Source organism: Triticum urartu, chromosome 5A (assembly GCF_056163025.1).
Source record: "Triticum urartu cultivar PI428250 chromosome 5A, HENAU_Tu73, whole genome shotgun sequence".
In the NCBI taxonomy this organism is placed as follows: domain Eukaryota; kingdom Viridiplantae; phylum Streptophyta; class Magnoliopsida; order Poales; family Poaceae; genus Triticum; species Triticum urartu.
Window position 1 is genome coordinate 467,235,350 of NC_141877.1, and position 144,179 is coordinate 467,379,528.

The following is a 144,179-nucleotide window of genomic DNA, read 5'->3' on the forward strand; positions in this document are numbered from 1 at the left end:
TCACCTTACCAGATAATTTCACAGAAACAGACGTGCGGAAAGTCAAGGACGCTACTTTTAGGAAGATGGCGGTTGCATTCAAGAACCACAAGAGAATGATGTGGGAGAAGTACGTCAAGGGAGGAAGGAAGACTCCAGTATTCGAGGGGATACTAGAGAATCAAAGTGCTCATTGGGACGATTTCGTGAAATTCAAGGATTCAGAATTAGCTAAGGAACGGTCGAGAATAAACAAGAAGAATGCCGAAAAAAGGATAAGTTCCATAAGCTGGGGCCAGGTGGCTACGCGGTGGCAATGCCTAAGTGGGATAAGTCTGAGAAAGAGATGGAGGATGCAGGTGTCACTCCGGTTAGTAAGAGCTGGCCCCCCAGGTGCAGGACTTGGTTCTATGCGCATGGGGGGGAGTTGGACCCGAAGACAGGCAATGTTTCGATGAAGGCATGTCTGAATGGAGCCGACGATGCGCTACTTGTTGCAATAGAAGAGGCTCGATCGGGGGTGTTCTAGCCCAACAGAGAGAACGACGAGCTTACGCGTGCCCTGGGAAATCCTGAACACCCGGGAAGAACACGAGGCAAGGGCGCTATTCCGTGGTATGAGGGGTTTTCGGACTGGAACGCCGACTACAGAACCCGTGCGAGAAAGAAGATTGAGGAGGAGAAGAAGAGGAAGATGGAGGAGGAGCAAAGGAAGCTCGACTATGAACGCCTTCAAGGCCTAGAAGCAAGTCAAGCGGAATTGGCAGCTAAATTCCAGCGGCAGCAGGAGCAGATCGACTCACTTAGCCAGCAAAGGGGGTCTCAGCAGCTGCAGCAGCTAGCGGATGATCCAGCATCGGATACCACCGCCCCATCCATGCCGAGAAGCAGCGTGGGTTCCGCCCCGGGCGATGCAGTAGTGCTGGATAGATACCCCGTGGATGACATCACGGAGAACACTAACTGCGAGCTACACTTCAAAATGAAGAACATATCCATGAAGGTGGCGGACGCCGTTGCTTTTTCAAATTCCCCCGAGGCAACCTTCCATTGCAACCCGATTCCAGCGGGCTATGCTCGTGTCTTGGTTGATGAGGTGGTGGACCAATATTCGGGGCTAGAGCTTGACATTCCTGGAGGTGATGAGGAGCACACACTCGGAGATGCCAAACATCGTATCATCCTATGGAGAAAGGATTGCATCATTTTTCGAAGGCCACCGACACCGCGTCACCCGACTCCTCGTCGAAGTCCGCCACCGAGTCAGCAGACTCCCGCTCCTCCAAGTCCACCAACGCGTGAGGCCACTCCTCCTCCTCCAAGTCCGGCAAAGTGTCAAGCCACTCCTCCTCCAAGTCCGACACAGCTTCAGGCCACTCCTCCTCGTCCAACTCAGCCCCGTCAGCCATCTCCGCCGCCTCAGCAATCGCAGAAGAGACACCCCGCAGCTATGGTGCGTAGCGGTACCAGTCGAGGTCATAGTACAGGAAGTACAGGCGGAGGCAAGCGATATAAATATGGTCCAAACCTCACTACTCCTCTTCCTGTGAGGGCTTACGACAGGACCGAGGAGCAAACCAATGCCATAGTGCGGGCAGAAGTCGACGCCCATTTTGGACCGAAACCGCCACCGCCGCCAAGGGAGAAAGTGCCTGTGGAAGTAGTTGACCACTTCATTCGTATGGCTCAACCACCAGCTCCTAAGCCTGTTGACACAGACTATGAGCGCCACATCAGGAAGTTACATCGACAACGTCTACAGAAGGAGGCGAGCTCGAGCTCGAGCAAACAACAAGCAGCTGTCAAAAAATGCGGGAAAACCGTTGCCCAGCTGGGAGAACAGGCGGCGCAATCGACCCCCCCGCTTGTTGTGCCGACAACACGTGACAGTACGCGCGCCCAATATTATTGTGGCCAAACAGTTTACGTTCCCGAGGTGGGCGATGTGGTAATAACCCAGGAGCATATAATGCAGGCTGAAGAACTCAAGATCACTGTTGGACAACTCCTCGAGATCGAGGACATGCCTGTGATTACAGAGGAGGAAATAAAACGGAAATATGTCCGGGGCCAACCTTTGGTCAAGCCAGAAGATGTCAAGAAGCTCCCAACGAGAATGTATGAATTGCATCAATGGTACATGGACATTACCAAGAGATCCGATCGAGAGTCCCTCATGGTGTATGTCAAGAAGGATCATTACTACCATGAGAAAGCTGTGGCCGTTGAGTATTCTGAACTGTTTCAGTTATACAATCAAGACGCACTCGACAAATCTATCGTCAGTTGCTATTGTCTGTAAGTGATTTCTTTCTGTAATTAATTTAAGTCTCAAGCTAGCTGTAGTGATCCTTTTGATCAATCATTACCTGTAATTATCCTCACTATATTCTTTTCTGTGGTATTATGCAGGATGAAGATGTATGAAATGAGAAAAGGTGGACGCTATGGCATTGGGTTCATTGACCCAAACACCGTTAATCAATACACATGGAAAATGAGCAAGTATTATGAAAAGCAGGTAGAGGACAACATGCTAGAGTTCTTGAAGGGCCTCAAATACAATGAAGATATACTACTTCCTTACAACTTCGAGTGAGTCACACTTTCTTGTACTACAAATTCTCTGTTTTTGCCTACTAGCTAGCTACATGTTTTTGCTTACATATGCCCGCTTAATTAAGACATGCAAACGTGTGTGCATGCAGATTTCACTGGATCTTGTGTATCATTAAAGTTGACGCCGGAACAGTTGAAATACTGGACTCGCTACTCAAAGCAAATAGTGACTACAACATCTTGTATGGGATAGTCAACAGGTAATTTCAATCATTATTAACTATATATCTCGGCCTATTTAGTTCGTCATTTCATGATATGAACTATTTAATAACCCCTTTATTCATTTTCTTTGTCGGCGGGCAGGGCTTGGGCAAGGTTCATCAGCGTCACGGAAGGCGAATGGAAACCACAGCTGAAATGGTTTCGATCCAAGGTAAGTAATTAAGTAGTACTAGCTAGCTAGCTAGCTGCCATCTCTTTAATTATCATGCTTGATTAATTATTATCTGATCAAATTAAATTCCATTCTCGTAATAAAGGCCCTGAAGCAGGCGCAGGGGACTAATCTGTGTGCATACTGCGTTTGCGAGAACATTCGCATGATGGCGTCCGAAAGGAGCAGATCTCAAAGACAGGAATGGGTACGCTTGTCAGAACACTATTCACAATTTTTACACCATTATCGATATCTAGTCACACAACTAATACACATGCATATTGATCTCCTTCTTAACAGTTCAAAGAGGTGCGGGACAAGCTCCTAGAAATGGAGCGCGTAGAAGCACTTCAAGAGGAAATAGCGGGATTTTTGCTCGACCAGGTCATAAATCCGAAGGGAGAATACTATTACCCGCTACCGCCCCCATCGAACATGTCATGAACCACTTCCAATTGTCATCGTGCTCCGAAGGCACCAATTAGGCTAATGCCACTGGCTCCGAAGGCAACATGCATATGTAGGAGAAATTGTATATAGCTATACATGTGTGTATGTGTAAATTAATATGGTGGTTTGTGAGACATTGATGATATATATATATGATTGGTTCTACTAGAAATTCTATTTATATATATGCATAACGTGTACAATGTGTAGTACCGTAAAATACCAGCAAACGAAAAAGAATTAAAATGGAAAACACAAAATTAAATGAAAAAGAAATCATAAAACCAAAAAAACCCCAAACATTTTAGTACCGGTTGGTGTTACCAACCGGTACTAAAGGGCTCCCGGCCCCCGGAGCTGGCTCGTGCCACGTGGTTGCCCTTTAGCACCGGTTCGTGCTGAACCGGTACTAAAGGGGGGGGGCCTTTAGTGCCGAAATGTTAGTGCCGGTTCCAAAATCGGCACTAAAGGGCCTTACGAACCGGTGCTAATGGCCCGTTTTCTACTAGTGTACTACTATTGTTACCTTACCTGCAATCCTAAATGCTTAGTGTAGGATGCTAGTATTCCATCAGTGGCCCTACATTCTTGTCCGTCTGTCATGCTATACTATCGGGCCGTGGTCACTCGGGAGGTGATCACGGGTACATACTTATATACATATTATATGATACTTGTGGTAACTAAAGTCGGGTCGGCTCGTACAGTACCCGCGAGTGATTCACGGATTGGGACCGAAAGGACGTTTGTCCTGATGGCCCTCTGAGTGAACCCTTGTGGCGGAGCGATAGGGTAGGTCAAGACCACCTAGGAGAGAGGTGGGCCTGGCCCTGGTCGGCGTCCATGGTTAATTCAATTAACACGCTTAACGAGATCTGGGTATTTGATCTAAGTCTGGCCACTGGCCTATATGCACTAACCAACTACCCGGGAACAGTTATGGGCACTCGACGTCGTGGTATCAACCGAAGCCTTCGTGACGTCAGCGACTGAGCGGCGCGCGCCGGATTGGACTGGAACGCCTGCTCTTGTATTAGGGAGGCTAGATCTTCTTCCTGCCGCCCTCGCAACGTGCAGGTGTGCAATGGGCTATGGGCCCAGACCCCTGCGCCATAGGATTTAGACCGGCGTGCTGACATCTTTGCTATGCCTAGGTGGGGCTGCGACGTGTCCATCTTCCGAGGCCGGGCATGACCCAAGAAAGTGTGTCCGAATAAAGGGGATCAAGCGTGTTGGGAAATGTGGTGCACCCCTGCAGGAAAGTTTATCTATTCGAATAGCCGTGTCCCTCGGTAAAAGGACGACCCAGAGTTGTACCTTGACCTTATGACAACTAGAACCGGATACTCAATAAAATACTCCCTTCCAAGTGCCAGATACAACCCGGTGGTCACTCTCTCACAGGGCGACGAGGAGAGGATCGCCAGGTAGGATTATGTTATGCGATGATACTTGGTGAACTTACCATCTACTCTCTTCTACTGCTTCAAGATGGAGGCTGCTAGAAGCGGAGTCTTCGACAGGACTAGCTATCCCCCTCTTATTCCGGCATTCTGCAGTTCAGTCCACATATGCTACCCCTTTTCCATTTGATACCAATGCATACATATGTAGTGTAGCTCCTTGCTTGCGAGTACTTTGGATGAGTACTCACGGTTGCTTTGCTTCCCTCTTTTCCCCCTTTTCGATACCCGATTGTTGCGACCAGATGATGGATTCCAGGAGCCAGACGCCACCGTCGACGACGACTCCTACTACACTGGAGGTGCCTACTACTACGTGCAGGCCGTTGACAATGACCAGGAGTAGTTAGGAGGATCCCAGGCAGGAGGCCTGCGCCTCTTTCGATATGTATCCCAATTTGTGCTAGCCTTCTTAAGGCAAACTTGTTTAACTTATGTCTGTACTCAGATATTGTTGCTTCCGCTGACTCGTCTATGATCGAGCTCTTGTGTTCGAGCCCTCGAGGCCCCTGGCTTGTAATATGATACTGACTTATTTTATTTTTAGAGTTGTGTTGTGATATCTTCCCGTGAGTCGCTGATCTTGATCGTACATGTTTACGTGTATGATTAGTGTACAATTGAATCGGGGGCGTCACAAGTTGGTATTAGAGCCGACTGCCTATAGGAATCCCCCTTCCACACTCCTTGGCCGAAGTTGAGTCTAGACATTGCAAAACTTTTTACTAACATGGCTGTGTGTCTTACGGGCCCACGTCGCCATTTGGGTGGTATTAGGATCTTTTACTCCTCAATCTTCACTCTGGGACTCTGAACTCTCTTCTACTCGGGTCAAACGAATTTAGTAACTCTAACATTAGGATCCCGTGACCATAATCACCCCAAAGTTGGATAAGCCCTAGTTATTCCTTAGAGTAGTATTTTGAACAATATCCACTATGTCATTTGACTCCTTTGAAACATCTTTGTTTTCAAATGGAACCCACGAGGCAGGTCGTGCGCCACACAACGGCAATTGGTGTCTCAGGATCACCTGCTGTGTTAGCTGAGATGATGACCTATCTGGGTTATCGCTGGCACCCTGAGTACACCGTGTACGAGCAGTACCAGGACTTTAACCAGGAGCAGTACCGTGCCATCGTCCACCTCTACTCTCGGGGGTATAACTCCACTACCGTGCTGCACAGTGCTCATGGTGTTGGAGTGACTATCGATATGGTAGTACGTGATGCTGCTTATGCTGCTTTGACACGTCTTCGTGGAGAGTATCGGGAGTTGGACACCTCCCCTTTCAGGCACATTGCTATCGCATCCGATGCTGGGGCGGAGGGATACTACACTGCTGCCTACTCCACTCTCACCCGAGAGCCCTTCTACCATCAGAACCTGGTTCTGCATGCTGATGGGCTGGATAGAGCTAACCGAGCTCTTTGCCACGAGTTGTACACCACCCGTCAGCACCTTTACCGTGCTCTGATGCTGTTGCACCCCTTTGTCCGATCTGGTGATCTGTCGCATTCTGTGATCTACCCTTCCAGGACCGTGATGCCCCAGGGTGTCGGCTGGCCAAATGTGGGAGGCTACTCTCCCGCACCTGGTCCTCTTCTGCCTCCTGCGCGTCGGGTTCTGCATCAGAGTATCTGCGGATCCCAGGTTACTGACGCGGAGGACTTCCCTTCGCGTCACTACCAGCTGTCAGGCTACACCTACCTCCACGGTTCCTCCTGGGACTGATGTAGGCTTGCTTATTAGTATTAGACATTGCCGCCTATGATGTTTTTAGTCTATGTATTGAACTATGTGTACCGAACTCTATGCATGACCCCTTTTGTAAGTCATGCCGACTACTATGAAGTACCTATCGTGCTCCTTTCATTTTGCATGTTTCATCTTGAATTATTCTTGTCCTTGCAAATTTCACAATGCTGAAATACCCCTGTTAAATTTTAGCAGGATGATTAGACCAGGTGGTCATGGTCATGGTGGCTATGCCCCACCTCCGCCTGAGTACATGGCTAGTATGATCCAACAGCTCGAGATGAATCGCCAGTTCATGGAGAATATGATGGCTCAGTTTCCTCGCCCCAATATGAACCAGCAGCCAGCCTAAGTGACTCTGCAGGATTTCATGCGTCTCAACCCAACTATGTACTGCAGCTCAACTCAGCCTCTGGATGCTGATGACTGGCTCTGTGACATCACCTATGAGATGGAGTCTGCTGATGTAGCCCCTGCCAGCTATGTCACCTTTGCTTCCTTCTTCTTGAAGAGACCCGCTGCTCAATGGTGGGACAGCCACAGGCGTACTCTGCCATTTGGAACAATCATCACTTGGCCAGACTTTCAAGCCGCTTTCCGTGCCCGCTTCATTCCTTGAGGAGTCATGGACCGAAAGAAGCGTGAGTTCCGCAACCTCACCCAGGGCAACAAAACTGTGGAAGCTTATCAGTGGGAGTTTCTGGATTTATCCCACTATGCTGAAGAATACATTGCAATTTATGCACGCAGACAGGAGAAGTTCCGTGATGGCCTTCACGATGACATCAAGCTCACACTTCTAGTGCATGGCTTTGCTGATTTCGCCACCTTGGTGAACAAGGCCATCAATGTCAAAACTAGTCTGCAGGAACACCAGAGCTCTCACAGGCGCAACCGTGACACGGGCTCATCTTCTGGCCCGTACTTGTAGAAGCGTAGGATATGGATTCCCAACAGCATGTACCAGCCAACTGCACCTGCTCCAAGGCAGTCCTTGTTGGAAATATGCCCTAGAGGCAATAATAAAAGCATTATTATTATATTTCCTTGTTCATGATAATTGTCTTTATTCATGCTATAATTGTGTTATCCGGAAATCGTAATACATGTGTGAATAACAGACACCAACATGTCCCTAGTAAGCCTCTAGTTGGCTAGCTCGTTGATCAACAGATAGTCATGGTTTCCTGACTATGGACATTGGATGTCATTGATAACGAGATCACATCATTAGGAGAATGGTGTGATGGACAAGACCCAATCCTAAACATAGCACAAGATCGTATAGTTCGTTTGCTAGAGTTTTCCAATGTCAAAGTATCTTTTCCTTAGACCATGAGATCGTGTAACTCCCGGATACCGTAGGAGTGCTTTGGGTATACCAAACGTCACAACGTAACTGGGTGACTATAAAGGTAGACTACGGGTATCTCCAAAAGTGTCTGTTGGGTGACATGGATCAAGACTGGGATTTGTCACTCTGTATGACAGAGAGGTATCACTGGGCCCAGTCGGTAATGCATCATCATAATGAGCTCAAAGTGACCAAGTGTCTGGTCACGGGATCATGCAGTACGGTACGAGTAAAGTGACTTGCCGGTAACGAGATTGAACGAGGTATTGGGTTACCGACGATCGAATCTCAGGCAAGTAACATATCGATTGACAAAGGGAATTGCATACGAGGTTGATTGAATCCTCGACATCGTGGTTCATCCGATGAGATCATCATGGATCATGTGGGAGCCAACATGGGTATCCAGATCCCGCTGTTGGTTATTGACCGGAGAATCGTCACGGTCATGTCTGCTTGTCTCCCGAACCCGTAGGGTCTACACACTTAAGGTTCGGTGACGCTAGGGTTGTGAAGATATGTATATGCAGTAACCCGAATATTGTTTGGGGTCCCGGATGAGATCCCGGACGTCACGAGGAGTTCCGGAATGGTCCGGAGGTAAAGAATTATATATAGGAAGTGCTGTTTCGGCCATCGGGACAAGTTTCGGGGTCACCGGTATTGTACCGGGACCACCGGAAGGGTCCCGGGGGTCCACCGGGTGGGGCCGCCTATCCCGGGGGGCCCCATGGGCTGAAGTGGGAGGGAACCCAGCCCATAGTGGGCTGGGGCGCCACCCCCCCAAGGGCCCATGCGGCTAGGGTTGGGGGAAACCCTAGAGGGGGCGCCCCCTTGCTTGGGGGGCAAGCCCCCCACCCTAGGCCGCCGCCCCCCTAGTAGATCCATCTACTAGGGCCGCCCCCCCCCATGGCACCCCTATATATAGTGGGGGAGAGGAGGGACTTCAGACGCAGCCCCTGGCGCCTCCCTCTCTCCCCGTTACGTCTCTCTTCCTCGTAGTATAGGCGAAGCCCTGCTACTGTGACGCCCTGCATCCACCACCACGCCGTCGTGCTGCTGGATCTTCGTCAACCTCTCCTTCCCCTTGCTGGATCAAGAAGGAGGAGACGTCTCCCGTCCCGTACGTGTGTTGAACGCGGAGGTGCCGTCCGTTCGGCTCTTGGTCATCGGTGATTTGGATCACGTCGTGTTCGACTACATCATCACCGTTCTTTTGAACGCTTCTGTGCACGATCTACAAAGGTATGTAGATGCATATGATGAATCGTTGCTAGATGAACTCCTAGATGATCTTGGTGAAACGAGTAGGAAAATTTTGTTTTTCTACAACGTTCCCCAACAGTGGCATCATGAGCTAGGTCTATGCGTAGTTCTTCTTGCGCGAGTAGAACACAATTAGTTGTGGGCGTAGATTTGTCAACTTTCTTGCCGTTACTAGTCTTTTCTTGCTTCAGCGGTATTGTGGGATGAAGCGTCCCAGACCAACCTTACACGTACGCTTACGTGAGACCGGTTCCACCGACTAACATGCACTAGTTGCATAAGGTGGCTGGCGGGTGTCTGTCTCTCCCACTTTAGTTGGAGCGGATTCGATGAACAGGGTCCTTATGAAGGGTAAATAGAAGTTGACAAATCACGTTGTGGCTTTAGCGTAGGTAAGAAGACGTTCTTGCTAGAACCCTAATTCAGCCACGTAAAACTTGCAACAACAATTAGAGGACGTCTAACTTGTTTTTGCAGCAAGTGGTTTGTGATATGATATGGCCAAAGTTGTGATGAATGATGAATGATCTATATGTGATGTATGAGATGTTCATGCTATTGTAATAGGAATCACGACTTGCATGTCGATGAGTATGACAACCGGCAGGAGCCATAGGAGTTGTCTTTATTCTTTTATATGACCTGCGTGTCATCAAGAAACGCCATGTAAATTACTTTACTTTATTGCTAAATGCGTTAGCCATAGTAGTAGAAGTAATAGTTGGCGAGCAACTTCATGGAGACACGATGATGGAGATCATAGTGTCAAGCCGGTGACAAGATGATCATGGAGCCCCAAGATGGAGATCAAAGGAGCTATGTGATATTGGCCATATCATGTCACGTTTATTATATGATTGCATGTGATGTTTATCATGTTTTTGCATCTTGTTTACTTAGAACGACGGTAGTAAATAAGATGATCCCTCATAACAATTTCAAGAAGTGTTCTCCCCTAACTATGCACCATTGCTAAAGTTCGTCGTTTCTAAGCACGCCGTGATGATCGGGTGTGATGGATCCTTACGTTCACATACAACGGGTGTTGAAGAGCCTAGCATGTACAGACATGGCCTCGGAACACATGCAAAACACTTAGGGTTAACTTGACGAGCCTAGAATGTACAGACATGGCCTCGGAACACAGAAGACCGAAAGGTCGAGCATGAGTCGTATAGAAGATACGATCAACATGAAGATGTTCACCGACGTTGACTAGTCCGTCTCACGTGATGATCGGACACGGTCTAGTTAACTCGGATCATGTAATACTTAGATGACTAGAGGGATGTCTAATCTAAGTGGGATTTCATTAATAACTTGATTAGATGAACTTAATTATCATGAACTTAGTCTAAAATCTTTGCAATATGTCTTGTAGATCAAATGGCCAACGTAGTCCTCAACTTCAACGCGTTCCTAGAGAAAACCAAGCTGAAAGACGATGGCAGCAACTATACGGACTGGGTCCGGAACCTGAGGATCATCCTCATAGCTGCCAAGAAAGATTATGTCCTACAAGCACCGCTAGGTGATCCACCCGTCCCACAGAACCAAGACGTTATGAACGCTTGGCAGACACGTGTTGACGACTACTCCCTCGTTCAGTGCGGCATGCTTTACAGCTTAGAGCCGGGGCTCCAAAAGCGTTTTGAGAGACATGGAGCATATGAGATGTTCGAAGAGCTGAAAATGGTCTTTCAAGCTCATTCCCGGATCGAGAGATATGAAGTCTCCGATAAGTTCTTCAGCTGTAAGATGGAGGAAAATAGTTCTGTCAGTGAGCACATACTCACTATGTCTGGGTTACACAACCGCTTGTCTCAGCTGGGAGTTAATCTCCCGGATGATGCGGTCATTGACAGAATCCTCCAGTCGCTTCCACCAAGCTACAAGAGCTTTGTGATGAACTTCAACATGCAGGGGATGCAAAAGACCATTCCTGAGTTGTTCTCAATGCTGAAATCAGCGGAGGTAGAAGTCAAGAAGGAGCATCAAGTGTTGATGGTCAATAAAACCACTAAGTTCAAGAAAGGCAAGGGTAAAAAGAACTTCAAGAAGGACGGCAAGGAAGTTGCCGCGCCCGGCAAGCAAGCTGCCGGGAAGAAGCCAAAGAATGGACCCAAGCCCGAGACTGAGTGCTTTTATTGCAAGGGAAGCGGCCACTGGAAGCGGAACTGCCCTAAATACTTAGCGGACAAGAAGGCCGGCAAAAAAAAAGGTATATGTGATATACATGTGATTGATGTGTACCTTACCAGTACTCGTAGTAACTCCTGGGTATTTGATACCGGTGCCGTTGCTCATATTTGTAACTCACAGCAGGAGCTGCGGAATAAGCGGAGACTGGCGAAGGACGAGGTGACGATGCGCGTCGGGAATGGTTCCAAGGTCGATGTGATCGCCGTCGGCACGCTGCCTCTGCATTTACGTACGGGATTAGTTTTAAACCTTAATAATTGTTATTTAGTGCCAGCTTTGAGCATGAACATTGTATCGGGATCTTGTTTAATTCGAGATGGCTACTCATTTAAATCCGAGAATAATGGTTGTTCCATTTATATGAGTGATATGTTTTATGGTCATGCTCCTATGGTGAATGGTTTATTCTTAATGAATCTCGAGCGCATTGCTACACATATTCATAGTGTGAGTACCAAAAGATGTAAAGTTGATAATGATAGTACCACATACTTGTGGCACTGCCGCCTTGGTCACATAGGTGTCAAACGCATGAAGAAGCTCCATACAGATGGACTTTTGGAGTCTCTTGATTATGAATCATTTGACACGTGCGAACCATGCCTTATGGGTAAAATGACCAAGACTCCGTTCTCAGGAACAATGGAGCGAGCAACCAACTTATTGGAAATCATACATACTGATGTGTGCGGTCCAATGAGTGTTGAGGCTCGCGGTGGCTATCGTTATGTTCTCACCCTCACTGATGACTTGAGTAGATATGGGTATGTCTACTTAATGAAACACAAGTCTGAAACCTTTGAAAAGTTCAAGGAATTTCAGAGTGAGGTTGAGAATCAACGTGACAGGAAAATCAAGTTTCTACGATCAGATCGTGGAGGAGAATACTTGAGTCACGAATTTGGCACACACTTAAGAAAATGTGGAATAGTTTCACAACTCACGCCGCCTGGAACACCTCAGCGTAACGGTGTGTCCGAACATCGTAATTGCACTCTATTAGATATGGTGCAATCTATGATGTCTCTTACCGATTTACCGCTATCTTTTTGGGGCTATGCTTTAGAGACTGCCGCATTCACTTTAAATAGGGCTCCGTCGAAATCCGTTGAGACGACACCGTATGAATTATGGTTTGGGAAGAAACCTAAGCTGTCGTTTCTAAAAGTTTGGGGATGCGATGTTTATGTCAAGAAACTTCAACCTGAAAAGCTCGAACCCAAGTCGGAAAAATGCGTCTTCATAGGATACCCAAAAGAAACTATTGGGTACACCTTCTACCTCAGATCCGAAGGCAAGATCTTTGTTGCCAAGAATGGGTCCTTTCTAGAGAAAGAGTTTCTCTCGAAAGAAGTAAGTGGGAGGAAAGTAGAGCTTGATGAAGTATTACCTCTTGAACCGGTAAATGGCGCAACTCAAGAAAATGTTCCTGAGGTGCCTGCACCGACTAGAGAGGAAGTTAATGAAAATGGTCAAGATACTTCTGATCAAGCTCCTACTGAAATTCGAAGGTCCACAAGGACACGTTCCGCACCAGTGTGGTACGGCAACCCTGTCTTGGAAATCATGTTGTTGGACAACGGTGAACCTTCGAACTATGAAGAAGCGATGGCGGGCCCGGATTCCGAAAAATGGCTAGAAGCCATGAAATCCGAGATAGGATCCATGTATGAAAATGAAGTATGGACTTTGACTGACTTGCCCGTTGAACGGCGAGCCATAGAAAATAAATGGATCTTTAAGAAGAAGACAGACGCGGATGGTAATGTGACCATCTATAAAGCTCGGCTTGTCGCTAAGGGTTATCGACAAGTTCAAGGGGTTGACTACGATGAGACTTTCTCACCGGTAGCGAAGCTAAAGTCCGTCCGAATCATGTTAGTAATTGCCGCATTCTACGATTATGAAATATGGCAAATGGACGTCAAAACGGCATTCCTTAATGGTTTCCTTAAGGAAGAATTGTATATGATGCAGCCGGAAGGTTTTGTCGATCCTAAGAATGCTGACAAAGTGTGCAAGCTCCAACGCTCGATTTATGGGCTGGTGCAAGCATCTCGGAGTTGGAACATTCGCTTTGATGAGATGATCAAAGCGTTTGGGTTTACGCAGACTTATGGAGAAGCCTGCGTTTACAGAAAGTGAGTGGGAGCTCTGTAGCATTTCTCATACTATATGTAGATGACATACTTTTGATGGGAAATGATATAGAACTCTTGGATAGCATCAAGGCCTACTTGAATAAGAGTTTTTCAATGAAGGACCTTGGAGAAGCTGCTTATATATTAGGCATCAAAATCTATAGAGATAGATCGAGACGCCTCATAGGTCTTTCACAAAGCACATACCTTGATAAGATATTGAAGAAGTTCAATATGGATCATTCTAAGAAGGGGTTCTTACCTGTATTACAAGGTGTGAAATTGAGTTCAGCTCAATGTCTGACCACGGCAGAAGATATAGAAGAGATGAGCGTCATCCCCTATGCATCAGCCATAGGTTCTATTATGTATGCCATGCTGTGTACCAGACCTGATGTAAACCTTGCCGTAAGTTTGGTAGGAAGGTACCAAAGTAATCCCGGCAAGGAACACTGGACAGCGGTCAAGAATATCCTGAAGTACCTGAAAAGGACCAAGGAAATGTTTCTCGTTTATGGAGGTGACGAAGAGCTCGTCGTAAAGGGTTACGTCGACGCTAGCTTCGACACAGATCTGGATGACTCTAAGTCACAAACCGGATACGTGTATATTTTGAATGGTGGGGCAGTAAGCTGGTGCAGTTGCAAGCAAAGCGTCGTGGCGGGATCTACATGTGAAGCGGAGTACATGGCAGCCTCGGAGGCAGCACATGAAGCAATATGGGTGAAGGAGTTCATCACCGACCTAGGAGTCATACCCAATGCGTCGGGGCCGATCAAACTCTTTTGTGACAACACTGGAGCTGTTGCACTTGCCAAGGAGCCCAGGTTTCACAAGAAGACAAGGCATATCAAGCGTCGCTTCAACTCCATTCGTGAAAATGTTCAAGATGGAGACATAGAGATTTGTAAAGTGCACACGGACCTGAATGTAGCAGATCCGTTGACTAAACCTCTCCCTAGAGCAAAACATGATCAACACCAGAATTCCATGGGTGTTCGATTCATCACAATGTAACTAGATTATTGACTCTAGTGCAAGTGGGAGACTGTTGGAAATATGCCCTAGAGGCAATAATAAAAGCATTATTATTATATTTCCTTGTTCATGATAATTGTCTTTATTCATGCTATAATTGTGTTATCCGGAAATCGTAATACATGTGTGAATAACAGACACCAACATGTCCCTAGTAAGCCTCTAGTTGGCTAGCTCGTTGATCAACAGATAGTCATGGTTTCCTGACTATGGACATTGGATGTCATTGATAACGAGATCACATCATTAGGAGAATGGTGTGATGGACAAGACCCAATCCTAAACATAGCACAAGATCGTATAGTTCGTTTGCTAGAGTTTTCCAATGTCAAAGTATCTTTTCCTTAGACCATGAGATCGTGTAACTCCCGGATACCGTAGGAGTGCTTTGGGTATACCAAACGTCACAACGTAACTGGGTGACTATAAAGGTAGACTACGGGTATCTCCGAAAGTGTCTGTTGGGTGACATGGATCAAGACTGGGATTTGTCACTCCGTATGACGGAGAGGTATCACTGGGCCCAGTCGGTAATGCATCATCATAATGAGCTCAAAGTGACCAAGTGTCTGGTCACGGGATCATGCAGTACGGTACGAGTAAAGTGACTTGCCGGTAACGAGATTGAACGAGGTATTGGGATACCGACGATTGAATCTCGGGCAAGTAACATATCGATTGACAAAGGGAATTGCATACGGGGTTGATTGAATCCTCGACATCGTGGTTCATCCGATGAGATCATCGTGGAGCATGTGGGAGCCAACATGGGCATCCAGATACCGCTGTTGGTTATTGACCGGAGAATCGTCACGGTCATGTCTGCTTGTCTCCCGAACCCGTAGGGTCTACACACTTAAGGTTCGGTGACGCTAGGGTTGTGAAGATATGTATATGCAGTAACCCGAATATTGTTCGGGGTCCCGGATGAGATCCCGGACGTCACGAGGAGTTCCGGAATGGTCCAGAGGTAAAGAATTATATATAGGAAATGCTGTTTCGGCCATCGGGACAAGTTTCGGGGTCACCGGTATTGTACCGGGACCACCGGAAGGGTCCCGGGGGTCCACCGGGTGGGGCCGCCTATCCCGGGGGGCCCCATGGGCTGAAGTGGGAGGGAACCCAGCCCATAGTGGGCTGGGGCGCCACCCCCCCCAAGGGCCCATGCGGCTAGGGTTGGGGGAAACCCTAGAGGGGGCGCCCCCTTGCTTGGGGGGCAAGCCCCCCACCCTAGGCCGCCGCCCCCCCCCTAGTAGATCCATCTACTAGGGCCGGCGCCCCCCCATGGCACCCCTATATATAGTGGGGGAGAGGAGGGACTTCAGACACAGCCCCTGGCGCCTCCCTCTCTCCCTGTTACGTCTCTCTTCCTCGTAGTATAGGCGAAGCCCTGCTACTGTGACGCCCTGCATCCACCACCACGCCGTCGTGCTGCTGGATCTTCGTCAACCTCTCCTTCCCCTTGCCGGATCAAGAAGGAGGAGACGTCTCCCGTCCCGTACGTGTGTTTGAACGCGGAGGTGCCGTCCGTTCGGCTCTTGGTCATCGGTGATTTGGATCACGTCATGTTCGACTACATCATCACCGTTCTTTTGAACGCTTCCGTGCGCGATCTACAAAGGTATGTAGATGCATATGATGACTCGTTGCTAGATGAACTCCTAGATGATCTTGGTGAAACGAGTAGGAAAATTTTGTTTTTCTGCAACGTTCCCCAACAGTCCTATGCTGCACCGCATCTGCCTCCCCCACCAACTAGGCAGCCAAGACTTCCAACTCCACCACGCCGAGCTCTTATTCCCACTCCCAATAATGGTCTGTGCTTCAGGTGTGGTCAACCAGGACACCGTGCTAGGGAATGCAACCAGAACCAGAATCAACTGGCCCTTCCCGCAGCTGGCCGTGGAAGCAACCAGCCCCACAACAACAATGCCAAGTCTTATGGTCGTGTTCATGCCAACCACGTTGGTCTCAATGGAGTTCTAGAACAGCCTGCTACCATGATGGGTACACTCCTCGTAAATTCAGTACCAGCATCTGTTTTATTTGATACAGGTGCATCACATTCATTCATGTCAGAGGATTTTGCATTCATGCATGGCATTAAAAGCAAAGACATGAACGCTTCGCTATTAGTACACCCCCCGCCGGCCAATGTCGGACCTCCATGATTTGCAACGATGTCCCCGTTGAAATCGAAGGACTAGAATTCCTTGTCTCCCCCATCGTACCGAAGTCCTATAGCATTGATCTCATTCTGGGAATGGATTGGTTGAAAGCGCATATTGCTTCTATAGTTTGCGCCACTAAGACCGTCCATCTGCTACACCCTTCTGATGAAATAATTACTTACCAGGCTCATCTTGTTCAGAATGCCGAGGCACGGCTTTATGCCTTGAATGCATTGAAAGCTGCACCACTCGAGGGCACTGAAAACATTTCCGTTGTTCGTGAATTCCAAGACGTCTTTCCGGAAGAACTTCCAGGGATTCCCCCTGCTAGAGCTGTCAAATTCATCATCGACTTGAAACCAGGCACCACCCCTATAGACAAACGACCCTACAAGATGCCGCCGCATGAACTCTTTGAGGTTAAGGAGGAAATCGACAAATCTCTTCGCAAAGGTTTCATTCGCCCTAGTTGCTCTCCTTGGGGAGCACCTTCTCTCTTTGTTAAGAAGAAGGATGGGACAAACCGATTGGTCCAAGATTATCGACCTATTAACCAAGCCACCATTCAGAACAAATATCCTCTCCCTTGAATCAATTATCTATATGATCAACTGGCTGGATCATCAGTGTTCTCCAAACTCGACTTGAGGTTGGGTTACCACCAGATCCGTGTTCGTGAAGAGGATATCCCAAAGAACGCCTTCGTGACTCGGTATGGATCATACAAGTACACCGTCATGTCTTTCGGCTTAACCAATGCTCCAGCCACCTTCTCTCGCCTGATGAACTATATATTCATGGATTACCTCGACAAGTTCGTCATGGTTTATCTGGATAATATCCTAGTATTTTCCAAGAACAAGGAAGAACATGCTGAACATCTTTGTCTTGTGCTGGAAAAGCTACGGGAGCATCAACTATATGCTAAGTATTCCAAGTGTGAATTCTGGCTTCCCGAAGTAACCTATCTTGGGCATGTAATCTCCAAGGATGGTATTGCCGTCAACCCTGAACGAGTCCAGGCTATTCTCGATTGGACTCCTCCGAAGAATGTCAAGCAAGTCCGAATTTTTCTCGGTCTCGCCATCTATTGTCGTTGATTCGTCGAGAACTTCTCCAAGATTGCCAGGCCCCTGACTAACCTGTTGCATAAGGGCGTCAAGTTCCAATGGATAGACAAGTGTCAGGAAAGTTTCCAGGCACTTAAAGACAAGTTGTCTACTACCCTAGTGCTTGCTCCACCTGATACTAAGGACTTCATCATTTACTGCGATGCTTCCGCTACCTCTTGAGCACTGCGTTGGATTTCCCCGAAGAGGAGAGGATGATGCAGCAAAGTAGCGTAAGTATTTCCCTCAGTTTTTGAGAACCAAGGTATCAATCCAGTAGGAGGCTACGCGCGAGTCCCTCGTACCTACACAAAAACAATAGCTCAACGCAACCAACGCGCTTAGGGGTTGTAAATCCCTTCACGGTCACTTACGAAAGTGAGATCTGATAGAGATGATAAATAATATTTTTGGTATTTTTGGTATAGAGATGCAAACTAAATAGTAAAAGAAAAGTAAAAAGCAAAGCAATAATAAAGTGATGGAGATTGATATGATGAGAAAGAGACCCGGGGGCCATAGGTTTCAGTAGTGGCTTCTCTCAAGAGCATAAGTATTCTACGGTGGGTGAACAAATTACTGTTGAGCGATTGACAGAATTGAGCATAGTTATGAGAATATCTAGGTATGATCATGTATATAGGCATCACGTCCGAGACAAGTAGACCGACTCCTGCCTGCATCTACTACTATTACTCCACTCAGCGACCGCTATCCAGCATGCAGCTAGAGTATTAAGTTAAAAACAGAGTAACGCCTTAAGCAAGATGACATGATGTAGAGGGATAGTTCCATGCAATATGATAAAAAAACCCATCTTGTTATCCTCTATGGCAACAATACAATATGTGCCTTTCTGCCCCTTCTGTCACTGGGAAAGGACACCGCAAGATCGAACCCAAAGCTAAGCACTTCTCCCATGGCAAGAAAAACCAATCTAGTAGGCCAAACCAAACTGATAATTCGAAGAGACTTGCAAAGATAACCAATCATACATAGAAGAATTCAGAGAAGATTCAAATATTATTCATAGATGGACTTGATCATAAACCCACAATTCATCGGTCTCAACAAACACACCTCAAAAAGAAGATTACATTGAATAGATCTCCACGAGAGAGGGGGAGAACATTGTATTGAGATCCAAAAAGAGAGAAGAAGCCATCTAGCTACTAACTATGGACCCGTAGGTCTGAAGTAAACTACTCACACTTCATCGGAGGGGCTTGGATGATGATGTAGAAGCCCTCCGTGATCGATTCCCCTTCCGGCGGAGCTCCGAAACAGGCCCCAAGATGGGATCTCGTGGATACAGAAATTTGCGGCGGTGGAATTAGGTTTTTGGCTCCGTCCCCGATCGTTTGGGGGTACGTAGGTATATATAGGAGGAAGGAATACGTCGGTGGAGCTTCGAGGGGCCCACGAGGTAGGGGGGCGCGCCCTAGGGGGGCGCCCTCCACCCTCGTGACTGCCTCGTGGCTTTCTTGACGGAGGGTCCAAGTCTCCTGGATCTTATCTGATGAGAAAATCACGTTTCCGAAGGTTTCATTCCGTTTGGACTCCGTTTGATATTCTGTTTCTCTAAAACACTGAAATAGGCAAAAAAATAGAAATTCTGGGCTGGGCCTCCGGTTAGTAGGTTAGTCCCAAAAATAATATAAAAGTGGAAAATAAAGCCGAATATTGTCCAAAATAGTAGACAATATAGCATGGAGCAATCAAAAATTATAGATACGTTGGAGACGTATCAAGCATCCCCAAGCTTAATTCCTGCTCGTCCTTGAGTAGGTAAATGATAAAAAGAGAATTTTTGATGCGGAGTGCTACTTGGCATAATTTTAATGTAATTCTTCTTAATTGTGGTATGAATATTCAGATCCGAAAGAGTCAAGACAAAAGTTCATATTGACATAAAAATGATAATACTTCAAGCATACTAACTAAGCAATTATGTCTTCTCAAAATAACATGGCCAAAGAAAGTTCATCCCTACAAAATCATATAGTTTAGTCATGTTTCATTTTCGTCACACAAGAATGCTCTCATCATGCACAACCCCGATGACAAGCCAAGAAATTGTTTCATACTTTAGTAATCTCAAACCTATAAACTTTCACGCAATATATGAGCGTGAGCCATGGACATAGAACTATGGGTGGAATAGGATATAATGAGGGGGGTTATGTGGAGAAGACAAAAAAAGGAGAAAGTCTCACATCAACGAGGCTAATCAATGGGCTACGGAGATGCCCACCTATTGATGTTAATGTAAGGAGTAGGGATTGCCATGCAACGGATGCATTAGAGCTATAAATGTATGAAAGCTCAACAAAAGAAACTAGTGGGTGTGCATCCAACTTGCTTGCTAACGAAGACCTAGGGCACTTGAGGAGGCCCATTGTTGGAATATACAAGCCAAGTTCTATAATGAAAAATTCCCACTAGTATATGAAAGTGATAAGATGAGAGACTCTCTACTATGAAGATCATGGTGTGCTACCTCTTGAGTTTGCGTTGGTTTTCCCCGAAGAGGAAGGGATGATGCAGCAAAGTAGCATAAGTATTTCCCTCAGTTTTTGGGAACCAAGGTATCAATCCACTAGGAGGCCACACTCAATTCCCTCGTACCTGCACAAAACGATAGCTACTCGCAACCAACGCGATTAGGGGTTGTCAATCCCTTCACGGTCACTTACGAGAGTGAGATCTGATAGCTATAATATTTTTGGTATTTTTGGTATATAGATGCAAAGTAAAAAGTAAAGGCAAAGTAAAAAGTAAAGCAAGATTAAAGTGATGGAGATTGATATGATGAGAATAGACCTGGGGGCCATAGGTTTCACTAGTGGCTTCTCTCAAGAGCATAAGTATTCTACGGTGGGTGAACAAATTACTGTTGAGCAATTGACAGAATTGAGCATAGTTATGAGAATATCTAGGCATGATCATGTATATAGGCATCACGTCCGTGACAAGTAGACCGAAATGATTCTGCATCTACTACTATTACTCCACTCATCGACCGCTATCCAGCATGCATCTAGAGTATTAAGTTAAAAACAGAGTAACGCCTTAAGCAAGATGACATGATGTAGAGAGATAAATTCATGCAATATGAAATAAACCCCATCTTGTTATCCTTGATGGCAACGATGCAATACGTGCCTTGCTGCTCCTTCTGTCACTTGGAAAGGACACCGCAAGATCGAACCCAAAGCTAAGCACTTCTCCCATGGCAAGAACTACCAATCTAGTTGGCCAAACCAAACGGATAATTCGAAGAGACTTGCAAACATAACCAATCATACATAAAAGAATTCAGAGAAGATTCAAATATTATTCATAGATAGACTTGATCATAAACCCACAATTCATCAATCTCAACAAACACACCGCAAAAAGAAGATTACATCGAATAGATCTCCACAAGAGAGGGGGAGAACTTTGTATTGAGATCCAGAAAGAGAGAAGAAGTCATCTAGCTACTAACTATGGACCAGAAGGTCTGAGGTAAACTACTCACACTTCATCGGAGAGGCTATGATGATGTAGAAGCCCTCCGTGATGACGGCCCTCTCCGGCGGAGCTCCGGAACAGGCCCCAAGATGGGATCTCGTGGATATAGAAAGTTGTGGCGGTGGAATTAGATTTTGGGCTCCTTTCTGATCGTTTGGGGGTACGTATGTATATATTGGAGGAAGAAGTACGTCGGTGGAGCATCGAGGGGCCCACAAGGCAGGGGGCGCGCCCTAGGGGGGGCGCCCCCACCCTCATGACCGCCTCTCTGATGCCTTGGCATAGGGTCCAAGTCTCCTGGATTACGTTCGGTGAGAAAATCACGTTCCCGAAGGTTTCATTCCGTTCGGACTCCGTTTGATATTCCGTTTCTTCGAAACACTGAAATAGGCAAAAACAGCAATTCTAGGCTGGGCCTCCGGTTAATAGGTTAGTCCCAAAAATAATATAAAAGTGGAAAATAAGCCCCAATATAGTCCAAAACAGTAGATAATATAGCATGGAGCAATCAAAAATTATAGATATGTTGGAGACGTATCAGGCATCCCCAAGCTTACTTCCTGCTCGTCCTCGAGTAGGTAAATGATAAAAAGAGAATTTTTGATGCGGAGTGCTACTTGGCATAATTTCAATGCAAATCTTCTTAATTGTGATATGAATATTCAGATTCGAAAGATTCAAGAGAAAATTTTATATTGACATAAAAATAATAATACTTCAGGCATACTAACAAAGCAATTATGTCTTCTCAAAATAACATGGCCAAAGAAAGTTATCCCTACAAAATCATATAGTCTGGCTATGCTCTATCTTCACCACACAAAGTATTTAAATCATGCACAACCCCGATGACAAGCCAAGCAATTGTTTCATACTCTAACTTTTTCAAAACTTTTTCAATCTTCACGCAATACATGAGCGTGAGCCATGGATATAGCACTATAGGTGGAATATAATGGTGGTTCTGGAGAAGACAAAAAGGAGAAGATAGTCTCACATCAACTAGGTGTATCAACGGGCGATGGAGATTCCCATCAATAGATATCAATGTGAGTGAGTTGGGATTGCCATGCAATGGATGCACTAGAGCTATAAGTATATGAAAGCTCAAAAAGAAACTAAGTGGGTGTGCATCCAACTTGCTTGCTCATGAAGACCTAGGGCAATTTGAGGAAGCCCATCATTGGAATATACAAGCCAAGTTCTATAATGTAAAATTCCCACTAGTATATGAAAGTGATAACATGAGAGACTCTCTACTATGAAGATCATGGTGCTACTTTGAAGCACAAGTGTGGTAAAAGGATAGTAGCATTGTCCCTTTTTATTTTTTTGGGCCTTCTTTTTCTCTTTGGCCTTTCTCCTTTTTTGGGACAATGCTCTATTAAATGATGATCATCACACTTTTATTTTTCTTACAACTCAACAATTACAACTCGATACTAAAACAAAGTATGACTCTATATGGATGCCTCCGGCGGTGTACCGGGATATGCAATGAATCAAGAGTGACAAGTATGAAAAAATTATGAACGGTGGCTTTGCCAGAAATACTATGTCAACTACATTATCATGTTAAGCAATATGACAATGATGAATGTGTCATGATGAACTAGATGGTGGAAAGTTGCATGGCAATATATCTCGGAATGGCTATGGAAATGCCATAATAGGTAGGTATGGTGGCTGTTTTGAGGAAGGTATATGGTAGGTGTATGATACCGGTGAAAGGTGCGCGGTATTAGAGAGGCTAGCAAAGGTGGAAGGGTGAGAGTGCGTATAATCCATGGACTCAACATTAGTCATAAAGAACTCATATACTTATTGCAAAAATCTAGAAGTTATCAAAGCAAAGTATTACGCGCATGCTCCTAGGGGGATAGATTGGTAGGAAAAGACCATCACTCGTCCCTGACCGCCACTCATAAGGAAGACAATCAATAAATAAATCATGCTCCGACTTCATCACATAACGGTTCACCATACGTGCATGCTACGAGAATCACAAACTTTAACACAAGTATTCTTTAAATTCACAACTACTCAACTAGCATGACTTTAATATTATCACCTCCATATCTCAAAACAATTATCATGCTTCAATCTTTTCTTAGTATTCAACACACTCAAAAGAAAGTTTCACAAATCTTGAATACCAAGCATGTTATTATTAAGCAAATTACCATGCTATTAAGAGACTCTCAAAATAATTTAAGTGAAGCATGAGAGATCAATAGTTTCTTTAAAACAAATCCACCACCGTGCTCTAAAATATCTAAGTGAAGCACATAGAGCAAAATTATAACGCTCAAAAGATATAAGTGAAGCACATAGAGCAAAACTACTTAGCTCAAAAGATATAAGTGAAGCACATAGAGTATTCTATCAAATTTTAATTCATGTATGGCTCTCTCAAAAGGTGTGTACATCAAGTATGATTGTGTCATACTAAGACACAAAGATACAAATAATACAAGACACTCCAAGCAAAACACATATCATGTTGGTGAATAAAAATATAGCTCCAAGTAATTTACCGATGGAAGTGGACGAAAGAGGGGATGCCTTCCGGGGCATCCCCAAGCTTTGACTTTTTGGTGTCCTTGAATTATCTTGGGGGTGCCATGGTTATCCCCAAGCTTAGGCTCTTGCCACTCCTTGTTCCATAATCCATCAAAAGAATTCACCCAAAACTTGAAAACTTCACAACACAAAACATAAAGTAGAAAACTTGTGAGCTCCGTTAGCGAAAGAAAACAAAATACCACTTCAAGGTACTGTAATGAACTCATTCTTTATTTATATTGGTGTTAAACCTACTGTATTCCAACTTCTCTATGGATTATAAACTATCTTACTAACCATATATTCATCAAAATAAGCAAACAACACACGAAAAACAGAATCTGTCAAAAAAAGAACAGTCTGTAGTAATCTGTAGCTAGCGCAAGATCTGTAACTCGAAAAATTCTAAAATAAATTGCTGTACGTGAGTAATTTATCTATTAATCATCTGCAAAAAGAATTAACTAAATAGCACTCTTCAAATAAAAATGACAGCAGTTCTCGTGAGCGCTAAAGTTTCTGTTTTTTACAGCAAGTTCAACAAGACTTTCCCCAAGTCTTCCCAACGGTTCTACTTGGCACAAACACTAATTAAACAAAAAAACATAACAAAAACAGAGGCTAAATAATTTATTTATTACTAAGCAGGAGCAAAAAGCAAGGAATAAAAATAAAATTGGGTTGCCTCCCAACAAGCGCTATCGTTTAACGCCCCTAGCTAGGCATAAAAACGAGGATAGGTCTAGGTTGTGCCGTAGTAATAAGATAGATCGGTGAAACTCATTTCATATTCTCTACGTTCGGCAGCAAGTTTCCTTTGAGGCAAGCAAAAGTAATCAAAAGGGCTAAATTTATTAGGATAGAAGTCCCCAAGATCAATTTTAGGAGGTATAGGTTCCTCTTTCGGCCCTTCGTATTGTACAACCAATTCATCATTAGAAGCATTCTTTTGACAGAACTTTGTGAGTCTAAACTCAAGAGAACATCCTAGCACATTATTTCTAATAGCCAAATCATCATTAAGTTCAGAGATTCTATCAATTAAAATATTGATTGGCACCTTTTTCTGAGGTTTTCATTAAAAGCAACATAGTCAGGAGATTGAAAGCGCATAATTTCTTCTTGATCGAAGAGGATAGATTCTATGGGAGGACGACCAGCGTCCACCCTATAGTGCTCAAAGATTTCTTTGGCTTCTTTTATTATAAATCTGAATTCATGAGCCAAAAAGATAGTAGCGGCACGCTTAACAGAGGAATGCTCGATATTAGAAAATTCTAGGAAAACTCTTTGTATGGATGGGTGCATATGCATAAATTGCCTTTCAAGTTCAACGATAAGCATGACAATAGCGTCTGCAAGACTACTAGTTCTATGGAGAATAGAACCGCCCATAGAGGGCAAAGCACCGGCACAAGTAAAGAAATCTTGAATAACTCCTTTTCCAATAATATTACCACTACCAATTCGAAATGTATGGTAGGTAGGGGGTTCTTCAGCAGGAGCATCAGAATTTTCCATGATATTGTTATCGCCCATATTGGCGATAACTTCCCCAATTTCAGACATAACGACAAGCAAGCAAACTAGCACACGAGCAAACAAAAAGGCAAGCGGGCAAAAGAGGCAAATAGAGAGGGAGGATAGAGAGAGAGAGGGCGAATAAAACGGCAAGGATGAAGTGGGGGAGAGGAAAACGAGAGGCAAATGGCAAATAATGTAATGCGAGAGACAGGGATTGTGATGGGTACTTGGTATGTTGACTTTTTGCGTAGACTCCCCGGCAACGGCGCCAGAAATCCTTCTTGCTACCTCTTGAGCTTGCGTTGGTTTCCCTGAAGAGGAAGGGATGATGCAGCAAAGTAGCGTAAGTATTTCCCTCAGTTTTTGAGAACCAAGGTATCAATCCAGTAGGAGGCCATGCTCAAGTCCCTCGTACCTGCACAAAACGATAGCTACTCGCAACCAACGCGATTAGGGGTTGTCAATCCCTTCACGGTCACTTACGAGAGTGAGGTCTGATAGCTATAATATTTTTGGTATTTTTGGTATAAAGATGCAAAGTAAAAAGTAAAGGCAAAGTAAAAAAGCAAAGCAAGATTAAAGTCATGCAGATCGATATGATGAGAATAGACCTGGGGGCCATAGGTTTCACTAGTGGCTTCTCTCAAGATCATAAGTATTCTACGTTGGGTGAGCAAATTAATGTTGAGCAATTGACAGAATTGAGCATAGTTATGAGAATATCTAGGCATGATCATGTATATAGGCATCACGTCCGTGACAAGTAGACCGAAATGATTCTGCGTCTACTACTATTACTCCACTCATCGACCGCTATCCAGCATGCATCTAGAGTATTAAGTTAAAAACAGAGTAACGCCTTAAGCAAGATGACATGATGTAGAGAGATAAATTCATGCAATATGAAATAAACCCCATCTTGTTATCCTCGATGGCAATGATGCAATACGTGCCTTGCTGCCCCTTCTGTTACTGGGAAAGGACACCGCAAGATCAAACCCAAAGCTAAGCACTTCTCCCATGGCAAGAACTACCAATCTAGTTGGACAAACCAAACGGATAATTCGAAGAGACTTGCAAAGATAACCAATCATACAAAAAAAGAATTCGGAGAAGATTCAAATATTATTCATAGATAGACTTGATCATAAACCCACAATTCATCGATCTCAACAAACACACCGCAAAAAGAAGATTACATCGAATAGATCTCCACAAGAGAGGGGGAGAACTTTGTATTGAGATCCAAAAAGAGAGAAGAAGCCATCTAGCTACTAACTATGGACCCGAAGGTCTGAGGTAAACTACTCACACTTCATCAAAGAGGCTGTGATGATGTAGAAGCCCTCCGTGATGACGGCCCTCTCCGGCGGAGCTCTGGAACAGGCCCCAAGATGGGATCTCGTGGATACAGAAAGTTGCGACGGTGGAATTAGGTTTTTGGCTCATTTTCTGATCGTTTGGGGGTACATATGTATATATAGGAGGAAGAAGTACGTCGGTGGAGCATCGAGGGGCCCACGAGGCAGGGGGTGCACCCTGGGGGGGGGCGCCCCCCACCCTCGTGACCGCCTCTCTGATGCCGTGGCGTAGGGTCCAAGTCTCCTGGATCACGTTCGGTGAGAAAATCACGTTCCCGAAAGTTTCATTCCGTTTGATATTCCGTTTCTTCGAAACACTGAAATAGGCAAAAAACAGCAATTCTGGGCTGGGCCTCCGGTTAATAGGCTAGTCCCAAAAATAATATAAAAGCGGAAAATAAAGCCCAATATAGTCCAAAACAGTAGATAATATAGCATGGAGCAATCAAAAATTATAGATACATTGGAGATGTATCATGGTGCTACTTTGAAGCACAAGTGTGGTAAAAGGATAGTAACATTGTCTCTTCTCTCCTTTTCTCTCATTTTTTGGGCCTTTTCTTTTTTTATGGCCTTTCTCTTTTTTGGGGGCCTTCTCTTTTTTTTGTGGCCTTTCCCTTCTTTTTTTCATTCCTCACTTGGGACAATGCTCTAATAATGATGATCATCACACTTCTATTTATTTACAACTCAATGATTACAACTCGATACTAGAACAAAGATGACTCTATATGAATGCGTCCGGCGGTGTACCGGGATATGCAACGAACCAAGAGTGACATGTATGAATGAATTATGAACGGTGGCTTTGCCACAAATACTATGTCAACTACATGATCATGCTAAGCAATATGACAATGATGAATGTGTCATGATGAACGGAATGATGGAAAGTTGCATAGCAATATATCTCGGAATGGCTATGGAAATGCCACAATAGGTAGGTATGGTGGCTGTTTTGAGGAAGATATAAGGAGGTTTATGTGTGAAAGAGCGTATCATATCACGGGGTTTGGATGCACCGGCGAAGTTTGCGCCAACTCTCAATGTGAGAAAGGGCAATGCACGGTACCGAAGAGGCTAGCAAGGATGGAAGGGTGAGAGTGCGTATAATCCATGGACTCAACATTAGTCATAAAGAACTCACATACTTATTGCAAAAATCTACAAGTCATCAAAAACCTCGGCACTACGCGCATGCTCCTAGGGGGATAGATTGGTAGGAAAAGACCATCGCTCGTCCCCGACCGCCACTCATAAGGAGGACAATCAAATAACACCTCATGTTTCAAATTTGTTGCATAACATTTACCATACGTGCATGCTACGGGACTTGCAAACTTCAACACAAGTATTTCTCAATTTCAAACTACTCAACTAGCATGACTTTGATATTATTACCTCCATATCTCAAAACAATCATCAAGCATCAAACTTTTCTTAGTATTCAACACACTCATAAGAAAGTTTTATTATTAATCTTACATACCAAGAATATTAGGATTTTAATTAAATTACCATGCTATTAAGACTCTAAAAATAATCTAAGAGAATCATGAGAGATCAATAGTTTCTATAAAACAAATCCACAACCATGCTCTAAAAGATATAAGTGAAGCACTAGAGCAAAACTATAAAGCTCAAAAGATATAAGTGAAGCACATAGAGTATTCTATCAAATTCCAAATCATGTATGGTTCTCTCAAAAGGTGTGTACAGCAAGGATGATTGTGGTAGACTAACAATCAAAGACTCAAATCATAAAAGACGCTCCAAGCAAAACACATATCATGTGGTGAATAAAAATATAGCTCCAAGTAAAGTTACCGATAGAAGTAGACGAAAGAAGGGATGCCTTCTGGGGCATCCCCAAGCTTTGGCTTTTAGGTGTCCTTAGATTATCTTGGGGGTGCCATGGGCATCCCCAATCTTAGGTTCTTGCCACTCCTCGTTCCATAATCCATCAAATCTTTACCCAAAACTTGAAAACTTCACAACACAAAACATAAAGTAGAAAATCTCGTGAGCTCCGTTAGCGAAAGAAAACAAAAGACCACTTCAAGGTACTGTAATGAACTCATTCTTTATTTATATTGGTGTTAAACCTACTGTATTCCAACTTCTCTATGGTTCATAAACTATTTTACTAGCCATAGATTCATCAAAATAAGCAAACAACACACGAAAAACAGAATCTGTCAAAAACAGAACAGTCTGTAGTAATCTGTAGCTAGCGCAAGATCTGGAACCCAAAAAATTCTAAAATAAATTGCTGGACGTGAGGAATTTATCTATTAATCATCTTCAAAAAGAATTAACTAAATAGAACTTTCAAAATAAAAATTACAGCAGTTCTCGTGAGCGCTAAAGTTTCTGTTTTTTACAGCAAGTTCAACAAGACTTTCCCCAAGTCTTCCCAACAGTTCTACTTGGCACAAACACTAATTAAACACAAAAAACACAACAAAAACAGAGGCTAGATAAATTATTTATTACTAAACAGGAGCAAAAAAGCAAGGAATAAAAATAAAATTGGGTTGCCTCCCAACAAGCGCTATCGTTTAACGCCCCTAGCTAGGCATAACAAGCAAGAATAGATCTTGGTATTGCCATAATAGTAAGATAGATTATTAAAACTCATTTCATATTCTCTACGTTCGACAGCAAGTTTTCTTTGAGGCAAGCAAAAGTAATCAAAAGGGCTAAATTTAACGGGACAAAAGTCCCCAAGATCAACCTTGGGAGGTATAGGTTCCTCCTTTGGTCCTTCATAATGCACAACCAATTCATCATTATAAGCATTCTTTTGACAGAACTTTGTGAGCCTATATTCAAGAGAATATCCTAGTTCATTATTTCGAATAGCCAAATCATCATTAAGTTTAGAAATTCTATCAACTAAAACATTGGTAGGAATCCTTTTTCTAAGATTTTCATTGAAAGCAACATAGTCTAGAGATTGAAAACTCATTATTTCTTCTTGATCAAAGAGGATAGCCTCTATGGGAGGACGGCAAGCGTCCACCCTATAATGCGCAAAGATTTCTTTGGCTTCTTTTATTATGAATCTAAACTCATGAGCCAAAAATATAGTAGCGGCACGCTTAACAGAAGAATGCTCAGTATTAGAAAATTCCAAAAAAAATCCTTTGTATGGAAGGATGCATGTGCATGAATTGTCTTTCAAGTTCAACTACAAGCATGGCAATAGCGTCCGCAAGACTACTAGTTCTGTGAAGGATAGAACTACCCATAGAAGGTAAAGCACCGACACAAGTAAAGAAATCTTGAATAACTCCTTTTCCAATAATATTACCACTACCAACACGGAATTTTTTTCCTATGAAAGATGGTAGGTTCTTTAGTAGGAGCATCAGAATTTTTCATGATATTATTATTGTCTAGATCGACAATAATTTCCACAATTTCAGACATAGAGGCAGAAGGTAAAGGACTTGACATAACGACAAGCTAGCAAACTAACACACGAGCAAACAAAAAGCAAACGGGCAAAAAGAGGCAAATAGAGAGGGAGGAAGGAGAGAGAGAGAGAGAGGGCGGATAAAATGGCAAGGGTGAAGTGGGGGAGAGGAAAACGAGAGGCAAATGGCAAATAACGTAATGCGGGAGATAGGGATTGTGATGGGTACTTGGTATGTTGACTTTTGAATAGACTCCCTGGCAACGGTGCCAGAAATTCTTCTTGCTACCTCTTGAGCACTGCGTTGGATTTCCTCGAAGAGGAGAGGATGATGCAGCAAAGTAGCATAAGTATTTCCCTCAGTTTTTGCGAACCAAGGTATCAATCCAGTAGGAGGCTACGCGAGAGATTTGATAGAGATGATAAATAATATTTTTGGTATTTTTGGTATAGAGATGCAAAGTAAAAAGTAAAAGCAAAGCAATAATAAAGTGATGGAGATTGATATGATGAGAAAGAGACCCAGGGGCCATAGGTTTCACTATTGGCTTCTCTCAAGAGCATAAGTATTCTACGGTGGGTGAACAAATTACTGTTGAGCAATTGACAGAATTGAACATAGTTATGAGAATATCTAGGTATGATCATGTATATAGGCATCACGTCCGAGACAAGTAGACCGACTCCTGCCTGCATCTACTACTATTACTCCACTCATCGACTGCTATCCAGCATGAATCTAGAGTATTAAGTTAAAATAGAGTAACGCCTTAAGCAAGATGACATGATGTAGAGGGATAGTTTCATGCAATATGATAAAAACGTCATCTTGTTATCCTCGATGGCAACAATACAACACGTGCCTTGCTGCCCCTTCTGTCACTGGGAAAGGACACCGCAAGATCGAACCCAAAGCTAAGCACTTCTCCCATGGCAAGAAAAACCAATCTAGTAGGCCAAACCAAACTGATAGTTCGAAGAGACTTGCTAAGATAACCAATCATACATAAAATAATTCAGACAAGATTCAAATATTATTCATAGATAGACTTGATTATAAACCCACAATTCATTGGTCTCAACAAACACACCGCAAAAAGAAGATTACATCGAATAGATCTCCACAAGAGAGGGGGAGAACATTGTATTGAGATCCAAAAAGAGAGAAGAAGCCATCTAGCTACTAACTATGGACCCATAGGTCTGAAGTAAACTACTCACACTTCATCGGAGGGGCTTGGATGATGATGTAGAAGCCCTCCGTGATTGATTCCCCTTCCGGCGGAGCTCCGGAATAGGCCCCAAGATGGGATCTCGTGGATACAGAAAGTTGCGGCGGTGGAATTAGGTTTTTGGCTCCGTCCCTGATCGTTTGGGGGTACGTAGGTATATATAGGAGGAAGGAGTACGTCAGTGGAGCTTCGAGGGGCCCACGAGGCAGGGGGCACGCCCTCCACCCTCGTGACCACCTCGTGGCTTATCTGATGAGAAAATCACGTTTCCAAAGGTTTCATTCCGTTTGGACTCCGTTTGATATTCTGTTTCTCCGAAACACTAAAATAGGCAAAAAATAGCAATTCTGGGCTGGGCCTCCGGTTAATAGGTTAGTCCCAAAAATAATATAAAAGTGGAAAATAAAGCCCAATATTGTCCAAAACAGTAGATAATATAGCATGGAGCAATCAAAAATTATAGATACGTTGGAGATGTATTAGCTTCCCGTCAAGGATTAGGCTGTGTCCTAATGCAAGAGCACAGAGTGATTGCTTATGCCTCTCGTCAACTGCGCCCTCACGAAGAAAACTACCCAATTGACGACCTCGAGCTTGCTGCTGTCATTCATGCTCTGAAACAGTGGCGACATTACCTTCTCGGTAATCGTTGCGTGATCTTCACCGACCACCAAAGTCTGAAGTATCTGTTTACTCAGCCAGACCTGTACCTCCGTCTGCAGAGAGGGATGGAGACTGTTGCAGACTTTGACGTGGGTATATCCTATACCCCAGGCAAGGCTAATGTAATGGTCGATGCCTTGAGCCGCAAGTCGTACTGCAACCACCTCCAGGTTCACAAAGTTTAGCCCTCGCTTGTTGAAGAATTCAGAAAGCTGAACCTCCATATAGTTCCTCCGGGTGCACTCGCTCCCCCTCCTCCCGAGTGCCGCAAGATGAACCTCCACGTTGTTACCCAGGGTTCTCTCAATACCCTGGTTGCTAAACCAGATCTCGTGAACAGCATCAAAACGATACAGAAGTATGACTCTCAAGCCCACAAGATCAAGCGCCACCTCGCAGAAGGAAAACCCTCATTTTTCACTATTGCTAATGATGACACCTTGTACTTCAAGGGCCGCCGAGTGGTGCCATGTTCAGAGGAAAGCCAGGATATGACACAGGAGGTTATGCAAGAAGCTCATGATACGCCTTTGTCTATTCATCCCAGTAGTACAAAGATGTACCAAGACATCCGTCAGAGATTCTGGTGGTCTAATATGAAGCAAGACATTACTCATTGTGTTGCTGAGTGTGACGTTTGCCGCCGTATCAAAGCAGAGCATCAAAGGCCTGCTGGAACTCTACAACCTATCACTATTCCTGAATGGAAATGGGACCATGTTGAAATGGACTTCTTCACTGGGTTTCCCAGATCGCAGAAAGGTAATGCTGCTATTCTTGTCGTCATAGTCCGGCTTTCTAAAGTTGCACATTTTCTGGAGGTCAAAGAAACAATCACTGCTAGTCAGCTTGCAACTCTCTACATGTCCAGAATTGTTTCACTTCATGGTATTTCACTGGTTATCAGTTCAGACCGTGGCAGCTTGTTCACTTCCGGATTCTGGGCAAGTTTCCAAGAAGCTATGGGAACTCATCTGTCATTCAGTATTGCGTTTCATCCTCAGTCGCAAGGACAAGTTGAACGTGTCAACCAAGTTCTCGAAGACATGCTTCGAGCTTGTGTAATTTCCTTTGGCACGAAATGGGAGGAATCTCTTCCGTATGCCGAGTTCTCTTATAATAATAGCTATCAGGCTACTCTGAAGATGGCCCCCTTCGAAGTGTTATATGGGCGAAAGTATCGAACCCCTTTGAACTGGTCAGAAACTGGGGAACGTCCACTCTTCGGTCCGGATTTTATCCAACAGGCCGAAGAACAAGTCCACATTATTCGCGAGAATCTCAAGACTGCTCAGTCGCGTCAGAAAAGTCAGTATGACCGTCATCACAAAGAGATGGTCTATCAACATGGCGAAAAGGCTTATCTCGAGTTACACCAATGAAGGGTGCTCACCGCTTCGAGATCAAGGGCAAGCTAGCTCCTCGCTATATCGGTCCCTTCACTATTCTCGAAAGGCATGGAAAAGTGGCGTATCAACTGGAGCTTCCGCCGAACCTTTCTCAGGTTCATGATGTGTTCCACGTGTCACAGCTCTGCCGCTGCTTCAAGGACCCAATTCGAGCAGTGGATCATGAAGTGCTCGAATTGCAATAGGACCTCTCCTATAAAGAGCATCGGGTCCGCATTCTCGACCAAGCTGAACGCCGCACACGTCAGAAAGCGATCAAGTTCCTCAAAGTCCAGTGGTCGCATCACTCTGAAGAAGAAGCCACTTGGGAACGCGAGGACCGCCTGCGTGATGAATACCCCGCACTGTTCCCTCTACCTCCTAAATCTCGGGACGAGATTTCTTGTAGTGGAGGAGTTTTGTAACACCCGGATAATTAGGCTACACTAAATCTCTGCTAAATATGCCACGTCACCTCCATCACTATTTAATCTTGCGTCGGTTCGAAACTTTTCAAATTCAAAAATTTAAATAATGTCAAACATAAAAAAATTTCAAACATTAAAACAAAAATGTTCAGTTTGTGCCAAATACGGCACATGTAATTATAGTGAAGAAAATACATTTTGAGAAAATGCTAAAATGCTCTAAAAATAAATAAAAGAAAAAATGGAAAATAAATAAAAGAAAAGAAAATACAAAACCAGAAAACAAAACTAACAAAAGAAAGATAGAGAGGAAAACCCTCTAATCCCCTGGGCCAACCGGCCAGCTACAACCCAATTGGCCCATCCGGCCACCCCCACTGCCCTTATCCCTCCACCCGGACAAACCCTAACCCCCACGCACCCACTCCCCCCCACGTCGCCGCTTCCCCCTCCCCCGATCTGATCTGGATCGCCCCTGCCGCTAGACGCCGTCGCCGGAGACCACCACGCCGAAGTCGCCCCTCGCCGTAGCCGCTCGCCTCCCCGTCGTCCCCGTCCTTCTCCCCGAGCGACCTCCACGCGCCCGACGCCGCCGTCCTCTCTGCCGTCACTGCCACCTCGCTGGACTGCCCCCCTACGTCGCTGGCGTCCCCGTCTTCCTCCTCGCGTCCCACTGCCCCATCCCTATGAACCCCGGTGAGGCCCCGGTCCTCCTCTCTCCCTCGCCTCGCGGCCATCGCCGCGCCACCACGCTCGCCCGCCGCGCTCGCGCCGCGCCCACCGTTGCTCCGCTCCGGCCGCGAACACGCCTTGCGCGCTCCGGCCCCGCGCTCATCGTGATCGGGCCGCGCCCTGGCCACACGCCGTCTGGCCGTGCCCGTCGCCCCGCGTTCACCGCGCCACTACCGCCCGCACCTCACGTCCACGGCCACCTGCACACGCGTCGCCCGCCTGCTCCCGCTCCCGCCGCCTCTGCTCGCCCCGCCGCCCGCCTATGCTCGCCCAGCTGCAGCCCCGCCTCCACTGCTGCTCGCCGCCGCCTCCCTGCCACCGGTGCCACCTCGGCTGACCTCGCTCTGCCGCCTGAACCCTGGCCACGCTAGGGGTCAGCCCCGCACGACTCTGCCATTCGGGCGACGACCCGCGCCCGTTGCGCCTGAACCCGCCAAGGCCCCTAGGGCCAATGACATGTGGGGCCCACGGCCTAGAACATTTGTTAAAAATATTAATTAAAAAATTGAGTAAAGAATTAAATAATTAATTAACTTAATTAACAATGTTTAGTTAACTAATTAACTCTAATTAACCTGCTAGTTAAATGTTAACAAATAGTTAGTCTTCAGCCTACGACATGTGGGACCCACACGTCAGTTTGACCAGTCAACACCTCTGTTGACTTCTGACATCATGATGATGTCAGCAATCACTATTCTGGTTACTGTTGAATTAAAATAATTAAATAAATTCTAAAAATGATTAAATCTTTTAAAATTAATATAAAATCAACCGTAGCTCGGATGAGAAAACATTGTACATGAAAGTTGCTCAGAACGACGAGACGAATCCGGATATGCTGCTCGTTCATCCGCCACACATCCCTAGCATAGCGAACATGCAACAATCCACCTCCGTTTCATCTGCCCAAAAACGCGAAACACCGCGGATATTTCCCCGGTTGTTTTCCCCCTTCGCCGGTATCACCTCCTACTGCGTTAGGGAACACCTAGCACCGTTACTTGTCATGCCATGCATCAATATGCATTTGCATTGTATTCATTGTTTCTTCCCCCTCTTCTCTCCGGTAGACTACGAGACTGACGCCGCTGTTGGTGCCCCGACCGACTACGTTGTTGACGACCCCTACTTGCCAGAGCAACCAGGCAAGCCCCCCCTTGATCACCAGATATTGCCTATTCTTCTCTCTACTGCTTGCATTAGAGTAGTGTACCATGTTACTGCTTTCCATTAATCCTATTCTATTGCACAACCTATCCTTGCTACTACTGTTGTTACCTTACCTGCAATCCTAAATGCTTAGTGTAGGATGCTAGTATTCCATCAGTGGATGCTAGTTTATCATCAGTGGCCCTACATTCTTGTCCGTCTGCCATGCTATAATATCGGGCCGTAATCACTCGGGAGGTGATCACGGGTATATACTTATATACATATTATATGATACTTGTGGTGACTAAAGTCGGGTCGGCTCATAGAGTACCCGCGAGTGATTCACGGATTGGGACCGAAAGGACGTTTGTCCTGACGGCCCTCTGAGTGAATCCTTGTGGCAGAGCGACATGGTAGGTTGAGACCACCTAGGAGAGAGGTGGGCCTGGCCCTGGTCGGCGTCCGTGGTTAATTTAATTAACACGCTTAACGAGATCTGGGTATTTGATCTAAGTCTGGCCACTGGCCTATACGCACTAGCCAACTACGCGGGAACAGTTATGGGCACTCGACGTCGTGGTATCAGCCGAAGCCTTCGTGACGTCAGCGACTGAGCGGCGCACACTGGATTGGACTGGAACACCTGCTCTTGTATTAGGGAGGCTAGGTCTAGTTCCAGCCACCCTCGCAACATGCAGGTGTGCAATGCGCGATGGGCCCAGACCCCTGCGCCATAGGATATAGACCGGCGTGCTGACCTTTCTATTGTGCCTAGGTGGGGCTGCGACGTGTTAATCTTCCGAGGCCGGGCATGACCCAGGAAAGTGTGTCCGGACAAAAGGGATCGAGCGTGTCGGGAAATGTGGTACACCCCTGCAGGGAAGTTTATCTATTCGAATAGCCGTGTCCCTCGGTAAAAGGACGACCCGGAGTTGTACCTTGACCTTACGACAACTAGAACCGGATACTCAATAAAATACACCCTTCCAAGTGCCAGATACAACCCAGTGATCACTCTCTCACAGGGCGACGAGGAGAGGATCGCCGGGTAGGATTATGCTATGCGATGATACTTGGTGAACTTACCATCTACTCTCTTATACTGCTTCAAGATGGAGGCTGCCAGAAGCATAGTCTTCGACAAGACTAGCTATCCCCCTCTTATTCTGGCATTCTGCAGTTCAGTCCACATATGCTACCCCTTTTCCATTTGATACCAATGCATACATATGTAGTGTAGCTCCTTTCTTGCGAGTACTTTGGATGAGTACTCACGGTTGCTTTGCTTCCCCCTTTCCCCCTTTTCGATACCCGATTGTTGCGAACAGATGATGGAGTCCATGAGCCAGACGTCACCGTCGACGATGACTCCAACTACACTGGAGGTGCCTACTACTACATGCAGGCTGCTGATGACGACTAGGAGTAGTTAGGAGGATCCCAGGCAAGAGGCATGCGCCTCTTTCGATCTGTATCCCAGTTTGTGCTAGCCTTCTTAAGGCAAACTTGTTTAACTTATGTCTGTACTCAGATATTGTTGCTTCCGCTGGCTCGTCTATGATCGAGCTCTTGTATTCGAGCCCTCGAGGCCCCTGGCTTGTAATATGATGCTTGTATGACTTATTTTATTTTTAGAGTTGTGTTGTGATATCTTCCCGTGAGTCCCTGATCTTGATCGTACACGTTTGCGTGTATGATTAGTGTACGATTGAATCGGGGCGTCACAAGGGGCGCCCCCCCCCAAGCCCAATCTGAATTGGGGAGGGGGCCGGCCCCCTTTCCTTCTTCCCCTCTTCCCTTTCCTTCCCCTCCTAGTTGGACTAGGAAAGGGGGGAACCTACTCCTAGTAGGAGTAGGATTCCCCCCTTGGGGCGCGCCCTATGAGGCCAGGCGGCCCCCTCCTCCACTCCTTTATATACGGCGGAGGGTGCACCCCATAGACACACAAGTTGATTTCTTAGCTGTGTGCGGTGCCCCTCTCCACATACTTCCACCTTGGTCATATTGTCGTAGTGCTTAGGTGAAGCCCTGCGTCGGTAACTTCATCATCACCGTCAACACGTCGTCGTACTGATGAAACTCTCCCTCGGCCTCAGCTATATTTAGAGTTCGAGGGAGGTCGCCGAGCTGAACGTGTGCAGATCGCGGAGGTGTCGTGCGTTTGGTACTTGATCGGCTGGATCGCGAAGACGTTCGACTACATCAACCGCGTTACTTAACGATTCCGCTTTCGGTCTACGAGGGTAAGTAGACACACTCTCCCCTCTCGTTGCAATGCATCTCCTAGATAGATCTTGCATGGTCGTAGGATTTTTTTTGAAATACTGCGTTCCCCAACAGTGGCATCAGAGCCAACTCTATGCGTAGATGTTATATGCACGAGTAGAACACAAAGGAGTTGTGGGTGGGTATATACATATTGCTTGCCGTCACTAGTTATTTCTTGATTCGGCGGTATTGTTGGATGAAGCGGCCTGGACCGACATTACATGACCGTGTTCATGGGACTGGTTCTACCGACGTGCTTTGCACACAGGTGACTGGCGGGTGTCAGTTTCTCCAACTTTAGTTGAATCGGATTCAATGAACAGGGTTCTTTCTGAAGATCAAAAAGCAATCACTATAGCACGTTGTGGTTTTGATGCGTAGGTAAGAATAGTTCTTGCTAGAAGCCCGTAGCAGCCACGTGAAACTTGCAACAACAAAGTAGAGAACGTCTAACTTGTTTTTGCAGGGCATGTTGTGATGTGATATGGTCAAGATGTGATTATATAAATTGTTTTATGAGATGATCATGTTTTGTAACACAGTTATCGACAACTGGCAGGAGCCATATGGTTGTCGCTTTATTGTATGAAATGCAATCGCCATGTAATTGCTTTACTTTATCACTAAGAGGTGGCGATAGTTGTGGAAGCAATAGTTGGCGAGACGACAATGATGCTACGATGGAGATCAAGGTGTCAAGCCGGTGACGATGGTGATCATGACGGTGCTTTGGAAATGGAGATCAAAGGGACAAGATGATGATGGCCATATCATATCACTTATATTGATTGCATGTGATGTTTATCCTCTATGCATCTTATTTTGCTTAGTACGGCGGTAGCATTATAAGATGATCTCTCACTAAATTTCAAGGTATAAGTGTTCTCCCTGAGTATGCACCGTTGCTACAGTTCGTCGTGCCGAGACACCACGTGATGATCGGGTGTGATAAGCTCTATGTTCACATACAACAGGTGCAAGCCAGTTTTGCACATGCAAAATACTCAGGTTAAACTTGACGAGCCTAGCATATGTAGATATGGCCTCGGAACACTGAGACCGAAAGGTCGAGCGTGAATCATGTAGTAGATATGATCAACATAGTGATGTTTACCATTGAAAACTACTCCATCTCACTGATGATCGGACATGGTTTAGTTGATATGGATCACGTGATCACTTAGATGATTAGAGGGATGTCTATCTAAGTGGGAGTTCTTAAGTAATATGATTAATTGAACTTTAATTTATCATGAACTTAGTACCTGATAGTATTTTGCACGTCTATGTTATTGTAGATAAATGGTCAGTGATGTTGTTCCGTTGAATTTTAATGTGTTCCTAGAGAAAGCTAAGTTGAAAGATGATGGTAGCAACTACATGGACTGGGTCCGTAACTTGAGGATTATCCTCAATGCTGCATAGAAAAATTACATCCTGGAAGCACCGCTAGGTGCCAAACCCGCTGCAGGAGCAACTCCAAATGTTGCGAACACCTGGCAGAGCAAAGCTGATGACTACTCGATAGTTTATGTTGGGGAACGTAGTAATTTCAAAAAAATTCCTACGCACACGCAAGATCATGGTGATGCATAGCAACAAGAGGGGAGAGTGTTGTCCACGTACCCTCGTAGACCGAAAGCGGAAGCGTTAGCACAACGCGGTTGATGTAGTCGTACGTCTTCACGATCCGACCGATCAAGTACCGAACGTACGACACCTCCGAGTTCAGCACACATTCAGCCCGATGACGTCCCTCGAACTCTGATCCAGCCGAGTGTTGATGGAGAGTTTCGTCAGCACGACTGCGTGGTGACGATGTTGATGTTCTACCGGCGCAGGGCTTCGCCTAAGCACCGCTACAGTATTATCGAGGTGGACTATGGTGGAGGGGGGCACCGCACACGGCTAAGAGATCAATGATCAATTGTTGTGCCCATGGGGTGCCCCCTTGCCCCCGTATATAAAGGAGCAAGGGGGGGTGCGGCCGGCCATAGGAGGAGGCACGCAGGAGGAGTCCTACTCCTACCGGGAGTAGGACTCCCCTCCTTTTTCCTAGTTGGATTAGGACTTGGGGGGAAGGAGTGGAGGAGAAGGAAGGAAGGGGGGCGCTGCCCCCCTCTCCTTGTCCTATTCGGACTAGGGGGAAGGGCGCGCGGCCAGCCCTTGCCTCCTCTCCTCTCTTCCACCTAGGCCCACTAAGGCCCATTTGATTCCCGGGGGGTTCCGGTAACCTCCCGGTACTCCGGTAAAATCCCGATTTTACCCGGAACACTTCTGATATCCAAACATAGGCTTCCAATATATCAATCTTCATGTCTCGACCATTTCGAGACTCCTCGTCATGTCCGTGATCACATCCGGGACTCCGAACAACCTTCGGTACATGAAAACATATAAACTCATAATATAATTGTCATCGTAACGTTAAGCGTGCGGACCCTACGGGTTCGAGAACTATGTAGACATGACCGAGACACGTCTCCGGTCAATAAGCAATAGCGGAACCTGGATGCTCATATTGGCTCCTACATATTCTACGAAGATCTTTATCGGTTAGACCACATAACAACATACGTTGTTCCCTTTGTCATCGGTATGTTACTTGCCCGAGATTCGATCGTCGGTATCTCAATACCTAGTTCAATCTCGTTACCGGCTAGTCTGTTTACTCGTTCCGTAATACATCATCCTGCAACTAACTCATTAGTTGCAATGCTTGCAAGGCTTAAGTGATGTGCATTACCGAGAGGGCCCAGAGATACCTCTCCGACAATCGAAGTGACAAATCCTAATCTCGAAATACGCCAACCCAACAAGTACCTTCGAAGACACCTATAGAGCACCTTTATAATCACCCAGTTACGTTGTGACGTTTGGTAGCACACAAAGTGTTCCTCCGGTAAACGGGAGTTGCATAATCTCATAGTCATAGGAACATGTATAAGTCATGAAGAAAGCAATAGCAACATACTAAACGATCGTGTGCTAAGCTAACGGAATGGGTCATGTCAATCACATCATTCTCCTAATGATGTGATCCCGTTAATCAAATGACAACCCATGTCAATGGCTAGGAAACTTAACCATCTTTGATCAACGAGCTAGTCAAGTAGAGGCATACTAGTGACACTCTATTTGTCTATGTATTCACACATGTATTATGTTTCTGGTTAATACAATTCTAGCATGAATAATAAACATTTATCATGATATAAGGAAATAAATAATAACTTTATTATTGCCTCTAGGGCATATTACCTTTAGTTTAGTGTGCCATGCTTTACGACTTAGAATCGGGACTTCAACGACGTTTTGAACGTCATGGAGCATATGAGATGTTCTAGGAGTTGAACTTAATATTTCAAGCAAATGCGCGGATTGAGAGATATGAAGTCTCCAATAAGTTCTACAGCTGCAAAATGGAGGAGAATAGTTTTGTAAGTGAGCACATACTCAGAATGTCTGGGTACCACAATCACTTGACTCAGCTGTGAGTTAATATTCCGGTTGAGAGTGTCATTGACAGAGTTCTTCAATCACTGCCACCAAGCTACAAAAGCTTCGTGATGAACTATAATATGCAAGGGATGGATAAGATAATTCCCGAGCTCTTCGCGATGCTAAAGGCTGCGGAGGTAGAAATCAAGAAGGAGCATCAAGTGCTGATGGTCAACAAGACCACCAGTTTCAAGAAGAAGGGCAAAGGGAAGAAGGGGAACTACAAGAAGAACGACAAGCAACTTGCTGCTCAAGTGAAGAAGCCCAAGTCTGGACCTAAGCCTGAGACTAAGTGCTTCTACTGCAAAGGGACCGGTCACTAGAAGCGGAACTGCCCCAAGTATTTGGGGGATAAGAAGGATGGCAAAGTGAAAGGTATATTTGATATACATGTTATTGATGTGTACCTTACTAATACTCGCAGTAGCGCCTGGGTATTTGATACTCGTTCTGTTGCTAATATTTGCAACTCGAAACAGGGGCTACAGATTAAGAGAAGATTGGCTAAGGACGAGGTAACGATGCGCGTGGGAAATGGTTCCAAAGTCGATGTGATCGCCCTCGGCACACTACCTCTACATCTACCTTCAGGATTAGCTTTAGACCTGAGTAATTATTACTTGGTGCTAGAGTTAAGCATGAACATTATATCTGGATCTTGTTTGATGTGAGATGGTTATTCTTTTAAATCAGAGAATAATGGTTGTCCTATTTATACGAGTAATATCTTTTATGGTCATGCACCCTTGATGAGTGGTCTATTTTTACTAAATCTTGATAGTGGTGATACACATATTCATAGTATTGAAGCCAAAAGATATAAGTTTAATAATGATAGTGCAACTTATTTGTGACACTGCCGTTTAGGTCCTATTGGTGTAAAGCGCATGAAGAAACTCCATGCTGATGGGCTTTTGGAAACACTTTATTATGAATCACTTGATGCTTGCGAACCATGCCTCATGGGCAAGATGACTAAGACTCCATTCTCCGGAACAATGGAACGAGCAACAGACTTATTGGAAATAATACATACTGATGTATGCAGTCCGATGAGTGTTGATGCTCGTGGCGGGTATCATTATTTTCTGACCTTCACAGATGATTTGAGCAGATATGGGTATGTCTACTTGATGAAACATAAGTCTGAAACATTTGGAAAGTTCAAAGAATTTCAGAGTGAAGTGGAAAATCATCGTAACAAAAAAAATTAAGTTTCTACGATCTGATCGTGGAGGTGAATATTTGAGTTATGAGTTTGGTCTTCATTTGAAACAATGCGGAATAGTTTCGCAACTCGCGCCACCTGGAACACCACAGCGTAATGGTGTATCCAAACGTCGTAACCGCACTTTATTAGATATGGTGCGATCTATGATGTCTCTTACTGATTTACCGCTATCGTTTTGGGGTTATGCTTTAGAGATGGCTGCATTCACGTTAAGTAGGGCACCATCGAAATCCGTTGAGACGACACCATATGAACTATGGTTTGGCAAAAACCCAAGTTGTCGTTTCTTAAAGTTTGGGGCTGCTATGCTTATGTGAAAAAGCTTCAACCTGATAAGCTCGAACCCAAATCGGAGAAATGTGTCTTCATAGGATATCCAAAGGAGACTGTTTGGTACACCTTCTATCACAGATCCGAAGGCAAGATATTTGTTCCTAAGAATGGATCCTTTCTAGAGAAGGAGTTTCTCTCGAAAGAAGTGAGTGGGAGGAAAGTAGAACTTGATGAGGTAATTGTACCTGCTCCCTTATTGGAAAGTACTTCATCACAGAAATTAGTTCCAGTGATTCCTATACCAATTAGTGAGGAAGCTAATGACGATGATCATGAAACTTCTGATCAAGTTACTACCGAACCTCATAGGTCAACCAGAGTAAGATCCGCACCAGAGTGGTACAGTAATCCTGTTCTCGAGGTCATGTTACTTGACCATGACGAACCTACGAACTATGAGGAAGCGATGATGAGCCCAGATTCCGTGAAATGTCTTGATGCCATGAAATCTGAGATGGGATCCATGTATGAGAACAAAGTATGGACTTTGGTTGACTTGCCCGATGATCTGCAAGCCATAGATAATAAATGGATCTTCAATAAGAAGACTGATGTTGACGGTAATGTTACTGTCTACAAAGCTTGACTTGTTGTAAAAGGTTTTCGACAAGTTCAAGGAGTTGACTACGATGAGACCTTCTCACCCGTAGCGATGTTAAGTCCGTCCAAATCATGTTAGCAATTGCCGCATTTTACGATTATGAAATTTGGCAAATGGATGTCAAAACTGCATTCCTTAATGGATATCTTAAAGAAGAGTTGTATATGATGCAACTAGAAGGTTTTGTCGATCCAAAAGGTGCTAACAAAGTGTGTAAGCTCCAGCGATCCATTTATGGACTGGTGCAAGCATCTCGGAGTTGGAATATATGCTTTGATAGTGTGATCAAAGCATATGGTCTTATACAGACTTTTGGAGAAGCCTGTATTTACAAGAAAGAAGTGGGAGCTCTGTAGCATTTCTGATATTATATGTGGATGACATATTGTTGATTGGAAATAATACTGAATTTCTAAATAGCATAAAAGGATACTTTAATAAGAATTTTTCAATGAAAGACCTCGGTGAAGCTGCTTATATATTGGGCATCAAGATCTATAGAGATAGATCAAGACACTTAATTGGACTTTCACAAAGCACATACCTTGATAAAGTTTTGAAGAAGTTCAAAATGGATCAAGCAAAGAAAGGGTTCTTGCCTGTGTTACAAGGCGTGAAGCTGAGTCAGACTCAATGCCCGACCACTGCAGAAGATAGAGAGAAAATGAAAGTCATTCCCTATGCTTCGGCCATAGGTTCTATCATGTATGCAATCATGTGTACCAGACCAGATGTGTGCCTTGCTATTAGTTTAGCAGGGAGGTACCAAAGTAATCCAAGAGTGGATCACTGGACAGCAGTCAAGAACATCCTAAAATACCTGAAAAGGACTAAGGATATGTTTCTCGTTTATGGAGGCGACAAAGAGCTCGTCGTAAATGGTTACGTCGATGCAAGTTTTGACACTGATCCGGATGACTCAAAGTCACAGATCGGATATGTATTTTTATTAAATGGAGGAGCTGTAAGTTGGTGCAGTTCCAAGCAGAGTGTAGTGGCGGGATCTACGTGTGAAGCGGAGTACATAGCTGCTTCGGACGCAGCAAATGAAGGAGTCTGGATGAAGGAGTTCATATCCGATCTAGGTGTCATTCCTAGTGCATCAGGTCCAATGAAAATCTTTTGTGACAATACTGGTGTAATTGCCTTTGGAAAAGAATCCAGATTTCACAAGAGAACCAAGCACATCAAGAGACGCTTCAATTCCATCCGCGATCAAGTCAAGGAGGGAGACATAGAGATTTGCAACATACATATAGATCTGAATGTTGCAGACCCGTTGACTAAGCCTCTCTCACGAGCAAAACATGATCAGCACCAAGACACCATGGGTGTTAGAATCATTACAATGTAATCTAGATTATTGACTCTAGTGCAAGTGGGAGACTGAAGAAAATATGCCCTAGAGGCAATAATAAAGTTGTTATTTATATTTACTTATATCATGATAAATGTTTATTATTCATGCTAGAATTGTATTAACCGGAAACTTAGTACATGCATGAATACATAGACAAACAAAGTGTCACTAGTATGCCTCTACTTGACTAGCTCGTTAATCATAGATGGTTGTCGGGGGTTTGGTGCGACATATGCCAACGGATGGCTTATCATGGTGGGGGCGAGTAGTACGTCGCCGGTGCCTGGAAACGGATGAGGCGAAGGCATGCACGCCGGCGAATCTTACCCAGCTTCGGGGCTCTCCGGGGAGATAATACCCCTACTGCTGCTCCGCGGGGTCTCCGCATGATCACTATGGCATAGTGCTTACACAATTGCTCCTTGAGCTGTTTTCTAGTGGTAGGAGAGGGCAAGACTAGCTCTCTCTCCCTTCTATATGCTCTGGTCTAGAGCTAATGGGTTCCAACCCTTTGCATGGGTGCCCTGGGGGTTTATATAGGCCTACCCACCAGGGGTACAATGGTAATCCAGCTGGGCGCGGGCCCAGCCGTCAGTGTCTCTGGCCTCCGTCTTCTCTGCCGACCGCTGGGGCCCGCCGACTGGCCGGGTATGGAGCCGACAGGCCGCGTCCGCCGCGGGCGGGTCTTGCCGGCTGCTGATTACTATAGTCGTACTTCTGATGACGCAGGCTTGATCATGAGGTCGTGGCAACAGCCCCGCCGCCTGGCGGGCGATCACTATTGCCACTCCCCATCTCATCTTGATTAATGGCGCGTGGGCCCCGGGGGAGGGCTCGGCCGACTCCCCTGGGCCGACTCCCGACGGGTCCGAATGGTGGTTCTCCCATCGTCTCCCGAGGTCTCGCTGACTGGTGGGCCCCGCTGCCTCCAGGCCGTATAGACAAGTCGTCATGGGTGCAGGATTCGGCCCTGCGGTGCTGATGTCAGGGCCGGCATGGCAACAGTGCCACGCCGCACGGAGATCTTCCGGGGTACGGCGTGCTGTGGCCATGCCTGCCCTTGGTGAGGGGCGGGGGTGGGCTTTGCTGTAGCCACGCCCCTGCCTCATCCCCTTGGATGAGGTCATGGGGTTTGTTGGAGTCGCAGGCCGACTCCCCAAAGCCGGCTTCTCTGGAAGTCATCCCTGGAACTTGGCCGTGAGCGGGCAGTCGGCCGCTTGGCCGTCGACTCCTCAAGAGGCGGCTCTTTGTCCTAGGGTCTTGAGGGGCGCAGCCTGCCCCGATGTCTTGAAAGATTCTGGGACTTGGGTTGGCCTACCCGTGGCCCATTACTCCGATAGTAGTCCCCGAAGCTGGTGAGGCGCCGCGAACGATCGGCCGAGAAGCCTCAACAGTTTCTCTTTCCGGGTGCTCAACACATGGTCTTTGATTGACTTCTGCCGGGCCGACTAGAAGGAGTCGGACTAGCTCAACTCGGACTCACTCAATTCCGGATCTCTCAGTATTTCGAACGTCACGGCGGGATTTAAGTGGCGTGCTAGCTAAGCCTCCAGGCCGCCGCCCATTCTAGGCCTGTCACGCGAGGGCACATGGCTAGGCCGTCCTGCCAGTCTACGCGCGCGACGGGACAGGCCCATAGGCGGGGCCCGCCATTACCGCGCCTCGGCGCCCGAGCGGATCCGCTGCAGCCCCGGTGGACGGTTGGGATTCTCGTGGAGTTACTACACACAGTAACTTTATCGTGGATCATGGGGGTCGTGGGGTCATGGGCACAGTAAATCCCCACATCCGCCCCCTCGGCTTCGCAGCCCACAAGGCTATAAGTAGGGGGAAGAGGGGGGCACACGCGCCCCTCCTTCCCACTACTCCTCGTTCTCTTCCTTCTTGCTGCTCCTCGCTCTCCTCCTTCCTCTTCTCTTCTTTGCTCCTCCGTGCGCCCAAGCTCCGGCGAACGCTGCAGCGACAGCTCGCGATGAGTTCTTCCTCCGCCGCCGCGCCTCCCCCAGTGCGCTCCGGCACCTGGGACGGCTCCGAAGTTCATGAAGACCACATTGAGTTCCTCCGCCAGACCCGTCGGCTTCCCGGCGAGGATCGCGTGCAGGTGCGTCTTGCGCCGAAGGGGGAGATTTCCCCCGCACCGCAGGAGGGCGAGTGGGTCATCTTCCGCTCGCACTGCCTGCGCGGGCTGGGGCTGCCGGCGAGCAGTTTCTTCCGGTCCTTCCTGGAGTTCTATGGCCTCCAGCCGCACCACCTCACCCCCAACGCAGTGGTGCTGCTGTCCGCCTTCGTGGCCATGTGCGAAGGCTTGCTCGGAGTCCTCCCCACCCTCGAGCTCTGGGGGGAGTTCTTCTTCTCCAAGCTCGGCACCCAGGCTGCGGGCGTGCTGGCTCAGTGCAGCGCTTTCATCGTTGTGCGAAGGTCGGGGGCCGATAATCCCTTCCCCTCCATCTCGCTGGTCAAGTCGGTGAAGATGTGGCAGAGATCCTACTTCTACATCAAGAACGCCTCCATGAGGGGAGACTGGGTCAACTTGCCGGCTTTCGAAGCTGGCCCGCCGGCTGGGCGACTGCCCAACTGGTCGTACCGGGCCAAGTCGCTGACGCCTGCGGGAGCTGGCGCCATCACGCGACTCCGAGTGCTGACGCAGTCGGAGGGTCTGACTGGTCCGGATCTGCTGGCCGCCTTCGTTTCGCACCGAGTTCTCCCACTCCAAGGCTGCCCTCATATGATATGCTAGATGAGCGGATACCGCGACCCGAGTCGGATGTGCACCAAGGACATGCCTCACGAAGAGGTGGCCTTCATGGTGAACGACCTCTCGGACAGCAGGCTCCTGGAGGACTGGCGGTTCGGCAAGGATCCGTACTCCCGCGCCAACCCCCCGCCCGTGGTGAGTCGCCTTTCTTTTCTTTCTTTGGATTGTCTTCTTCTTGCCGAGTTTTGTTTTGACCAGTCGGCTTTGGTTAGAATCCCCTCCTTCACCCACCAGCTGGCACCTCGGGGCCGGCCCGTGAGTTCCTCGCCGACCGGGTGGAGAGCGACGTCGACGACCCCGATCTGGGGGCGGCGGCTCTGGAAGATGACGCCGAGGGAGGAGGAGGAACAGCGGGCGACTTCAGGCCTTCGGCCACTTTCACCGACTGGCCTGACGACGACGCCGAGGGAGAGGTCGCCCCTCGCCATCGGCCAGGAGCCAGCCAGCCTGGCGCGGGATCTTCTGCTGCGCCGGGCGCTCCAGGCGGCAGGAAGAAGCGCAGGGCTGTGCCGACCTTGTTTGGCAGTCGGCCGAAGAAGCCCAAGGGTTCGGCTGCGGCGACCCGGCGGGACGAGGCGGCCGCGAAGGCCATCCGCTTCCGTAAGGAAGTGAAGAAGCCGTCGTTGGTCTCCGTGTAAGTATTCTGTCTTCAAAGTTTTATTCTTTCTTTGTGATTTGTCTGAGTCTCTGCTTGCCCCTCTTGCTTCAGGGCTCCCCTCTCTCTTGGGAGGGTCACCGCCGCCTCCGTCATGGGGTCAGCGGAGACGTCCGCCACCACTCGGCGGATTGACCCCACTGCTGACCTCCGGGAGGCGACGGAGCGGAATGCGCAGGAGAAGCGCAACGAAGAAGAGGCCCTCCGCCTGGAGAAGGCGGAGGCCAACAGGGCGGAGGCCTCTGCTAAGAAAAAACTAGCGGAGGCCGAAGCCGCCGCCGCGGCGAAGCAGCAGGCTGAGGAAGCCGCACGCTGCCATTCGGCGGTGCTCGTCACCCCGTTGAACTCTGCGCCGCCGCCTCCAGAGTTCACGGGGCAGACCGGGGAACCGGCAGGGAGAACCCCGTCGTGGAGGGGGAGGGCGGCGACCCCTGTGCGCTGGATGCGAACGTTCCGCCGCCGCCTCCGCCGCCGTCTGAAGGTGCGCAGGGCGAGCATCCGGCGGGCCCTTCGGTGCCGCTGACCGAAGACGAGGCCGTGGCGAGGCTACTTCTCCAAGTCGGCTCGCCAACGCGCCGCCGTCTGGAGAAGGCGACGTCGGCGCCCCGCCCCTTGGAAGCCGGCGCTGCCAGCTCGGCGATCCCAGACGCCGAGGCGACGAGCGCCGCGCCCATTGGGTGGGTGCGAGGAGGCGGCACAGGGCCGCTAAACCAGGCGCTTCTGGACGTCCAGGCGAAGATTCGTGCCGAGGGCGACGCTCTCCAGAATTGCACCAAGGCGTACCTGGCATCGCGGGCAGCCGTCTGGGTATGTTTTTCCTTTTGGCCTTTGTTTTTCTTGTTCCTCTCTGCGGGGGCGCGCCAGCGCACCCACTGGGTGTAGTCCCCGAGTTTCGGGCTGGCTGCTGAGTAGACGGCCCGGAACTCCAATTGATGAACTTTGGGTATTAACTTTTTGTCTGAAATGTTCGTCGCAGGATTACCACAACCTCCGCGTCACTGCCTTCAACCGTAACATTGAAGAGCTGGGCAAGCGGACCGCCGGTCTGTCGGAGAGCCGGAGTAAGTCCCTTTCCTTCTTCGCGGGGGCGCGCTGGCGCACCCGCGGGCTGTAGTCCCCGAGATTCGGGCCGACTGCTGAGCAGTCGGGTCGGATCTCCCCGGCGTCCTTCTTTACTGGTGGCTTGACGCCTTCTTTCTTTCTTCTTCTTAGGGGCCAACGCTGTTCTTCAACAGCAGCTGAGCGACGCCAACTCCACTTTGCGCGCCAAAGAGGAGGAGTGCCGCAAGCTCGCCACGGAGCGCGATCTGCTGGTCACTCAATTAGCAGAGCAGAAGGAGCTGCTTGTGAAGTCGCAGAGGGAGGCGAAGGAGACGGAAACCGCCCTCTTGGCCGAGTTCGCGAGCGAGCGCTCCTCCTGGTTTGACAAGGAGGCGCTGATGACCTCCGGCTTCCACGAGATTGAAGACATCGTTGATGGTGAGCCTCTTTATTTTCTTTCTTCGAGCTGCCGACTCCTAGTTTTTGACTAGCTTCTTCGTTTCTTTGCATCTTTGCAGACTTCTTCCCTGGGCAGTCGCATGCCGCCATCCAAGCCATCGAGGCTGATCGTGAAGGTCGGAGGGCGGAGGGCGCAGAGATTGCCGCCGATGCCCCCCCGAACTCTTGACGAGCACATCCTGAGCATCGAGGCTCGCCTCCGGCCGGCTCACCGGATGCTGCGCCGGCTTCAGCGTGTCGGTGCCCAGGCGATTGCTGCCCTGTGGCCGGATATGCAGGCTCCGTGCACCCCCGGCCTGATGGCCGACTGGCTGGAGGTCGCGGTTGGTCGTCTTGAGGCCTGGAAGGGCTCTTCGGCCCGAGCTGGAGCGTGCCGGGCCTTGGAGTTCGTCAAGGCATGGTATCCGGGGCTGGACCTAGACCGGCTGGCCACGCTTCGGTCGGAGGCCCAGCCGGAGCTGGCGGCCGCGGAAGACGCCCTCGTCAAGCGTGCTGCGGCGATCGCCGAGTACACCGACACCAGCATCTTCGTCCCCGAGCGGTCTGAAGACGGCGAGGAGGTACCGCCGGAGTGGTTTGGGATGAACCCAGACTACGGCGAGGACTCGGCGGAGGTGATTGGCTCCAGCGTCGAGGAACAGGGCGAGGCGGAGGACGGAGGCGAGGCGGAGGCACTAGAAGATGGAGCAGACGGCCAGCCTCAGCTCGACCGTGCCTCCAGCAACGAGCCGCGTGCAACCGACCCGACTGCTGCCGGAGGCGATCAAGCTGAGACTAGCCAGCCGGCCACCCCGACGCCTGGCGCTGGCGCCTCCTCCGACCTTCGGAGTCCGTCTGCTGCTTCCTAATCTGCCGCTGTATCTTTGTTTTGTCTGCTTCGGTAGTCTTTGAAGAACTTGTTAATTCGCACAATTCCACCCGCGGGGTGTATTTTGAACCTCTACTCGAAAATTCGGCCAAGGGCCTATGTTATGTAAATACATTTATCTGAGTTCTATCTTTTCTTGCTCATTGCTCTTTTTGATTTTTTTCCTTTGCCGCTTTCTCTTAGTTGCCTGCCTTGCCAATCGGACAGCCGCTCTGCGGACTGTTGCTAGATCAAGTGCTTGGCTACTTTGGGAAAGTGAGTACTTAGCCGTTTTTAAGAGTCTTTGAGCAGGTTGGATAGAACGCGGCAATCCGACTATCTAAGAGTCGGTTTGCGAGAAAGGCTGGAAGCCGTCTTGAGCTATGTTCTATGCTTTGAGTCCTTAACCATTTTTCATGCGAACACCCATTCTACCTTACCTCTGCCCACCGTACAGTCGCTCTGCGAGCTGCGGCTTCTGACAGAAGACGGTTTAGGTGTTACACACTACTTGTCCGGCTGCAGGAAGCATTTCATAGTGCAAGGCGGCAAGTCCCCGGGCCGACTTGTTGAGCCCGGTGCCAAGCGGCACGACAAAGAGTATCATACTTGTAGGCATAATTTTTATCATACAGACAAAAGAGGGCAGTCCCCGAGCTCGTCTCGGGGGTCCCGAAGTCTTGGTACTTTAATACAAAACGTAGCGTCGTACATACTGCATCAACTGTAAAATCTTCAGAGGAGATTTGCATTCCATGGCCGCTCTGTCTCCTTGCCGGAGTCGTCCCTCTTGCGTGCTCGGGGCTTCTGAGCGTCGATCAGGTAGTAGGAATCGTTGCCCAGTACTTTGCTGATGATGAAAGGGCCTTCCCAAGGCGCCGACAGCTTGTGCTGGTAATGTTGCGGACGAACACTTCGGTGAAGTCGACCCAGCTGTTGATTCTGCGGGGCTTTAGGCTGTTTAGCCATGTCCGGGCCGTGCCCTGGAGCATGAGCGGAACGTACTTTACGGCGACACACTTGTTGCCGTTTGCTATGCTGACAGCCGTGGAGTAGTCGACTAGCCAGTCTTCCAGCTTCACGGAGCTGGTATACTTGGGCGTGTCTCTTGGGAGCGTGAACCCTCTGGGAAAGGGCTCGTCCCGAATGCGGGGCCCGAAACAAGGCGGACCCAGCTCGTCTTCTTCTTCCAGTGCTAAGGATCGGTGGAGTCGGTCGATCCGATGGCGGGCGTCGTTCTCTCCAACTCCCTCTCAGCGGCCAAGGTGGTCACCGAGAGTCGGATGGTCAACGGGCGGCGGGGAGACTCGCCTCTCCTTGCGGGGAGGGGGAGGCGGACAGTCGTCCCGTCGTTCCACTGCCCTTGGGCGGCCGTCTCGGTCGCGCTCTATGGTAATGCGAGTCCAACTGGGGCTGACAGTCGGCTCCTTGTCTCTTCTTCCCCGGCCGCCGCCAGTCGGCGTCCGAGACGTCGTGCCTTGATCTCGGTGAAGGTCGTCATTGGGCCGTTGAGGCGCCTTCGCGCGGCAGCCGGTCTCGTTTTGCGCGGCGGCCACGTCGAGAAGCCGCTGGACTCGCTCCATCATGAGGCAGCGTTCTTCGCCCTCGAAATTGTCCAGCTCGTCTGCCGCTGCCTGGGCGGCTCGGATGTTCTCCGCTGGTGTAGCGTACACAAGGCGGCTTGCCCCAAATAGGTTGGCGATGGCTACGCCGCGCTGCCGGACCGCGCCAAGTTGGCTGGGCCCCGCCGGGGCCAGCGAGCCGCCGACGGCGCGATCCATCTCCCGCTGGAAGGCTTCTGACAAGCGCCTCATGCTGGCCAGCTTCCTCGCGCCCTCACCGAGCTGAAGGCGGCGCGCCTCCAACGTCTCTGCATCAGCGTCTTCCGGAATGGGCGCAGTTAGGTCTTGCAGCGCCGCGCTGAGCGAGTCGTGCGCTCCTCCACCGGGGAGCTCGTCATGACTGATGACTAGCACCTCGGTGACGGTGCTTCCATTGCTCTCTGCGTGGGGGAGAGGTTCGTCGTAGACCACCACATTGGTGGGGAACGCGTCGAGCGACGCGGTGTCGGAGTCGACCAGCATCGGGTCGGTGGAGCCTACGGACTCCAAGTCTACGGCAGGCTCGCCGGAAACGTGGAGTTGATCGAGGAGGCCCGTGAGGAGGTTCTCGGGGCCGCCCGTGCCTGCGTTGGATGCAGGTTCGTCGGAGAGGCGGACCTCGCCGACGAGTTCGGCCAAGGAGCTGACCGCGCAGGCGATCTCAATGCCGCTTAGCGCATCGGCGCAAACTTCGTCTGGCGTGCCTGGCTGGCTGCGCTCGCTAGGGAGGAAAAGGGTTCCCGTCCAGAACAGATCTCCGGACGGCGGTGCACCAGGCCCCACGGTGGGCGCCAAATGTCGGGGGTTTGGTACGACATATGCCAACGGATGGCTTATCATGGTGGGGGCGAGTAGAACGTCGCCGGTGCCTGGAAAGGGGATGAGGCGAAGGCATGCACGCCGGCGAATCTTACCCAGCATCGGGGCTCTCCGGGGAGATAATACCCCTACTACTGCTCTGCGGGGTCTCCGCATGATCACTATGGCAAAGTGCTTACACGTTTGCTCCTTGAGCTATTTTCTGGTGGTAGGAGAGGGAAGGACTAGCTCTCTCCCTTCTATATGCTCTGGTCTAGAGCTAATGGGTTCCAACCCTTTGCACGGGTGCCCTGGGGGATTTATATAGGCCTACCCCCCGGGGGTACAATGGTAATCAGGCTGGGCGCGGGCCCAGCCGTCAGTGTCTCTGGCCTCCGTCTTCTCTGCCGACCGCTGGGCGGGGTACGGAGCCGACAGGCCGCGGGCGGGTCTTGCCGGCTGCTGATTACTATAGTCGTACTTCTGATGACGCAGGCTTGATCATGAGGTCGTGGCAACAGCCTCGCCGCCTGGCGGGCGATCACTGTTGCCACTCCCCATCTCATCTTGATTAATGGTGCGTGGGCCCCGGGGGAGGGCTCGGCCGACTCCCCCGGGCCGACTCCCGACGTGTCCGACTGGTGGTTCTTCCGCCGTCTCCCGAGGTCTCACTGACTAGTGGGCCCTGCTGCCTCCAGGCCGTACAGACAAGCCGTCGTGGGTGCAGGGTTCAGCCCTACAGTGCTGATGTCAGGGCCGGCATGGCAACAGTGCCACGCCGCACGGAGATCTTCCGGGGTACGGCGTGCTGTGGCCATGCCTGCCGTTGGTGAGGGGCGGGGGTGGGCTTTGCTGTAGCCACGCCCCTGCCTCGTCCCCTTTGATGAGGTCATGGGGTTTGTTGGAGTCGCAGGCCGACTCCCCAAAGCCGGCTTCTCTGGAAGTCGTCCCTGGGACTCGGCCGTGAGCGGGCAGTCGGCCGCCTGGCCGTCGACTCCTCAGTTGGCGGCTCTTTGTCCTGGGGTCTTGAGGGGCGCAGCCTGCCCTGATGTCTTGAAAGATTCTGGGACTCGGGTTGGCCTACCCGTGGCCCATTACTCCGACAATGGTTAAGTTTACTAACCATAGACATGAGTTGTCATTTGATTAACGAGATCACATCATTAGAGAATGATGTGATTGACATGACCCATCCGTTAGCTTAGCACTATGATCGTTTAGTTTTTTGCTATTGCTTTCTTCATGAATTATACATGTTCCTATGACTATGAGATTATGCAACTCCCAAATACCGGAGGAACACTTAGTGTGCTATCAAACGTCACACGTAACTGGGTGATTATAAAGATGCTCTACAGGTGTCTCCGATGGTGTTTGTTGAGTTGGCATAGATCGAGATTAGGATTTGTCACTCCGATTGTCGGAGAGGTATCTCTGGGCCCTCTCGGTAATGCACATCACTATGAGCCTTGCAAGCAATGTGACTAATGAGCTAGTTACAGAATGATGCATTACAGAACAAGTAAAGAGACTTGCCGGTAATGAGATTGAACTAGGTATGATGATACCGACGATCGAATCTCGGGCAACATACCGATGATAAAGGGAACAACGTATGTTGTTATGCGGTTTGACCAGTAAAGATCTTCGTAGAATATGTAGGAACCAATATGAGCATCCAGATTCCGCTATTGGTTATTGACCGGAGATGAGTCTCGGTCATGTCTACATAGTTCTCAAACTCGTAGGGTCCGCACGCTTAACGTTCGATGACGATATGTATTGTGAGTTATGTGATTTGATGTACCGAAGGTTGTTCGGAGTCCCGGATGTGATCACGGACATTACAAAGAGTCTCGAAATGGTCGAGACATGAAGATTGATATATTGGAAGGTTATGTTTGGACACCGGAAAGGTTTAGGATAGGTTCGGGCATTTTCCGGAGTACCGGGGGGTTGCCGGAACCCCCCGGGGGGGGGGGTTAATGGGCCTTCATGAGCTTTAGTGGAAGAGAGGAGGAGGCGGCCCAGAGGAGGGGCGCCCCCCCCAAACCCAATTCGAATTGGGGAGGGGGGTCGGCCCCCCTTTCCTTCTTCCCCTCTTCCCTTTCCTTCCCCTCCTAGTTAGACTAGGAAAGGGGGGGACCTACTCCTAGTAGGAGTAGGATTCCCCCCTTGGGTATGGTGCCCCCCTCCACAGATTTCCCCCTCCTCCACTCCTTTATATACGGGGGAGGGGGCACCCCATAGACACACAAGTTGATTTCTTAGCCGTGTATGGTGCCCCCCCCCCCCACAGATTTCCACCTCGGTCATATTGTCGTAGTGCTTAGGCGAAGCCCTGCGGCGGTAACTTCATCATCACCGTCAACACGCCATCGTACTGACGAAACTCTCCCTCGGTCTCAGCTGGATCTAGAGTTTGAGGGTCGTCACCAAGCTGAACGTGTGCAGATCGCGGAGGTGCCGTGCGTTCGGTACTTGATCGGTTGTATCGCGAAGATGTTCGACTACATCAACTACGTTACTTAACGATTCCGCTTTCGGTCTACGAGGGTACATAGACACACTCTCCCCTCTCGTTGCTATGCATCTCCTAGATAGATCTTGCGTGATTGTAGGAATTTTTTTGAAATACTGCGTTCCCCAACACCTTGAACGGCCCCAACATGCGCGGTGGCGCCGCCACAACTGTCGACTCTGCCACGGGGGAAGCCGAAGGAGCGGCAGGTCGGGCATGCCGGGGAAGCCGGGCATGGGCGCGGGGCGGGGGTTGGCGGCGGGCGCCCCTCCTTCAGGTCCGGCGGGTGCGGGGTAGGGCTTACCGGCGGGCGCCCCTCCTTCAGGTTCGGCGGGCACGGGCGGGGCTTGCCAATGGGCGCCCCTCCTTCAGGTCCGGCGACGCGGGGCGTGGCTTGCCGGCGTGCGTCCCTCCTTTAGGTCCGGCGGGTGCGGGGCGGGGCTTGCCGGCGGCCGCCCCTTCTTCATGTCCGGTGGAGCTTGCCGGCAGGATTGCGGATGGAGCCGGTGAGAAGTTTAGGGAGAGAAAAATTGAGGAAGAAGGAGGTGTGAGACAAACAAGTGCCCCCCCCCCCCGGTCCACCTCAGGACCAGTCTTTGCCATAGCAGCCCAGACAAACGGGTCCCACCCGTCAGTTTTGCTGTTAGACACGGCCCAATATCGAATCAGTGTGATTTGTTACTCATTTGATGAGTTGGTGGTCTTCTGTTATTTTTGGCAAAAGCAATAGTTTTCTGGTATCCAAGCCACAAATGTGGTGTCTTTGAGCAATTTACTCGATCAGGAGACGTGAATAGGTTTGATCTGCTAGTTTGGATCGATGTGCAATCGTGCGGCACGCGTGCGACCGGCGCACTCATTCGGCCGATTGGACGGTTACCATCATTTCCCTATTAGAATCCCCTCTCACATCATCAATTATAGTGGCACATCATATTTTTCACTTAGATGGATGATACTCTCACTATGGGAGGTAGCAATACAATCAACTAAAATCTAAGGATAAAACTAACCCACAAGCAACTCCTTCTGGATGAATTGCCTTGCTTTGCACACAAATGAGCCAACTCCTTGGCATCTAGAACTGTTAACATTCCCATGTACTCCCTCCATTCCCTTATGCAAGGTCACTTCATATTTTTATGTCTAACTTTGACCATTAATTTTACCAACAAAAATGAGTTATATACCACAATAAGTATTTCATTGGATGCACATTTCAAAGAACTTTCCGATGATATAATTTTGATGACATATAATCCATATTTTGTTGACTAAAATTATACGTCAAAGTTTTACACAAAAAACGAAGTGGCCTTGTATAAAAAAATGGAGGGAGTATCTCTTTGAGGATGACGCTAGCCTCCATTCTTCATAGTTCCATGAATTCCACAGATTAACATATCATCTCGCTGGTGCATGCATCCTCCTATGACATAATTTTTTGGTCATGCATCCTCCTCTGACATAATTTTTTGGTCCGCCGTGACATTCACTTTAATCACTACTCCCTCCGATCCATATTAATTGCTACGAACTTAGTACAAAGTTAGTACAACTTTGTGCTAACTTTGTGTTAATTAATTTGGGCGGGAGGGAGTACCGTTGTTGAAGAGCAGGAGAATGAAAATACCATGACCGGTATTCGTAGTAGGATAGTCGATACTCAACATACGTTAACTATGTTGATGGAGGTCATCATCATGTGAACTATATGTGTTTGTACGATCCATGTCTTTCTAATAGTATTATGGGATCCGTATCTATTTATATGTATGCAATATCAAAGTATTGTCGTTGAATCATCTACATTGTCATAATTTTTTTTTCTTTTCAAAATGGCCGTTCTACCAATTTAAAGATCATTGTCTTATAGTCAATTAGCATATAAACATATCTCATGGACGAGGGGCGTTGCAGACAATCCATGGCCAAATCTACATTAGTTATTTTAGTGAAACAACTTCCGGGGTTTTTTTTTGAGGGGGAACTTCCGGTTTTTCCACAGGTGGAAGTTGACAACTTTCTAACATCTCACGGCTCACAACAAATTTCACACAGTCTATAGCTCAACCAAACAGTCTTAGATGTGACATAGCCTATATGAGATTTAGCAAATTCGTTCGCTTTAATCACCAGCACTATTGTTCCCGGTAGCAACATAGTTACCCTGTGATTTCCTCCATGATCTGAGCCTCCGAAAGATAACCCTCTCCTTCAGGTGTCGCCGTAACAACCACCAATCGGTGATGAAATCTGATGAGAAGTAGCAGAGGTACCATCCCTGGAGGCGGTGGACGGCGTTGGGCATACACAGCGATCCGTGCCCAATCCAGCTTACCGCCGCGCGCGCGTAGGCGTTCGGGGTCAGCACGAGCTGCCAGACGAGCCTGGCCGCGCTCGACACCATGTTCGTCTCCACCAGGAACGGGACCTGGTGGATTATATAGGCTATCAATCAAGCATGGTTAATTTTATTATTTCTAGTGTTCGATGCACTATCTTGATTAAAGATGAATAGATCTAAAGAGAATGAATGTGTTTATATACATCAGCTGCTCACCTATGTACGCGAGTGATTTTTTCTTTTTCAAATGGAGGTAAAAGATTTACCTCATCGATTAATGAAAGAGTTGCCCATTTAATTAATGGAAAACGGAAAAAAAACCGTTACAAACTAACCACATGCGAACTACTTACTCATAGAGCATGCAACCTCATAAGCACAAGATCAGGTCACAACCATACCCAACATTCTGAACATGCAACGAGCTCCGACCCCACATTTCTACAACGCAAACGAGTGATTATGGGGATACCTGACATTGCACATCGATTCCTCTGCTCTTGTACTCCACGGAGAGGCTCCTGGAGAACTCAAGAACGTACCTGCAGGTCGGCAAGAACAGAGCATGTATTCTTCTTCTTTTCTTTTTTGATTTTTTTTAGTCTATTTTGATTGATGAAAGGAACAGATCATGTGTTTCAATTCAAGAATAACACGCGAAAGATGTGCGCGTCGTCGTTACCGCTTGGTGGCGACGTAGACGGAGTAGAGGGGGTAGGACGGGAGGCCGAACGATGACCCAGAGCCGATGTTCACGACGGCGCCCCTCCCTCGCCGCAGCATCCCCGGCAGCACCGCCGCCGTCACCTCCGTCAGGGCCAGCGCGTTCACCCGTATCATCCTCACCCACGCCTCCACGTCCACCTCGTGGAGGTACACCGCGCCCGGCTTCGCCACGCCCGCGTTGTTCACCAGCACCCCTACGTCCAGCCCCGCCACGGCTTCCCGGAGCCGCCGCATCGCCTCGTCGCCTGCATGCCCAAGATCGATCGACACGACACGACCGGTCAGGCAGTCGGTGCTCAGACGCATACGTACGCTATGTCTACGATCAACCTTTACACCTTGCGCGGTGGAGACGAGGGAGAAATCGAACAGCACGGTCTTGGTCTGCACGGCGGCGTGAGCCCTGGAGATCCTCTCGGAGATGTCCCCGAGCTTGGGCGGGTCGCGGCCGACGAGGACGAGGTTGAGGCCCCTCTCCGCGAGCTCCAGGGCCATGGAGCGCCCGATGCCGGACCTTGGGCCGGTGACGACGGCCCAGGCGCCGTACCGGCGGCGCAGGTCAATGGGCCGGCGGAGGAAGACCGAGAAGTAGGCGATGAGGCGGAAGCTGATGGCAACGACATGGAGAGCGCCAAGCGAGGCCAGCGAGAAGAACCACACCGGCACGGCCATCTCGTGGACGCGGTGCGTCTCTGGTACCTGCAAATGCGGTTGAGCAACGAAGGCAGTGTGTGTGCTCATGCTCATGCATCGCGAGCGGCTTGGTATATAACATCCAAGAAAATACCGGAGAATAAACTTGTGCTTTAAAACACGTGATCAGAGCGAACCAACCTGTAGTTGGATGGTTAGAGGGGCCATGATATAAGCAATGCTACATCCACGCAAAGCTACGTAAGGTTTACGTAATGCTGCTGATTTGGCCAATTTTAATTGGAAGAAGGGAAAGGAGGGGGCCCCACACCCATGAAAATCAGGGGAGGAGAGAATTAGAGGGAAGGTTATGTAGGATCACGTAACAGGTTTACGTAGATGTAGTATTATTGGCCACCTCTAGAAATCATCTCTCCCACCAGAAAATTTGCTGCTATTTGCCGCTATTGCCCGCTATGGCGGCCGCTATAGCTGCTGGGAGAGGCCGCCATGAAATAGTTTCTCCCATGATTTTAATCTATGATTTGGATAGCTCAGGTGACTCAAGCAGCTTAAAAAACCTCAAGGAGAATCCCCTGGTGGAGTCCTGGTGATGGTGTAAATGGTTCCTTACTGCAGCGATGCTTCTCTCGATGTGGGTTGTTCTCCTCAACGACAACTCATCGGTGTTAAGGGCTTATTATTTTTCTGTCTTGCAAAGTTTGTTATTTGAAACTACAATTGTATCTTCTTACCTGAGTAAAGCAGTTTATTCTAAAAAGACCAATCTTAGAGAAAAGAATAATTGGATTTTGCTAATCCCAGTTGACAATGAATTACTTAGTTGTCGGCAGACGTCAAGGACCATTTATCCAGTGTTGAGATACATGCACGATTCAATGTTAGTTTGAACTTTGAGAGGAAAAAGATACATTTCCCCCCCACCGGATGAACAAAATGTTATAGCACGGTGAACATTATTCTAGATATGCATGAGGTATATTAAGACAATATTACCGCCTTTTACACTTGATGAGCATATTCTTCTTCTAATACATCGTCGTGCATAGCTTTTGCATGTTCGCAAGAAAAGAAAAGACTCCAGTTAGAATCCTGGAGCAATTATAGTTCAAAAATAAACTAGAACATATGGTTTTTGTAGTAATAGTCTTACGTAGGGACAATTTTATGTTGAACTTTTTAAATCTGCTTGATTTTTTAAGTCAATTGAGAAATTGTTATTTTTAAATCAACTGAGACAAATGCTTTCTAAAAATGTGCTTATCACAGAGCTAAATATACTTGCACTAATTTGAAGCCGGGGAAGAAAATTACGCATTGATCCCTTGTGGAGTTGTGGTATGGGTGGAGTTTCATGGGATAGTCATTCAGTAGGACTATTTTCAGGCTTAACTAGAAAACCATTCTGAAGAATACTGTCACACAAGTTATCGAAATTGCTCCACACATGATGATTTTGCCCGATCTGAAAATCCACCGGCCGGTACCCTGCTCATTCATGCGCATGTCCGGCTGGATGTATGTGTCGTCTGTGAATAGTTGAATTCTGTCATCCGCTTAGCACTGCTGCACAAGTTATTCCTCGACGTGATGTCCTTTTCTATGCAAATTGTCGGGTGGTTGGTGCGACATATGCCAATGGATGGCTTATCATTGTGGGAGCCAATAAAACATCGCCGGTGCCTGAAAACAGGATAAGGCGAAGACATACACGCCGGTGAATCTTACCCAGCTTCAGGGCTCTCCGTGGAGATAACACCCCTAATGCTGCTCTGCGGGGTCTCCGCATGATCACTAGCTCGAAGGGTAGCTACAGAATGCTCCTTGAACTGTTCGGAGAAAGGATGAAGGAGGGCCAGGCTAGCCCGCTCCTCTTCTCCTTGTGGTGTCTAAAATCTATCCAAAGAGCGATCTCCCCTGCATGGGAACCCTGGGGGGTTTATATAGGCCTACCCCCCAGGGGTACAATGGTAATCCGGCTAGGCGTGGGCCCCAGCCGTCTGTGTCTACGCCCGCCGACTTCTCCGCCGACTGGTGGGGCCCGCCGACTGGTGGGCCCGCCGGCTGCCGACCCTTTGGTCGACAGGCCGGCCCCACCGCCCGGGGGTCTTGTCGGGGGCTGGTTACTGTTACCTTGCCCCTGGTGACGATGGCTTTGTCGTGGTAAGCATGGCTACAGTGCCGCCGCGAGGTGGCTCATCACTGTAGCCTTACCTTCTCTTGTCTCCTTAATGAAGCACCTCCTTGGAGGGAGAAAGTTGGCCGGCTATTGGAAGCCGGCCATACCCCTGGCCGGCTGCGGGAAGCCCGGCCGCTTTTAGGATCTCCCTGGCCAAGGGGGCCCGCCACCCACGGGTCGTACTGGCCGTTCGCCGTGGGTGACGTCACGATCATCGTGGCAACAGTGACGCGCCGGACGGGATGGCCGCCTCGTACAGTGCACTATGGTCAGGCGTGCGCCGGGATTCGGGGGTGGCAGGCTTTACTGTAGCCACGCCCCGTCTTGTCGCCGTTATGTGGGTGCAGATTCTGAGGGCAAGATCTTAGCCGCCTGCTGAGGGGCCGGCTCCCGGGAGTCGGCCCTTTTATGGCCGGCTTCTGGAAGTCGGCCTTCTCGTGGTCTTGTTTCTCAAAGATTTCAGGGCTGGGCCGCCTTCGCGCAGCCGGCTTGAGAGGTAGCCGGCTAGGGGAAGGCGGGTGTCGGTGTCAAAACCGGCGGATCTTGGGTAAGGGGTCCCAAACTATGCGTTTAGGCCGGATGGTAACAGGAGGCAAGGGACACGAAGTTTTACCCAGGTTCGGGCCCTCTCGATGGAGGTAAAACCCTACATCCTGCTTGATTAATATTGATGATATGGGTAGTACAAGAGTAGATCTACCACGAGATCGGAGAGGCTAAACCCTAGAAGCTAGCCTATGGTATGATTGTTGTTCCGTATGTTGTCCTACGGACTAAAACCCTTCGATTTATATAGACACCGGAGAGGGTTAGGGTTACACAAAGTCGGTTACAATGGTAGGAGATCTGCATATCCGTATCGCCAAGCTTGCCTTCCACGCCAAGGAAAATCCCTTCCGGACACGGGACAAAGTCTTCAATCTTGTATTTTCATAGTCCAGGAGTCCGGCTGAAGGTATAGTCCGGCCATCTGGACACCCCCTAATCCAGGACTCCCTCAGTAGCCCCTGAACCAGGCTTCAATGACGACGAGTCCGGCGCGCAGATTGTCTTCGGCATTGCAAGGCGGGTTCCTCCTCCAAGTACTTCATAGAAGATTTTGAACATAAAGATAGTGTCCGGCTCTGCAAAATAAGTTTCCACATATTGCCATAGAGAGAATAATATTTACACAAATCTAATCTGCTGACGTATTCCGTAGTGTGACACACCACGGCCAAGCCTTTATCCGAGTCGTTTTATTATCCCACCTCAGCACATCATGCGAGGCAGTTTCCTTGGCACGTCTTGTTAAAGCAGAGATCGTGTCCCCTTATTCCGGGATTCTCATCAATACGGGCGTAGGTCACCCAACCGCTTCTAGGACTCCTAGATTATAGGCAAGTCCAAACGGACACGGAGAGGACGCTTGATATTCACCCTCTTTATAAAGGGACAAGGCTTTTATTTTTCCCTCCCATGCTCAATCGAATCCTTCCCCCACCTCAAGCTCAAACGCCCGAAGTTCAGGTCAGGTGCTCCGAACCTTCAGTCATGTCCGGATCTAGCCTTCAAGGCCGATGGGTGCCTTCCTCCGTCACGGAAGAAGACATCAAAAAGTTGAGGGAGGCCAGATATCTAACCGCCGAGATTTTGCATCGGCTGCCTCCCCGAGGGCAGGCCGTCCCCACCCCTGAACCCAACGAGAACGTCGTGTTCGTCTCCCACTTCCTCCGAGGTCTAGGCCTTGCTCTGGATCCTTTCGTCAGAGGTTTGATGTTTTATTACGGGCTAGACTTCCATGATCTAGCTCCGGACTCCTTTCTTCATATCACGACATTTATTGTCGTGTGCGAGGCCTTCCTCCGGGTTACCCCTCACTTTGTCCTATGGCTCAAGACCTTTGAAGTAAAGCCGAAGATGATCGAGGGGAAACATGCAGCGTGTGGAGGTGCCTCAATACGCAAGATGACAGGAGCTCTGTGGCCCAAAGGTTCCATCCCAGAGGTGTCTGAATTGTGGCAACAGGAGTGGTTCTACATCACGACTCCTAGAAGTGCCAAGTGGGCGGCCGCCCCTGTTTTCCGCTCGGGCCCTCCACCACAACTGATGTCATGGATCAGCAGAGGTCTGAGCTGGGGTCCAGCCAAGGACATGCCTATACTGCAAAGCCGCATTCGAGATCTCTTCAATGGAGATTTCAGTTTGGTTGCGGTAATACAAGTTATGCTGGTTCGTCAAGTCTAGCCTTGCAAACGCTGGCCTCTTCGCCTGTGGGAGTTCAATCCCGAGGGACCGCGTGTCATTCAAAATTTTCTCGGCCTGACGCACGAGGAGATGTACAAGTCATTCTTTGGACCTCAGCTGGAGTGTCCGGAAATCACCGAGGACGTGGTCCTGAGTAGTAACCGCGCCGCCGAACAGGTAAGGCATCTTCCGGCCGAACATACTATCTCTCCTTTGTTACGAAGTTATTTCTGAGAGTTCGCTTTTTGACCAGGACTGGCTAACAAAGGCGAAGTTTATTCGGTGTTCGGCCCCCCTCCCTGAGGGTTTGGAAAATCCGGTATTGGAAAAGATGCTCCAGACCGCACCTTGCCCGGAGCCCTTGAAGGAAGATACTGTGGAGGATAATACGGGCGGACGCGGGCCCCCAACGCTGCCCATTCTAACCGAGGGAGCGAGCGTCTCCATGAAGGAAGACGACCAGAAGAGGAAAAGGACTGCGCCCGGGGATTCGGAAGTCGAAGCTTCCAAACGGGAGAAGAAGTCTCCCACAGAGGGTCCTACCTTGGGGGGCGCTCTTGCCGCACAAAGTCCGCGGGGGGATCAATTCTCCCGCGAGTCGTAAGTGACCCGAAATACTTTAATAGTACAGATATGCCATCTTTTTCTTCTGAGAGAATAACCACCGCATATATTTTTGCAGTTCGGGCCTTAGCCCCTCTCAAATGAGCTCCTCTTCGGGGGATCTTCTTTCAGAGATGATGGAGAGCGAAACGCCTCCTCCAGACTCCTCTGCTCCGGAAGCGGGCGACCCTGAAGTGTCGTCGCGGAGGGCCTCTCCGAGTCCGGTGAGGCTGGAAGATAATCCCATTGACCCCCGAAGCTCCCAGCGTCCATCTCCCGAAGAGAGCAGACAAAAGAGTCCGGCACCGTCTAGTGTGCGATCGAATGTTCTGAGGGAGTTGGTGGGGCGAGCGGCCATCTCAGATGAACACCGTGTGCTGATGAATACGGTGATGGAGAGAATATCATCCGCCGAAAGTGGATTGCATGAAGCTTTTATGAGTCTACTGACAGGCTTTGAGGTACGTAAAAGAATGTATGATAGTCCTGCACATGCTAGGTGTGCCCTGTGTAGATAGTAGCCCCTGAGACTCTGGTTGTCGTTGGAAACGACGACGAACAGAGGATCATATTCCCAGGTAATAACCATACTGCCTCTATGTGCAGGTGATGGAAGCTCCGGTGGCTAGCCGGACTAGCGAGTTTGCCCATTTAGAACGGCAGTTGGATGCAGCAGACGCCGACATCGAGCTTGCTAACAAAAGGCTTGACGAGGCATAGGGTAAGTGTCATTATCTGGTAAACGCCACAATAGGAAGAGTAGCATGATGCCAACATCTTTAATATGTTGTGACTGCAGATGGAGCTGCCACTGTTGAAGCCTTGCGAGCAGAACTTGCCGAGCCAAGGAACAAGCGAGGTTGGGTAATGCGGCTGCTTTGAAGGCGGCCGAAGAGTTGCAAGCCGAGAAGGCCGCGTATGGCGAGAGCCGAGACAAGATGGCCAAGATGGCCATAGAATTAAAAGCCGCCGCCGACCGTTGCCAGGTTCTTGAAAAGGAAAACCAAGCGAAGGCATCGGACCTTGAGAAGGCTGCTGCGATGAAAAAAGACCTCCGCTTTGCTATGAGGGCAAAGAAGGAGGAGCTGCGGGAAGCCGAGGATATTGTAGCTGGGAAATCCTTTATGTTGCGGAGGAAGTTCGGAGATCCACGGTATGCCCCTCTGGATCGGCTGTGGAGTTCGGAGGATGTGTATATGGATTTGACGGCGAGCGCTGCCGATGCGGCCAAGTACTTCCAGGGTCAGACGGACCATGAAGTAGACCAGTTGTTTTGGAGACAATTCTATTCTCCTGAGCGTCCACTCTCGTTGACTGACCAATTAGCCGAATGGGCCGAACTAAATAGGTTGTCCGGACTCTCCATGAGGTCTGTTGTGGATCAGCTATGGACGGAAAGGTCAAAACCGAACAGCTATTTCAGCTTGGTGCAGAATTTCCTTGACGTGGTGCCGCGCATTAATGCGATGAAGAGGTCGGCGTGCATAGAGGGCGCACGGATGGCCTTTGCCCGTGTTAAGGCATACTGGGCGGAGATGGATGCTACCAATGTTGCAGCGCGGGATTCGGCTATAGGTCGAAAGGCTACTGAGCACTACTTTGAAGAAGTTCTTGAGGGTGCCCGTTTGATAGAGACCCAGTGCTCAAAAAATATTATGTTTGAGTGATATGTAATCTCATTGTAAGCGAAATGCTTTCATAAATTTTTATAAGGCTATTTTTATACTTTTGCCTGAAAGTAATATGATGCCTCCTGGGCGGCCGTTTATGTATACATGTGTATAACCTGAAAGATTGCAGTCGTCGGCTTCAACCCCCACACATATAATGCAGAGGTGCTCGCAAAGACACGCGTTCACACTTAACCCAACGTCTTGGTCCTATTAAGGAGGTGATAGCGGAGCGAGCGAGGCAACCGGACTATAATGCTTTAGCACTTTCACTTAGCCATAGGAGTTTGACAGTGGGGCTACTAGATAGCCCCTGGTGGCTCTGCACTCTCCCAATTCCGGGGTGCGTACATGCCTGGCCGGAAAAGGCCCTTCGTTAAGGCGGAGGAATTCTAACATTCCCACAGGTCATCGAGTGGTTGACCAGTCTCACGCTATATCATGACAATTAGTTTTCGGCTTTCTCTACTAAGGTGCTCGTCCGGATGAACCAGGGCACAATCGCAGTAGTTCTCCTGGTGCTACCTTAGCTGGTAAAGCGGAACGTAAGGCACCAAAACACAGGAGCCGGGAAAACCCAACATTTGACCAAAGACAATGATTCGGAGTTGATGCATATAGGGCCAAACTCGCGACGCCGAACACTCCCTAAGGTATTCGGTCTTTGTGGTATAAACCGGGCCTAAATAATGGCCTTTGTAAGAAGCCCCTTGTGTCCAGGTACGTGCATTGTTCTGGCGTGGCCACATGCCAAGACGTCAGCATCCTTCTCAATGGTGGATATATATCAACAAGAGACAGTAAAAAAGGTTTACGCAGGGTCTTAATCTAAAAAGAATCCTTGGAGCGGGTCCCTGCTGCACGTCTGCGCCTGTGTCTCCGTTGTGCCGTATCCTGGACGGGTGTAGCATGATGATCGTCTGTAAAATAGAGGAATTTAAGTGAAAAAGTTGTCGTGCAAAAAGATAGTTTTTAAAGAAACCATGTATAATTCAAGATGATAAGAAATTGCCACTTGTCTGCGCGCGTTGAGCCCCTTGTATTGACAAATAGGGGTGTGACCACTTATTCGGTATAAATAGCGGCGCCGGACTTGATTGGTTGTGTCTAAGGTCTTGATGACCTATTTGGATGCTTTCACTGGTCCGGGCGCCTTTAGTGTGCGGTTGCCAAGGCAGCCGCACTCTCTTCGGCGCACAGAGATTGCTTGATATTTCCGTTCACTGAAATGATGCCACGTGTACCGGGCATCTTGAGTGTGAGGGAGGCGTAGTGTGGTATTGCATTAAAGCGAGCGAAAGCTTCGCGTCCGAGCAGTGCTTGATAGCCACATTGAAACGGAGCGATGTGGAAGGTTAAATGCTCGTGACGGAAGTTATCGGGGGAGCCGAATATAACCTGTAGTAGGAGGGAGCCCGTACAACGAGCCCCTGGGCTTGGCGTTACTCCTTTAAAGGTAGTATTGCTATGGCGAATTTGTGTTGGGTCTAACCCCATCCCGCGGATTGTATCCTGATATATTAAGTTTAGGCTGCTGCCGCCGTCCATCAGGACTCGTGTGAAGTGATATCCGCCAATTATTGGGTCTAATACCAGGGCAGCCCATCCTGCGTGTTGGATACTTGCTGAGTAATCGCGATGGTCGAAAGTGATTGGTTGAGACGACCAGTGGCAGGACTTCGCGGTGACAGGCACTTGGGTATATTTTCCTGGGAGTGTCGTGTTGTCTTTTCCCTTGATCACGTGTAACACATTTACTGTTTTGACTTCTGGTGGAAAACTCTTTTGTTCCGCCATGTCTTGCTTGGGAGGCTCGTCCTCGTCTTCACTTGGTGTATCCTCCCCCTTATGTATGGCGTTGAGCTTGCCGGACTGCTTGAAGACCCAACATTCTCTGTGGGTATGATTAGCAGGTTTACCAGGGGTACTATGGATCTGACATACTTGGTCCAGAATTTTGTTGAGGCTGGACAGTTCATCCCTGGTGCCTTTAGGGGGCGGCTTTTGACCTGGCCGAGAGCTTTTGAATCCGGCATTTACTGTCGTGCCCTTCGTGCTGTCTTCTTTATTCCGGCGTTTGTTGTTGCTGTTGCGCCGTGATCTCCCGTTTCCATCTCTAACTTCAGATGTACTGGGGTCGCTGGTGCTGCATTTGGCTAGCCAGCTGTCCTCACCCGCGCAAAAGCGGGTCATGAGGTTTGTTAATGCGGCCATTGTTCTCGGCTTATTTTGGCCGAGGTGTCTGGCGAGCCATTCGTCACGGATGCTATGCCTGAAAGCTGCCAAGGCTTCGGCGTCCGGACAGTTGACAATCTGGTTCTTTTTAGTAAGAAACCTGTTCCAAAGCTTTCGGGCTGACTCTCCGGGCTGTTGAGTTATATGACTCAAATCGTCCGCATCCGGAGGTCGGACATAAGTCCCTTGAAAATTTTCCCGAAAGGCGTCTTCGAGCTCTTCCCAACTTCCAATGGAGCTTTCGGGGAGGCCTTTGAGCCAGTGACGAGCTGGCCCTTTGAGCTTGAGGGGTAAGTACTTGATGGCGTGGAGATCATCTCCTCGAGCCATATGGATATGGAGGATGTAGTCCTCAATCCAGACCCCAGGGTCTGTTGTTCCGTCGTATGCCTCTATGTTTACGGGCTTGAATCCCTCTGGAAATTCATGGTCCAGCACCTCATTGGTGAAACATAGGGGGTGTGCGGCACCCCTGTAGCTGGGTGTACCGCATTGTTCGGATGTTTGTTGTGTTGCATTGTATGCTGGGGCGCGCTTGCGTGGTCCATAGATGGATCTTGCTGCACCGTCCTTTGGGTGCGAGCCCTCGCATGGGTTGCGTGTTGTATTGTGAGCGGCGTTGTATGCCGCTCTGTGTTGGTAGAGGGGTTGTCTATCCGACCAGGTGGCTGCTCTAATATTTGGTTGTGGGGGGTCTGAGGCCTCCTCATCGAATTCGGGTAGCAGCTTCCGCTTTGGGTAGCTCTTGGAGGGGCGATTGTCGCCGTACCTTGCTGCTGTGTTGAGTATTTTACTCCATCTGATTTGGAGTGTGTCTTGCGCGGCCTTGAGCCTTTGCTTCTGCTTTTTCAGACTCCTCGCGGTGGCAACAAGCCTTTTACGGGTAGTCTTCTTCTCCGGGTGCCTGTCCGGCGTTATGTTGTCCGGACCATTATCCTTGATAGGATTTGTTTGTTCGGTTTGATTATCCAGATTGCCATTATCCGGCAGCGGTTCGCCCTGCTCCAGCGCTGGGTCTGTGTGATCGCTATTTGAGGCGGGATTTGGGGCGGCGCTTGCGTCGCCGCTTTGACTGCTTTTCGAGGGAACAAGCCTTCGGTGCGTCCTTCCGCTCCTCATCGTCATCTTTTGGTGCGTCCACCATGTATACGCCATATGACGAGGTGGCGTTCCAGGGCCCAATAGGCGCTGGTTCTTCATCGTCTCCTTCATCGGTGTCCATACCGTCGATGTCTTCGGAGTCCAAGTCGAGCATGTCGGTTAAATCGTCGACAGTGGCTACAAAGTGGGTGGTGGGCGGGCTTTGAATTTCTTCATCGTCCGTATCCCAATCTCGCTAACCATAGTCCGGCTAGGGCTCTCCTGATAAAGAGAGAGACTTTAGTGATTTCATAATATCGCCAAAGGGCGAGTGCTGAAAGATGTCCGCGGCAGTAAACTCCATGATCAGCGCCCAATCGGATTCGATCGGCAGAGGCGCGAATGGTTCGGAGTCCGGAGAGGAGTCCGGCTCCTTGGAATCACGAGTCTCGCGGAGTGCGGGGCTGGTGTTCGGCTCGATCGCCGCTAGGATCATAGCCCCCGAGGCGGCGTCCATCCACCCATCCTCGATCGGTGCAGTTGGCTCCGAATTAAGGGTCGAAGCCGATGCGGGTGCGGCCTTCAGGGCACTGTTAGGCGGCAGAGCTAGATCATGCTTGTCATGGCAGTGCGGCGCGCTCGGCAGTGGCTCGAATCCATCGAAGATCAAGTCCCCGCGGATGTCAGCCATGTAGTTTAAACTTACAAATCTGACCTGACGGCCAGGGGCATAGCTTTCGATCTGCTCCAGATGGTCAAGTGAATTGGCCCGCAGTGCAAAGCCGCCAAAGACAGAGATTTGTCCGGGGAGACAAGTTTCACCCTGGACCGCATCACTATCGATGATCGTAGGAGCCATCAAGCCTGACGGTGATGACACAGAGGAACCCTATATGAAAGCACCAATGTCGGTGTCAAAACCGGCGGGATCTCGGGTAGGGGGTCCCGAACTGTGCGTCTAGGCCGAATGGTAACAGGAGGCAAGGGACACGAAGTTTTACCCAGGTTCGGGCCCTCTCGACGGAGGTAAAACCCTACGTCCTGCTTGATTAATATTGATGATATGGGTAGTACAAGAGTAGATCTACCACGAGATCGGAGAGCCTAAACCCTAGAAGCTAGCCTATGGTATGATTGTTGTTCTGTATGTTGTCCTACGGACTAAAACCCTCCGATTTATACAGACACCGGAGAGGGTTAGGGTTACACAAAGTCGGTTACAATGGTAGGAGATCTGCATATCCGTATCGCCAAGCTTGCCTTCCATGCCAAGGAAAATCCCTTCCGGACACGGGACGAAGTCTTCAATCTTGTATCTTCATAGTCCAGGAGTCTGGCTGAAGGTATAGTCCAGCCACACGGACACCCCCTAATCCGGGACTCCCTCAGCGGCCCCGTGTCTTGGACGCTTGGAGGCTTGATCGGCCTGTACTTTTTCTGAAGTGCCAGGGGAAGCTGGCTAGGCTACCCGTGGTCATTTACTCCGACAGTAGTCCCCGAAGCTGATTGGGCTCCGAGGCAGAAAAAAGTCGAGGAGCTCAATCAGCTTCCTTTCTTGAGGAGCCGGGAATTAGAAGCCGGTTTTGACTAGGCGCGCTGTCTCTTAGAGATCTCGAAGTTTGAAGGCGGGCGCCAGTCGGCGCGCGAGTCCGGCTGTGAACTGACCGCTCGTCGTCTGCGCGCCACATGGCATCCTCCGGCTGGAGGGGCCTGCCAGCCCACGCGTGTGACGGGACACCGCCGCAGTCTGGGGCCCACCACTATAGGGCCTCGGCCCACGCGCAGATCTTCTGTGGCCTGGATGGACCGCACGTGCCCCAGCGGCGGTTTCCCCACACCGTAATGGCGCAATAATTACGGTGCGTGGGGGAGTGGGTGCAGTTAATCCCACATCCCCCCACGTCCTGCCTCCTCGGCTTCGCCGCACGAGGCTATAAGTAGGGGGAGAGGAGGGGAGCGCCAAACGCTCTCGCGCTCTCCCTCGCTCTGCCCCCTCCTTCTTCTTCCTCCTCTTGTCATGACAGCTACCTGTCGCCGCTCGGCCTTCCTGCCAATCTTCTTGGCTCGCCGTCGCTTCGTCGCAGTTGGGTTGTGCACCCTCCTTTCGCCGCACCTTTCTCACCGCCGCGCCGTACCCAAGGCGTTGTCGAGCTCCTGGGACGGCTCCAACGTCCACGACGACTTCCTCCGTCGGACGTGGCGGCTGCCGGGCGCGGATCTCGTGTGGGTCCGCCTCGCGCCGGAGAGGGAAATCTCGCCGGCGCCGGAAGAGGACGAGCGGGTAATCTTCTGCTCGCACTACCTGCGTGGCTTCGGCCTGCCGGCGAGCGGGTTCCTCCGCTCGTTCCTTGAATTTTATCATCTCCAGCCACATCACCTCACTCCCAACACGGTGATGCTGCTGTCGGCCTTCGTCACCCTGTGCGAGGGTTTTCCTGGCGTCCTCCCCACTCTTAAACTGTGGGGAGAGTTCTTTCAGTGCAAGCTCGGCACCGTTGTCGCGGGCGTGCCCACCTCATGCGGTGCCTTCATCGCCATGCGGAGGGCGAGCGACAACAACCCGTTTCCGGTCCAGGTCCCGCTGATCCAGTCGGTGAAGCTCTGGCAGAAGTCCTACTTTTATGTGAAGAATATTGCTCCGCAAGGCGACTTCGTCAACCTGCCGGCTTACATAGCCGGCCCGCCGGCTGGGAGGCAACCTTCATGGTCCTTCCGGTCCAGGTCGCTGTCTCCGGGCGGGTCCGCCTCTGTTGCCCGGCTCCGGGTGATGATCCAGTCGGAGGGTCTGTCCGGGGCCGACCTGGTGGCTGCCTTCGTGGAGCGCTGGGTGCTCCCGCTCCAGGGCCGACCTCATATGATCTGCCAGATGAGCGGCCACTTCGACCCGTGCCGACTAAGCACCAAGGAGATGCCTCACGCCGAGGTGTCTTATATGGTGAACTACATTTCCAACTACAAGCTCACCGAGGAGTGGCAGTATGGCAAGGTGCTGTACTCTCGCGCCAATCCTCCGCCGGTGGTAAGTTTCTCTTCCTCTTTATCTTTTCTTGTTGCCGAGTTCATGGTGGCCAACTCATGACCAGCCGGCCTTTCTTTGGCAGAACCCCATGATTCCGCCAGCAGCTGGGGCCGCAGGGGTGGAACGCCAGTTCCTCCCCAACCGTACTATGGACGATGTAGACGACCCAGACCTAGGGGCGGCCGCCATGGAAGACGACGTCGTGGGGGAAGGTGGCGACGCAGGCGGGTCCGGGCTCGGGGCCGGCTTCGAGGACTGGCCAGATGATGACGAGGCCGAAGTCATCATGCGCCGCCGACCGGCGGCCGATCACCATGGTGCGGGCCCATCCGCCGGGCCGACCGCGTCGACCCACTTCGGCAGTCGGCCGAAGAAGCCCAAGAGCACCGCCGCGGCGACCAAGCGCGATGAGGCGGCCGCGAAGGCAGCCCGCTTCCGCAAGGTGGTGAAGCAGCCGCAGGCGGTCTCAGCGTAAGTGTCGCTGTTCTCATGCCTTTCTTTTTTCTTCTTCTTCGGTTGATGTTTTTCCAAACCCTTTTTCTCAATTTATCAAACAAGGCCCCTCTTTCCCTTGGGCGAGTCCCGGCCGCCTCCATAGTCGGAGCCGTAGGAGGGTCTTCAAGCTCGCGCCGGGTAGATCCCCGCGCCGACCTCCTAGAGGCGACGGAGCGGAACGCGCGGAAAGCGCGGGAGGAGCGGGAGGCGGAGGAGCGGAGGGCGGCTCAGGAGGCGGAGCAGAAGTCGGCGGAGGCGCGAGCCGTCGCGGCCGCCAAGGCCCAAGCGGAGGCCGCAGATGTGGAGAGGGAGGCGGAGGCCCCACAGAACCAGCCTCCGCAGTTCGTCATTCCCCTCCACGTCGCGGCTCCCGACACCCCTGTGCCCCCGCTGGAGGAGGCCGGCCGCGGCCAGCCGGAGATGGAGAGGGAGGCGGCGCCATCACTGCCGACTGGAGCGGGCCGAGGAGGTCGGCCTGAAGTGCCGCCAGCGCAGCCGGCTTGGGGCGAGCCGACCGTGGGAGGGGATCTTGTGATCTCGTCATCGCTTCGCCGACGCGCGGGGAAGGCGACTTCAGCGCCGGACGCGCAGAAGACCATGGATGCCGGCTCATCGGCCCAGGACCTAGAAGCGGCCAGCGACAGCTCGCCCGGGTGGATGCCGGGCGGCGGGACAGCCGTGCTGAATGTGGCGGCGCAGGACGTCCGGAACCGGCTTCAGGCCCAAGCCACCGCGCAGAAGCAGTACACCCAGGAGTTTCTCACGACGCGGTCGGTTATTCGGGTGAGTCCTCCTACTCCTTTGATTGCTTTTAATTTCTTCCATGGGGGCGCGTCAGCGCACCCACTGGGTGTAGTCTCCGAGTTTCGAGCCGGCTGCTGAGCAGGGGGCTTGGAACTTATTGGAAAGCTTGATTACCATCTTGTTCTTACTCACGTCCCTTGTCTTCTCTGCAGGAGTACCACAACCTCCGCGCGGCCGCCTTCAACTCCCAGGCCCAGGAGTTGAATCAGAAAGCCACCGATCTGACTGAGAGCCGGAGTAAGCGCTTCGTTTTTCTTTTAAGTGGGGGTGCGTCAGCGCACCCACTAGGTGTAGTCCCCAAGATTCAGGCCGACTACCGAGTAGTCGGGTCGGATCTTTTCCTGACGACTTCTTTCTTTATATTGCAGGGGCCAATGCTGACTTGAGGAGCCAGCTGAGCGGAGCCCAGACCGCCCTTTGTGCCAAGGAGGCCGAGTGCACCGCCCTGGCTCAAGAGCGTGACCACCTGGCCAAGAAGCTGGCCGACCAGGAGGAGAGCCACAAGGCGGCCCTGAAGGCGGCGCAGGACAACGAGGCCGCCCTCAAAGCCGAGTACGAGACTGAGGCGACAAACTGGGCCGAGATGAGGCAGGCGCTGAGCCAAGGCTACAGCGGGGTTGAAGACTTGATTGATGGTAGGCCGCCTTCTTCTTTGCTTCCTTGCCTGCCTTCTACTATCTGATTCATTTTTTGATTTTGTGTCACTCGTTTCCTCTTTGTGCAGATTACTTCCCCGGCTACTCAGCCGCCGCCACCCAAGACATCGAGGCCTACCGCGTCGCGCGACGGCAGGCGGGGGCCGAGATTGCGCCGAATGCCAGCCGGTCACTTGAGGAGCAGCTTCTGGGGCTTCAAGCCCGCCTGCAGCCGGCCCATCATATGCTCCGCCGTCTTCAGCACGTCAGAGTGCAAGTGCTGGTCGCCCTCTGGCCTGGCGAGGTGATTCCGCGCACCCCAAGTCGGACCACCGACTGGCTGGAGGTCGCAGTCGGCCGCTTCGAGGCTTGGAAGGCATCAGCGGCCCGCTCCGCCGCTGGGCGGGCTCCGGAGTTCGTCCGGGCTTGGTATCCTGGGCTGAACTTGGACCAGCTGAGCACCTGGCGGCAGGAGGCTGACGAGGAGCTGGAGGCGGTGCGGCCGGCTATCATCCAGCGCGCCTCGACGATCGCCGAGTATACCGATACCAGCGCCTTTGCTCCTAAGGTGGATGACGCCGGCGCCGCTCAGCCGGAGGAGTGGTTCGGGCTGAACCCGGCCGAAGGTGAGGACTCGGCGGAGGAGATTGCCTCCAGTGATGAGGGCGAAGAGGAAGAGTGAGAGGATGACGAAGACGCTGCGCCGGATGATGAAGCGACCAGCCCGCCTCAGCTTGATCGTGCTTCCAACAACGATGCCGAGACTCGCCAGCCGGTCACTCCTCCAGCCGACACCGCCGACTCCGCCAACCTACCCAACTCACCTGTTGTTCCCCTGGCTTGATCCGCCATCCTAGCTTTCCTGCTTGTTACTTCTTTGAACAATCTTTTAAATTTGCGCAGTTCCACCCACTGGGGGTGTATTCAGACTATGTTGAATGCTGGCCTTTCGAAGGTCTTTTCTGTAAATATTATGCATGTGTTTGGCTTCCGTTTATGTTTGCTTTTTATCCTTTGGCTTTTTCCTTTGCCGCCTTCCCTTGGCCATCGCCTTCCCAGCCGGACAGCTGCTCTGCAGTCTGTGGCTGGAGAAGGACTTGGTGCTTTTGGGAAGGCAAGTACTTGAGCTTTTTCAGATTTGCAGCAAGGTGAACGGGAAGCCGGCCAGCCGACTGCTCTGGTAGTCGGCTGGCGGGGTGGGAGGCTGGCTCATGTTATATAAGTTCGTTAGTCCTTAGCCGTTTTTCGCATGGGCATCCTTTCCTGCCCTTGGCTCTTGCCAGTCGGACAGTCGTTTCTTCGATCTGCGACTTTTAGCAAGAGGGGGCTTGGGTGCCGGCACACTACTTGTCTGGCTGCAGGTGGAACTTCAGATATAACTTGAGGTGGCGAGTCCCCGGGCCGACTGGTCGAACCCGGTGCCGGACGAGGAAGGCAAGTGTAGCAACATAATCGTATGCATGATACTCATCTTCCATAGATAAAAGAGGGTAGTTCCCGAGTACTCCTCGGGGCACCCCTTGTCTCGTACTTAGTACAAAAGGTAGCGTGCTATGTACTGCTTTTTAACTATAAAATCTTCGGGGAGATTGGCGTTCCACGGTCGGTCCGACTCCTTGCCGGAATCGTCTCTCTTGCGTGCCTTCGGCTTCTGCGCGTCAATTAGGTAGTAGGAGTCGTTGCCTAAAGCTCTGCTGATGATGAAGGGGCCCTCCCAAGGGGCCGAGAGCTTGTGCTGGCCGGCTGTTCGCTGGATCAGCTGGAGCACAAGACGCCCTCTTGGAAAGATCTTGGCTTGACCTTCCGGCTGTGGTAGCGACGCAGACCCTGCTGATAGATGGCGGACCGACTGAGAGCTAACAGCCAGCCCTCTTCCAGCAGGTCAACACCGTCTTCTCGTGCTTCCTTGGCTTCCGCCTCCGTGTACATGGTGGCCTGAGGCGAGTCGAACTCGGCCTACAATTTTGTTTTGGATAAATTCATGAATAAGCTTCCTGCTTATAAGGCCAACTTGCTCTCTCATGCAGCTAGGCTTGAATTGATTAGATCAGTTTTTTCTGGTATTCCTGTTTACTATATGGCTAATATTTTATTTCCTAAGAAGTTCATAGCCAAACTCACTGCTATTATTAGGAACTTTTGGTGGACAAGTATTAGAGAGCATAATTCGAGCAAAAGCTTGTGTCTTAGAGCTTGGAAGGATACTTGTTATTCTAAAAAAGAGGGTGGCCTTGGTATTAGGAACTTACAAGCCATTAATGAAGGCCTGATGCTTGCAGCTGCTTGGCGTATAGCGAAAGATTCTTCTTCCCATCTCCATCTTGTTCTTAAGTCCAAATACTTCCATGATTCTTCCATCTGGACTGCTAGCCCTTCTAATCCAAAATCAGCTTTTTGGTCCTCCATTCTCAAAATACTGCCCAAACTCAAAGCTCATTCTTTTTATCAGATTACTCAAGGTAATATTTCTATATGGAGTACCCCTTGGTGCTCGCATCGGAATGCTATTTATGATCATCTTATTATTCAACCTTCAGGATATAGTTACCCTTCTCTTGTTAAAGATCTTTGGGTTCCTGATAGGAAAGAATGGAATTCTACCCTTATTTACTCTCTTTTCCAACAACCTCTTGCTTCTACTATTATGCAGACTGATATTATTCAAGAGGACGGTCCAGATATTCTGTGTTGGGACCTTACCCCTAATGGTATTTGTACTTCTAAATCTACTTATAAGCTGTGTTTGCAGGATATTCATGCCAATCCTAGATTTGCACCTTCTCAGGTTTCTTTGCAGGTCAAGAATCTTCTAAATGAGGTCTGGAAACAAAAGATGATGATTCCCAGGGTAAAAACTTTTGCTTGGAGGCTTCTTAGAAAAGCTCTTCCCACAGGTTTGAGAGCTGGCCGCTTCTCCGTGCACATATCTCAACTTTGTAGCAGATGCGGTAAGCTTGAGGATGAGATGCATTTATTTTTTTCTTTGTGATTTTGCTAGAGCTGCTTGGTTTCTGAATCCTTGGTGCATTAGAATGGATATTTTAGTTCAAAGTAACCCTAATATTCACAGTATTTTCCTTGCTCTGATTAATATGAATCATCCTCATGCTTCTCTACCCAACATTCTCAACTTTATGTGGTGTCTTTGGAAAGCTAGGAATGATTATTTATTTAGTAGGAAAAAAATCTCTTCCTTATCATATTAACACTGCTGCCATAGCCCTGTGTAATGAACTCGATGATTCTATACATATTTCTTCTCAGCTCAAATCCAATGAGATGGTCGGTGTTTTACCTCTTACTAATCAGATTCCTATGCAGGGGAAAGTGATTAAGTCTGATCTTCAAGTTACAGGACCAAAAGTATACTCTGATGCAGCATTTAGATGCAAAAAAATTCCAGGCTTGACTCAAGGATCTGTTGCTACTGGAATTGGAATTTACCTCTCTTTACCACAAGTCCAATTGGAGGTCAATGTGCAGATCCAAGCTTCTACTGTTATCACAGATACACCTTTACAAGCTGAAACTTTGGCGCTTCTTTTGGTGGCTAGAGTGGCCAAACAGCTATGCATTTCTCAGCCCACTTTCCTCACTGACAATCTGTCTTTGGCGTCATGGGCGGCTAGCAGAAAGATTAAGGAATCTACTACTCCTTGGACTATAAGGAAAATTCTGGCTGACTTCTTCTGCTACTCCAAAGATCTTCAGTCCCAGGTGTTTCACATCTCTAGGGAGATCAATGGTATTGCACACAATGTAGCTCACCAGGTTCTAACATCAGTGGTAGAACCTGATATATGTTGTTTCGCTTCAGCTCATCGGAATATGACTTGCCTTGTAGTTTCTCTTCTCTCTACTTTTCAATTTCAGGGCTTTGTAATTCATGCTGTACGGTGTTTCTGAGCTGAAATAATAAAGTTTGGCGCCTAGTGCGCCTTTTGTTGTTCAAAAAAAAGAAATGGGAGGAGGTGGGGAGGGCTCCGGGGGATGCGTCGATGAGGGAAGAGAGAGAGAGAGAGAGGAGAGCCGTCGCCGAGATCCAGATCGAGCTCCTAGGCGCGGGGAGAGACCGTCCGTTTTTTCTTCGTGTGAGGGGTCGTCGTACGGTTCTTTTTCACGAGGGCGGTCATCATCTGTTTCTTTTTCTCGCGCGAGGGGGCATCGTTCTTGGGTGCGAGGGAGGTGGAAGGAGGACGAAAAAAAACCCGAATGAAGGTGGTGGGACGAAAGAAAACCTGGACGCAATTTACCAACTGCTCTATTAGGAATAGAAATTGTTGTTTTTTATTCCCACGGTCCTACCTATTAAAAATATGGTCAAGCAAAGAAACAGGGAGAGTCAAACAGAGACCTACATTTTTTATGGTCAAGCAAGGAAAAAAGAGAGTCAAACAGAGACGAAAAGAGTTTTTTTTTTAGTAAAGGTTGAAAGGAAAAGAGTAGTCGTGATAAACCGAGCCGACATAGTTCGGTCGCATAACAGCCCACTACGATAACTTAATAGGCCAAGTGCTTAAGATACATAGCCCAGCAGGCCCACGTTCGAAAACCCTAGATGTTCCGCGGCACCTATATATACACCAGCCGTAGGGATCAGGAAGCATCGCCCAGCCCCCACCGCCCGCTGCCTTCGGTTTGTTTCTTGAGCTCGAGTTTTCGATTTGCTTCTCCCCGTATTGCTTCGTCCAAATCTTCCCTTTCTTCCTTGCTGGTTTAGTAGTTTGACGAGTTCTTGGTTGGGGATCCATGGAAGCAAGTGATGATAGCAAGACAGGGACATCAGAACCCTTCGGGGTTATGACAGACTACGTCTATAATGGGAATCTCTCTGATGTTTTCGATTTCCCAAGCCAGATAGATATGTTTGAGTTGCTATAGTTGTTTCTTTCAGATCTGCTCTTTTGGGTTTGCTCGTATTCTTTCGAATCCTCTTTCTCGTTCGAGGCAGTTCAGAGCTTGGATGGGAATCCGTGAAGCAGGTGATGACAATCAGACAGGGACATCAGAACCATCTAATGGTTATGATATACCAAGTCTAATGGGAATCTCTCTGATGTTTCTGTTTTCCAAGTCGATTCGAGTTTTTGATTCGTTTTTTCATGGGATTTGATTGGCTGCCGATGATGCATAAAAATGCACGTATTATCGGATTGTTCCATGACGATCAAACACATTGTCACAACCACTGAGGCAGCTACTTCCAAGTTAATGGCTATTATTCTGATTTCTATTTTCTGGTTTTTTTGATTCGTGGATTGGGGCGAACTGCCTGTGATGGTGTTAAATATACTTTGCAGCTTCAGCTATGAAAAGAACCTACAATCTGAGGCTTTTGCATCCAATCCATTGTTTATCACTCAATCTATTTTACCCTTTTTACCTAGTTTGGATCTTGCTCTTGATTTAGGAGATCAACGAATATACTGGTCCTGGTACTTAAAACACCTAAAAATTGGGAGCTGTTCACCTGTTAATTACTATTAAAATAATTGGTAACTAGGTTCATGGAATTCCTCGGCACTCAGATTATCTATGGCTTCACAGTGTTCATCTGTACTTCCACAATTTTCCCAGGATTTTGCTCCCCATATCTCTGATGGCTATACCCTTTCTATTGACCCTGCCGTTGTCTTTGTGTCTCTGCCTCCCTCAGCGCAGTTTTTCTGCTGTCGCTTGAGCAGAACGACCAGGACTGCAATCCTCGCGCAGGCCTAAGAAAATGAAAAATATGCTAAACTAAAGCAAAAATAATAGAGATCCTAATACAGACATCTTGCTTACATCCCTGGGCTTTCTGAGCCGACTGTTCTTTTTGACCCGGGATCCGCCTCTGTAGACGACCAGCTGCAGTTTGCCTACATCCCTGGGCTGCCCAGCTTCATTGCGTGAGTGCCTCTCCAGCGCTGTCTTTGTTAGGTCCAGTAGCGGTAGTTTCAGCCTGCAGTGTTGTAACGTTGAAAATGTTCAAGGACACATTGTGAAGACTAAGATACTGTAATCGACTGTTCTATGTTATATAGTGGAACCGTCAATTAATGATCATCAATCTGAAGCATCGTGTTATATAGTGGGAATCGGTTGGTGGCTGTATGATGTCCTGACGAGGTGTTCCCTTCTTGGTTTGCTGTCCTTTGGCGGCTCTGCTGACTGAGAGTTTTGTCATTGATCTATTTGTTGGGATCTATTTGTTGTCCTTGGGCGCCATGTTTTGTTAATCATTGATGCAAAGCTTGGATCTATAGACCTCTCATTGTTTTGTTGACGGGGAGTTTCTTTGTCGTCGATCACAGGATACACCTCATAGTCGGCAATAGAACTCCTCAGAAGACGGATATGGCAGCCTTGGGGAAAGCACAGAGGAAAAATATGGTACTCTAGAGGAAGACTCAGAAGAAGATTCATACGGCGAATACGAGATCCCAGAGTATACCTGGCCAAACCTTTGGCTGGGCCGGGCTTTGGGTTGGGCCTAGCCAAGCCGGAGGCAAAAAACCTAGGCCTGGGCCTGGCTGGGCAATTGTGCCTGGGCTGAGTATGTAAAAGCCTGCCGGGCGCAAAAATGGTGGGCCCGAGCCCGACCTAAGAGTAGCGTCGGGCCAGGTCAACCGGGTTCGGCTTCCTATGGCCAGGACTATCCCAGAGGAAGATTCCATCTTAAAAATAGAGGGTTTGATTCAACATTGAGGAACAAAAGAATTTATTGGAGGTTTTTTTTCATTCTTCAAGAACTTCATATCTTGGCGAGATTTGACAATAGTATTATTGGAGTGGATACACACACAAAAAAAATACAAGAAGTCAACTACGTGGACTGGTCCGAGTGAAGAGAAAAAAAGCCATACGGGACTCCAAATATTTTTGGAGATATTCATTTTAGCAGATAAGATAATTAGTTGGCTGTTTCATACCGCTAGAAAGACAAAAAAAGATTCTAAGGAATAAAAAAAGGAAAAATTGGGGCTATGTTCAATGGAAAAAAATTCTCAAGAGCAGGAAAAGGGTTTTGTTTCCATTTGCCCTACACGGCATATGAAATGGATGAAGGAAGAAATTTAGCAACACTTTTCCCACAGGATCTCTTGAAGAAGAAAATAATCACCAAATTCGATTTGTCAATTTTATTTCTTAAGAAATATCAAGTTAACTGAAAGATTTTATCACACAAATAGTCAGTTTTGTTACCTACCTTGGCATATGAAATGGATGAAGGAAGAATTTTAGCAACACATTTGCCACAAGATCCAATATCAATTCTTTTTATTCCAAGGCGAAGATTGAATCACTTAGCCAACATCCAGAAGCATCCCAATGTTGGGCCCTTAGGCCCTATTGTAGCTATTTCTAAAAGAAAAGGCCGGTGCTCCCCTTGTTGAGGTAAGAGCACTTTGTTGAATCAAAATAAAGAATACCACTCTTTGATGATTTTGTCGGCATCCAACTGTTCTTGAATTGGTTTATTCAAGAATTCAAAACATCCGAATGTGATAAAAGAATGGAATCCAAGAATTCCTATTTGAGAAATTTTTAGGCCCTTAGACGCTATTGTAGCTTTATGTTGCATTTTTCTTCATTTTACCATTTACTAACGCATTTTGGGCCTTTAGGCGCTATTGTAGCTATTTCTAAAGAGTTTAAAACAAACCTTCCAAGCACTTAAAGAACTTAAATACTCTTTAATAGATTAAAAGAAAAGGATCTCTAATTTCGATAGTAACATAATGTTGGATCCATTCCTTTTGAATTGTCGTTGTGCTGGAACTATGGTGACATCCAGAAGTAATGGGGGACAGATGTGGTTTTCCTGTCTGAACACAGTTAAGACAGAAAAGTTGAGGTAAAAACTTAAGATGGACATGGTGAAAGTTCATGAGAGTGCAGGCGCAAGCGGTGGCTTGCTCATGTTTTGGCATAACCCGATTACCATCCAAGGACAAGAGGAAAAATTTCATTGATGTGCTAGTGGGTAGCTTGTCGGGGGAGACGTGGAGATTTACAAGCTTCTATGGGGAGCCAAAGTTGGAAGATAAGCACCTGTCTATCTCAGTACTCTCTATCTGTAGATTCGTGTACTGTGGCTAGTTGCAGGTGATTTTAATGAGATTATATTCTCATGAAAAGGAGGGAGGGGCGCCACGGCCGATGAGTATGATGGAGAGATTCGGAGATGCTTTAGTAATATGTGAGTTGGAAGATATGGGGTCCTCAGGAGATCAATTCACTTGGCGAAGGAGGAGGTTATGTGAATATCTTGATAAGGCTATGTGTAATGGGCAATTTCATGATCTCTTTCCGCATGCTAAGGTGGTTAATGCAGCACACATAAAATCTGACCATGGACTGGTCTTTGTGGACATAGAGGGCGATGTGCCAGGTGACCAGAAGCGCGTGTATGTGAAGAAATTTGAGGCAAGGTGGCTAGTGCAGGGGAATATTATGTAGCTAGTAACAGATGCATGGGAGCACACGAATCCTGCGACATCTTTGTCAGCGCGTACGATAGTTGTTCATGCAGCCATGCATGACTGAGATAGGGAGATCCTAAAGGCATGACTAGGATAGAGAGATCTTGAAGGCGCCTCATCGCTGCCTGAGCTCAAGGTTGAGTTGGAATAGCTGCGGTTGGACCCCCTCACTGAAGAGGTGGCAAATAGGCAGCAATAACTACTCATTGAAATAGAGGAAAACTTGGAAATGGGCGAAATTTATTGGGTACATGGGAGTCGTGCGAATTGGCTGAAGTTTGGCGCTAGGAATACCAATTTGTTTAACAATTTTGCAGCAACTCGTAAGAAGATGAATCATATCAGGAAACTGTTGGATGAATAAGGAGTTTGGAGAGAAGATAATGAGTCGATGAGTAGCTTAGCGAATACTTTTAGAATCTTTTCTCTTCAAAAATTAATGTATCGAACGAGGATGTTTTAAATAAAGTAAAAAACGGTGTTACAAGCTACATGAATGAGTCTCTGCTTGCTCCTTACTGAGGATGAAGTCAAAAAAGTATTATTCAGTATAGGTGATTTGAAGGCTCCGGATCCAGACGGTCTACATGCCATCTTCTACAAGAATTCTGGTCGGTCCTTGGAGGAGATTTGGTGAAGGAAGTGCTTGAGGCTGTTAATACAGAAGTCATTCCGAATGGGTGGAATTCCACAATGATTGTACTCATTCCAAAAGTGGATAATCCAGAGAAGATTTCAGAATTTAGGCCCATCAGTTTATGCAACGTGGTGTAAAGGTAATCTTAAAGATGTTGGCAATGAGACTAAAGTTACTACTCCCTGACATTATAAGTGAGACTCAAAGTGCTTTTGTTCCTAGACGTATCATCACTGGCAATGTTATAGCGGCATATAAGTGCTTACACACAATGAAAAAAGGAACAAAAGGAAATTTTGGGACTTGTGCTGTTAAATTGGATATGCACAAAGCTTACAACCGTGTTGAATGGGTTTTTCTGGAGGCTATTCTTGGGAAGCTTGGTTTTGATCCTAGATGGATCCAATTATTAATGTCATGTGTTAGATCAGTGGCGTACAAGGTACGCTTTAGTTCAAATGAGACCCTTCCTTTTTCACCGACCAGAGGGTTGAGGCAAGGAGATCCCCTATCACCCTACCTCTTCCTATTTTGTGACGAAGGTTTATCGACTTTCATTGCTCATGAAGAGTCAGTGGGTGCATTAAATGGTGTTTAGGTGTGTCAAGATTCCCCAACAATTCCCCATTTACCATTCACTAACGATTCTCTTATCCTAATGAGAGCGGATTCTGCAAATGCTACATCTCTTAAACGGGTATTGGACGACTATAGTGCGGTATCCGGGCAAATGCTAAGCGTGGCCAAGTGCTCAATTTTTTAGTCCAAATATGGATGTGGAAGTGAAGGCTCAAGTACGTCAGACCTTGAATATAATGACGGAATCCCTCTCAAAAAAATACCTAGGACTACCTTCCATGATTGGGCTAGACAGGGTTGATTGTTTCAAACATATCATTGAAATAATTCTGGCAATGGTCAATGGATGGAAGGAAAGAGCCCTCTCTTATGGAGGGTAAGGAAGCTTTGTTGAAACCGGTGGCCCAAGCCATCCCAACATATGCGATGGGTGTTTTCAAATTCACCAAAAAAATCTGCAAGGGGATCACTGATGCAATGTCACAATATTGGTGGGGTGATGAGGAGAACTAGCGAAGGATGCATCGGTTTGCGTGGTGGAAAATGTGTGTGCCAAAAGAGAGGTGGTATGGGGTTCAGAGATGTGCATAGTTTTAATCTAGCAATGCTAGCTAAGCAATGTTGGAAGCTGATTGAAAATTATGATTCACCCTATGCAAGAGTATTGAGAGCAAGATACTATTCGAGTGGTGACTTGTTAAACTATGAATTGAAAAAAGGGTCATCCTATGTGTGGTGATGTATTTGGTCAGGCATCCAAACATTCAAGAAAGGATGTATCTGGAGAGTGGGAGATGGAGCAAAGATCAACATCTAGAATGATTGTTGGATACCAAATAGTGCCACAAGGAAGGTTATAACTAGGCGAGGTAGCCAACTCTTGACCAAAGTGTGTAATCTAATCAACCCAACTATGGGTAAGTGGGACGAGATGCTAATTCGAGAGAGCTTCTTGAAATAGAAGCGGAGAGAATATTGCAAATTCCAATTTTCCATCAAGAGACAGGAGCTTTTGTGGCTTGGCATTTGACGGAAAATGGTAGATTTTCTGTAAGTTCAGCGTACTACAAACAGTGGGAATAGTATGTTGCCGCTGAGAATCATGGTACAAATCGGAATAGCTCCTCTTTCCATCCTATTTGGCGCAAGCAATGGAGTTGAAGCTTCCGGGGAAGATTAAAAATTTTGTTTGGAGGTGCCTGCATAATGCTATTCCGACAACGTCTTGGTAAACTGCCACATCGGCTCAAATTCAGAATGCCCGATCTATAATGCCTGGGCGGAGGATATAGCGCATGTGTTGTTTAAATGTGGTAGAGCCAATGCAGTATGGAACTCGCTGAGCATCAGAGGAGAGGTGGACTTTGCATGGCGGTTAGACCGGTCGGGGCCAGCTGATACGTCTCCGTCGTATCTATAATTTTTGATTGTTCCATGCCAATATTCTACAACTTTTACATACTTTTGGCAATTTTTTACACTATTTTTGGGACTAACATATTGATCCAGTGCCCAGTGCCAGTTCCTGTTTGTTGCATGTTTTTTGTTTCGCAGAAAATCCATATCAAACGGAGTCCAAACGAGATAAAAACTTACGGAGATTTTTTTGAAATATATGTGAATTTTGGGAACTAGAATCAATGAGAGACGATGCTCGAGGGGCCCACGAGGGTGAGGGGCGGGCCCTAGGGGGTAGGGCGCACCCTGGGCCCTCGTGGCCACTCTGTAAGGCGGTTGGTGCCCTTCTTTCGCCGCTAGAAAGCCAATATCCATATAAAAAATATGTCCAAATTTCAGCCCAATCGGAATTTCGGATCTCCGGGAATTTAAGAAACGGTGAAAGGGCAGAATCGGGGAACGCAGAAACAGAAGGAAACAGAGAGAGAGAGAGATCCAATCTTCGGAGGGGCTCTCGCCCCTCCGCCGCCATGGAGGCCATGGACTGATACGTCCATTTTGCATCATGCTTTTATACCGATATTTATTGCATTATGGGTTGTTATTACACGTTATGTCACAATACTTATGCCTATTCTCTCTTATTTTACAAGGTTTACATGAAGAGGGAGAATGCCGGCAGCTGGAATTCTGGGCTGGAAAAGGAGCAAATATTAGAGACCTATTCTACACAACTCCAAAAGTTCTGAAACTTCACGGAAGTTATTTTTGGAATTAATAAAAATACTGGCGAAAGAATCCACCAGAGGGGCCCACACCCTGGCCACGAGGGTGGGGGCACGCCCTACCCCCCTGGGCGCGCCCCCCTGCCGTGTGGGTCCCCTGGCAGGCCTCCGGTGCCCATCTTCTGCTATATGAGGTCTTTTACCCTGGAAAAAAAATCATAAGCAAGCTTTCGGGAAGAAACTCCGCCACCACGAGGCAGAACCTTGGCGGAACCAATCTAGGGCTCCGGCAGAGCTGTTGTGGCGGGGAAACTTCCCTCTGGGAGGGGGAAATCATCGCCATCGTCATCACCAACAATCCTCTCATCGGGAGGGGGTCAATCTCCATCAACATCTTCACTAGCACCATCTCCTCTAAAACCGTTCATCTCTTGTATCCAATCTTTGTCCCAAAGCCTTAGGTTGGTACCTGTGGGTTGCTAGTAGTGTTGATTACTCCTTGTAGTTGATGCTAGTTGGTTTATTTGGTGGAAGATCATATGTTCAGATCCTTTATGCATATTGATACCCCTCTGATTATGAACATGAATATGATTTGTGAGTAGTTACGTTTGTTCCTGAGGACATGCATGTGAGAAGTCTTGCTATAAGTAGTCATGTGAATTTGATATTCGTTAGATATTTTGATGAGATGTATGTTGTCTCTCCTCTAGTGGTGTTATGTGAACGTCGACTACAAGACACTTCACCATTATTTGGGCCTAGAGGAAGGCATTGGGAAATAATAAGTAGATGATGGGTTGCTAGAGTGGCAGAAGCTTAAACCCTAGTTTATGAGTTGCTTCGTAAGGGGCTGATTTGGATCCATATGTTTCATACTATGGTTAGGTTTACCTTAATACTTTTTTTGTAGTTGTGGATGCTTGCAATAGGGGTTAATCATAAGTGGGATGTTTGTCCAAGAAAGGGCAGCACCCAAGCACCGGTCCACCCACATACCAAATTATCAAAGTAACAAACACGAATCATATGAGCGTGATGAAAACTAGCTTGACGATAATTCCCATGTGTCCTCAGGAGCGCTTTTCTCTATATAAGAGTTTGTCCAGGCTTGTCCTTTGCTACAAAAAGGATTGAGCCATCTTTCTGCACCTTATTTACTTTCATTACTTGTTACCCGTTACAAATTACCTTATCACAAAACTATCTGTTACCGATAATTTCAGTGCTTGCAGAGAATACCTTACTGAAAACCGCTTGTCATTTTCTTCTGCTCCTCGTTGGGTTCGACACTCTTACTTATCGAAAGGCTATGATAGATCCCCTATACTTGTGGGTCATCAAGACTCTTTTCTGGCACCGTTGCCGGGGAGTGAATGCGCCTTTGGTAGGTGGAATTTGGTAAGGAAAAATTTATATAGTGTGCTGAAATTTACTGTCACCTGTTACTATGGAAAGTAATCCTCTGAGGGGCTTGTTCGGGGTATCTTCACCCCGACTAGTAGAGCAAAGAGTTGCTCCTCAACCTACTGAACCTACTGAAAATGTTTACTTTGAAATTCCTTCGGGTATGATAGAGAAACTGCTAGCTAATCCTTTCATAGGTGATGGAACATTACATCCTGATTTGCACCTAATCTATGTGGATGAAGTTTGTGGATTATTTAACCTTGCAGGTATGCTCGAGGATGTTATCAAGAAGAAGGTCTTCCCTTTATCTTTGAAGGGAGAGGCATTGACATGGTTTAGGCTATGTGATGATATGGGATCATGGAACTACAACCGATTGAAATTGGAATTTCATCAGAAGTTTTATCCTAGGCCACCGGTGAGGGTTCCCCCCTCCGGCAGGGTGCCGGAACGGGCTCCCGAGAGGTTTTTGGTGGCTAGAGAGGCTTGCGGCGGCGGAACTCCCGATCTAATCTCTATTCTGGAAGTTTTAGGATACGTAGGTATATATGGGTGCAGGGAGTACGTCGGTGGAGCTTCGGGGGCCCCACGAGGTAGGGGGGCGCGCCTTAGGGGGTGGGCGTGCCCCCCACCCTCGTGAGCACCTCCCTTAGCTCACGTGGGGTCCAAGTCCATCCGGTAGCTTTCCTTCCAAAAATAACTTCTCCAGTTGATTTCGTTCCGTTTCGACTCCGTTTGATATTCCTTTTCTTCGAAACACTGAAATAGGCAAAAAACAGCAAATCTGGGCTGGGCCTCCGGTTAATAGGTTAGTCCCAAAAATAATATAAAAGTGTATAATAAAGCCCAATATTGCCCAAAACAGTAGATAACATAGCATGGAGCAATAAAAAATTATAGATACGTTGGAGACGTATCAGAGGGTAAGAGTGACAGAAGCTTCAACCTAGCATAGAAATTGATGCATACGGGATTGAAGGGGGACCAATATATCTTAATGCTATGGTTGAGTTTTACCTTAATGAACGTTAGTAGTTGCAGATGCTTGCTAATAGTTCCAATCATAAGTGCATAGAATTCGAGGTCAGGGATGACATGCTAGCAGTGGCCTCTCCAACATAAAACTTGCTATCGGTCTAGTAAAGTAGTCAATTGCTTAGGGACAATTCCACAACTCCTACCACCACTTTTCCACACTCGCTATACTAACTTTATTGCTTCTTTACCTAAAACATCCCATAGTTCTTATTTACATGCTCTTTATATTCTTGCAAACCTATCCCACAACACCTACGAAGTACTTCTAGTTTCATACTTGTTCTAGGTAAAGCGAACGTCAAGCGTGCGTAGAGTTGTATCGGTGGTCGATAGAACTTGAGGGAATATTTATTCTACCTTTAGCTCCTTGTTGGCTTCAACACTCTTACTTATCGAAAGAGGCTACAATTGATCCCCTATACTTGTGGGTTATCAAGACCTTTTTCTAGCGCCGTTGCAGGGGAGTTATAGCGTGGGGTGAATATTCTCGTGTGTGCTTGTTTGCTTTATCACTAAGTAGTTTTTATTTTGTGCTCTTGTTTTCTATCTTTAGTTATGGGTAGGAAACGCAAAATACCAAAAAAAATAGTGGTACCTACTGAACCAATGGTTGAAAAAACCACTCAAAATCTATCACACTACTGAAGCTTTTTACTTGGATCATCTTCGATCCCTATGTGCTCGGGCTGAAACCCCAACTAGCTTAGTTGAGGGCAAACCTTTAGATGAGCATGCTTGTTATGTGCGACACCGCACATCTGAAAAAGGGAAACTTTTATTGGATCAAATTCATCGTTTGCTGTGCTATGCTTGGAATTTATGTGAAGTATATGATTGTACTTGTTGTTCTAAAGACCCTAAGAAACACCTTCCTTACCAATGTGAGTTTAGTGATAATGGAATCGTATCTTGGTATACTAAGGGTGTTTATAATTACTATGATGTTCAACAAATTGAAGAATTTGTTGCTTTTATGGGTACTTGTGAAATTGCTTCTTTTATTGAAGAGTGTGATACTACTCTCTACAAATCTGAAAATTTGGCCATACTTAAACATTGCTATGATAATTATGCTTCTAATCCTTATATTAAACCATATATTGAGGACTCCTCCGCTGTCCAAGAAGAGACTAATATTTTGCAGGAGTCTATGGAAGAAGAAATTAATGACACTGTGAGCTCATTGGATGAAAAAGATGAGGAGGAGATCGAAGAACAAAAGAAGGAAGAGCGGATTGATCACACGTTCCCACCATCTAATGATAGTAACTCTTTATCCCATACATTGTTTAATTTCCCTTTGAATTTACCGAAGGATGAATACTATGATGATTGTTATAATCCCATTGATTCTTTTGAAATATCCCTTTTTGATGATGCTTGCTATGCTTGTGGCCAAAATGCCAATATGAATTATGCTTATGGAGATGAACTTGCTATAGTTCCTTATGTTAAACATGAAATTGTTGCTATTGCACCCACACATGATAGTCCTATTATCTTTTTGAAATCTCCCGACTACACTATATCAGAGAAGTTTGCCCTTATTAAGGATTATATTGATGGGTTGCGTTTTACTACTACACATGATGATTTTGATAGATATAATATGCATGTGCTTGCTGCTCCTACTTGCAATTATTATGAGAGAGGAACTACATCTCTGCCTCTCCATGTTTCCAATATGATAAAATTGCAAGAAACATTTTATACTATGCATTGACCTTTACTATGTATGCATCAATTGTTCTTTTATGACATGCCGATGCATAGGAAGAGAATTATACTTCGTTGTTGCATGATATATGTTACTTTGTGCTCACTACTAAATCACAAATCATTGTTAATTAAAATTGGCTTTGATATACCTTGGGATCCGGGTGGATCCATTACTTGAGCACTATATGCCTAGCTTAATGGCTTTAAAGAAAGCACTGCCAGGGAAACAACCCGGAAGTTTTAGAGAGTCATTTATTTCTGTTGTGTGCTTTTATAAAGTTTAAAAACAAAAAAATAAAGAAAGGAACCTAAAACTTTTTCAAAAAAAAGCGAAAGTAAGAAAGGCGAGCATTGTTAAAGTGGGAGCTAGCCTTGAACTTTATTCATGCCCATGGAAACTTTGTGACCCTTGATTACAGAAACTTTTCAAAAATAATAATTATCCCCTTGTACAAATCCATTGTATCATAAAAATAATGTTCCAAGATTTGTGATAACCCACAAGTATAGGGGATCGCAACAATTTTCGAGGGTAGAGTATTCAACCCAAATTTGTTGATTCGACACAAGGGGAGCCAAAGAATATTCTCAAGTATTAGCAGCTGAGTTGTCAATTCAACCACACCTGGAAACTTAGTATCTGCAGCAAAGTGTTTAGTAGCAAAGTAATATGATAGTGGTGGTAATGGTAACAAAAGTAAAGACAGCAAAAGTAATGTTTTTGGTATTTTGTAGTGGTTGTAACAGTAGCAGCGGGAAAGTAAATAAGCGAGAACCAGTTGTAACATCCCAAAATTCTAAATTTTGGAATGTTATAATAAATAGATAGTTTTGCTTGGTTGTATGATTGCTTGAGTGAAGTTGAGTGAAATCCGTATCTATTTAAAAGTTAAATGAGAGGGAATAAAATGACTTTCCCAAACTTTCATTTTGCATTTTGATCTCCATGAATTCAAATTCTTTTCAAATACAAAACCCTTGGCCAAAGATGATATGACTTCTTCCATTTAATTAAATGAAAGGGTGTTTGAAAATATTTGAATTTCATTTGGAAATATTTCAATTCATAAACTTCATGCAACTCAATGATTTTCATGAGAGAAGATAAAATGACTTCTTCAAAACAGATGAAATATGAGTTGGAAATTTCAAAGGATCAAATTAAAATCCTTTTGTAATTATTTTCAATTTGGAGTTATTTGGGTTTCAAATTATTTTTCTCCAAATATAAAATATACGGAAAATAGGTAACATGATTCCCTACATAAGAAAATTGGAGATAAATAAATTTGAATTAATTTTTGTATTTTTAAAATGATTTTTATTGGATTTTATTAGACCAGTAGCACTCTTTGAATTATCTGATTTTGTGTGAATTTTATTTGGCATCATAAAAATGTTCATCTTGTAGAAATCTTTTTACGAAAATTTTGATATATAATATGCCTATATAGAATTTTACTTTATTTTCTTTATTCGGTTTTCCTTCTGTTCATATTAAAAAAATCTGTACGTGCGGCCCATATTTATTTATCGCCTACACGCGTAGCATAGTGGCAGCAGGCGCCTCATTTTTTCCTAAGTGGGCCAGGCCCAGCCAGCCTTTTCTTTCTAGATTTTCTTTTCTTTCTTCCTTTGAAAAAAAACTGTCACGCCAGTGTACACGCGTGGCCGGGCCGAACTTTTAGCCCATGCGATCTTTTTCAAATTTCATCTCCGTACGTATAGCTTTAGTCCTACATTGGCTAGCCTTTGACCCCTAAGCCTCTTTTCCACCAATAAATATATATTTGTCTAAAAAAAACCCAATAAATATAGACCCATAGAGCCTCCAAAAATCATCTGATTCGGCTTAAATCAATATTTTAGTTTGACTAGATTTTTTAAAGAAAAATATTTTCTCCTCTCCGGCACGACTTTTGGGAATTATCTCCTCTCTCCGAAGTCATCTTTTCTCTGCCTTATAAAAGTATATTTCTTTGTTTTTTTATACTTTCGTAGTTTATTATTTTTAGACTAATATGGTAGAATAATTAGATTATCAATTAGTCTACGTATTTATATATTAGACCTTAGTCGTAGCTATTTTTCTTCCGTAAAACAGCTTGGCCTTGATTTTTCAAATAGCCATAACATTTTACTCGTTCATCCAAATTGTAGGAAATCTTTTTCTGAAAATTTTAACTTGTAGCCATAAAATGTTTAACTTGTAGGAAATCTTTTTCTGAAAATTTTGATATATAATATGCCTATATAAAATTTTATGTTATGTTCTTTATTCGGTTTTCCTTCTGTTTATATTAAAAAAACTGTATGTGGGGCCCATATTTATTTATCGCCTACACGCGTAGCATAGTGGCAGCAGGCGCCTCATTTTTTTCCTAAGTGGGTCAGGCCCAGCCAGCCTTTTCTTTCCAGATTTTCTTTTCTTTCTTCCTTTGAAAAAAAAATTGTCGCGCCAGTGTACGTGCGTTGCCGGGCCGAACTTTTAGCCCATGCGATCTTTTTCAAATTTCATCTGCGTACGTATAGGTTTAGTCCCACATTGCTTAGCCTTTAATCCCTAAGCCTCTTTTCCACCAATAAATATAGACCTATAGAGCCTCCAAAAATCATCCGATTCGGGTTATCAATATTTTGGTTTGACTAGATTCTTTTAAAAAAAATATTTTCTCCTCTCCGGCGCAACTTTTGGGAATTGTCTCCTCTCTCTGAAGTCATCTTTTCTCAGGTATCTTTCTTTGTTTTTTTATACTTCCGTAGTTTATTATTTTTAGACTAATACGATATAATAATTAGATTATCAATTAGTCTACGTATTTATATATTAGACCTTAGCCGTAGCTATTTTTCTTCCGTAAAACAGCTTGGCCTTGATTTTTCAAATAGCCATAACATTTTACTCGTTCATCCAAATTAGATGAAACCAGCGCCTATAGTTTCGTCTTGTTTTCACCTATCCAGTCAACCTGTCACGTCAACTTTTTGAAATTTTCAAATTTTGAATTTTGTTCAGATTCATATTCAAACTTCCTTTGAACATAACTTGAGTTTCGTAACTCTGATTTAGTTGATTTTTTTTTGCAAATCGAAGCTCTTGACCTAAACTTTCTGATAAGGCCAAATTCACATAATTTTGGTACTGTTAGAAATTGTTTTATGTTGCAAGAGTTATTTTCTTGGTTTTGATGTTTTCCGAACTGTCTTCTTCGTTCTTCCCGATCTTTTGAGTGATTGCTTATGTGTGGTTACTATTGCTTGCCTACGATAGATTGACCGGAGTGTGACGAGTAGAACTATCAAGAGTTATGAGTGCAAATCATCTTCACCAACATTGCAGGCAAGTTCACACTTTGATCATATCCCTTTCATACCCAGTTTTTATGCATTAGTTTCATCCTCAAACATTGCATGGTTAGGAATTGATAACACGTGGGTATTGGGAAGTAGTTGATGAGGTAAGAACCTATTGCCCTGCATTCAAAGCTTGGGAGTTACTTTTACGTTATGCTATTATTGCCATGCTATGCTCGTAGACGTGGATTGGGTTTGAGTGTTTTTCATGAAAGATGTGAGAGATTATTGTCAACTACACATCTGGGTGGATTGCTAGGGGCACCCTGGGGATATACCAGTGGAATTGCCCGAACACCTGGGGAAATACAGTGTTGTCCTAGGAGATCCCGGGGATATACCGTGTGATCATCCTACAGTCCGCCACGCAGGCTCAAAGGGATCATAAGATTATTCATGCTAGAAACTTCCGTGTGCAGCCACAAGCTATTATGGGCTCTAGCATAGTTGAGTAGGTTACATGAAGCTCTTGAAGAGGTGGATTAGCAGGTAGAGGATTGTAGGTTTGGTATGGTCTGCTCGGAGTAGAGAGTTAATGTTTCTGAAAGACCGTGTCTCGGTCATCCGTTTCTCAAACACCATGCAGTGCGAGAAATCCAACGGAGACGATCGAGTCTTGTGGGGAAAAGTGCGCAAACCTCTGCAGAGTGTACAATCTAATCATGGTTAGCCGTGTCCCCGGTTATGGACAACTTTGAGTCTCTGGTCTTTGGATATTCATGTTGATCTCAACACTTTAATTATTATTTTGATTTGGGTTAATGATTATTATTTTGGGATTGAGTTGGAGAACCTTCTCAATAATTATCAACCAACCTTGTAGTTAAATAAAATATATTCCTTTGTAGTAGGGAAAAATTGGCTTTTCGCAAAAACATTATACCCATAGAGCTTTTCCACGAGCCAAATATGCATGTAGTGATAGTTATTATTCATCATTATCCTATGGTGTGAATTTGCCAGTACATTCAATGTACTGACCCTTTGTGGCTGCAACGTCTCATGTTGCAGGACTTCTTACGATGAGTAAGTGATACGTTAGGGTTACGATTTCTACACTCAACTTTGCCGTTGGTGCTGATGGGAATCCACAACCTTGTTGTTACTTCCGCTATTTGGATTGAGGTAATAGTATTTACGTTACTTTATACATGTGATTTACCTCTGTTATATATCCTCGAGTACTGTGTGTGTCAGCATACCGATCCAGGGATGACACTTAAGCACAGAGACTTGACCGTCTGAGGTCGGGTTGCTACACCAGTATATGGAAAGCTCGTAGGCACCGGATCAGTGATAGATAATTATGCCGGATGCGGTTCATCATGTATCAGTCATAACATAGGGTGACACAGAACTAGCTCCAATTCATCAATGTAATGTAGGCATGTATTCCGTGTATAGTCATACGTGCTTATGGAAAAGAACTTGCATGACATCTTTTGTCCTACCCTCCCGTGGCAGCGGGGTCCTATTGGAAACTAAGGGATATTAAGGCATCCTTTTAATAGAGAACCGGAACAAAGCATTAGCACATAGTAAATACATGAACTCCTCAAACTATGGTCATCACCGAGAGTGGTCCCGATTATTGTCACTTCGGGGTTGCCGGATCATAACACATAGTAGGTGACTATAGACTTGCAAAATAGGATCAAGAACTCACATATATTCATGAAAACATAATAGGTCCAGATCTGAAATCATGGCACTCGGGCCCTAGTGACAAGCATTAAGCATAGCAAAGTCATAGCAACATCAATCTCAGAACATAATGGATACTAGGGATCAAACCCTAACAAAACTAAATTGATTACATGATAAATCTCATCCAACCCATCACCGTCCAGCAAGCCTACAATGGAATTACTCATGCACGGCGGTGAGCATCATGAAATTGGTGATGGAGGATGGTTGATGATGACGACGGCGACGAATCCCCCTCTCCGGAGCCCCGAACGGACTCTAGATCAGCCCTCCCGAGAGGTTTTAGGGCTTGGCGGCGGCTCCGTATCGTAAAACGCGATGATTTCTTCTCTGATTTTTTTCTCCCCGAAAGCCAATATATAGAGTTGGAGTTGGCGTCGGAGGGTCTCCAGGGGGCCCATGAGGTAGGGGCGCGCCCTAAGGGGGGGCGCCCCCACCCTCGTGGACAGGGTGTGGGCCCCTGGTCTTCATATTTGGCAAGGATTTTTTATTGTTTTTTCTAAGATGTTCCGTGGAGTTTCAGGTCATTCCGAGAATATTTGTTTTCTGCACATAAAACAATATCATGGCAATTCTGCTGAAAACCGCGTCAATCGGGGTTAGTTCCATTCAAATCATACAAGTTAGAGTCCAAAACAAGGGCAAAAGTGTTTGGAAAAGTAGATACGACGGAGACGTATCAACTCCCCCAAGCTTAAACCCTTGCTTGTCCTCAAGCAATTCAGTTGACAAACTGAAAGAAAGAAAAACTTTTACAAACTCTGTTTGCTCTTGTTGTTGTAACTATGTCAAGCCAGCATTCAAGTTTTCAGCATATATCATAACTAACCACATTTGCAATAATTCTCAGGTCTCATAATTACTCATATCAATAGCATAATCAACTAGCAAGCCATAATAATAAATCTCGGATGCCAACACGTTCTCAGAAAAATCATAATATGATATAACAAGATGGTATCTCGCTAGCCCTTTCTGAGATCGCAAAACATAAATGCAGAGCACCTTTAAAGATCAAGGACTGACTAGACATTGTAATTCATGGTAAAAGAGATCCAATCATAGTCACACCCAACATAGATTAATAGTGATGAATGCAAATGACAGTTGTGCTCTCCAGCTAGTGCTTTTTGATAAGAGGGTGATGGCTCAACATAAAAGTAAATGGATAGGCCCTTCGCAGAGGGAAGCAGGGATTTGTAGAGGTGCCAGAGCTCGGTTTTAAAATAGAGATAAATTGTATTTTGAGCGGTATACTTTCATTGTCAACGTAACAACTAAGAGATGGCGATATCTTCCATGCTACACACATTATAGGCAGTTCCCAAACAGAATGGTAAAGTTTATACTCCCCTCCACCAACAAGCATCAATCCATGACTTGCTCGAAACAACGAGTGTCTCCAACATACATCAGGTCCCAGGGGGAGTTTTGTTTGCAATTAATTTTGATTTAGTTTGCATAAAGCATGGGACTGGGCATCCCGGTGACCAACCATTTTCTCGTGAGTGAGGAGCGGAGTCCACTCCTCTTGAGAATAACCCGCCTAACACGGAAGATAAGGACAGCCTTGGTTGATACATGAGCTATTAGAGCATACAAAACATAATGTTTATTTGAAGGTTTAGAGTTTGGCACATACAAATTTACTTGGCACGGCAGGTAGATACCGCATATAGGAAGGTATAGTGGACTCATATGGAATAACTTGGGGTTTAAGGGATTTGATGCACAAGCAGTATTCCCGCTTAGTACAAGTGAAGGCTAGCAAAAGACTGGGAAGCGACCAACTAGAGAGCGACAACAGCCATGTACATGCATTAAAATTAATAAACATTGGATGCAAGCATGAGTAGGATATAATCCACCATGAACATAAATATCGCGAAGGCTATGTTGATTTGTTTCAACTACATGCGTGAACATGTGCCAAGTCAAGTCACTTAAATCATTCAAAGGAGGTTACCACCCCATCATACCACATCATAACCATCTCAATAGCATGTTGGCACACAAGGTAAATCATTATAACTCATAGCTAATCAAGCATGGCACAAGCAACTATGATCTCTAATTGTCATTGCAAACATGTTTATTCATAATAAGCTGAATCAAGAACGACGGACTCATCATATTTACAAAAACAAAAGAGGTCGAGTTCATACCAGCTTTTCCCATCTCAGTCAGTCCATCATATATCATCATAATTTCCTTTCACTTGCACGACCGAACGATGTGAATAATAATAAGAGTGCACGTGCATTGGACTAAGCTGGAATCTGCGAGCATTCAATAAATAGGAGAAGACAAGGCAATATGGGCTCTTTGTTAAATCAACAATAATGCATATAAAAGCCACTTCAACAGTTTAATTATGGTCTTCTCCTACTGACCCCCAAAGAAAAGAAAAGAAATAAAACTATTTACACGGGAAAGCTCCCAACAAGCAAAAGAAAAACGGGAAATATTTTTGGGTTTTCTTTTTAATACTACAGCAAGGAAGTAAACTACTACTAATTTTTTTTGTTTTTTCTTAAGGTTTAACAAACACACAAGAAGAAAGCAGGAAAAATAAAATAAACTAGCATGGATATTACAGTGAAAGAGTATGAGCACTGACATCTAGCAATGAGTGTGTGTGAACATAAATGTAAGGTCGGTGAGAAATACGTACTCCCCCAAGCTTAGGCTTTTGGCCTAAGTTGGTCTATGGCCAGGGATAGCCTAGCGGATACCCGTATGTGTAGCCGGGGTCATATTGCGACACAGCAGTTATCGACTGCTGAGGTGCAGCGTGGAGTCGTGCTGCTTCTGTCTCCTCTCGTACTCATCTGCCTCCTCTCTGGTAATAGTATATCTTTGTTTTGCGTGAGAATCAAAGAAGGCAGGAGCAGGGAGAGTAATACGGACAACATGCCGTTTGTTAAAAATTAAACGATATAAGAGAGGTGATTCAGGCCTCTCGACAAACTGGTGCGAAGCCATAGAGTTATAATCTAAATATGCAGGAAGCAACTCCGTATCACCTTCACGGATGTCTATCTCAAGAAAATTAGCTAAGCGGGTTGCGTAGATTCCTCCAAAGAAATCTCCATTATGTCTATTATGATGCAACCTACGAGCTACAATGGCTCCCATATGATAAGATTGGTCTCCTAACACAGCACTCCTAAGAATGCTGAGGTCAGGGACACACATGTGACATGCTTCATCCTTAGCATTTATGCATCTACCGATGAAGAGAGCAAAATAATGTATAGCAGGAAAGTGAAGGCTCCCTATGGTGGCTTGCGTTATATCTCTAGATTCCCCTACAGTTATACTAGCTAGAAAGTTTCTAAATTCAGATTTAGGGGGATCCCTAATACTACCCCATGATGGAAGTTTGCAAGCAAAAGTAAAATCCTCTAAGTCCATGGTATAAGATTTGTCATAAAGATCAAACATGACTGAAGGAGAATTACGCGAAGATGAATACTCAAACCTCCTCACAGACGAACTTGTGAGATCATGATACTGGGGCATTTGTTAGCCTCAAAATCCTCAAGACCGGCATTGCGCAAATATGCTTTGAATTCTTCTCTAATTCCTGCACGGTCCATAAAATTTTCCGACGGCCATTCACAAGGCCGTACTGGAGCGTCTCTTGGTGGATCCTCGTCAGCATCACGCATAGCAATTCTGGGTCCTTGCTTCTTAGAAGAACCACCTTGGAACATCTTCCTAAGCATATTGTTTTTCTCTAAAAAATTCTGAAATTTTCAGTAACTTTAAACAAAAGTGAACCAACTTCAATAAAACTGATAGCAACTACTCCTGCAAGTGCCTAGAGCCTATATCAAGCATTAGAACTACTTGGAACCATATAAATTTGACATGCAAGCTCAAGAACATGGTCACCTATGCAGCACAAATTTGCAAAGAATAAAGCACTAGAACAAAAACTAATTGGACCAATGGAGGAGTCACATACCAAGGAACAATCTCCCCAAGCAGTTTTGCGAGAGGTGCTTTGAGCAAGGAGATCGAAAATCACAACAAAAGTGGCTGGAACTCGTGCTTGAGTTGGTTTTTCAGGTTTGTGTGAGGCAGAGGAAGAAGATGGGTGCTGGGATAAGTGGAGGAGGGCCACCATGGGCCCACGAGGCAGGGGGCGCGCCCTAGAGGGGGGGGGGGCGCCGTCCACCCTCGTGGCCAAGTGGCAGCTCCTCCCAAGGTAGTTTTTGCACAGTAAATCCTCAAATATTCCCGAAAAAATCATATTAAATTGACATGGCATTCTGAGGACTTTTATTTTCGGGATATTTTTATATTGCACGGATAAGATAGGAAACAGACAGAAGAATACTATTTTTACTTTATTTTTACTAAAGAACAGAGAATATAAAGAGGGTACAGAAGGTTGTGCTTCCAGTTTCATCCATCTCATGCTCATCAAAAAGAATCCACTAACAAGGTTGATCAAGTCTTGTTAACAAACCCATTTCGATAATCATGAAACCGGAGAAATTTCGAATAACACTAGGTTACCTCAATGGGGATATGCACATCCCCTATAATAAGTATATCATATTTCTTTTTGATAGTAGGAAGAGGAAATTCAAAACCTCCAATAATAATCGATGGAATTTTTTCGATGGAGTTGATACTGTGGACTTGAGGTTGTTTCCTCGAAAAGTGTACCGTATGCTCATTGCCATTAACATGAAAAGTGACATTGCCTTTGTTGCAATCAATAACAGCCCCTTCAGTATTAAGAAAAGGTCTTCCAAGAATAATAGACATACTATCATCCTCGGGAATATCAAGAATAACAAAGTCCGTTAAAATAGTAACGTTTGCAACCACAGCAGGCACATCCTCACAAATACTGACAGGTATAGCAGTTGATTTATCAGCCATTTGCAAAGATATTTCAGTAGGTGTCAACTTATTCAAGTCAAGTCTACGATATAAAGAAAGAGGCATAACACTAACACCGGCTCCAAGATCACATAAAGCAGTTTTAATATAATTTCTTTTAATGGAGCAAGGTATAGTAGGTACTCCTGGATCTCCAAGTTTCTTTGGTATTCCACCCTTCAAAGTATAATTAGCAAGCATGGTGGAAATTTCAGCTTCCGGTATCTTTCTTTTATTAGTGATGATATCTTTCATATATTTAGCATAAGGATTTGTTTTGAGCACATCAGTCAATCGCATACACAAAAATATAGGTCTAATCATTTTAGCAAAGCGCTCAAAATCCTCATCATCCTTTTTCTTGGATGGCTTGGGAGGAAAAGGCATGGGTTTCTGAACCCAAGGTTCTCTTTCTTTACCATGTTTCTTAGCAACAAAGTCTCTCTTATCATAACGTTGATTCTTTGATTGTGGGTTATCAAGATCAACAACAGGTTCAATTTCTACATCATTATCATTACTAGGTTGAGCATCATCATGAACATCATCATTAACATTTTCATTAGATTCATGTTCATTACCAGATTGTGTTTCAGCATCGGACATAGAGATATTATTTGGATTATCAGGTGGTTCAGCAATAGGTTCACTAGAAGTTTGCATAGTTCTATCATTTTTCTTTTTCTTCTTTTTAGAAGAACTAGGAACATCAATATTATTTCTCTGAGAATCTTTCTCGATTCTCTTAGGGTGGCCTTTAGGATACAAAGGTTCCTGAGTCATTCTACCAGTTCTAGTAGCCACTCTAACAGCATAATCATTCTTCTTACTATTCATTTCATTAAGCACTTCTTTTTGAGCTTTAAGTACTTGTTCTACTTGAGTGGTAACCATAGAAGCATGTTTGCTAACAAGCTTAAGTTCACCTTTAATTAGCCATATAATCACCCAAGTATTTAATCATATCGGAATTTTGTTTTAATTGTCTACCAAAATAAGCATTGAAATTTTCTTGTTTGACAATAAAATTATCAAACTCATCGAAGCATTGCCTAGAAGACTTATAGTAAGGGATATCACCTTCATCAAATCTATAGAGAGAATTTACCTTTACTACCTGTGTCAGGATATCGGGATCAGGAGGTTCTTCAGTAAATAAAGAATTGAGATTATATGTTTCTTCGACAGGCGGTAAATTAAGACCATGTATTTCTTCAATAGGAGGTAAATTCTTAACATCTTCAGCTTTAATACCTTTTTCTTTCATAGATTTCTTTGCCTCTTTCATATCTTTGGGACTGAGAAATAGAACACCTCTCTTCTTCGGAGTTGGTTTAGGAATAGGCTCAGTAATTGGAGCAGGAGCTGGCTCAGGAGGTGCCCAATTATTTTTATTTGTCAACATATTATTCAATAGAATTTCAGCTTCATCCGGTGTTCTTTCCCTGAAAAGAGAACCAGCACAACTATCCAGGTAATCTCTGGAAGCATCAGTTAGTCCATTATAAAAGATATCAAGTATTTCAGGTTTCTTAAGAGGATGATCAGGAAAAGCATTAAGTAACTTGAGAAGCCTCCCCCAGGCTTGTGGGAGACTCTCTTCTTTAATTTGCACAAAGTTGTATATTTCCCTCAAAGCAGCTTGTTTCTTATGAGCAGGGAAATATTTAGCAGAGAAGTAATAAATCATATCCTTGGGACTACGCACACAACCAGGATCAAGAGAATTGAACCATATCTTAGCGTCACCCTTTAATGAGAACAGAAATATTTTGAGTATATAAAAGTAACGCGATCTCTCATCATTAGTAAACAGGGCGGCTATATCATTTAACTTAGTAAGATGTGCCACAACAGTTTCAGATTCATAGCCATAAAAAGGATCAGATTCAACCAAAGTAATTATATCTGGATCAACAGAAAATTCATAATCCTTATCAGGAACACATATAGGTGAAGTTGCAAAATCAGGGTCGGGTTTCATTTTATCTCTAAGTGATTCTTTGTTCCATTTAATCAATAACCTCTTGAGCTCATATCTATCTTTGCAAGCTAAAATAGCGGCAGAAGATTCCATATCAAAAACATAACCCTCAGGAATAACAGGCATATTTTCATCATCACTATCATCATTGTATTCTGATTCAATAATTTATTTTTCTCTAGCCCTAGCAATTTGTTCATCGAGAAATTCACTAAGGGGCACAGTAGTATCGGGCATAGAAGCAGTTTCATCATAAGTATCATGCATAGCAGAGGTGGCATCATCAATAACATGCGACATATCAGAACAAATAGCAGAAGCAGGTTTAGGTGTCGCTAGCTCACTCATAACAGAAGGTGAATCAAGTGCAAGGCCAGATGGCAGTTCCTTATCTCCCCTCGTAGTTGAGGGATAAATTGTTGTTTTAGCGTCTTTCAAGTTCTTCATAGTGTCCAGCAGATATAAATCCCAAGTGACTCAAAGAATAGAGCTATGCTCCCCGGCAACGGCGCCAGAAATTAGTCTTGATAACCCACAAGTATAGGGGATCGCAACAACTTTCGAGGGTAGAGTATTCAACCCAAATTTGTTGATTCGACACAAGGGGAGCCAAAGAATATTCTCAAGTATTAGCAGCTGAGTTGTCAATTCAACCACACCTGGAAACTTAGTATCTGCAGCAAAGTGTTTAGTAGCAAAGTAATATGATAGTGGTGGTAACGGTAACAAAAGTAAAGACAGCAAAAGTAATGTTTTTGGTATTTTGTAGTGGTTGTAACAGTAGCAGCGGGAAAGTAAATAAGCGAGAACCAGTATATGGAAAGCTCGTAGGCACCGGATCAGTGATGGATAACTATGCCGGATGCGGTTCATCATGTATCAGTCATAACATAGGGTGACACAGAACTAGCTCCAATTCATCAATGCAATGTAGGCATGTATTCCATATATAGTCATACATGCTTATGGAAAAGAACTTGCATGACATCTTTTGTCCTACCCTCCCGTGGCAGCGGGGTCCTATTGGAAACTAAGGGATATTAAGGCCTCCTTTTAATAGAGAACCGGAACAAAGCATTAGCACATAGTGAATACATGAACTCCTCAAACTATGGTCATCACCGGGAGTGGTCCCGATTATTGTGACTTCGGGGTTGCCGGATCATAACACATAGTAGGTGACTATAGACTTGCAAGATAGGATCAAGAACTCACATATATTCATGAAAACATAATAGGTTCAGATCTGAAATCATGGCACTCGGGCCCTAGTGACAAGCATTAAGCATAGCAAAGTCATAACAACATCAATCTCAGAACATAATGGATACTAGGGATCAAACCCTAACAAAACTAACTCGATTACATGATAAATCCCATCCAACCCATCACCGTCCAGCAAACCTACGATGGAATTACTCACGCATGGCGGTGAGCATCATGAAATTGGTGATGGAGGATGGTTGATGATGACGACGACAACGAATCCCCCTCTCCGGAGCCCCGAACGGACTCCAGATCAGCCCTCCTGAGAGGTTTTAGGGCTTGGCGGCGGCTCCGTATCGTAAAACGCGATGATTTCTTCTCTCTGTTTTTTTCTCCCCGAAAGCCAATATATAGAGTTGGATTCGGCGGCGGAGGGTCTCCAGTGGGCCCACAAGGTAGGGGGGCACGCCCTAAGGGGGGCGCCCCCACCCTCGTGGACAGGGTGGGGGCCCCCTAGTCTTCATCTTTGGCGAGGATTTTTTATTGTTTTTTTCTAAGATGTTCCGTGGAGTTTTAGGTCATTCCGAGAATATTTGTTTTCTGCACATAAAACAACATCATGGCAATTCTGCTAAAAACCGCGTCAGTCCGGGTTAGTTCCATTCAAATCATACAAGTTAGAGTCCAAAACAAGGGCAAAAGTGTTTGGAAAGGTAGATACGACGGAGCCTTTAGGATGTTTACATTGCTTGTTGGTTTGTGCGGTGCAAAACAAAAACTTTGGCTGTAGTGCGCGATTTTACATTGTTTACTGGAACGTCAAACGATTCTGAAACTTTTTGAACTGTCTTTCTATACAAATTGTTTATTTTTCCTATTTTTCAGAATTTTTGGAGTACCATAAGTATGGTGAATGTTCAGATTACTACAGACTGTCCTGTTTAAGATAGACTCTGTTTTTGATGCATTTTTTGTTTGTTTTGACGAAATATCGATTTCTATCAGTGGATTAAGCCATGGAAAAGTTATATTATAGTAGCTACAATGAAAAAACAAAATATGAATTGGTTTGCAATAGTACTTAGATTAGTGATTTGCTTTATTATACTAACAGATCTTACCGAGCTTTCTGTTGAGTTTTGTGTGGATGAAGTGATCAAAGATCGAGGAGGTCTTGATATGAGGAGAAGGAGGAGAGGCAAGAGCTCAAGCTTGGGGATGCCCAAGGCACCCCAAGTAAATATTAAAGGAGACTCAAGCATCTAAGCTTGGGTATGCCCCGGAAGGCATCCCATCTTTCTTCAACAAGTATCGGTATGTTCTCGGTTTCGTTTCGTTCATGTGATATGTGCAAATCTTGGAGCATCTTTTGCATTTAGTTTCCACTTTTCTTTGATGCACCATGCTGGTATGCGATAGTCCATGGTTGATTTACAGAATGCTCTTTGTACTTCACTTACATCTTTTGAGTATGGCTTTATAGAATGCTTCATGTGCTTCGCTTATATCATTTGAAGTTTGGATTGCCTGTTTCCTTACACATAGAAAACCGCCATTTGTAGAATGCTCTTTTCCTTCCCTTATATTTGTTAGAGCATGGGCATATCTTTTGTAGAAAGAATTAAACTCTCTTGCTTCACTTATATCTATTTAGAGAGTTGACAGGAATTGGTCATTCACATGGTTAGTCATAAAATCATACATAAAACTTGTAGATCACTGAATATGATATGTTTGATTCCTTGCAATAGTTTTGCGATATAAAGGTGGCGATATTAGAGTCATGCTAGTGTGTAATTGTGAATTTGAGAAATACTTGTGTTGAGGTTTGCAAGTCCCGTAGCATGCATGTATGGTAACCGTTGTGTAACAAATTTAAAGCATGAGGTGTTTCTTTGATTGTCTTCCTTATGAGTGGCGGTCGGGGATGAGCGATGGTCTTTTCCTACCAATCTATCCCCCTAGGAGCATGCGCGTAGTGCTTGATTTTGATGACTTGTAGATTTTTGCAATAAGTATGTGAGTTCTTTATGACTAATGTTGAGTCCATGGATTATACGCACTCTCACCCTTCCATCATTGCTAGCCTCTTCGGTACCGTGCATTGCCCTTTCTCACCTCGAGAGTTGGTGCAAACTTCGCCGGTGCATCCAAACCCCGTGATATGATACGCTCTATCACACATAAGCCTCCTTATATCTTCCTCAAAAAAGCCACCATACCTACCTATTATGGCATTTCTATAGCCACTCCGAGATATATTGCCATGCAACTTCCATCATCATCATATACATGACTTGAGCATTCATTGTCATATTGCTTTGCATGATCGTAAGATAGCTAGCATGATGTTTTCATGGCTTGTCCCTTTTTTGATATCTTTGCTATGCTAGATCATTGCACATCCTGGTACACTGCCAGAGGCATTCATATAGAGTCATATTTTGTTCTAGTATCGAGTTGTAATATTGAGTCGTAAGTAAATAAAAGTGTGATGATCATCATTATTAGAACATTGTCCCATGTGAGGTTATAAAAAAGGGGGGGCAAAGAAGCCCACCAAAAAAAGAAAAAAAGAGAGAGAAAAAGAGAGAAGGGGCAATGTTACTATCCTTTTACCACACTTGTGCTTCAGAGTAGCACCATGTTCTTCATATAGAGAGTCTCTTGAGTTATCACTTTCATATACTAGTGGGAATTTTCATTATAGAACTTGGCTTGTATATTCCAACGATGGGCTTCCTCAAATGCCCTAGGTCTTCATGAGCAAGCAAGTTGGATGCACACCCACTTAGTTTTTAGTTTGAGATTTCATACACTTTTAGCTCTTAGTGCATCCGTTGCATGGCAATCCCTACTCCTCGCATTGACATCAATTTATGGGCATCTCCATAGCCCATTAATTAGCCGCGTCGATGTGAGACTTTATTCCTTTTTGTCTTCTCCACACAACCTCCACCATCATATTCTATTCCACCTATAGTGCTATGTCCATGGCTCACGCTCATGTATTGAGTGAAGGTTGAAAAAGTTCGAGAATACTAAAGTACGAAACAATTGCTTGGCTTGTCATCGGGTTGTGCATGATTTGAACATTTTGTGTGACGAAGATGGAGCATAGCCAAACTATATGATTTTGTAGGGATGAACTTTCTTTGGCCATGTTATTTTGAGAAGACATGATTACTTTATTAGTATGCTTGAAGTATTATTGTCTTAATGTCAAATGATAGACTATTGCTTTAAATCACTCGTGTCTTAATATTCATGCCATGATTAGATTACATGATCAAGATTATGCTAGGTAGCATTCCACATCAAAAATTATGTTTTTTATCATTTACCTACTCGAGGATGAGCAGGAATTAAGCTTGGGGATGCTGATACATCTCCGTCATATCTATAATTTTTGATTGTTCCATGCCAATATTATACAACTTTTACATACTTTTGGCAACTTTTTATACTATTTTTGGGACTAGCATATTGATCCAGTGCCCAGTGCCAGTTCCTGTTTGTTGCATGTTTTTTGTTTCGTAGAAAATCCATATCAAACAGAGTCCAAGCGGGATAAAAACTTACGGAGATTTTTTGGAATACATGTGAATTTTGGGAAGTGGAATCAACGCGAGACGATGCCCGAGGGGACCACGAGGGTGAGGGGCGCGCCCCAGGGGGTAGGGAGCGCCCTGGGCCCTCGTGGCCACTCTGTAAGGCGGTTGGTGCCCTTCTTTCGCCGCAATAAAGCCAATATCTGGATAAAAATTGTGTCCAAATTTCAGCCTAGTCGGAGTTATGGATCTCCGGGAATTTAAGAAACGGTGAAAGGGCAGAATCGGGGAACGCAGAAACAGAAGGAAACAGAGAGACAGATCCAATCTCGGAGGGGCTCTCGTCCCTCCGCCGCCATGGAGGCCATGGACCAGAGGAGAAACCCTTCTCCCATCTAGGGGGAAGGTCAAGGAAGAAGAATAAGGGGGGCTCTCTCACCCTTTCTCCCGATGGCGCCGGAACACCGCCGGGGCCATCATCGCAACAATGATCTACACCAACACCTCCGTCATCTTCACCAACATCTTCATCACCTTCCCCCATATATCTATAGTGGTCCACTCTCCCACAACCCGCTGTACCCTCTACTTGAACATGGTGCTTTATGCTTCATATTATTATCCAATGATGTGCTGCCATCCTATGATGTCTGAGTAGATTTTCGTTGTCCTATCGGTAATTGGTGAATTGCTATGATTGGTTTAATTTGCTTGTGGTTATGTTTCTTTCCTTTGGTGCCCATCATATGAGCGCGCACGTGGATCACACCATAGGGTTAGTTGTATGTTGATAGGACTATGTATTGGAGGGCAAGAGTGACAGAAGCTTCAACCTAGCATATAAATTGATGCATACGAGATTGAAGGGGGACCAATATATCTTAATGCTATGGTTGGGTTTTACCTTACTGAATGTTAGTAGTTGCGGATGCTTGCTAATAGTTACAATCATAAGTGCATAGAATTCCAAGTCAGAGATGACATGCTAGCAGTGGCCTCTCTCACATAAAACTTGCTATCGGTCTAGTAAAGTAGTCACTTGCTTAGGGACAATTTCACAACTCCTACCACCACTTTTCCACAGCCGCTATACTAACTTTATTGCTTCTTTACCTAAAACGGCCCCTAGTTTTTATTTACGTGCTCTTTATATTCTTGCAAACCTATCCCACAACACCTACAAAGTACTTCTAGTTTCATACTTGTTCTAGGTAAAGCAAACTTCAAGTGTGCGTAGAATTGTATCGGTGGTCGATAGAACTTGAGGGAATATGTGTTCTACCTTTAACTCCTCATTGGGTTCGACACTCTTAATTATCGAAAGAGGCTACAATTGGTCCCCTATACTTGTGGGTTATCACCAGCTATCATGGAATTTCTGCTGTGCGACGAGTCTTTTCAGCGACCATACGTAGAAGCGGTTAACCTCCAAGAACTATTGGCTGCAACCTGTTGGTACCTGTGGTGGCAGAGGTGGCAGATGTTCCAAGGCGAGGAGGTTCAACCTCTAGGAAGAACAACTCCAACAATTTGTGCGCTAACCTTGAATTATAATCGAGTAGTGAGAAAAGCTACTTTCTCCAATGGTGATTACTCGGGCTCCTGTGGTATGGTAGTGTGTGACCACAGAGGGAAGTTCCTTGCGGCGGCATCGGCAAAACAGGAACATGTGGTAGACTTGGTGTCAGCGGAGGCTGCCGCACTCTTCGAGGGTCTGAAATTGGGGCAGAGCATTGCATGTTCAAACATCCTGGTATGAATGGATAACATCATCATAGTGGAGGCACTTAATCAAAACGAAGGACACTCGGTGGTAGCAGCTCTTATTTTAGAAGACTGTCGTTTCATCTTATGTGATTTCAGGAAGGTGACTATTGAACATTGTAATAGGGAGTCGAATGTAGTTGCTCATGAGCTAGCTAATTGGGGTCGTGTTAATCCTCCCACTGTTTGGACGGATGAACCCCCAACTTTTCTGGTTAAATTTTTAGTAGCCGATGTAAGTGCCATTTGATGTTAATAAAGCTAGGCGGGAGGCCTTCCCGTAAAAAAATAATATAGTGGGAATAAACCCGACATGATGCGTATAATTTGTCACATAGCTTGGAGATCATGGAAGGAGAGATAGAGTACAGGAAGTATAAGGTACACGAGATGGCCCAGTTGTTTTGGCCAGTTGTTCCAGAATCTTGAGAATCAAACCTTCACCTAGCATCTCCTAGAATCTTAAACCCATATCTTTTTGACATAAAGATTTGGGAAGAATCGGCCAAAATAGCTGGGCCGTAGAATATAAGTTGTGCGCCCTGCAGCTATCATGTGATATAATAGACCTTGTGGACAAGTCCCTCCCTTAACCAGAACGATTCCAAGTTGAGATTATGCTTGAATGCATCAAACTTTTTGTTGGTAATGCTTTGGTAAAACCATCTGCAATCTGATCTTTAGAATGAATGAATCTGATTTATAATTTTTTAGTAGTAAATCTTTCTCTAACAAAGTGAAAATTTATCTCAATATGCCTAGTCCTAGAGACATGATTAGTAGAATGATATGTAGCACCAAGATTATCCACCGTAGCATTTGCTGTGGCATTATACTCAGCTTTTGCGATTGACATTGGGACTACAGCCTATTTATTTGCACATCATGAGATCAAATTTGGTCCAGAGAACACTGCACAATCACTTGTTAATCGTCAAGCATCTAGACAACTTGCCGAGTCAGAATCAGAGAAAGCACTGACAAGAGTAGATGATGACTTGCTGAATTTTAGAAGACCTATACTCGTTGCACTTTTAATATATCTCAATACTCACTTTGTAGTTGTCCAGTGTGCTGTGGTGGGTGCGTGAAGAAACTGGCACACTTTATGAACAACGAACGGAATATCTGGCCTACTAACAGTTAAGTATTGAAGTGCTCCTACTATGCTTCTGTATCTAGTGCCATCCTCTGGATTATAACTTTTCTATATTGGATAATGGGATTGATTATGGTTTGTAATTTTGAATTCCAAATCTAGTCAGAAGTTCATTTGCATATTTCTCTTGATAGAGATGGAGGCTCTCCCACTAGTAGAAAAGGGGGCTTTGGTTCAGGCCGGGTAAGCCCATTAGTCCCGGTTCAGTCCAGAACCGGGACCAATGGGTGCATTGGACCCAGTTCGTGAGCCCAGGGGGCCGCCCGGGCCACGTGGGCCATTGGTCCTGGTTCGTCTGGACCTTTTGGTCCCGGTTGGTGGGACGAACCGGGACCAATGGGCCTCGCTCCTGGCCCACCACCATTGGTCCCGGTTGGTGGCATGAACCGGGACCAATAGGTCCCCTTTAGTCCCGGTTCATGCCACCAACCGGGACTAAATGGTTGGTCCTCGTTGCGATTCACAGTTTAGTCCCACCTCGCCAACCGAAGGCGCCCACACCTGTTTATAAGCCCGTCCCTCTCTGCCTTGTTGAGCTCCTCTCAAAGTGAAAATAGATGCCCCTATACAGGAAATTTGACCTAAATTCATAATGAATTTCTCTAAAATTCATAGAAATTGATTATGAATTTAGGTTGAATTTTCTCTATAGGCGCATCTACGTTCATTTTTTTAGTAAAGTTAATCACAAACTTGTGATTCACACAAATTTCAAAGAATTCAAATTTTAACTATTCTAATTTGAAAACTAATGGCACTAACAGAAAGTTTATAATTTTTGGTATCTCTGTGGAGAAAGATTGTAGATAGTAAATATAATACTAAAAATCCTAATATTCTGTAAGTAGAAATAAAATAAAATAAATAAAGCAACAAAGAAAACAAAAAAACAAAAAAAGTGTTTTCAAATTTGAAAACTAATGGCATTAACAAAAAGTTTATAATTTTTCTAAAACTACAAGCATAAAGAATTAAAAAATAAAGAAAAAAACAAAAGAAAATAAATAATGCAGAAAACAAAACAAAAAATCTGGAAAAAAAAATAAAAATAGCAACAATAAGTATTTTGTTGTAAGTAGAAACAAAATAAAATGAATAAAGCAACAAAAAAACAAAAAAATTTGCCACCTACTGGGCCCCCACGGCCTGAATACGACTAGAAACCCATCCATGGGCCAGGATTCAGGCCCGCAGGAGGCCCAGTAGGCCCAAAGGCATAGCAGTAACAATTAGGCCCGTAAGCCTGCAATGGAGAGGAGCTCGAGAGGGGTGCGGCAGTGGGGCTTATAAACCACTGCGCACCCCTCTCAACTAGCAAGGTGGGACTAAACTTTCGACGCCACAGCAGCACAAGGCCTTTGGTCCCGGTTGGTGGCACCAACCGGGACTAAAGGGGCATCGGTACCGGTTCGTGGCACCAACCGGGACCAATGCCCCCCCTTCAGTCCCGGTTGGCGCCACCAACTGGGAGCAAAGGCCGCCGCTTCCCGCCCTTTGGGCTGCCGAAAAGTGGCCTTTGGTCCCGGTTGGTGCCACCAACCGGGACTAAAGGTGGCATTGGTCCCGGTTTGAGCCACGAACCGGGACCAATGCTCGGTCTATATATACAGCACTTGTGAAAATTTGGGGTCAGTTCTTCGATCCCGCCCCGACGACGTCGCCAGGCTGCCCCTCTGCGCCTCGCCGTCGCCGTCGTCGCCGCGCACCGTCCGGACGCCGTAGCTGCCCCGCGCCACCCCGACGTGGCCGCCCTCTGCCCCGACCTCGCCGTCGCCGCCCTCTGCCGTGCCTCATCGTCGCCGCCCAGTGAGCCCCGGCCCCTCCCTTCCCCCACGCCGCCGCCCCTACCTTCTCTGCTTGCCGCGCGCCGCCGTCATCGCCGCCCTCTGCCGCGCCTCACCGTCGCCGCCCTCTGTTTTTTTCATATTTTTTGTAATTCATTGATGTATGTATATATGGATGTTGTATGTATATGCATATATGCAGATGTATGTATGATCCATTGATATAAATGAATTGATGTATGATTTTTTTTGTTCATAGATTTTTTTGTCAATTTATGTATATATATGTTCATATATATATATGTCCATATTCAGAAAAAAAATTGTGTTGCAAAAGTTACATTTAAGGTTAGTTGATTTAATGCATTTGAGGTTATTAGTTCTATTGTTAGTGCATTTTAGGATAGTACATTCTAGGTTAGTGCTTTGAACTAGTTTAATTAGTAGTTGAATTAATTTTTTAATAAGTACTACTTTATTTTACTATATATACAAGTAGTTTATTTTTAGTTAGTACTACTTTATTTTATTTATAGTAATTAAGTGCTTATATTAGTAGTAGTTGAACTGGTTGATTTAAGAAAACTAGTTTATTTACTATATATAGAAGTAGTTTATTTTTAGCAAGAAAATTAATAGAACTAGTTTATTTTTTTAGTTAAAGCAATTTTTCCCGCATCGACGTGGACGATGCCTATCCCGCATCCTCGTCGTCGAGTCGGCGGAGGACGACACCTGCTTGACCAGATGGGCCATGTCTGGGACTGGGCTCCGCCGGGGTGGTACTGGGAGGCGCTACCTTCTTGGGGGGCGTAGCTTGGTGAGGAGCCAGCCCGTCGTTGACCCGATCCTTGTTTGGTGGCGGTCGCGTGGGCCAGTGACGGTGCTGAGGCTTCCGGACACCGCGGAGGTGGTACGTCACCGTGTCAGCGAGGAGGACCAGCACGTCCGTCGCTACATGGTTGCGTTGGAGGGCAGGTTCGAGAATACCTGGCAGGTTCTTGAGGGATATCACTGGAGCTATGATCCTGTGATGGTTCCTTCCCTTTGGGTGTCCACCGCCCGCGCCGATACCCGTCGGGCGCTACGGTTCTAGCTGTACTGGTGATATGTATGATAGTATTCGACGTGTATTAGTGATAATATTCGATGATGTACGGACACATGGAGATGATGTAGTTTTTCTTATAATTGAATGCATCCTAATTTGAATACTACTTTATTTTGTGATTTGATTTTTCTAATTGAATGCTCAAATTGGAGAGCACTATGCAAGGCATATGCATATGATTAGTTGAATAATAATGATCTAATTTAGTTTTTGTAGTACATATATATATATATTTAATTATACATGTTTAATCTTTGAATTATGAACGTAGGAAATGTCATCATCGGACGATGGAAGTCTCCCGGGGGAGTGCGACTGGTGCCATGACGATCGTGGTCTGTGCGACAAGCCTCACCTGGACGATGATCGGCGCTTCAGCATTAAGCTCGAGGAGACCTTCGAAGTTGAAACGGTACGCAATGACGACAGGTGTTTTTTTCATAATTAAGCATGACTTCAACTATTTCAACGTGTAATTTTCATCTTTTACAATTCGAGTATAGTTTATCCCATGCCATGCAAGACGCTATGTCTTGGAGAGGATGGATTTTGAAGACCATGAAAATTTTGAAACGAAGAAAATTCACCTAAGGACCCATCATGATGTGGATTTTGAAGTAAAGCTGTATAATGCTGAGAGCGTAACCCATTTTGGTTGTAAAAATTGGGAAGCATTTTGCAAATTGTATGGTTTTGATGAGGGTATGCTTGTCACCATGGATCTTGGTGATCCTGAAATCGAGCAAGACAATATGGACATTTGGGTCCTTGTTGATACGCCTCCAGTTCTACCGCTATGTGAGTTTCTCAAACATAGTTAATTATTAACTAATTTATATTGTTCATTTCAAAATAGTTGACGACTTATTTCCATTGACAGCTTATTTTGGAGTATCAAAGAATGTGCAGAAGATGGTAGATAGAACTTACTACACCGATGGCTCTGAGTTAACTTACAAGGAGAAAAATCATCTGGTTGGATTTTGTAATGATCTTGAGAATTACAATATCTACAATCGAACTCCTCAACATTATGGTCAATACGTGCCACTAGTGCACGTGTTGAACTACGGTAACTACTATGGAGATACCCTGGTAAGATTTTTTACTATTACGACATACGTGCATCTTTTGCATACTTCTATAAAACTAGTACTTCATTGCTAACTATGAAGTTATTACTATGTTTTTCAACAGATAATCCTAGAGGATTGTGTGCCTCATCTGATGTATGAGCATGGTCGCCTTGATGTTTTGAACATATATCCAGGTCATCCTACGAATCTCAACTGTCCATACCGGATTTCTAAAAGAAGTGGAGACATGCAAATCAGAGAATGGAAAAAATGTATGGACACTCGTAAAGAGGTTCTTGGACGCAAAAGGAAGCGCGGCACAAGAATTGGAGACAGGATGATCTCCATTCTCCATAATGGAGAGTCAGGGTCTATACTATTTTATGCTATTTTACCTTAAATAGGGTATTTAGGTCCTACCTAATACTGATGATCATGTGCTAAGAACAATTAAGTAGGGTTGGTTCGATGACTATGAGGATGATGATCGTATGACTTGTTATTAATAACAAGTAGAAGTTGTATCATGATGATTAGTAGGACTTATTATTATTATGATGCATGATGTGAGCATGAAGAGTTATTACATATCAGCGGGTGAAATGAACATGGATTGGATTGAAGTGAAGGCAACATGCATGTGGTGCATGTCGAAAGTAGTACTAATCCAAACTTGATCAAGTTAGGATTAATTAGTATTACTTTTGACATGCACCACATGTTGCCTTCACTTCAATCTAAGCCATGTTTAGGCATAGCATAGTGTTGGTATAAACCAAGCACGGAGATATAAGAGAGGACACTTCTCTCTATTAGCTAGCTAATAACAAACTAAATTAACCCCCAAAACCCCTAAACAAGCCCCTTAAAAAAAACAAAAACCCCAGCCACAGAAATGCTGACGCGTGGATGCCTATTGGTCCCGGTTGATGCCACCAACCGGGACCAAAGGCCCTCCTGCCTGGGCTCAGCGTGCAGGCCACGTGGAGGCCCATCTATCCCAGTTCTTGTTTGAACCGGGACTAAAGGGTCAGGGCATTAATAACGACCCTTTAGTCCCGGTTCAGGAACCGGGACAAAAAGCCCTTATGAACCGGGACAATAGGCCCGTTTTCTACTAGTGTCCCTAGTTTTCTTCACTTCAGTACTACCGAGGAAGTAATGCAAGTCTCCTAGATCCTTAAGAGAAAACTCAGAGTTCAAGTCTTTAGAAGCCCTGCCTTATCTGAAGAGCTTGTAGCAATGATATCATCAACATATATAAATACAAAGATAGAGGTATTGCACTTATTATAGATAAACCGTTATGTGTTGGATTGGAGGGAGCAAAACCAAGTTTATGCACCTCCAGACTCAAACATGAATACCATGCCCGTGAGAGCTTGCTTAAGACTATATATTGCTTTGTCAAGTTTGCACACGTGGAAAGGAGCATTCTTGTCTTCCAAACCAGGTGGCAGTTTCATGTATACTTCCTCTTAAACCATGAAGAAACACATTCTGCACATCTAGCTGTCTCAGAGTCCATCCCCTGAATACAACAATGTATAAGACAACTTTGCCATGCCATCTTTCATCAAATCCACTATGAGGGCATTATCTGTAATTAGTCTCTTTGGAATGAAAGCACTATGGGTTGGTGACACCATCCCATTCAAACTAGGACGCGGTCTATTCACCGGACAATATAGAGATAATTTTGCAAATGAAATCACACAAGCATTTGTGCTGAAAATACTTTAGGTCAGCTAGATTTTTTACCTTTGGAATAAGCACAATAGTGATATCATTCACCCGGGAGGCCCTGGATCTTTAAGTGGGCCAATCTGGATTAGTTTGACACTAATTTCCTCATCTAAAAAATCCGCACATAACGCATCATTCATCTCGGAGCTTACTTTTGGTGAACAAGGGATATATTAAAAGATGGTTTAATAGAAGTCCCCACATACACTACAAAAAAAGACACATCCATGACATTTTGGGCCGAACGAATTTTTTTTCTCTCATACATATGACACTTCTATGATGATAATTGTGACAAAACCCGGTATCACCATAGATGTGGTGGGCTCCTACTTCTATGACAAAAAATCATGACAGAAAATGGGCTTTTCGTCCTGGGCGGGCCGGAGACGCAGCTGCATGACATTCTTTGGGCCGTCCATGATGGAAAAAACTGTGGTAGAAGCGAGGGGGAGGAAAATTTCGGGGAGTTCCCGGTTAAGGTGGGAGGTCGGGGGCTGAGCGATGCGCGTTTCTCTCGTACACGTACGCGTGTGTGTGCGAGGCATTGGCTCTAACTGAACCCAAGCGAGGCGTTGGGCTCTAACTGAACCCGAGCGATTGCACTGTAGGCTACGCTTTACTGAACCCGAACGATCGATCGATGGCTGTTAACTGAACCCGATCGAGCGATTCCTTGGCTACTGCTGCTAACTGAAGCCGATCGAAGGGATGAACAGTGAGCGTTGCGGGGGGGGGGGTGGATGAAGAGTGAGCGGTGGCGTTTCCTCTGGATGAATAGGACCCCGTGGTGTGGTGGAGGGCTGGATGAACAGTAGACGATGGAGGGGTGCCCGTGGAGGGGTGGATGAACAGGACCCCGTGGTGTGGAGGGCAGGATGAACAGTAGACGATGGAGGGGTGCCCATGGAGGGGTGGTTGAACAGGACCTCGTGGTGTGGAGGGCTGGATGAACAGTAGACGGTGGAGGGGTGGTTGAACAGTAGCCGGAGGAGTAGCGTGCGGTGGAGGCTGGATGAACAGGAGCACGTGGAGGCTGGAGGAGGTCGACGCTGGATGAACAGTAGCTCGTGGAGGCTGGAGGGGGTCGACGGTGGAGATGAACAGTATCCCGTGGAGTCCCGTTTTGCGGTATGCCACACCCCTCCCGATGAACAGGACGCCCGTTTCGACCGTAGCGCTCCAACACAAGTCCGTTTCCTCCGTTTTGCGGTACGCCACACCCCTCCCGATCAACAGGACCCCCATTTCGACCATAGGAGGTCCGTTTCCTCTGTTTTGCGGTACACCACACCCCTCCCGATCAACAGGACCCCCGTTTCGACCGTAGGAGGTCCGTTTCCTCCGTTTTGCGGTATGCCACACCCCTCCCGATCAACAGGACCCCCGTTTCGACTGTAGGAGGTCCGTTTCCTCCATTGTGCGGTACGCCAGGCCTCGTTTCCATCGCCTCTTCCATCCAAGCCCTCCCGATGAACACGACCACGCATTCCGTTCCGACCCAGCCGCGTTGCCTCCCGATGAACACGACGCGTTCCGTTGCCTCCCCATGAACATGACGACGACGCTGTTTCTCCGTTCCGACCCAGCCATGTACACGAGCCCTCGCCGTACGTATGCGCGAGTAGGCGTTCGAGACCCCGCCCGTATGTACACATATGTGGCCGTATTTTCTTTCTTGCACCCTGGCCGCTGTACGTACGTGTACATGCTACGTGCGCGCCTCTACTACGACACGTGCGCGCCTCTACATCCACCAGTATATATGTACGTACACGTTCGCAACCAGGATGACAACGCTACGTACGCTTCGACCAGGTGGGTCCCGACTGTCAGGCACTTCCTTGCCTGCGAATATGTAGCTGGTGGGTCCCAGCAGTCAGGGGGCGAATCATTTTTTTGCCCGGACGCACTTCCTTGCGTGCGAAGATGTAGTTGGTGGGTCCCAGCAGTCGGGGGGCCGGGGAGTCCCAACACTCAGGGGGGCGAATCGTTTTGGTTTTCTTTTTTTTGCCCGAACGCACTTCCTTGCATGCGAAGATGTAACTGGTGGGTCCCAGCAGTCAGGGGGGCAAATCGTTTTTTTTTGCCCGAACGCACTTCCTTGCGTGCGAAGGTGTAGCTGGTGGGTCCCAGCAGTCAGGGGGAAACGTTAAATACGGTGGCCCGTCCGGTGGGTCCCTGCTGTCAGGTGGAGGAATCATTATTTTCCGCATAATAAGGAGGCACTTCCTTGTTGCCGCCGTGGACCCAGCTGTCAGCCTTTCCACGTACAATCCATGTCCGATGGAAGTCGTTCCTTGACCACGTTGACCATGCCGCGCCGAGAGCACCAGGGCGGTGGACGACGGCGAGGCCTAGGAAGGGGACGACGGGGAGCCGGGGAAGACGCGGCAATGGAAGCCCCCCGCGCGCGCGGAGAGGAGTACGAGGGTTCACTGGTTCGGCTGCGGTGTGAGGCTGCCATCGCCGCAGGGCCTGGCTAGCGGTGGGAATAGTAGGGGGCGGTGAGGCCTACGCGGCAGCACAGCCGGCCACGGGAGGCAGGAGCATGCAGCATGACCGGCGCTGCTTTGGGTGGCTGGAGCAAGAAGACCAGAGGTTAAAGAAGCACTACGGCCGTTGGATGCACATCATACGGTCACTTGAGCTAGAATCGTTCATATTGACTAAAGTTGACAAAGGCCCCCGTCCCAGTCAACTTAGTAGGCCCACAAGTCAGCCTCCCACCATGGTGGGTCCCAGCTAGCAGGGGGAGTATTCATTTTTTGTGCGTAATAAGGAGGCACTTCTGGTGGGTCCGAGCTGACAGCGGGGGGAACGTTTTTTTCGTGAAATACGCTGGCCCGTCCGGTGGGTCCGAGCAGTCACGGGGGCAACATTTTTTCGTGAAATAAGGTGGCCCGTCCGGTGGGTCCCTGCTGTAAGGTGGAGGAATAATTATTTTGCGTGTAATAAGGAGGCACTTCCTTGCGGCCGCCTAGACCCAGCTGTCAGCCTCTCCATGTACAGTACTCTTCCGATGGAAGTCGGTCGTTGACCACGTTGACCACGCCACGCCGAGAGCACCAGGGCGATGGTCTGGACGACGGCGAGGCCTAGGAAGGGGACGACACGGAGCCGGGGAAGACGCGGCAGTGGAAGCCCGCGCGGAGAGGAGTACGAGGGTTCACTAGTTCGGCTGCGGTGTGAGGCTGCCGTCGCCGCAGAATAACAGGGGGTGTGGGTGAGTGGAGGGATGGCCTGGCCAGCGGTAGGAGTAGTATGGGGGCGGTGAGGCCTCCGCGGCAGCACAGCCGGCCACGGGAGGCAGGAGCAGGCGGCACGACCGGCGCTGCTTTGGGCGGCTGGACCAAGAAGACCAGAGGTTGAGGAAGCACTACGACCGTTGGATGGACATCGTACGGTCACTGAAGCTAGAAACGTTTATTATTGACTAAGTTGACAAAGCCCTTGGTACGCTCCAACTTAGTAGGCCCACAGGTCAGCCTCCGAAACGGTGCGCCCCAGATGTCAGGGGGAGGAATCATTTTTTGGGCGGCCGAAGCTAAGAATATCCGAAATTGAAGAAGAATCACGACATCTGTTGGATAGACATCCAACGGCCACTGCTGCTAGAACCGTGTGTTGACTATAATAAGTTGGCAAAGCCTTGCATACGCGTCAACTTATTTTTTTAGGGGACGCGTCACTTAGTAGGCCCACAAGTGTGTGGTAGAGAACTTATAGCCCATTTACGTTTTGTAAGAATGTACAACCCATTTTGGAATTCTAATGGAATTTACAACAGCCCATTTACAGTTTGTTAAAACTACAGCCCATTTTCTAGCTAGGACAATGATTAATAATTTCAACCAACCGTTGAAGACATAATTCAATAAAATTTCCCACATTTTGATGGGCTCCGAAATATTTTTATCCCGAAATTTCTAGTCATATTAAATATAAATTTGTATTACGTAAAAATCTAACGAAACATTGCGTGAACAACAATGAAAATTTAAGATTTTCAAAATCCATAAATAATATTTTATAAACTAATTTCGTGTTTGGTGCATTTTTTTATAGTTGCTGCCCAGTTTTTATAATTACATCCCATTTATTATTTTTTAAAGCCCATTTTCCTGTTAAGCCTAATGCATCCCTCCTAGGAAAGATTTGCAGCCCAGCGGGTATTCCTCAAAAAGACGTATAGCTGGGCTAGCCATTTTCATCTTGAAAAAATTAGTATTTGGGCTAGATATCTGGCCTAGGCTAGACAGGCCACAGCCCGCCCAGTTAATACCCTGCTCTCCTCAATACTACTCGAGCTGCTTGGTCCCAGCTGTCGGCCGCACCTTGTGCAATTCTCTCATTTATATTAACTACATAGGTTGACAATGGTGTGGGACCGTGATGTCAGGAAACCAGGAGAAAGCAAAAAAAATAGTTGTACATAATAAGGAGGCACTTGCGTATGTACGGCTATGGCCCTAGTGGGTCCCTAGTGTCATCCAGTCAAAATAAAGTCATCTCCTGAATCCTCATGTTCGTTGACGATGTTAACAATGCTCGGCGCCACGACGAGCGCAACAACTCGAAGGACAACGGAGAGGGCCTCGCGGGCCCTATGGATGGTCTGATACAGCGCCCGCTACTCATTCAAGAAGCCTGGATCATCGGACACCTATGAGCACCTTCGAGAAACTGAGACGGCATGAAACGGTAAGGCCGCGCTTGGGAGCTCTGGTTTATTTCAAACCTGTATTAACATACAAGTGTAATTTACTCGTCATCGAAAACAACGCGTAAAATACAGGCGTAATGAAACCGAGGGCCCGAGGTCTGTAAGTAAAACCGGCGGGTTACGTGTGTAATTTGAGAGACCAGTGTATATTTTACGAGCACTGCTATATGGACGACATTACCAGACGATACATGCACGACGTGCGTATCATGCCATCCATGGGCAAGGCTGAAACATCAGCTAACGGCTGGATTAGCAATCGTCCGAGTGTTGTTCAGCGTTTTTATCGTGTGTCAAGTACTTCCGATATTTTACTAGTCAAAATCGACCAACCAAGCGCCTTCGCCCGAGACATTCTGCTTTAATTTACAAGCGTCAGTTTTACAAGCGGTTTTGGTTGGAAAACGACGATCCAATCATGGCCTAATATCATGAGTTGGTCGGAAGATCATATGGTTTCACGTCTAACCAACCCGACTTGTCGCATAGGCTATGAATGAAACATCAGACGATGAACTTCTTAAGCACGGAAACAACAGAAGAGGATGATCTTCTTAACAAGCAAATCACTGGCATTAGATCGACATGCAAAACAATACGAAGCATTATTCTCAGGAGGCACGGTGAACAGCTCGTGATGCCGCATGCCACAACATTCCAAGCTCAACTTTGCAATCAAACACAAGGCCTGGCATTACATAGACAATATTCAGAACAAACTCTTAACACAGGAATATCTCAGCAGAGTAACTATCTACTTCTAAACTGAACACAGGAATAGGAAAAAACACTCGACGCTTCTGGCTAACATCAATGAGCAAATTTTGACAAGGTTTTCCAATTCCAATATATTAAACTAACGTCTTCTTGCTAACATCAATGATTAAACTTTGACAAGATTTTCCCATTCAAAATATGTAATGCCTATGATCGTGGAGTCCTGTCGCTTCTTGCTAACATGAATGATTAAACTTTGACAAGCTTTTCCCATTCAAAATATGTAATGCCTATGATCGTGGAGGCACTCCATGTGTTGTTAAATTGCCAATGGTCTCTGCAGACTAGTCATGTCACCGGTGTCTAATAATACTCTGTAAAGCTTCTCGATCATTCCTTCTGTAATGTAGCGCAAACAATGACTGCTTCTTTCTGCAAAGTGGAACGACCAACTGGACCCAGTAATGCAACAGTTTGCCTTGGACACATTGGCTCCTTTTGTGCAGTTGAACTAAAATCGAAGTCGGAATAAAACCGAGCTTTAATTTTGATATCCCTATAAGCAACAAAAGGTATAAGGGAAACAATTACTGAGAAATAACGGTTGATGACTTGTACTCCCAGAAGAAAAACATATACTGATCTACCTTATCTTAATGGGAAACAAAGTAGGAGAGTAGCAATTCTCAATCAGTGTGATTCATTCATATTAACTGAGACATTATCTTAACAATGCCTTGTTTCAAGATGTCTAAAGAACGAAAAAGCAGAAAAGTATCATTCCTAAAACAATGCGACTGATTCCTTTTAACAGAGCCATTATCTTAACAATACCTTGGTTAAACATGTAGAAAGAACTACAAAGCAGGATAGTACCATTTGTAAAACACTGTAAGTCTGTAACTGATATATAATAACAGAGACATTATCTGAACAATACATTTCTTAAACATGTACTCCGGCCGATCCCTAACAGAAATGGTACTCCTGCCGATCCCTAACAAGTGTTTGCAGTTTTGAACTAAGATTTAGTAGTTAATTCGGAGGAAGGTCAGTACTGACCATTCAAGACCAAGATTTGAAACAACTCGTGAGGAAGATCTCACAGATATCTCAACACATATATGGAAATCCGGTCTCATTTGGTGCAGTTCCACCAAAATTAAGCGAAGCAAAATGTCACAATAGCAACAAGTTGAAAAGATATCCCTGTTTTAACAGAGGCAAAAAAGGAATCAATTACTGGCCAATAAAGGAGGATGAAACATGCGGCCACAAAAATGGTAATCCAGCCAATCCCTAACAAGTGTTGCAGTTTTGAAATAAGAGTCAGTAGTTAATTCTGAGAGTGGCATCAATTATTGGCTTATAAAGGGGGTGATGCTAAATTTGTTGTAACAAAGCAACAAGCATCATGTCTGGGTTGGTCCCATTTTTGTTCACTACTTAATGGGAAAAGACAGCAATACAATAGCTTCAATTCAACATTTATTTAAAATAGTACCAATACAAGTAGCACAACATCTCAAAGCACACTGCACAATCATGTGGATGAAGGCCTGTACTGACCTTTCATGAGACCAACAACGATAAAATATGAATCTGCCAACACGAATAGGAAATCCAATCTCGTTTTGTGCAGTTGCACTGAAATCAAGCAAAGTGTTTCGCGTAGCGAAGCAAAATGTCGCAATAGCAACAAGTTGAATAGATATCCCTGTTTAAACAGAGGCAAAAAAGGAATCAATTACTGGCTAATAAAGGAAGATGAAACATGCGGCCACAAAAATTGTAATCCCGCCAATCCCTAACAAGTGTTGCAGTTTTGAAATAAGATTCAGTAGTTAATTTTGAGAGTGGCATCAATTACTTGCTTATAAAGGGGGTGATGCTGAATTTGTTGTAACAAAGCAACAAGCATCATGTCTGGGTTGGTCCCATTTTTGTTCACTACTTAATGGGAAAAGACAGCAATACAATAGCTTCAATTCATCATTTATTTAAAACAGTACCAATACAAGTAGCACAGCATCTCAAAGCACACTGCACAATCATGTGGATGAAGGCCTGTACCGACCTTTCATGAGACGACCAAGATAAAATACGAATCTACCAACACGAATAGGAAATCCAATCAAGTTTTGTGCAGTTGCACTGAAATCAAGCAAAGTTGCCGGTGTGACATTTAAGTTTTCTATAGCAACAAGTTGAATAGATATCCCTGTTTTAAGAGGCAAAAAAGAAAACAATTACTGGCCAATAAAGGAGGATGAAACATGCGGCCACAAAAAGAAGCATCTACCTTATCTTGATGGAAAACAAAGTATAGGACAATAGCATTTCTAAAACGGTTGCATTGATTCATATTAACAGAGAAATTCTCTTAAAACAAATCAGTAGTTAATTCTGAGAGTGGCATCAATTACTTGCTTATAAAGGGGGTGATGCTGAATTTGTTGTAACAAAGCAACAAGCATCATGTCTGGGTTGGTCCCATTTTTGTTCACTACTTAATGGGAAAAGACAGCAATACAATAGCTTCAATTCATCATTTATTTAAAACGTTTGCATTGATTCATATTAACAGAGACATTCTCTTGAAACGACATTCGTTAAAAAATGTAATTTACTTTTAACAGTGGCATTGCTTCAATTTTCCGGCGGCATTCTTAGATTAACAACAAGAAAATAGCTGCATGGGACATGCCAACACCATGTGCGTCCACACGTATAAATGGGTGATGCAGAGTATGTAGCCAAGCAACATATATGCGCTGGTCCCATATTTGTTCTCTTTGAACCTTCTTCCTATGTGAGGGCAGCAAATCTAGTCGTGCACAAACTACCCGACCCCCCAGTTTCTTTCCCTTTTCAACAAAGAGATGGGTTCCTTACATATATGTTTACTCGGTTACCCCCTTTTTCCCTTTTCGACCTACAAAGCGGCTGGATAGCCACTCTATACTACTTTCCGCCCCTCCTTTCCTCATTGAACCACGTCCTAGATTCTTGCTCTAGCCCACCGCACCCTTCTTTCCTCTTTGAACCAAGACCTAGATTCGACTACAGATCGAAAAAGATCCACATGCAGCTAGAGCAACGACGGTTTCAAAGAAACTTATACCTTAGGGTCGTCGAGATGTGGCAAGGCGTGCGTCGGGAGGCCGGATCTGCCCACACTACGTGCAACAGCGAGGAAGAAGGGGTCGGTGGCCCTCCCGCATAGGCGCTGGGTGAAAGAGAACAGCGCAGCCGGCAGTGGATTGCCTCCCTCGCCGAAGGCGATAGAGTGAACGCTGCACCTCCTCCCCTTCCCGGTGCGACGGGATATGGACGCCTCCTTCACCAGCTGTGAGGGGGGGAGAGACAAGAGGCCAACGCAATCTTTTTTAGATCTGGTGAAGAGAGGGTGAGAGACTGTGAATATAGCAAACCCTAGCAAATGAACGCTGAGCCTCCAGCATGTAACATATATGTAGTGCGGCGAGCGTGTGGAGAGTGCAAACCCTAGTGAACAAGCACTGAGGCTCCCGCTTATATATATACTACTGTAGTACGGACTGAGCTCCGGTGCCTTCGCTGCACCTGCTTTTGGCTGTATGAGAGGTGAGCCAGCCACATTTTGGGCCCACCTGTCGTAAATCCAAAGGCAGGTGCACTAAGTCAATGAAGCTGCGTCCATATAGTACTCTCGTGTATACGACTAAAATATAGTGGAGTGATTTTCTTATTCTCTCCATAACAATCGTTTTAAATTGTGTAAGTACGAAATGAAACTCTTTATTTAATGTATAGTGAAGAAAACTAGTACTACTTCCGATGAACCTGGTCGCACTTCCTGTCCTTCACGTGTGGTACACTACCCTCCCTTAAGTGAACAACCACACATGCGCCAAATTATCGGAAACGTGTGAGAGTGTGTACAAATAAAGAAATTTAATTTCAATTATCGGAAAGGTTTGAGAGTATTACAAAGTTTGACTTCAGTCAAATCTAATATGCGGAGTAAATAAAAATGGAGGGCTACTACGTCCATCCGAGTTTTTAGTCCACACCATTTTTTAAATCAAAGTTAATAGCTGGACAAATAAAATTACAGGGGAGCTGGAGACAAAGTTGTGAGAAGGCTTAGAAATCAATACAAAAACTTATGCTCTTAGTACCAACGTCGATCCTTCTTCGAGGAAACATTTGGTTCATAGCCAATTGTGTGATAAAATTGCACCAACATGAAAGACAACTGCGTCTCCAACGCAACCAAGGTGATCTGACGAAGGATATCATCTTTGTGCGTAACAAGCAAAGAGCACTGATGGAAGACAGCTTGTTTTTCGTTGAAAATCGATCAGCTTCACCAGCCGATGCAACCATGAGGCGCAACCATGAGCATCGATAGGTCATCGTGGTGATGCATCATCCATTTGGCATCAAGTTAGGGTGAGGCACCTAAGAAGTTCGACAAATCCTCACTGTGGTCTGTTTCTTCTCAGTAATCAAGCTCGAGGAAGGAAGAACCACGTGGCAGAGGATAGTGAGGCGGAACAACAATGGCCATCCAATTTTGTGCAGTTCCACTAAAATTGAGGAAGACATGCCCGGGTATGGAGACACGTGTTGCTGTTTTCAAAAATATAAAAAAGGGTTAGCAACGACATCTCAATTGTCAATAAGAATTAGTGAAAAGTACACCAACAAACAGAAGCATCATACTATCTTGATGAGAACTAAACTAGGATACCCGAGAAAAAAAGCATTTCTTCATTTAACCAGTGATAGTACTACCACCATATGGACAATGACCGCACAACCACCATGTACTTTTTGTGGAAACAACATGTATACCTCCACCGAGGCATAAATCAGGACAACTTTTTGAGTGGCATTTCCTCTATAATAGTAGTAGGTGATGTTGGACCAGCCGACGAACCCTAGCTACTATGCATGGGGAGCTGGGGAGTAGTCGCATAGAAGAAAACCCGCACGCAGCGACCTGGGGAGCTGGACAAGTACAAGAAGTTATACCTCAGGTGGGCGAGATGTCGTTTAGGCAGGCGGGCGGGATCTGCCCACACGACGACAGCGAACAAGGGCGCGGAGGATCTTCATCCGCTCCAGCGCTGGCTCCGAGAGGACGGTGCGCATCGGCTTCCTCCGTCGCCGACGACGACAACATCAACGCTGCACCTCCTCACCTCCCGCAGCGGACGAGATTCGGCCGGATCTGTGACCACCGGTGAGGAGAGAGATAGAGTGGACACTATCATCTTGTTTTGATATGGAGAGGGTGAGAGAGCGAGACGCGAGAAACTCTATCAAACAAGAGGCTATAATGGAGTAAAAAAATCTCTCCATAGAAGTGGTTTTAAATAGAATACGCGCGTTCCCGGAAAAAAGAAACAAAAACTGGCGGACAATTTTTTAAGGGTCTGTCTAGGACACATCTAAATGTGACATAGTTATGTCACATATAAGTTGATGTCCACTCTGTTTGTGGTCTTTTCCTAGTTTTTTTTGTTTCTTGTTGCTACATTATATACTTTTGGGAGCTTAGATGAGATATACTTAAATAACATCTAGATGTGAATTAGAAAAACTGATTTTCTAACGTACCAAGAAAGAGAACTCGATCAAAAACACGCCCCCGCTTCCAAGTCGCGAGAGTCGTCGCGCACACACACATAGACATAGACATGCATATCCGTGTTTACATAAAATTCCATTTCCATCTCCATCTCCAATCATATTTGTCCAACTGGCACATTATTTACGTTGTTAATTATATACGCAGCAATATTAACGTACAACATCTCTTGTTTGCGCACGTCCGGACCGCTGCCACGGCCGGTCCAGACCAACCTGAACCCTCTTCATCACCCGCGTGTGCTTCCCGCCCGAAACGGTTAGTGACGCATTCATGCCCGGCCAGAGCGGACGCGACCACTCACTGGCGCCGGCATTGAAGCGGCGCGCCGGCCGAGAGAGCGTCACCCGCGCCGCTTCCGGGTGCACGCAGCTGCTCCACGTTCAAAGGTCGCAATAGCCGGCTACAACATGCATGTAAAAAGTTCTTGGGAGTCCATGCTACAGCTAGCTGTCCTCCCCCAACTCGTCAATCTATTCCAGTAGTGCTAGTACTCCATGGCGCGACCCATCGACAAGCAGGCGGGAAAGTTATGGTACACTACTCGGTTTGCGGTGAGTGGCATGCCGAGCGACCGTGTGGGGTCGAGCCATGGAGGAGGGTGAGACACGAACACGACAAACGTGATTTAAACGTTGGTTTTGCTCGATGGCGCGATCCAACAAAATGAAACGTTGGTTTCTCTCCGTTTCCATTTTTTCTCCGGAAAAATGGAAACTTTTCCACTCCATTTTCATTCCTATTCCAAGGTTGCCTCGTTACAACATTCCATCAAATACAAAGGAAAACTAACACGCATGCTGATGCATCTCAATGATTCATAGATCATAGCCAATATTTACTTCACAACTAAAGAAAAAAGTTGTGAGAGCGTGTACGAAAGAAAAACTACTGATGGGGTCACTATGACTTAAACCCTAAACCCTAAACATGATTTAATTTCCTGGCCAGGTAGAACCTGTCGAAGGAAAGACGGCTAGCACCCTCGGATCATACGATGCTTCTGTGCAGTTCCACTAAAATCGACCTGAGCATCCCTGATGGCAAAGATATTGAAGAAGTGTGATTAGAATAATAGTACTGGCACTAGTTCATGAGACATAAACTCATCACAAGTAGAAGCCGGTAGAAGTAGAGAAAGATCGACATGGAGATGGAGCTACGGCAGTGGAGCAAGCCGGCTCCAAAAGAAAGATGGACTACCTGGGACGTTGGGCTGTAGCTAGAAGGGCGGTTGGGACGCGGCATCGGCCCATACCGCTGTGACCCCCGATTGGGACGCACCGACTGTGGCTTTTCTCCCTCACCGATGTCGACCGCGTCTACGCAGAACATTGTTCCCTTCCCCCAGCTGCGGGATCAGGCCCGTCGTTCTATGCTTGTGAAGAGAGCAACCTAAGGAAGCAGGCTTGTAGCTCAGGCTCCTGCTAGTGTATATATAGTGGTTTTATTTTTCTCTCCATATCAACCATTTTATATTGCGTATGTGTCATTCAAGAGTGAAATGATGGTTGCTTCTTCTGACTAACTTACTGTGTGATTTGACTGCTCCTTAGTGGCCCCTACACGTACCCCCCCTACGTGTATGCAACAGTCACACGTACACATGGACACAAAAACGCGCGCGACGCCCTAATGCATGCATGTCCGAGCACACGATGGAACACACACGGTGATGCTCAAGTGCTCAACCTACACGTGCATGCACACACATACTCAGTCAGGGTGAGCTAGTGACCGTATGAACACCGGAAAAAAAAATATTGAGCGCGGTGAGTGTATTATGAATTCCACTGACCGTATTTTTACAAATATAAAGTGACAGATAGTGTATTTATCTTGTTTGAAATTAAGCCATGTTAACCGGAGAGGAGGCAACATGGACTAGCATTACTTTGCTGTGTCCCGTCAACTTGCCGAACGAGGAGAAGGTTGCACGACGGGAGAAGCTTGCGCGCGGTGGCTCGCAGGACAAGGAGAAACTTTTGACTAATGCAAGCTCTCCCTCGCTCAGGCGGTGGACGTGCAACAGTTAATTCGGTGTCAGATTGCCAGAAGCATACTACACTATACTAGTAGGAACCGGATGGATGAGCGTCTGCACTCTTATTATAATTTTAAAATGTGATAAAGCAATCTTCAACACATTTGGTTCTCTTCGAGGGTTCTCGCATGTGATAATGGAAGTTGATTGCATGGAACACTCGCCACAATTCTCGCTTAATTCTGGCTCATATCCTGTTACAAATAGTAGCGCTCAGTAATATTTCCTCTTTTTTTTGTTATTCAGCATGTAAACAGGTCAGCAAACCTTGCGGCGCATCTTCGTGCGAACCGTGCTTGCTGCACTTTGAATGTGGCCGAGAGCTGGCTTGATGAAACACCTCGCTTCCTACTTATTTTTTTGGCTTCCTAGTGACCAGTGTCTTGGCTGATCGTCTTAAGAATGCTTATATATGAATAAAGCTCTCTCATTTACCCACAAAAAAGATTAAGCCATATTAACCGGAAAGGAGGGAGTATGGACTAGCACTACTTTTTGGTGTGTCCCGTCAACTCGCAGAACGAGGAGAAGCTTGGAGGACAAGGTGAACCTCGCTTACGCCTTTTGACTAATGCAACCTACCCTCAGTGGACATGCATCAGTCCATTCGGTGTCAGATTGTCAGAGGCATACACTGTAGTACCCAACATGCGGAGTACCATCATTGTTCGACTTCACGAAGGGGCGAAGAGCCAAGCGCAGTACTAGTACGCGTACTTGGTTTTGCACCTTCATACTACTCCACCCTCCGTCACAATTTACAGGGCGCGCTTCATTATGATGCATTTCTCTCAATGCATTTCCACCACCAGAGAGACTTTAGACGTGTTTGGTTTAATGCTCAATTAATTAGGGTGTGGTAACCGCAATCAAGTCCACAATTTTCTCTCCATGTACTGTACTACTACGGAGTGCATGCATGTGTGTACCCGGGGTGGAAGCACTGCATGCATGTGTGTACGCATTATTCCCTCTAGTAATAGACGCCGTGCTATAACTACCAATGCTATTTTTCAGGCCGATCGCTAGTCGCCTTGGTCCCATAGATTTTTTTTCTTTTTTCTGAAGCGCGCTGTATAAACAGTGACGGATGGAGTAGTATGAGCGGATTCAAAGAAGAGCGTATTGATGGTTGCTTCTTTAGAGCAACTTACAGTGGGAAAGGTGGGGCTTATGATTTGACTGCTCATTACTCACTATTAATGGGGCGCAACGACCGGGCTGAGTCTCCCATGCGGTTGTGCAGTACCCCCTCGGTTCTTAAATATACTCCGGAGTATTTGTCTTTCTAAAATATGTTGAAATCTCAGTTAAGACGAATAGAATATTTAGGAACGGAGGGAGTACACATACGAAGCAAAATGAGTGAATCTACACTCTAAAATATGCCCATTTGAAATTTGTAAAAAAGACAAATATTTAGGAACGAAGGAGTATAATTTCGTGCATGGCACATGGACCCGGATGATGAAGAGGCTTCTGGCAATGCTATCAAGCTTCCATCATTTGTTTACATAATTGACGTACTATACAAATAATTTTCCAGCGACATGAAATTGTACAATGGTGTGAGCTTTCAGCTTTTGTTTCGCGTGTCTTGCCATCGATGCTCTTTCGGAAACAATAAAAAACTAACTTCCTTGCTAATGCATGTCAATTATTAGCAGATCAGAGCTAATAATTACATCACAACTGAAGACAAAGTTGTGAGAAGGTGTTAAATTAAAATTGATCCATGCTTTCATTGGCAGCAACGTCCCCCCAGCTCTGTCTAAATCAACAAGGCACGTTGGGAAAAAAAGTAGCTGTCTGGAGCATGCAATATTCCGATCATTTTGTGCAGTTCCACTAAAATAGAGCTGAGCATCCCTGTTCCAAAGATATCAAGTGTGATTACGATAAGAGAGGACTGCTAATGAAACAATAAACACACAAATAGAAGCCGGTCACCTTTGCAGTATCTTTTAAGACTAACTAGTTGGAGAAGATTAGGCTCGGAGTTGGATGAGGAGGATAGAGAAAAACCAATCTCCTTTGTGCAGTCGCACTGAAATGTAGAGACGTTGCCCGTGTGATATTTTAGTACGACTGCACAAAACACTCTTAAGAAAAAAGTGATTTGTGCAGTTCACCAAAAGGTCGCAATAGCAACGAGGTGAAATGGATAGCCCTGTTTGCAAAAAAGAGGTAGAAAGGAAACAATTACTGGCCAATAACAGTTGATGACACATGCGACGACAAAAAAGAAGCATATTCCTTGTCCTAAGGGAAGATAACAACACGGTTGTGTTTGTCTAAAACGGTGTGAGGACGAGAATGCAATATGGAAAGTACGCCGGACAAGCTACGTTTTGGGCAAAGAACTATGGAAGATCCACATGCAGCGACGTGGGAAAATAGGCAGTGGAGCAAGGCCGGAGGGGATACCTGGAGGTCGTCGGGATGTAACTAGGTGAGCGGCGGCGGGCGGAATCTGCGAGCAGGTGGTGTAGGCCCTGCCGCGCCGGAGCTTGGTCAGAGAGAACGGTGTGTACTGCAGATCGGGACGTGCTGCCTCAGCGCCGTCGAATGGAGAAACGATGCACTTCCTTCCTTTCCCCCGGCGGACGGGATGCGGCCGAATCAGTGACCAACGGTGAGAGAGAGAGAGGCCACTGCACTCCCTTTCCCCCGGCAGACGGGATGCGGCCGGATTAGTGACCAACGGTGAGAGAGAGAGGCCACCGCACTCCCGTTCCCCCGGCGGACGGGATGCGGCCGGATTAGTGACCAACGGTGAGAGAGAGAGAGAGAGGCCACCGGAGCCTTGTGTGAGATACTCTGAAGAGCGGACTACCTTTTCCTCCATAAAAATCATTTTATATTCTATGTACGTGCCATTGAGCGCTATAACTTTATTTAAAAATAACGCGGCAACGCGTCAAGTCAAACTTTGTTTCATGCACGTGTGGTACACGACCTCCCTAGGTAAACAACCGCTACAGGTGTTCAAATTAGCACATGGGCTGCCATTTCGTAAAGAAATGAGCTCCACCGTGTACCCGCGCAGGTGTGGCTGGGCACGAAGCATGAGTACATGCACGGTGCACCTATTCTCTTCTTGTATACGTACACCACCTACGTGGGGTTGTGTGAGAGAGATACAAACCTAGAGAGATATAGTGTGTGGGTTCTTGAGAGTTTTTTTTTGGGGGAGGTCAATAAAAAAATTTAACATATGCAATGTGTGTGAAATAGAGTCCTGGATATAACATATATATAGAGGGGGCGATCCACAAGAAGAGAGTGGAGGTATCATCAGCTTGATGTGTCTATAGAATCGAAGAGAGGGATGATGTGTGTGTGTGTGTGTGTGCGCGCGCGCACGATCGATAAAGAGTGCCATCGAATTTGTGTGTGCCCACGTCAAAGATATAGAGTGGCTGGCCTACTGGAATGTGAGATGGGACATGTGCAGTTTGTCTCTGTGGCATGGATACCTACCTGCAGCGCTCGACTATCGGTGTGTGGTGGGGGAAGAGGGAGGCCCAATTAACTATAGAGGTACAATGGCTGGTATATGTGTGGAGGAGGAGAGAGGCCTACCTCATGTATTAAGGAGATCGATCTGCCTCATGTATTAAGGGAGATCGATCGGCATCCATGCATATGTGCAGGAGATGAATAAGGTTGGGAGAGAGACAGAGCTAGAGTGTTGGAGGGGTGGTAGTGGAGTTGCTTCTAACAAATGGTGGGATAGGCTTGCTAGACAAACGGAGGGCACGCCCGCAATATCAGTAAGAGAGGAGATGGCTGCTTGTTATCTGTGCACGTGCGTGTGAGAGACGGGTCAGGAGGCATGCACGAATGATGAGGGGGGACGATGTGGTTGTGGTAAGCAGACGTAACTACATAGGAAGATCAATCGCCCTTTGTAAGAGAAAGGAGAGATATAACTTGTGAGGTAGGTCGATCGATGGGGGGGTAGTTAAAGTCGATCTAGGTATATGTTGGGAGATCGATCGGTATACATGCATGTGTGTGTTAGAAGCAAATGAGGCACGAGGAGAAGGATAGAGATAGAGGGATGCATGTAGGAGGTGGTACAAGAGGCATACTATATCGAGGGGGAGGAGTGTGCGAGTACGAGAACGATGAAAAGAGTGGTGGGAGTGAGGCATGGACGGTGACAAGAGAAGAGGGGAAGCTTGTGTTTGTGCTAGGCACACCTGGCTAGAGAGGCATATCGATCGATGTGTGCTGTAAAGAAGGAGCTGGGGGGCCTACACACACCGTGGGTGAATGACCTAAAGTGAAAACACGAATTTGCGCGATGGAGCTAGAGAATGCTGAGGGAGGGTGAGAGGGATGCGGGCGTGTGCATGCACAAGAGAAAGTTAGCGCCAGCTACAAAGATAAGAGGGTTGTGTGGGTGTAAAAGACGAATAGAGATCATATATACTTCATTATAAAAAGCGAATTCAGATATTTGAAGAATTTATAATAGTGTTTAAAACCGATGGATGTGTGAATATATATAACGGTGATAAACACGGTGTGGTTATGAACATGGTATACTACATTTAATATATTTTATCTCTACTCTTATAAAAACGGAGTTGTTGATGATGGTGTGCCTGCCATCCTGCATTATAGGTCGTCTGATTTATATCTGACGGATAGCAAGGAAACTTTGATGGTTGAAGTTGGCAACAATCATGATTGTAGATTCTTATTGAAATAGATAAACGAATTCAAATTTAGTTCGAATTGCAGCGGTAGTATAGACATTTGGAATGCACTAAAATGTTGGTATGAGTAGGTTACATGCATTATACAACAAGCGAAAAAATTTAATCGGACATAACATGGATTCATACTCCCTCCTTCCATCTACATAGGGCGTAATGAGATTTTTAAGACCGCCTTTGACTATTGACAAGATTAATAGTACATGACATGCACAATGTGAAAATTATATCATTGAAAGAACCTTTCACAGACGAATGTAACGGTGTGCTTTGTGTAAGTTGCATGTCATATATCATTGCTCTAATATTTGGTCAAAGTTAGCATCGAAAAACGCATTAGGCCCTATATAGATGGAAGGAGGGAGTAGCTTTGAATAGCATTTGTATAGTAAAACGGGGCAAGACTCTCTCTTTGTGTGGTGTGAATAGTTTTATTCTTTTCGTTTTCTTTTTGGTTGAGGGAAGTGCGAATTGATTTGGTACGTACAAGTACAATATTACGACACATTAGGCTTGTCCCTGAAATTCAACCCGCGTCTTGTTATATCCCGAAAATTCAGATATCGTACTCCCAAAACTGGCGCCTTCACAACCCGCGCCTTGCTATCCCGAAATTACAACGCGCGCGAAAACTCCCTCCAGCTGCCAAATCCCGACACGCGAAATCCCCCTTCTAACCTGAGCCGAAAGCGTCGCTAGTTCAAATCAGTGGGGGGTACTTTTGTAACACACCCTACATTTTGGACAAGCGCGTTCCTAAGTCATGCTTCACCCCCTCCCATCACCCCCTTTTCGCCATTCAAAATCCCAGGCCGCCATAACCTCTCCGCTCCAGCCGTGAAACCCCACCCTCCTCCTTCCGCCATGTCACCGCTGCCCAGCCGGAGCCTCTTCCCCGACGATGTCGTCCACCGCAACAGCTCGACGTCCCTCGTCCACCTCCCCGGATGAGGATCCTTCGTCCATCTCGCCGTCCCGCCCGGTTCAGCCGCCCCGTCCTCCACCTCCAAGGAGCTGCTCCGACGATCGTGTTGTCTATCGCGGCTACTCCATCCCCACAGCGCCGCCTTAACCTGCTCCACCGGAACCGCAGCATCCTCACCGACTCCTCGGACGAAGCCGAGGCCTACTCGGCGCCACCAAAGAGGTTGTACACTCATCGCATCGCACCTTCTCCTTAACTCGACCTTCCGGCACTGATGGTGCTCCATCCCGCACCCCATGGAGCGGCTACCTTGAAGCCGGCGCCGCGGGCGACATCTCCACAGCGGCTCTCCCCCAGTGCGAGGCCCCTTCGGTGGCGGCGTCCATACCAGCCGGACCTGCTGCTACTACTCCGGCTCTTGCTCGCTCGCCCAGCTACTGCTGCTGCTCTCCCCCTCCCTCGTGCTGCTGCTCTGCTCCGATTAAGCCACACTTCAGTCGACTAAATCGACTTTTGGGTCAGTCGATTTTCAGGGGTTGGGGGGGCTCACTAGAGTTAAGGAAGAACCACCCGCAGCGGGGACGGGGGCTCACCGGAGAGGTACCCCACTATCTATCTTAGGGTTCAGGGTGGGGGCGGGGGGCCTAGAGGGCTGGCCGGGGCGGCGGTGGCGAGTTGTTTCGGGGCGGCGAGGCGGCGCTGGGGCCAGCAATTCGGCCGGTGGTGGCTGGCGGCTCAGGGGGGTGCAGGTTGAAGATGAACTGCAGGCCCTCCCTAAACTACATGTCAAGTGCCTCTCTGCTACCATTGCGTTCAGTTTCGACAGTAGCATTCAGATTCCACAGTAAATTTCAGTTTCGACAGTTAAGTTCAGAGTCAACAGTTTTTACCTCATCTGTTGTAGTCAGGTGGTTTTTGGTGACGTTAATTTTACATCCATTTTACATCATCTATTGGAGATGCTATTAGAATCCCACTTGAGATTGACGATGTCTATCTTGTGCTGCTTCAGCCTTGACGTCTTACGGCTCACCGGAGCTGCTCCAACGATAGAATGATCCATCACAACAAAGCAGTGCCCTGGACGCCGTCTACAGATTCCTCAGATCTTCCTCCACACCTCCGATAGCCACCTCTGCCTCAACTGCTTCAGCGACCAAACCAATGATGCTGAGGTCGACACGGCTACGGCAAAGAGGTTGTACACTTGTTGCATCACTTATTACTATACATTCACGTTGATCCATTAGGGCTATTTTGGTTCAACAGAAAAACATCGATCCACTGGTTGTTACCATCACTCTAAATTTCTGCATGCTCTCCTTACATAATCTCACCATATTTTTTTCGTATGCATGTCAGATATTGTACACAGTCATGCTGAACATGTAGAGAAAAAGAGAAGAGTTTTGCGCGGCAATACAATGTCATGCAGACATCGCTCCATGGTGGGTTCAATGGCAAACCCTCCCCACCCCTCTCTAGATTGTAATCCAGAGGAAGATATCTGTTCTGAGGCGGATTCGGACGCCGCTGACCACTCCTATTTACCCCCCAAGGTGTTTGCTCTACCTTGGCATGATGATGTTAGTCATATCATGCATATGTTGCCTTGCAGTGCCTACTTTTGACATCATATATGTCATCTGCTTAGTTTAGACATGTTCTGTAATGCCACCTATTTAGTTTCTATATCATATATGGGAATTATGCAGTCTCATGTCTTTTAGCCAGCCATAATATATGTGAAATGTGCAATGCCATCCTGTTTAACCAGGCATCATATATTTGAATGATATCTTGCCCTTCCTTTTCTTCATTACACTTCCATTTGGCGACAATGTTTGTACATTAAACTACTCTTCCTGTGAATCAGCCATTTGGGTGGGAGATGGAAAAATCTGGAGTGAAAACAAGGCCTTTAGAGCAGACAGTGCTACCTGTCGAAGCAGATCTCTTGTTGGGTCCCGATAGCTCCTCAGAGATGGATTCAGAGACAGATGACCAGTCCTATTCTCCCACTGAGGTGTATGCTCTAACTAGGCACGGTTATACTGTTCATATCATGCATACAGTGTCTTGCATTGCATAGTTTAGACATCATATACACAATATTCAACACCATGTTCTTAGTTCAGACATCATATCGAATGCCCTCTGTTTAGCATATAAATCACATATGTGAATTAAATGATGTGATCCTGATTACTTAGATAACATGTAGGTGAATTATGTCATGTGATCATGTTTAGTTATTCATCATATCTTTGAATTATGTTATGCTATGCTATCCAGTTTAGATAGACATCATATATGTGAAATTATGTCATGCTATCCGTTTTAGTTAAACATACATGTCAACTATTTCATGCCCTCTTTTTTCCACACTATCTATTGCATCTGTCTCTCATACAATGTCTGTACATTCAACTATATTTCCTGTTTATATTCCATTTTAATTGGAGCGGGTGATGCCAGTATCTAGCGGACTAAAAACACAGTCTTCAAATAAAACAGTGCTACCTCTTGGTGGAGATAGCACCCCGGTTGTACATGCACAAGAACCAGCCCTACCAAACATAACCCAAACTCTCGCAAATTGTACCCCTACTACGATGGACAGAGAACCAGCTTCACCCAATCTAACCCCAACCCCAGCCGATAGTAACCCAGTTCCTATTGACACAGCACCATCTCCACCACAGAGCTCCCAAACAAGAGCAGTTAGTAAGGCAGCTGAAAGTGCAACTATCGATAGGTGGTTTTGGTAATTCATAACAACATATAGCTCATTGAGCTAATACTATTCCAAGATAATTATTTCAGGAAAGCTCAATGATTGGCATGGCATGGATGTGAAAGTGGAACCCTCAAAATGCTAAGGACAAAGGATTGGCTCAAGCTCAAAAACTCAAGACTCTTCATTTTATATTTTAGTGATCCAAGATCACATTGAGTCTTTAGGAAAAGCCAATACTATTAAGGAGGGATGAGGTGTTGCTTAATGAGCCTCTTGCTTCATGTGCTTAGTGATATGCTCCAAAACCCTCAACTACTTTCCCATATCCACATATGACCTAAACCCTAAGCCAAACTCGGTCCTACCGATTCTTCCTATCCGGCGCCACTAAGTTTCACTTGTCATTAGCCACTGCCAAACCCTAGCAATTCGGTCCTACCGATAGGGATCTCGGTCTCACCGAGATGGGGTTGCAAACTCTCTGTTTCCCTTTCGTAACTTTTCGGTCTTACCGAAAGAGCGAATCGGTCCCACCGAGATTGCAATGTAAACTCAGTGTTTCCCCTTTGTAACTTTTCGGTCTCACCGAAAGAGCAAATCGGTCCCACCGAGTTTGCCTGACCAACTCTCTGGTTAGCTAATTACCAAATTCGGTCTCACCGAGTTTGTGTAATCGGTCTCACCGAGATTATGTTATGCCCAAACCCTAACCGAATCGGTCCTACCGAGTTGCATGTCAGTCCCACCGAAATTCCTAACGGTCACTAGGTTTACTATTTCGGTCAGACCGAGTTTTCTGATTCGGTCCCACCGAGATTGGTAAATTGTGTAACGGTTGGATTTCGTGTGGAGGCTATATATACCCCTCCACCTCCCTCTCATTCGGTGAGAGAGCCATCAGAACACACACATCATTCCAACTCATTTGTTCTGAGAGAGAACCACCTACTCATGTGTTGAGACCAAGACATTCCATTTCTACCATATGAATCTTGATCTCTAGCCTTCCCAAGTTGCTTTCCACTCAAATCTTCTTTCCACCAAATCCAAATCCTATGAGAGAGAGTTGAGTGTTGGGGAGACTATCATTTGAAGCACAAGAGCAAGGAGTTCATTACCTACACACCATTTGTTACTTCTTGGAGAGTGGTGTCTCCTAGATTGGCTAGGTGTCACTTGGGAGCCTCCGACAAGATTGTGGAGTTGAACCAAGGAGTTTGTAAGGGCAAGGAGATCGCCTACTTCGTGAAGATCTACCGCTAGTGAGGCAAGTCCCTCGTGGGCGATGGCCATGGTGGGATAGACAAGGTTGCTTCTTCGTGGACCCTTTGTGGGTGGTTGCTTCTTCGTGGACCCTTCGTGGGTGGAGCCCTGTGTGGACTCGCGCAACCGTTGCCCTTGGGTGGAGCCCTGTGTGGACTCGCGCAACCGTTACCCTTCGTGGGTTGAAGTCTCCATCAACGTGGATGTAGGATAGCACCACCTATCCGAACCACGGGAAAAACATCCGTGTCTCCAATAGCGTTTGAATTCTCCAAACCCTTCCCTTTACAGTCTTGCAAGTTGCATGCTTTACTTTCTGCTGCCAACATACTCTTTGCATGCTTGCTTGAATTGTGTGATGATTGCTTGACTTGTCCTAAAATAGCTAAAATCTACCAAGAACTAAAATTGGGAAAAGGTTAAGTTTTTATTTGGTCAAGTAGTCTAATCACTCCCCTCTAGACATACTTTCGATCCTACAAGTGGTATCAGAGCTTTGGTCTCCATTTTCTTGATCTCCATAGCTTTTGGTGGTCATAGCCTTGGTTTCACAACCTAGGAGAGTATGGCGTCTAGCGAGGGAAATTATCACCGTGGAGGTCCTTACTTTGATGGTACTAATTTTGCTAGTTGGAAGCATAAAATGAAAATGCATATTCTTGGACATAACCCCGCTATTTGGGCTATTGTGTGTGTTGGTTTGCAAGATGATTTCTTTGATGGGAGAGAACCAAACCGTGAAGCTATCGCGGATGAGTTGAAGATGTTGCAATACAATGCTCAAGCTTGTGATATTCTCTTCAACGGATTGTGCCCCGAAGAATTCAACAAAATCAGCCGCCTTGAGAATGCAAAGGAAATTTGGGACACTTTGATTGATATGCACGAAGGTACCGACTCCGTCAAGGAATCCAAGTTGGATGTGCTTCAAAGCCAACTTGACAAGTTCAAGATGAAGGATGGTGAAGGTGTCGCTGAAATGTACTCTAGGCTTGCTCTCATCACAAATGAGATTGTCGGCTTAGGAAGTGAAGAGATGATCGATAGATTCATCATAAAGAAGATTCTAAGAGCCTTGGATGGAAAATATGATACCGTGTGCACATTAATCCAAATGATGCCCAATTACAAAGATCTCAAGCCAACGGAGGTGATTGGAAGAATTGTTGCTCATGAGATGTCACTTAAGGATAAAGAGGAACTTCACAACAAATCAAGTGGTGCCTATAAAGCCTCATGTGAAGCCCCTACATCATCAAGTGAGAAACAAGACTTCAATGAAGAATTGAGCTTAATGGTGAAGAACTTCAACAAGTTCTACAAGAGTAGAAGCAAAGATAGAAGCTCCAAGTCAAGGTCCTACAATGACAAAAGATCTTCTAGTCGAGAGCGAAACTGTTACAATTGTGGAAGACCCGGACACTATTCCAATGAGTGTACGGCTCCCTACAAGAGAAGAGAAGATTCTCCAAAAAGAAGAAGCAAAGGATCACCACCAAGAGAGAGAAGGAGTAGAGATGATCGTTATGAACGAAGATACTCACGGAGAAGTAAGGATTCGGAAAGGAAGGAAAAATCATCAAGGAGCTACACAAGACGAAGACATCAAGCTCATGTTGGTGAATGGGTATCCGGCTCCGACTCCGACAGCCACTCCGAGAGAAGTTATCACTCCGACTCCGAAGATACTCAAGATGAAGGTGTTGCCGGTCTAGCACTTGTGTCAACCAACTCCTACGACATATTTGACTCACCAAATGAAGGAATTGGAAGATGCTTCATGGCCAAAGGTCCTAAGGTAACACACCCCGAGTATGTTGATTTCAATAGTGATGAAGATGACTTGTTAGGTGATGATTTGCTTGGTGACAACTCTAGTGATGAATACTATGATGAAAGACCAATTAATCATGCTAATCAAGATAAAACGAGTGACAATGATAAGGAGAAGATTGAGGCTCTAACTAAAGAACTAAAAACTCTTAAGTTAGCTCATGACACTATCTTCGAAGATCATCAAGAACTTTTAAGAGCTCATGAGAAACTATGCTTTGAAAAGCTCAATCTTGAGCAAGAGCATGAGTTCTTAAAGGCAATCAATGATGATCTCCGCAAGAAAAGTTCTTCTTACATTGCGAAGCGTTTACTCTTATCCACTTACATGCCTCAAGTCAAGTCTAACAAGAAAGATTCTTCCTCTAGTAGTAACAATGATCATGCTAAATTCAATATTGTTGCTTCTAGTAGTTCTCTTGATTCCACTAATGATTATCTTAGCCAAGTTACACTTGAGCAACAAAATAGCTTATTGAAGGGAATTATAGAGAAAGGAGTGTACAAAAGCCTTGCCGGGAGTGAGCAATTCGAGGAAATTGTGCGCAAGCAAGGAATGCACCGGAAGAATCAAGGTGTTGGTTTTGAACGAAAGTTCAATGCCAATGGAGTTGAATGGGAAGAAGATCAATACCCCAAGACAAAGTTTGTCCCTCAACAAGAGAAGTATACTTCTTTCAAGGGGACACAAGCTCAAGATGATCTTCCACCACAAAACTACGAGCAAAAAGGCAAGGACAAGCTTCAAGAGGAAATTGATGCATTTGAAGAAGCTCCTAAGACCTTAGTCAAGTGGATTCCCAAGACTACTTCAAGTTCCACTTCATCAAGTACGACTACAACTCCAAGGATTCCCATCAAGATGATGTGGATCCAAAAGAAGAAGAACTAGAGAGTTCTTGAGGGTGACTCCGCCAACATACTTCACTCTTATCATTTTGGCAAGAACAAGTGCAATCAACTTCCACATCTTGCACTAGTTCAGGGAGTCACAAACCCTCTTGTTGGTAAGACAAGGGACAAGGTAACCTAAAAGTTTTCATGGACATCATCTTTTGTGTGCATCACTCTATGTCTATGGATACCCTTGTTTGTTCCTTGTGGGACTAACCCATGTAGGTATTTAAAGTGCAATTCACTCAAATGGATAGCTCCAAGAGATCTACATCAACATTGAGCATCCACATCTTCAATATCTACATGAAGTCATCATCGACAAAACCCAAGGTTAGTTCATCCCTCTTAGGGGGGATATCACATCTAGGGGGAGCTTTACTCTAAGACTTGAGCTAAAGAAACTCTAAAGATGTGAACACAATAATGCTTTATGTAAAAGTGGTAACCCCACTTGAGCTTAAACGATGAGTATGACCTATGATCAAGTGTTCTCACTTGACTCCTAAGTCAATATACTCATATATATAGATGACCTAGTCATCGCAAATTGCTTGATAGATGCTAGAATTGGTTGTGCATGCCTTGCCACATATTTCATTTGCCATCTTATTGTGTGAGAATGCTGGTCGCATATTTTACTCATTCGAGGACATCCACTTGTTGTTTTTGATTGTTCGGCTTTATTTCTTTTTGCCAAGTGGATGGACAAGAATGCCTAAGAACCTCCTCTAGCTATCTATGCTTTTCTCGTCTCAAACTCTATTCATGCTGCATCACAAAATTTGATCAAGTCAGATTCGAACCACTCTGTGTGAGGAGCGCTCGGAGTCCCCGATTCGTCATAGACTTAAACTTCCAAAACCTCTTTATGATTCTCGGTCTGACCGATACTCCACTTTCGGTCCTACCGAGATCATTAAGTTGATCTAGGTTTTCGATCTCGGTGCAACCGATTTGAACCTTTTGGTCACACCGAGTTTCAGTAACTGCATGCAGTTATGAATCTCGGTTCCACCGAGTTGTTCCACTCGGTCACACCGACAGGGTCGGGCTATATATAGTCACGGGCAAAATTTGGAAATTTCTCCGAACCCCTTCGCCCGCGCGATAGCCTGCTCTGCCCTCGAGGTCTCCGGATCGTCTTCTCGCCACCAGCAGCCTCCAGTCACTGGTCTCCGCCGCCGTCAACGGGAATTCTGCCCCGCCGTTGCCGCCGTAGCAAGTCCTCGCCGAACTAGGGTATGGACTTGATCTTTGTGCTATTCCTCAATCTGATTCCTAGCACATTGTGATCATATTGTTTCTAGCCACGTTTGATAAACTTCTATCCAGTCAAAACGCTCATAGATTAGGTTTGATTCGAAAATTCTAGGTTTAGGTCTCCGCCGAAACCATCTCGGACCCACCGAGTTGAAAAACTCGGTCCCACCGATTTGGCTTATGCCATTGCACAAGTGAGACTCGGTCTGACCGAGAATTACTTATCGGTGTGACCGATTTTTGAACTCAGTGAAACCCTAGCAGTCTCGGTGCCACCGAACTGTGACTCGGTCCTACCGAGTTCACTAGTTTAGGTTCCAAAACTGCTTCGGTATCACCGAGTTTGAAAATCGGTAGATCCGAGATGATTTCAGTGGGAAACTAAAACTAAGTTTTTGAATTATTCTTTTGCAAAAATCTCTGCATTTTGTGATGCTCATCCACTCTATATCCTCTATAATCTATTCACAGGGTCAGCAGTCAGTTTGCATCATGTCAGACCAGAGCGACAGCCAAAACTTGTCAGAGCAGCAAGTGCAGTTGAGTGAGGGCACTAGCCCCTCAAGTTCCTCAGATGATGGCAGCAGGAGCACACCCAGCAACCTGCCTAAAGCTGCCACTAGACAAAGGAAGAAGAGAACCTCAGATTCTGAAGATGAGGACTATGTGGCAGAGGAAGAGGCCACTTCCAAGAGAATTGAGCCAGCCCAAGGCACTAAGCCAGGTCTGAAGATCAAAAGGCCAGCAGGCAGGCAGCCCATGTCAAAGGCTAGAGCCTCAACTGAGAAGCCCACTTCCCAAGAGCCAGCTGCAGCTGAGGGCAAGAAAAGGAAGGAGAGGGTGAAAAAGACTGTGGCTAGGGTGCTTGGCAAAGCTTCCATCATGGAAGAGGAAGAAGAAGAAGAGGCAGCTACACCAGCGCCCAAGGCACCCAAGCTTATGGGAGATGCCATAAGGTCAGGGGGAGCTGCATCCAAGCCCAAGGAAGCACCCAAGGCTGCATCTAAGCCTAAGAGTGCACCAAAGAGAAACACAAGAAGCATCCCAGCCACTGAGAAGAACAAGGCCCCAGTGCCTGAGACTGTTGCAGAGGATGAGGAAGAAAATGTCCTTCGGAAGCTCAAGCCCAAGATCCCAGACCACAACGATGCTCATCCTGTGGCTGAGGATATGAAGCTCAGGAGAGACTCAGGGCTCAGGAAATGGAGAGAAGCAGATCCATATGCTTCTAGGAGAAGGACTGCAGTGGACTACAGGTTTCATACCAAGGAGCAACGGGATTTCTATGAGACAGTGCTACTTGACAAGAAGCCAATTGTATGTGACATGAGATGGGTCGACTGGACCTACATCAAGGACAATGAAGAGTACTACCCAGGAGTATTTGACAGCTTTAGTGCTTGTGGAGTAGCTAACTTTGTTGGGCAGAAGCTCACAAAGTGGAACGAGGAACTTATCATGCAGTTCTACTCCACGGCACACTTTTATCCAGATGGGAGGATCACATGGATGTCTGAGGGTACAAGGTAC

The 144,179-nt window shown here is 46.4% G+C and overlaps 1 protein-coding gene, 2 non-coding genes and 2 pseudogenes across 3 annotated transcripts; 4 read left to right on the forward strand and 1 right to left on the reverse strand.

Annotated features, from left to right (window-relative positions):
- Window positions 1-57,959: 57,959 nt before the first annotated feature.
- Window positions 57,960-59,705, reverse strand: LOC125507136 (very-long-chain 3-oxoacyl-CoA reductase 1-like). Its single transcript, XM_048671818.2, has 4 exons — window positions 59,297-59,705; window positions 58,915-59,203; window positions 58,705-58,774; window positions 57,960-58,319 (listed from the first exon to the last, which is right to left on the reverse strand). Exons 1-4 carry the CDS (start codon window positions 59,703-59,705, stop codon window positions 58,014-58,016), a joined length of 1,074 nt encoding a protein of 357 aa, XP_048527775.2. The 3' UTR covers window positions 57,960-58,013.
- Window positions 59,706-79,310: 19,605 nt separating this feature from the next.
- LOC125511862 (small nucleolar RNA R44/J54/Z268 family) lies at window positions 79,311-79,399 on the forward strand (annotated as a pseudogene).
- Window positions 79,400-79,533: 134 nt separating this feature from the next.
- Window positions 79,534-79,621, forward strand: LOC147971987 (small nucleolar RNA R44/J54/Z268 family; annotated as a pseudogene).
- Window positions 79,622-79,676: 55 nt separating this feature from the next.
- LOC147971988 (small nucleolar RNA snoR122) lies at window positions 79,677-79,754 on the forward strand. The gene has a single exon (XR_015606942.1). It is a non-coding gene; the product is annotated as a small nucleolar RNA snoR122 (small nucleolar RNA).
- Window positions 79,755-79,823: 69 nt separating this feature from the next.
- Window positions 79,824-79,896, forward strand: LOC147971989 (small nucleolar RNA Z267). The gene has a single exon (XR_015606906.1). It is a non-coding gene; the product is annotated as a small nucleolar RNA Z267 (small nucleolar RNA).
- The last annotated feature ends 64,283 nt before the right edge of the window (window positions 79,897-144,179 follow it).

Bases quoted from the DNA above. Each gene is read 5' to 3' on its own strand.
- LOC125507136 (XM_048671818.2), bottom strand. From the start codon at position 59,705: ATGAGCATGAGCACACACACTGCCTTCGTTGCTCAACCGCATTTGCAG. The intron at 59,204-59,296 runs GTGTAAAGGTTG...TTGGGCATGCAG, and splicing joins CCTCGTCTCCACCGCGCAAG to GCGACGAGGCGATGCGGCGG. The intron at 58,320-58,704 runs GTATCCCCATAA...ATAATCCACCAG, and splicing joins GAATCGATGTGCAATGTCAG to GTCCCGTTCCTGGTGGAGAC.